The 122,996-nt window shown below is 41.7% G+C and overlaps 4 protein-coding genes across 11 annotated transcripts; 2 read left to right on the top strand and 2 right to left on the bottom strand.

The window, feature by feature from the left end:
• Positions 1-1,604: 1,604 nt before the first annotated feature.
• Positions 1,605-15,243, bottom strand: dda1 (DET1 and DDB1 associated 1). Of its 3 annotated transcripts, XM_069927882.1 has the most exons (6): positions 11,487-11,588; positions 9,922-10,002; positions 9,096-9,147; positions 8,556-8,617; positions 7,574-7,724; positions 1,605-5,418 (listed from the first exon to the last, which is right to left on the bottom strand). In XM_069927882.1, the coding sequence occupies exons 1-5, from the start codon at positions 11,571-11,573 to the stop codon at positions 7,614-7,616; spliced, it is 393 nt and encodes a 130-aa protein (XP_069783983.1). In that variant the 5' UTR covers positions 11,574-11,588; the 3' UTR covers positions 1,605-5,418; positions 7,574-7,613. The 3 variants fall into 3 exon arrangements, with proteins under 3 accessions (XP_069783983.1, XP_069783984.1, XP_069783982.1); XM_069927883.1 differs by lacking the exon at positions 11,487-11,588 and adding an exon at positions 15,165-15,243 and having other exon boundaries at positions 1,605-7,724; XM_069927881.1 differs by having other exon boundaries at positions 1,605-7,724.
• Positions 15,244-21,132: 5,889 nt separating this feature from the next.
• On the bottom strand, positions 21,133-33,986 carry babam1 (BRISC and BRCA1 A complex member 1). The gene is made up of 8 exons (XM_069927880.1): positions 33,301-33,986; positions 32,100-32,158; positions 29,458-29,578; positions 29,019-29,097; positions 27,358-27,382; positions 24,444-24,573; positions 22,817-22,903; positions 21,133-21,420 (listed from the first exon to the last, which is right to left on the bottom strand). Exons 1-8 carry the CDS (start codon positions 33,937-33,939, stop codon positions 21,220-21,222), a joined length of 1,341 nt encoding a protein of 446 aa, XP_069783981.1. The 5' UTR covers positions 33,940-33,986; the 3' UTR covers positions 21,133-21,219.
• A 3,831-nt stretch (positions 33,987-37,817) lies between these two features.
• LOC138758631 (colorectal mutant cancer protein-like) lies at positions 37,818-75,315 on the top strand. 5 transcript variants are annotated; one of them, XM_069927876.1, is made up of 15 exons: positions 37,818-38,047; positions 39,727-39,890; positions 41,059-41,183; positions 42,993-43,141; positions 45,077-45,283; positions 45,879-46,004; positions 46,211-46,359; positions 49,270-49,410; positions 50,879-50,949; positions 51,810-52,087; positions 65,878-66,057; positions 67,155-67,228; positions 69,738-69,860; positions 72,454-72,553; positions 72,654-72,827. In XM_069927876.1, the coding sequence occupies exons 1-15, from the start codon at positions 38,042-38,044 to the stop codon at positions 72,738-72,740; spliced, it is 1,980 nt and encodes a 659-aa protein (XP_069783977.1). In that variant the 5' UTR covers positions 37,818-38,041; the 3' UTR covers positions 72,741-72,827. The 5 variants fall into 5 exon arrangements, with proteins under 5 accessions (XP_069783977.1, XP_069783976.1, XP_069783978.1 ...); XM_069927875.1 differs by lacking the exon at positions 72,454-72,553 and having other exon boundaries at positions 72,654-75,315; XM_069927877.1 differs by lacking the exon at positions 72,454-72,553 and having other exon boundaries at positions 69,738-69,913; positions 72,654-72,790.
• A 10,498-nt stretch (positions 75,316-85,813) lies between these two features.
• On the top strand, positions 85,814-110,681 carry ccdc124 (coiled-coil domain containing 124). Of its 2 annotated transcripts, none has more exons than XM_069927873.1 (5): positions 85,814-85,920; positions 93,510-93,686; positions 107,067-107,256; positions 107,727-107,838; positions 110,312-110,681. In XM_069927873.1, exons 2-5 carry the CDS (start codon positions 93,528-93,530, stop codon positions 110,547-110,549), a joined length of 699 nt encoding a protein of 232 aa, XP_069783974.1. In that variant the 5' UTR covers positions 85,814-85,920; positions 93,510-93,527; the 3' UTR covers positions 110,550-110,681. The 2 variants fall into 2 exon arrangements, with proteins under 2 accessions (XP_069783974.1, XP_069783975.1); XM_069927874.1 differs by lacking the exon at positions 85,814-85,920 and adding an exon at positions 85,947-86,030.
• Positions 110,682-122,996: the final 12,315 nt, after the last annotated feature.

The raw sequence follows: 122,996 nt of genomic DNA, 5'->3' as shown, positions 1-122,996 counted from the left end.
AAGGAACATTCTCGAAGAATAGCTTAAAATAAAGAAATGCATTTGTGATTTACAGGAAAAACGACAGGACCTCAGGATGTCCAAAGTACGTTACAGCAATGAGGTATATTTTGAAGTATTGTCATTCCTGATAATATAGGGAAACATTACAATTTGTAGAGGAGCAGGAATAAATATTGGGTGGAATCCCCAGCTCTTCAAAGATCATGGCCATGGGAGGGTTACATTCATCAAAGATGACATACAGGCCTGGGATTAAAGTTTATTTTAATGAACAGCATTATTTCTATATAATTGATTGTTAAGATTGTTCTATTTCCAGTCACTGTTACAATCTAGCCTCTGCAAGTACATGTCCTCTCCAATATAACCACACCCCAAGAAATCAGGAATAAAGCAAATTAGGAGCAAACACAGACCACTCGCCCCCTTAAACCCTGCTTCACCTTTCAATAGCATCATAATTGTCTTGATTGTAACCCAGTATTTCTGGTATAGCTACAAGATTGTCATCAGATGTGGTCAGAACAGCCTATACAACAGATAATACTCATTGTGAACTCAGTTTAAGAGTATTCTGATGTGTCATCATGTGGGATTACAATTTCTCCTGTTGTTAGGCTAGTGTTTTAAAAGAAGCTCAGGATGACTAAAGGAGAAGGGCCATTTTAAAAATAAGGATGCAATGTAAATAAGTATACTTGTGGATTATTTACAGAAACAGTACCAGCGAAACAAGCCTCATCTTCACTGCATCTTCCATTTTACTGATGTACAGAGGTTTTTAATTAGTTTCTATTTCATGCAAAAAGGTTTATTTATTTTGTCATATTTTTGTAAAGCTGCATAAAGAACAATAAAACTGCACAGAAACAAATAAGATTTTGTCCTACCTTCAAAACTGGCTGCCCACTCATACCAATGAACTTTTAAGGCACTTTACAGTGACCAAAGTCTTAAGAAATCTCAAATGAGGAGAGATGGGGGATAGAATTCCAGTGCTTATTTCACAGCTGCCAACAGTCTACCAGGACAGCATTGAGCAAGAATTGAAGGAGAGCGGGGGGGGGTTATGGACATGGAAGAAATAAGATGGCCCAAGATCATGGAAGGATTTGAAAACAGTCTGGCAGTGCTTGATCAGGAACCAGCATTGGTCAGTGAACAGAGCAAAATAACCAACCAGGACTTGACAGCCAGGATATGGAAGTGTTGCAACTTTAAACTGCCAGATCATAAACTAATTGGACTCAGTTTATTCTATGATCAGGAAGGTAGATTAAACTGCAGGTTTAGTGTTAGCTGGATTTCATGTATTTCATTTCAAGTCCTTGAGTGGAATTTGAAGCACAATAACTTTTATGAATTACCAAGTGAATTAGAGTTTAGCAAGTGATCTTGCTAAACAAAGTAGTTGAAGTGACAAGGTGGATGTTGTTTCAATAGAAAGCTAAACAAGCACAAAGAAATAAAGGCTTTGAAAGTGCAAGTGAAATTATGGGGAAGGATCAAGTCGAATATTGACTGGCGGGTCCTTTGTCATTCTGGAATGTGAGCAAAACAAGCTGATCAAATAACACTTAAAACAAAGAAACTGCAGGTAATGGTATTTGTCAAAATATTTTAATTTGCATCTAGAAGGTACATTAGCTTTTGTTTGCTAAATCCACAATAGAGAGCTCAAAAAATGTTTACAAATTCAGAGAGAGAGCAGCAATAGACCAGATCAAGGTAATTACTGATGGTGATCTCACCACCATCTGTCTCTTCCAATTCACTGTTTTGTTGAATGGGGTATAGGAGGAATCCCTTCACACTCACTTCCCCAGCCCTCTTCAGCACTGCATCCCATTTCAGTGTGTGCTACTGAGCCAAACAATTTTGAATTAGACCCAGGCTGTTTAATGCACTGCATATTAAAGAAATGGCAGGTCCTGCTACTTTGACAAAAAGGGGTGTAAGGGGGAGGGGAATATAAAAAAAACCACACCTGCGCTTACAGCTCCTGTTCATTAGTCACTTCAGCTGGGAAGTAGACACGTGATGAGATCAGAATTCCAGGTTTGTTTCCAATTCATCAATGGTTAGACAAGCCCACCACCAAGAGCAGCATGGATGAAAGATAATCTTCACATCTTCTGCGGAGTTGAGCTGTTGCTGAATGTCCCAGGGGCCCAGCTCCTCAATTTGTCTGCGGCCAACTAATCTAAAGGAAAGATCCCATTGCACAAGTGCTGTGGTCTTCAATATTTCCATTTTCCAGCAAGTGACACCTTGTACATCTTGGCACTGCCCCAGGGTAATCCACCCATTCCCCACACTCACTGTAAATAGTATCCTATTCCAAAGTTTGCCTGCTCTACATCTAATAAAGACTTTGGTATTCAGTCAAAGGAATTGACCAGAGGAAGAAAAACTTGCATTTCTATAGCAACTTCCACCACCACAGTCTTCAAAGCCAGTGATCTACATTTTTGAAGCAATAGTCACCTGCATTCAGGAAATTCCTGTGTGCAACTTGTGCTTCAGTGATGATGACCAAGGGGTTAAAAAGTATTAGAAACACCAGGGAGAATCTCCCTACTTTTATTTAAATCAGCACAATGGGATCATTCACATTCACCCGAAAGTGCAGGCACGACCTCGATTTATTGTTTTATTCAAAAGGTGGCATCCACAGCAAGTCTCATGATGTCAACCCACATTTTTCAGTCAAACAAATGGAGTGAATACTCAATATTCTGACTAAAGCAACAAGAGCGCAGCCACTGGACCAAGGCTGACAGCAACAAGAATACAGCATTTGGGAAAATAGGAGCAGCACAAGATGATGGCAAAAGGCAGGAGCAGAAAGGGCTTGGAAGTATTTCGAGGAATCTCAAGGTCATTTGTACCTAACTGCATCACAAGTTTTCAAAGTTGACTGGAGTAGACAGTAAAGATCACAGGGCGCGACCAACACAAGAACAAGTAATCAGAGGTAAAGCAAGTAAATAAGCACTCAGCGCAAAGGACCTGCCACCCAGAGCCCTGACTACCACTCTTCTGTGCTCCCACCAGCCCCAATCCTTCTAAAAGACCTGCTCCACTCACAAGATCCTTCCCCATCGTTCACTGTTAGACTATCTATTGGTCCAATCTGCCCAGTGTTTCCTTACATCACTTTGCCACCACCCAAATGGTTAACAATCCCCAGCATTATACCATGATATTGTGCCTATTTAACCAACCCCCTACTATATAAGAGTCTGTGCCTTTTAATGGGGGGAAAAAGGATTGGGATAGATGCGGTAGAAACATTCAGTTCAATACATATCCAACCTGGGAATGCGGCTCCCTTCCTGTCAGCAGGCTGTTGCCCAGACTTGTAGTAATTAGTCTGCAATCCACCAATGGCTCTGATCAGCTCAGTAATCACACTGGTCTGGACTCAGTAATACAAAAAAGTTTACATTCTTAACACTTACAAACACCTTTATTACAAGGCTTCTGTGGCATTTTATTCATTTTTTAAAAATCTGATAAAAGCCAGCAATTGATTGGTAACAGCTCACATAATTCATGCAGAGCAAACGTAAAAGTGATCGATGGAGCAAGCAAGGAAGAGCAACTTTGTACAATGTGCCAAAACAGTGATGGGCAATGATATTTGAACAAGAGCTGGTCCAGTGTCTGTCTTCATTGGACAGAGGGATATTTTTGCACCTGCAGTTGACTCGCCTCGACAGCGTGAAGAAAAGAAGGTCCACACAGTGCCAGTGAATATGGTAGTGTAGGATTCTGATGCTAACATTTAGAAAAAATAAAATCCAAAAACAACAATACCCAAAACCAACTGTATATTATCCAGGTCCTGGGTCCACGAAGAGAATTCAGAAAGGTTTCATCACGCCATCACAACTGACAGCCACCATGAATGAAGGAGAGCAAGAGTAAGGTAGGAACAAACACAAAAGAATGGAGTGAGAAACACAACCAGCACAAAGGGATAGCACAATGGTGTGACATTTTCAGTCCAAGAACATCAAACCCATTTCGTTCACTAAGAAAATCACTGCAGAGGAAAAAAATACACACTGAAATCCAGGCTCTCTCCAAAACCACCCTTGCTCCACCAATGATCATTTCACTTTACACCTGAAACCAGATGAACCCTGGGGAGCATGGCCTACTGCAAGTGTCAAGGGATGGGAGAGCAGAAATGGGTAGGAAAGAGCAGCCCCTCAGTGATTACTCACACTTGAATATTGTCTTGCAAACTCACTGGCCTCTAGTGAAGGGCAGGAGTCAATTTGATACTCCACATTAGCCCAATGGCACAGATCTCTTGAATGCTTCATATGACTTTTGAGTAATGAACATAGAGATGTTCTGTGAGAAATTATAGGTTATGTCAACTCTTCAACACTCACAATGTTGAGAATACAATTTTCAGCAACTTTCTGAACACTAATTCTGTTTGTTTGCACTAACATATTAAGGTACAAACTGTAACTTCCTGTTAACTTCTAGGTTTGGATTAGCTCTTTCATCTTCTTTCACTGATCCACGTGGGATTGACAACATTAAATCTTTCTGGATGACAAATTAAGCCCACATTTACATGCTATGGCTTTGTAGTATCTAAATAGAGGAAGCTAAGAATTTCTGCTCAACAATATGGATTGGTTTTGAAACCAAGCATCACAAATGAAAGCCAAATCTCAAAAATGGAAAATAAGCAAAAATAAAACTAGTGGAAATGCAGTGGTGGACATTGCTTCTGGATAGCCAGTTTGGTATCTCCTTCGGCAACACACAAAATGATGAACTCAGTGGGTCAGGTAGAATCTATGGAAGGCAACAATGTTTTGACCATGATGTCTGTCTGAAGCCTCTATGGTATTAAATAAAACTTAAATGTGGTAACTTTAATTGAGTGATTAGCCTGACATCAAGCAATGATTTTGACCTAAACATTTCTCTTGACCTGATCCAGGATCTTTGGCGAATGAGAATCAAAAACCACATGATTCCTCAAGCTTAAACACTGGAGTACTGACGAAGAACATTTTTCCTTCAATGTGTCTGAAGGGAACAAGAAACAGATCAGACAGACAGAAAATTCTGTATTTTATCATTGAGCTATTGATGAAATTCTGAGAAAGGATCTTGTTCAAAACATCTGTTGGAGAACCACACAAGCCACAGGAGTGCAAAAGGCATTTCAGTTTATGTACAGTTTGCACAATTTTACCAGCAGAATAACAATCTACTAATGGGTAACATCTGCCAGCTTCAAATCAAGGTCACACACACACAGTGATGAGGTCTTAATGGCCTTGCTGGTCTGTGCGCTTGAGATCACAGTACACTAGAGGTCCTTGGGGCTGGAACCAAGGCCCTTCACTCATCCCCCTCAAAAAGAGCCGTGTGAGCCTGAGAATGGAAAAGCACAGCTCTGCTGTCAGGCTGAAGTACAGTGACACCAGGAAGTAGCAGTTCTTAATTCACTACCACCCTCGCCCAAGCCCATCACCAAACCCCCCCCCCCCCTCCAGCTCCTTAGGAAGACCATGTAGAATCATAGGATGATGGCAGTGAATGGAAGCACTGGATGACACAACACAATCCCTGCTTAGGGATCATTTTGCTCCCAAATTTCTTGGTAAATCAATCACTTGGGTTGGAGTTTATTTTGGATAATGAAAGTGAATGTTATTATTTTATCTAAATCACATGATATAACATTAGGGAGCAGGCAGTCTTGGGGAAAATGCAGTCACACACATCGATCCACACCCAGTAGTGATCCAGAATGGCAAATCAACTATTGATTAAAAACAAGGCATTGTGGCAAAATTTGATTGGATAGGAAAGGCTGATACACCTTCAACTGAATTCAGATCCCCTCCCATGCCTATGAACAATGGGAAAGGAACACTGTCACAGCAAAAAGTACTGCATGCAAAGGGAATAAATAGATTTTTGTTTGAATGCAGTGCAGTCGGAGATTAAATGGAACAGAGTGAAACACGAAAGGTAGAACGTTTTAATTACAGCATAGGACACAAAGTTGCGCTGAGTTTCAAGTCTAAAGTAGATCCTCATATTCCTCAAAGAAATTCCTTGAGAGAATATCTTGGCAAGACGAGGGATAGTTGGAGAGTGAGTAGCAGCACTGGATCGGCAGTTGAGCAGAATAATATTCTGATATACAAGAGACAAAACCAAACTTTGCACCTCTGTGCCACAGATTTAGTTTTAAACTTATCACTATTTCTTGAGTCCTTACATATTCATTCCAGCAACAAAAGAATCTCTTATTTTTCCTCCCCTCTAGTCAGTACATTCTCCCCAACTTGCACACTGGTGATGCTAACATTTCAAGTTGAGCAAAATCCATTCCAAATGTAGCAGAAACTGGTCGTTGAAGCTATATTTTGGTGAAGATGTAGCACATGTAAGATTTTCTGTCCCCTTGCCAGTAGACAAGCTTATTCAAAAAAATGCTTAGAAAAAGTTAACTGCGCCACAAACAAGTTGTAGCATATGTGATATCAACATAGAAACAACGCAACATGTGCTACGCTGCATACTGCTCTCCCCAGTCTGGCATTTAAAAGGTTAATGCCAGTGTTAAAATTGTGGAAACAAATTTATGCTGTACAAATGTATTGAACACCAGTGCTGTAATTTTTGGGCTGGGATGTCCACAGCTCCCTGGAAACAATCCCTCATAACACAGAGTTAGAATCAGTGATTTGCCAGCACGCCTGACGTTAACTCTTTGGACTTCAAAAACATTTATTATTTTTTTTAAAAAACCTATACAAAATGGCTTCCCTTTCTTAAGCTAAAGCATAAAACTGAAGGTCCCACAAGGCCAGTGAACTGTCTCAAAATTCAAAGGTTTAACTTTTGCTGATGTGAATGACACGCCTTGCAATGCTACAATTACAAAGGAGTTCATAGTATTGCCAAGCAAATCTTGCAATGTTCACTTAAAAGAAACTGGTCTGGGGTAGACAGCCCAGTTATTTCCCATTTCCCTTGCAATGTGATCGTCTAATCAAAAACTACTCAGAGGATGGGAAAGGGGGATGATAACAACCAAAGCAGTTATTAATAACCTCTCTCATGACAAGGGCAAGATTGTTTCAGCAGTTATAACTAGTGAGGTAGACATGTCTGCTTCTATCTAAAGATTAAGACGTGCATCTCAGTAGCAAAGTGTGCTGCATCAAATCTATTGAGGGCTTAAAACTGGTGATGGACAAGGAAGATGCCATTTTAGACACTGTGGACGGTAAAAGTTGGAGAGATGCGCACTGCAAAATTATTGCCATTCCTGGAAGTTTCACTCTAAAGTTTCATCCATCCAGTCTCTGCCCCAGACCCTCAGTAAAACCTGGAGCAGTTAATCAACCACTGAATATCTACTGGATATACACTGGGCTTCCGTCTGATCTACTCAAAATCCTCACCTGCCCCCACTTCCCTCCCCAGGCCATAAATTATATGTAAATAAATAATGGTGCTCCTATGATATACAAATGAAGGGCTGCATGGTGGAGAGACGGTAAGACATTACATGATGAAAAGGGAAGCACTTGCATCTGGAGTTCAGAGGACTAGGTATCTTCGATCATATCCTGGCTGTCTGTGCGGGCAATTTTCCGGGGCGGTGCAGAGCTCTCGCCTTCAATATCAACTTGCTCTTGATCTCGTTTCTTTGCTGCATTCTGCAAGGATTATGGAAGAAAATATTTCAGAGGAAGAGAGATGGTTCTAAACCAAGCTAAGAGAACTCCAAACTTGATCAATCATCTGCAATGAATTAGCTGCTGTCACTGTGTGCATAATATTAGGAGGATGTTGGAATCATTGACGGGAGGGATAGAACTTCATTCAGTTTGCCCCTGCAATCAAGAGTAGATTCATCAAGGTCTACAGTACAGAAATGGGCCCTTCAGCCCAATTCTTCCACGAGAAACAAGATGCTAATCTTATTTAATGCAAATCCCTCTATCTTTCTATGTGCTTATCCAAATGTTTTTTTTAAAAAACTCTGCAATTGCACTTGCCTCTATCACATACTATGGCAGAAACAGAAGTCAATCAGCATCCCATGAGTTAATGTTACATTGAGACCCTTGCTCAAAATCTAACTTGCCAAGCAAGCTTTCCTTCTTCCAAGTTTCCAGTGAGGTATCTTGCAGGTTGCAACTTCCAGGAGATGTCACCTACCCCAGATGTTCCCCCAGGAAAGGCCCCCATAACAGGCTAGTAGGTGTACCCTACCATTTTCTAGCTCCCCAGTGCTCTGTGCCTTAACCCTGCAATACTCCATGCAATCTCTTAGCTCTTACAAACAAAAATTACCATGCATCATTCCCTTTCCCTGCCACATTTCCTTTTTTTTTATAAATCTTGTTTTTTTTATACTGAGCTACTATAGATGTCAGTGTACACATTGTGGAATCACTGTACATTTTGTCAAGTTGATGTACACACTGTGGAGCCCAGTGCAAGACTGACCCCTGCCACATTTCCAAGTCTGCTTAACTACTCACCTTTTTGTCCCATTGCTGATGAAGATATCGAAGCAAAATATTGGTCTTTTCTGTCACAATAACTATGAAGAGGAAAAAAGAAACTTAAGGGGAAGTTTAACTTAAGAAACAGTTTAATACTATTAAAATTAAAAATGTAATGCTTTAGACTTTCAGTTCTGAACCACAGTCAAATGCACTTGAGAGATTGGGGCAAAGTTTCCTGGCAGTGGACTCCAATTTGTGAATTTATTTTGATCCAACAATACAGATCTTGGGCAGCATTTATACAGTGCACAATCCCAAATGGGATCAGGAGGTGGAAGAATCTGAGAACAGCACATAGACTGAAACTAAGTCAGTGGGAGATAACCAGGAGTAGTGTGGAAAATAAAGGTACAGGGGGACAACACAGATCCCACCACATTTAAAGGTCATCACAGACATTCACCCTCCTGCCCAATTAGTAAGGGGAAAAATACAGACACCAATCACACTACATTTACTCAGAGTTGTGACATTCCTGACAGCTAAACCTGAATTTAAAAGGCTAACACTTACTCTGTTCCGATGGATATTCTCGTGTTGGGAGGTATACAGATGGTCTTCTATTCTGTAAGAGATTTTAAAATTTAACAATTCTCATATATTATGGCAACTTTGTGTAGATTCCATTCAGTCTGAGTGGTTGGAAGATTATGCTAAATATTTGTGAGCCAGCTCTAAAGTTATTTGATCAGACTGTTAGGCAAATAACAGAACCTACTGATATTTTATCCAATCCAAGTCTATATTGAATGGCAGGTGGGGACTACCATTTGTCTGTGAAGGGAAGTGGCTTCTTGCAGGAAGATGTTCTGTGGGCATTAGATGTGCATGGCCTCGGAATACAATTATCACCATGGTTGAATGTACAACTGGCACATACTTGAGCCTGTGGAATATCGGAGGACAACTGGAGTCTTCAGGAAAAGAACTCAGGAACTACAAATTTCCTCATCATTGGTAGTGAAATAGGTCAGACTGCAATGCTACAAGGTGTCTTTTATATCTGCCATCAGGAAACTGCAGACAACCCAATAATGTACACCCATTCATAGCACAAATTAGTGGTGGATAGCATACTATTAACGTCTCAGGTTGCATGTACAATTGCCACAAGTACCAATTTATTATTGGTTCATTGTTTCTTAGCTTTGTTTAACTTTCATCACTTGTCAGATATACTTTCAACTGCCTCTGGAATAGGATCATATCCCTTTTAAGATTCTTCAACTTATTAAGCCACAGTATCTCTCTATCTACCTCATTGAGGTTTACCCTTGTGTTCACGTGCTAACAGCAATGAAGAGGTGTTGTTGACGCTTCAGCTTTAGAAAGTACTCACCGAAGCTTTACAAACTGAATCTGCATGAAATCGGCTGAAATTGCTTTCATTATAGACTGGCAGTCCTTTCAAGAAGTCCGCCTGCAATCAAACACATACAAATAACCAGTCTGAACGTAGAAGAGTATTCCTAAAAATAACAAACCAATTTCTCCACACCAGAGCAAACTATAAAAGGAATCGAACCATCTCAGCTACAGGCAGTCTGCAAAGATAGGAAGCACTGTTTCCACCAAGGAGAAGGGAGATAAATGGTTGAAGAGCCATGGACCTTCCTCAGACAAAACAGGCTTCATGGCGGCATGGTTAGCACAATGCTGCTACAGCACCGGCAATCGGGACCAGGGTTGGAATCCTGGGCTGTCTAGAACTTTGTACGTTCTCCCATGGGTTTTCCCCAGGGACTCTGGTTTCCTCCCACCATTCAAAACGTACTGGGAGTGTAGGTGTGAGAGTATTTAGAGGTGGTTTGGGAGGAATTGTTAAAGCAGCTTACACACACATTTTAAAGCACAGAATATTTGCAGAACTTTTGCAGAATGCTTTTTGCAGGAGGCAACAAAGTATGACAGCAGCTTGTCTGGGAGAGCATGTGATCTTTGCAGGCAGAGGAGAAGGGTTTTGCTCTCAGAGAAGGAGGGAGTGAAACAAAGAGAGGAGACAGAAATCAGTTCCAGAAGGACAAGCTGGCAAACTTTGGAAGGATTCCTAGTCAAAGGAGGAGATTGGCGGTCTGAAAGGTGACCTGAAAGAAAGAAGATCATCTGGAGAACCCTGAAGGGGGCAAGTTTCGTCAGCAAGACTGATTGAGAAAGAATCAGTTGTGGATGTCCTGGAAAAGGAATCTCTCTCTGAAAACCAGCAAGAACCCTCCTGAGTGGTAACCATTTGCCTGTTAAGCACCAAAGACCGGTGAACTTTGTTAATGCTAACTTCTGTGCACAGTACAAGAATTGCCTGCAACCAGTGAGATTGGACTGTGAACCAAAGAACTTTTCTAATCTTAAATATACATTACACACACACCCGCACTTAGTATTAGAGGGGGGATTAAGTAGTTAGGTACGTTAAGTAATAATTTAATTCTGTTTTCTTGTTCAAATATTATTAAAAACAGCTTTTGTTTAAATAACTGTGTTGTGGTGCATTTCTATGCTGCTGGTTTTAGGGGTCCTCTGGACTCCGTAACAGTAGGTGTATTGGGTGGCTCGGGCTCAAGGGCCAAAATGGCCTGTTATCGCGCTGTCTGTACATCTACATTTAAAATTTAAATTTAACATCGATTGCCTTCAAGAAAGGGAGAGTTGAGAGATCGAATGGTCAAATTATTGCCATCTACCACATACAAAACTATCTTTTTGCCAGAGGTAAAAATGACTGCAACTCTGCGCAGTCACTGTTAATAAGCATGGAAATAAGCCCTTCGGTTCAACTCATCCACATCAACCAAGTGGCTGATATGAACTAGACCCATTTGGCCTATATACTCCTAAACCTGTCTTATCCTTGTCCAAATGTCTTTTAAATGTTGTAATTGTACTCTCACTGACAGCTTGTTCACATACCCTCAGGTCCTCTTTACATCTTCTGCCTTTCACCTTAAATCTATGCCCTCCAGTTTTAGTTTCCTCTGGGGAGAAAAGAAAGACCATCCATTCATCCTATCTATTACCCTAATGATCTTTTACATTTTTATAAGGTCACCCCTCACTCTGCTCCAGGGAAATAAAATCTCAGTATATCTAATTTCTTCTTTCAACTCAAGACAACCAGTCATACTAATAGTAAAAACAATGCTGGAGAAATTCAGCAGGTCACACAGTGTCCTTTGTTTAGCAAAGGTAAAAATGACATAATCAACATTTTGGGCTTGAGCCCTTTATAAAGGTATGGAAAAATGTCACCAGGCGTCCAAATAAAATAGTGGGGGTGGGGGGAGGCGTGGTTGCAAAAACAGGAGGTAATAAGTGGAGAAGGGAGGGAGGGAACAGCAGCAAGGGAAGGAGGGATAGTTGGATGAATAGAGGGAAGGGGAGGACAGCTGGAATGGTGGGGGGAGAAGAGAGGAGAGCTGGTTACCAGAAACTGGAAAAGTCGATGTTAATGCCATCTGGCTGGAGAGTGCCCAGATGGAAAATTAGGTGTTGTTCCTCCAACTTACAGTGAGAAAGTACACAAGGACATGGACACTTTCAGGGAACTATGTACTTGTACCCAAAGTCCCTCTGTTCTACAATACTTTCCAGGGATCTGCCATTTACCATGCAAACCTTGCCTTGGTTCAACTTCCCAAAATGCATCATTTAGCACATCCAAGTTAAATTCCATCTTTCCTGAACACACTCAACAAATTCCACTGCATCCAAGTCTGGAACTGTAGTAACACTAGTGGGGGACTTTAGTTCAATCCTATCAAAGTGAACATCTCATCTCCGAGTTCCATCCACATCCACCACACACACAATGATTCCTTGGGAATATCTCTTCTAAATACTGCTCTCCCTAATGGAAAACACAATTCCCTCCCCTCCCCTGGAACATTGAGCTTCCATTATCATCCTCAAATAAGTGGATTCAGAGGAGAAAAGGAATCCATTATAAAGTAAAGATGGGAAAATATCACAACATGTCATTAAGTAACATGGTTCACTGACAGTTGATAAACAAAAAAAAATCAGGTAACACTGGCGAGTCAGGGGTCACATCCAAACTGAAAAGAGAAAGGTTCAAGTTCACGGTCTTGTGTTAGGAGAGAAAAAAATCCATTCGTAAGTTGCAAGAGAGAAGAGGAATTAGCAGAAAAGATCAATTGTTGGTTGGCACCAACAATTTTCATTTACAAAGCACCTATAACTTGTCTCAAACATAATTCAATGCTCAGCCAGAGATTAGAACAGTTGACTGAAAGTTAGCCAGTGATGATTTTGGAGGACAGAATGATTGAGGGAGATGATTCTCGAGCTTGGAGCCTTGGCAGCTGAAGCCATGGCTGCCGAGGGTAGGCTGATTAAAATCTGGAATTATCAGAAAAACAGAATTCTCAGAGCATAGGAGATGGGGAATTAAAGACATTTCAAAGTGGAATTCAAACTCAAATGTCAATTGGTGAAGAAGTTAGAAGACGCAAACATTGCTCCAAGTGCCACTCAGAAAGGATTAAGCAAGATAATTTGCCGATTCTGGCAGCCATCAGCAAAATGCTGAATCTTCTGAACCTCAGCTGATTTAAGGCTGGAAAGAACATTACACGATTAATAAATGCTCAATAAATTATGTGCTTTCATTAAAATAGTTATTCCTTTTTTTCCCCACAAGTATACCAGGTTACCAGCAAAATTCAAAGCCCTTTAAAAAAAAAAATTGGAATACACTTAAAGCATTGAAACTGCCAAAAGATTAATAGCTGAATCCAATCTACAGAAAAAAATCAAGGCATCTCACTGTTCAAAGTCAGATGGGTGTTGATTTTCTCAAAACAGCAGAGAATTATATCAAGAAATCCATATGATTACTGCAAAGCATATTGTCAGAATAGAATTTGACTGATCTTATCTTCAGGTAACATTTCACAGAAGTTTTTAGTTGAGATCGAAAGGAGGGACTTTTGACAGAAAGAATTGGCCAGTAATTATTTCTTAACTGACAGCTTCTAAAAGCAGAAATGAGAAACAATCCCCATAAATCCAGATTCCTAAAAGCACAAATGGACAATGAGTACTGCCCAGCTAGAGATTTCTAGACAGAGTTGGGCACAAACCTCTGTAGAACAAAGCAGTGTCATTCACATACAAAAAAAGTTAAGCTCCATGTCGAGATCTGTTCACTGCAAAAGAACCTTGAATGATGCAGTGCAAGAAATGTTCAGTAGAAAAAGAGCACCAATAGATAGGACCGGACATATCACTGTGCTTACATTTCACCAACCGAAGGTTAAAGACTGCAGACAACTATGAGGAAAATACATTTCATTGGCATTCCAACAGAGCTGCATAGCAGTGATAATACTGCAGGAGAGATTTGGTCAATACATGCTTTTATTACATGATTCTGGGACATTATTTACAGAACTAGTCTTTTACAATATAACAGAGTTCTAAAAGGAAAGGTCTATCACTGGAATAGTTTTATAGAAATAGGACTACAATGTCATCTTTCAATCTTTGCAGTGATTCAAAAAGACATGTCCAATTTTATATACTCTGTGATTTCCTCATCACTTTAAATTGGATTTAACTGTTGAACATTTATGTTTTTCTTTAAAGGACAGTTTCAAAACTTTGTCCACCCATTATCAATATTGTCTACAGGTCTGTCACTACCCACACCCTTGCCCTGTATTTATAACCCTCTTCCACACCTGTCCTTTACTCACACACATGACATACTACACGTACAAAGTTAAGGTAGGGAAGTTTAGGGAAGTCATCAGAGGTAAGTGTGTGTTTTTTTGGTTCCTGGAATGCCTTGCCAAGGATTGTGGAGGCTGAAACATTGGGGGCATTTAAGAGACTCTTTGACAGACACATGGATGAAAGAAAAATGGAGGGTGATAGGGTAGTGAGATTTTAATACTTTATTTTAAAAGGAAGAATATATGGGTCAGCACAACATCGAGGGCCAAAAGGCCAGTACTGTGCTGTATTGTTCTATGTACCCCACATATATACTGTTCCTGATCCATTTTTCTCCACCCCACACTCCAAACCCCACCTATCCACTCCCTCGACGCCAGAACCACCCTTGCTTATGACACCAACTCAAAGCACTTTCACATTTCCCAAACTCTTTTTAATGCTCCCACCCTTACATTCCTCACACTCCTACCCCAATGCTATCCCATATCCATCGATACCTCCACTTTCCCACCCAGCAGACCCCTTTATTCTTTACTCCCAGTACATCCGTTCATTCCCCCCCCCACTTCAGTCACATTTCTTATTGACTACCCCACTTTCCCATCCCCCCCCCACGTAAAATCGCTCCTCCACCCATTCATCCCACCACCAATCACCCTTCCACCATATTCCACCCACTCAACCCCCTCCCCCTCCCCCCCCCCTCCCCTCCCCTCTCCTCTCCTCCCCCTCTCCCTCTCCCTCTCCTCCCCCACCCGTGGCCCCGACCCTCTTCACCCACCTCCCCACCCGCTCGCCGGACCTCACTTTCTCCACTCGTGCCTCGTCCCACACACAAAAAAAAATTCAACGCATAAAGGCCCGAATCCGGCTTCTCTCTTCACTCACCATCTTCTCCAGCTTCGCATCACTCTGCGCCTCGCATCAACCTGCTCGCCCTGCTGATCCCTGCCTCTCTCGCCGACTATTGGTTGGGCCGCGGTCGACTGTGCAAGCGCGTTAGCTGATTGGTCAGTCGTGAGGTCAATCAAATGCTACTTTCCGCCATCAAGTTGGGTTGAGTCGGAGTGACGATTTTCCGTTGCAGCAGGTGACTTACAGACGCCTCACAATTGGTGCGAGCACAAAGGATGCTGGGTGTCGTAGTTCATTCGGACACGATCTTAACGAATTATAATGGAGAAAAAAAATACACAACTCCCAGCGTGCATTGCAGCCGGCGGGCTCTTTCCGGGTGCGAAAAAGTGGGGGGGGGGATTGATGGATTTCCTGGGATATGTAGTTCATGAAAATTGTACCCACCCTCCCTACACGTTAAAGTATTTGCTTGCAGTTTGCATCATAAGGTGGCCATTGCAAAAGGAGGACATGGTCATAGGTTTCCATAGTGTATTTGCATTTGGCCATACTGTTTAAATTTTACATTAAAAATTTGAAACACACTGTCATCATAGCTTGGGTTTGTGAACAAAGATTTAGGAAGACTCACTGGTGGCAGACAAAGGCCAACGTGAACACACGTGCCCGGCCGCAGTGGCTGCAAGGGAATAAACCTATGACGTCCTCCTTTTTGAAAATGGCCAACTGAATTCCAGTACCTTAGGTAGAATTAATGTTACAATACATTCTCCAACTCCGGCATTGCTTAAGTGATGTCATCCATGGGTTAAGAGAAAGATAGAAACTAAAAAGCATTTCACTGGGGCTAGATATTGTGAATGTTGTTCCTCTGCAAAGGGTTTCAGAACGAGGGGGCACAATCACAAATCTAAAAATTAAGTGAGGAATTCTTTCTCTCAAAAAGTTCCGAATCATTGCCATCCTCTACGCTAGTGAATCCTGAACACAACCGTTAGATATATTAAGGTGATTTTTGACAGGTTTTGAGAAGCAGACCAGAAAGTGGATTGAGATCAAAAAGGATCTTATGGATTGAACAGTTTCTTTTGGTCTTCTTTCTCATTTGTCTCAATCAGTACCCCATCCTTTCCAACATGCTTAGCAGATATATTTAACCTATTTATTCCACAAAGTTCCACACAGCTTCCCCAAGCTCTTGCTCAAACGATCCTTTACAGTAGCCTGGACTGATTTCAAGTCCTTTAGGTAGTGCAATTTCTCCCTATCTCATAAAATCTACAATGTTATTCAAAATTTGAGAATATACACAATATTGGTAAATCTGCACTGCACATCTTCCCTCCCAAGGCTAGTATATTGTCTTTGTAGCGTCCAAATTACTCAGTGCCTCATTGTTATCGAACCAGGGTATTGCACAGCTACAATATATCAAGTTCTTACAAAGGTAAGCATTCCATTAAGCACTTTTGCTACTTTTATTAAACCTCACATTTTAAGTTCCTAAATTTAATTCGATCACCACTACTCCTACCTTTAATTCTGAAAATAATTCTCTGGGCATTGAAACCCATTTACAGTCGACATTGCCTCTTCAGAATTCTTTCTTTTTGCAAGTAGATGACCTTAAGTTAGAAAATCTACTTACATTTTCAGTAAATAATATCCCAGAGGGGAGGCAGTGGAAAATTGTCAGGGAAAGATATTTGAATGGAAATATTTGAGCAACAAATAAAGTTCATTGGTTAACATGGCAGGTGAAATTCAAAAGTCATGTTAGAATCAGAATCAAGATTTATTGTCATGAACAAGTCATGAAATTTGATGTTTGCAGCAGCGTCACAGGGAAAACATTCATATTACAACCATCTTACAACATTTACCATATAAAAAAATAAAATAACAGCAATGATTATAGAGCATAAAAGTCGGGCAGTGTCTTTGTTCATTGATTATTCAGGAATCTGATGGCAGTGGGGAAGAGGTTGTCCTGGTGCTGTTGAGTCCTCATCTTTAGGCTCCTGTACCTTTTCCCCAATGGTAGCAGAGTGAAGAGGGCATGGCCTGGGTAGTGGGGGTCTTTCAAGGATAGAGGCTGCTTTTTTAAGACATCACCTAATGTAGATGTCCTCAATGGAGTGAACTCTGGTGCCTGTGATATGGCAAGCTGAGTTACAACCCTCTGGAGTTTATCCTCATCCTGAGAGACTGGCACCTCCACACCAGGCAGAGATGAAACCCGCCAAAATGCTCTATACGGTACACCTGTAGAAGTTTACAAGTCTTTGGTGACATACTGAATCTCCTCAAACACCTCACAAAGTATAGCATTGGTGAGCCTTCTTTGTGATTGTATCAACATGGAGGCTCCAGGACAGGTGGAGGGGTAGCAGTTGTTCCTGAACCTTGGTGGTGAGAGTCTTGTGGCACCTATACCTCTTTCCTGATAGTAGCAGCGAGAACAGACTGTGTGTTGGGTGATGTAGATCCTTGATGATGATGTCAGTGTTTCCTGCAAATGTTCGATGGTGGAGAAGGTTTTACCTGTGATGTCCTGGACTGTGTCCACTACCTTTTGCAGGACTTTTCATTCAGGTCATTAGTGACCCATACCACACTCTGCATCTCTGAAGGGACTCTCTTTTGCTTCTCTTTCTTATTGTCAGGGGCGCTGGACAACATCAGTGGTGCCTCCTTACTTCTCTTTACGGCAAACAGAAGTTGATGAATTGTGTGTATATTATTGCATTTTGCGTACATGACAATACAGGATTCTTCACATTACTTCACAGGCATTGAGAATATTATTGAAGAAGAAATACACTTACAATTAAAGCAAATAAACAGTTTGTCAACAGCAATGGTGAACAAATCACCAGCTTGCAACACCTGGGCAGCAGGATGTTCAAAACTGACCTGTATCTACGAACAGCAAGAATTCCATCCCACTTTTACCTAAATCAGTTCTGGTAAGTTCCCAAAGTTGGCTCCTGGTCAGTGAAGTTCTGTGCATTGCCTTCCTTCAGTAAATGTCAAGCAAGCCCCTCTTCCAGAAAGGTTCTGATTGTTGGCCAAGCCGTGCTCCACACATACCAAATGACAAAGCAGAGAAATGACTCACGTTTACAATCCTTTTAAAAAAAAAATTACACGTCATAATATCCAATATTTAATTACTAAAAATAAAATGCTTACAGACACTAGAAAGTACCTATTTTCAAAAATGAAATGTAATGTACATTACTCCTCTCTCAAGGCTAATTCTTTGTGTTAAAACTGCATCATGTCACCCAGTGCAGCCTCAGCCAGGAGAAAGCCCAACATCACTACCATAAGAGGCTGATGCTCTGCCTCTGTATGACATGCAGTGTTCTACAAAGAGCAAAGCAAGGAACAATTCTCAGGAACTTCAAGACTATCGTGTGGATGCAAATGGTTCCAGAAGCGATTTGGCCTTTAATTCTGCCTCTTTCTGCAGAAAGATTGAGCACAAAATCCATACTACAAAGTGCAGTGATCAGACGACACCTTTAATTTTAAATTTAAATTTGGACAGACAGCACGGTAACAGGGCCCTTCCAGCCTACAAGCCTAGGCCACCTAATTACACCCAAATGACCTACAAGCCCTGGTTTGTTTTTTTTTGAATAGTGGTAGGAAACTCATGCAGACACAGGGAGAATGTACAAACTCCTTACAAACAGCACTGGATTTGAACCCTGATCACTGGCACTGAAACAGCATTGTGCTAACCTACCACCCCACTTTTAGTAATGCTTTTGACAGCTAATTACCTCCAATAGAAGCTCTTGAGGTATATTAAGTCTATCTTTAACAAAAAGCGCAAGAGATTGTAGTTCAGTGGTTCTCAACCTTTTTCTTAAGTTGGTGTATAGCTGCAAAGAAAAAGTTTGAAAACTACTGTTTTAATCGTACCTAATTGACTCGTTGTGTGCAGTGTCATAACTCCAAGGAAATGGTCCAATGACAATTTTTCTCAAGCAAAAAATTTCTGTAACAATTGGGTCTGGAGCAGTGATTCCCAACCTCCCCTTCCCACCCACATCCCACCTTAAGCAATCCCTTACTAATCACAGAGCACCGACGACATAGAGATTATTTAAAGTGGTATGTGAGTGGAAAGAAAAAGGTTGAGAAACACGGTTGTAGTTGATAGAGCAAAAAACAAAGTGCTGGCCTAACTCAGACAGCATCCACAGAGAGAAACAAACAGTTGATGCCTCAGGTTGAAATTCTGCTTCAGTCCATCTCTCTACCTGGATGTTGCCCAATCTGCTCATTGTTTGCTCAAGACTTTATCATCTGTAGTTCCTGTGTTTCGCTATTAGGGAGATCAGGCAGGGAGAAAAAGAAAATCAGTTCACGAAGCCATGTATCCCACACCCATTTCTTTTGTTCTGAGCAGGAACAACCAAGTAATATAAACAACCTACAACACCACTCCGATTATTCGAAATGGTCAGGACTGGGCCAATGTCAGATAAACAGTTTCTTCGGAGAATTGGTCATTTTTTAAAAACAGCCCAGTAGCAACAGCAAATCACTTGTATCAATGTTTAAACAACAAGGGAAGGCTTTGTAGACATTAAAATAATGTTTCTCACCAAATGAATGATGGTCAGAGCACCGCTGCCGATCACCAAGACTTCCCACCGCTGCCACTGATCCCCGACACATCCTCATCACTGCCACTGATCCCTGGACCAGTGGAACACTCACTGGCGAGTCGGCGGGCTTCTAGCTGCCTGGTCACCAGAGCTCCTAATGGCAACAACCCGAGTCCCGACTCCAAATCCTCCCCTAGGCCCAGGGGAGTCTGGTGCACGTATGCAGTAGTAGGCAGAGGGGAGGGTCCGGAGTTGGCGTCGGGAGCTCCACTGCACCGAAGGAGGGAAGGTAGGGGATAGGAAGGAAGGAGAAGGGAAGGAATGCCACTGAGCCCGAGGTCCTGCTCCTGCCCGGGAAGCAACTCTCCTTTATGACGCCGGGAGAAGGGATTCTTCCAACCACTTGCAGCGGGGAGACAGCGGCAGGCAGTTTGAGAGGGAGAGGTGGAGAAAAAAGTCAATAGGGGAAGGTAAGAGAAACAGAAAGAGAGAGGGGAAGGAGTTACAAGAAATGAGGGTAATCATCATTCTAATTTCATGTCGAACAAATATTTTTCAACCTGTGAGGTCAGTTCATCTCTGTAAAAATTTCGGATAAATCCTCATTTATCCAAGCTTTTTTGTTTAATTGGATATGAGAATTTTGGAGAATCTGATTTTGGATAATTGGAGTTGTACTGTATTTTAATGCTGTACATTTCGTGGGACTCTCTACAAATAAAACATACAGAAATTCACACAAGTAGGTTTATTTCTTTTAAAGCAGACAAAAAAATTGGCAATGAAAGTTTTGCTTTAATACAGGCTTTCAGGAAAGAATCATTGAGCCAGTATTGCTGACTGGGGATTATTGGGTTGATTTACATTATTTATTATGCATTAGAAAGCACTGAGTGCTCTTTACCTGTCATGAATTACCATGAAATGCAAGGACTGATGCAGCAGGCAATAGGCAAGTAACATCAAACACACAAAGGAACAAATCAGGCAGGATCATCAATTGGTCTCGTGCTTTGATTTGAGAATGGAGGTCAGAAGAACCTACTATTCTTAAAAAACCACATGGAATCACCATTACTGAATGGAATAGGCAGGCAAGATCTCACAGAGATGTCCAGTGCATTTGACCCTCAGTAGTGCACAGTAAGAGTTGATGATGGAGTGGAGCTTGGAGCATAACCTTTCCAACAACCAGTAAACATTTACAGTTTGTCACCATACAAAAGTGTGCTCATCTCAATCACTGACAAAGATCCTATACTCTCCCCATTAACAGTTATAGGTAGAATGGACCAAAGGCATATAGAAAGATAGTAGCAAATGAACGCAGAGCACTAGCCAAAGGGAGGGTGGGGACGAGGGGTGGGAAGAGACAGACAGCGTGTGGAAGAGAAAAGGAGGTGAAGAAAGCAAGATGGACGAGAGCGAATAATTTACTTCTCCAAAAAAAATCCTTGTCAAACAGTCGCTTCCACTTCCACTGCATCCTCATCCTCCAGAAGACTATAAACTGCATGGACTTGGATCGGCCTCTGCAGTGGATGTGCAAGTAACTTGGCCATGCAGTTGTGCAGCTCCACGGCCTGCCCAGTGAGTGACACGTCATATTTGTAGCTGGTCCCCTTTGTGTCCAAGTTATTGAAAAATGAATAGGCTTCCTGTGTGGAGAAAGAAAATTTAACAACATTCTGGAATCTACAAAATGAAAGATGAATAAAAACTTGTTAAAACTTTAATGTACATTTCATCATCCTGGTCTCACCATCAGAAGATTGCAGTGACTACCAGAGCAGCTGAGGCTGTGGATTCTTGAGTGATTCACAAGCACCTGCCGTGACTAACAAAGCCCTTCCAGTGACTACAAGTCAAGAGCAGATGGAATATTCTCCATCTTACATGGTGGGAACAGTGTCAAGAAGATGAATAACATTATCCAAGACAAACCAGTTGCTTGATTCTATTATTCGCCACCTTTCAAATTTACCGTCATTGTGAACCACACCAAGAAACTTCAATACTCTCAATTCAACAAAAACAAGCACAGAACACACGAGAACACTAGTGCTTGTAAACTTTCCTTTAAGTTATACATCATTCTGGCTTAAGAGTCATCTGAAACTTAAGAACACCCATCCTAACAGCACTGCCGAACACTTTTAGCACATGGAGTGGTGTGGTTTAAGGTAATGACTCATCTCACCTTCTTGTGAGAAATTAGGAATCGACAATAACTGTCAGACTTGTCAGTATGACTACTGTTTCAAGAATGGAACGATTAATTCTATTTCAAAAGTACATTTGGCTGTATTAGACTTTCGGCAGCACAGCAGAAATACTAGCTATTCCTGACAGCATTTGTACATCCACTTAGAGATGCAAATAGATAGTTTTCTCATTTGCTACAGTACATTTATTTATCTAGTTAAACACTGCATGCAATTTTTGAAAGAGATGAAGACGGAGGAGGAAAACTATTAAAAAAAAGCTACATATATGTTTTTAAACACGGCTCCATACTCCTCCAGGCAGTGAGTTCCAAAAACACTGTTGCCCCTCCGCCCAACTCTCCCTTCGCATTAACCTTTATTCCCCAGTTCACAACCTCCCTAATAAGGCAAGTTATCTCATCTATTCTGCTTTTAAATTTTCCCACCTCAGCCTCTTCCATTACAAAGGAAACAAGCAAAGCTTTTCCTATAATGTGATGACCAAAACTAACCAGTTCTAGCTATGGCTTAATAATACAATTTTGGAATCCATATCTCAGTCATTAATGCCAAACATCTACATGCTTTATAATATTTAGTTAAAACATGGAACACAAAACAGATGGGTTGAATACCCTGTTTCATTGTTTTAAACAAAATGCCATCTTCCACTTCATTACTTTTTTCCCCCACCCCACATTGCCCATCATGTGGTGTTTTGACTGGCTGCCATGTTTTCTTTACAACAGCGGCCGCAAAGCACACTGGGAAAGAGGAGGACAAAAAAGTAAGACAAATAATGGAAATGTTGGGATGGGAAAGAAACAAGCAAAAGGCACAATGCTACCTTGCATCCAGGCTCCTCATCCATTTCCTCATTCTTGTTGTAGATATAAATCATGTCGAAGAAAAAGTAAGGAGATTGCAAAATTTTCTAGGAAGAGAGGTGGAAAAATATACTGATTACACTGTGTATCAAGTAATAGATTGATCCTCATAAAATGATGACCTCGTGTAAATCCTTTCTGAGCATAAATTATGAAGGAAAGGAATGGTTACCAAGTCATAACTGTGAAGACTAAATCTGATGGTGGGGAGGAATACTGAGGGATTATAGTACGTATGGAGTTGAGACACAAATCATCCATTTTCTGATTGAATGGAGAGTTCAATAGGGGCTAAATAGAGCTAGGCAGAAGCTGAGGAGACAGATTCTTGAGAGGTGTTTAAGGCAGAACTAGCCAAGACATAATGCAATGCCATGGAGTTAGAAAGAGGACAGATGTAGAGCTAAAGATAGCATTGGATTGACAGGGGAAACAAAGCCCAGACCTTGTTACAATGGTGTACAAACGCAAGAGTGCAGGAGGTTAGAAAAATATGGCAGCTATTAAAGACTTGGAAAATAAATGGTGACTAGGGGCAGGGCAGAAAGAGAGTGAGAGATGTCTCAGAAAGTTGCCAAGACTGTTACTGGCTCCTATTCTGAGACAAAACGTTCAAAGCAGATCTCCCTGAAATGGCAGGCTTCCTCAGCAGCATGAATGTTCGGAATAGGCTGCCAGAGCAGTTCCAGATTACTAAACCCAAGAAACCTAGGCGCAAAAATTATTCCCCAAAATCCAGTATCCTTTGAAACTCATCCCCACCATCCCTTCATTTCCAAAACACCAGATCTCCCATTTCCGTTTTCCCATTTTATCACTCATTTTTCTGCAGAAATGCATCTGTCTTCAATCATGTTCCCTAGTCATTCCACTCTACCCTTCTTTCCATCCTATGACTGATCACTCCAGAATTTGAACATGTCACTACCAAGGATACGTTTTCCACTTTTCTTCAATTCCGTTACCTCACTTGATGGACGTACAGGTAATCCCTGACTTACAACCATAGTGGGGACCGAAAAATTGGTTGTAACTTGGGGTTGATCCCAAGTCAGAGTCACTCCATCGCGCATGCCACATTCAACATATGAACCTTTAATGGGTACTTTTAATACAAAATATGTACTTCTACAGTAGCTTTAATCAAGATTTTTTTTTAAAATTTTGGTTGCATGTGTAGGTGGACGCAACTTGCATAGGTCAGAAGTCAAGGGACTTGTATCCCTTTATTACTCCATTTTACAAAAATACACAGATTATAATCTTGAAATATATGTAGTGAATGAGCACTCCAAACCCTTGATGAGGCACAGAAGGCTCTGAAGGTTGTGATCCTCTGAAGACATTTCTCATCTTAGTCTTCAGTGGCTAATCCAAAACATCTTCTGAAATGCACTGAAGTACACAAAAGAGGAAGCCAATATGCACAAAGTGAGATCCTACATATGATAATCCTTCTCTATCACAACCCCCACCACCAGAGTTTTTTCAGCCAGGTGAAAGGTGGCAACCAGTAACTTCATCGTATCAGGAGCTGGGTGAGAATTCACACATTCAAATGAGAAGCAAATTACCCCCCCTACTCACACTGAAATGCTCTACCGAGACTGACTGGGGGTGACAGGGTGTTCGAATGTAGACCAGTATCATTCGTACAATGTATGGCGGCGGGATGATCTGCACATTTTCTGTCACTGGCAATTCAATCTTCTGTTGTCTGTGGGATCAGATGCCAAAATGAATTGAATAGAGTAATAAGCTCAGCATAACCATGAAACCTCAGAAACAATAAAAGACCTCCCAATATTAGGAGGAATTTTGCCAACTGTATCAAATGGTACAGTTAGTTAATGCAATTCAATGAAGAGCCCGAATTAATCACTAACATCTTCTTTATATACAGTGACCTCCACAATGTTTGGGACAAAGACATTTTTTTTCTTAATTTGCCCCTTCTAAATTTGTAATCAAACAATTCACATGGGATTAAAGTGCAAATTCCAGATTTTATTCAAGGTTATTTGCATACATTTTGGTAGAAAAATGGTCAAATACTTTTTATACATAGTCCCCTCATTTCAGGGCACCATAATATTTGGGACATAGCAATGGTGTGTATATTAAAGAGGTCATGTTTAATACTTGGTTGCATGACCCTGACATGCAATGACTGCTTGAAGTCTGTGATTCATCGACATCACCAGGTGCTGAATATACTCAATAGTGATGCTCTGCCAGGCCTCTACTGCAGCCATCTTTAGCTCCTGCTTGTTTCAGGGGCTTGTCCCCTAAACTTTTCTCTTCAGTGAATGGAAGGCATGTTCAATTGGGTTTAGATCAGGTGACTGACTTGACCCATTCAAGAATTTTCCAGTTTTTAGCTTTGAAAAAACTCTTTTTTTTGATTTAGCAGTATATCTGTGATCGTTGACTTACTGTAGGATGAAGTGCTGTCCGATGAGTTTGGAGGCACTGGCTTGAACTTGAGCGGATATTTCTATACACCTCAGAATCATTTTGCTAAGCCATCACCAGTTACATCAAGTGCACTCCATGATTCTGATACAGGTTCATCTTGGTCTCATCCATCCACAAGTCCTTTTTACCAGAATTCTGCAGGCTCTTTTAAGTACTTTTTTGGGCAACTATTTTGGCCATCCAGTTTCTGTGGCGAATTAGTGGTTTGTATCTTGCAGTGTAACTTCTGTATTTCTGTTCATGAAGTCTTCTGCAGACAGTAGTTATTGAAACATCCATATCTCCCTCCCGAAGAGTGTTTCTGATCAGTCAGACAGGCATTTGGGGATTTTTCTTCATTACGATGAGAATTCTTCTGTCATCTGCAGTGGAGGTCTTCCTTTGAATACCAGTCCCTTTGCGACTACAGAGCTCACCAGTATGCTCTTTCTTCTTTATGATGTTCCAAATTGTTGATTTTAGTAATCCCAATATTTGGACGATGTATCTTACTGTTTTATTCTTGATTTTAGCCTCATAATGGCTTCTTTGAGTTTAATTGACACAACTCTGGTCCTCGTGTTGAAAAATGGTAACTACAGACTCCCAAGGTGATCAAAAATTTAGAAGGAAGATGAGCTCTCTTATACCTGCACCAATTAAGCAATTAAACATACCTGAGTAATCACAAACACCTGTGAAGCCAAATGTCCCAAACATTATGATGTCTTGACTATGTACAAAAAGTCCTGCAATTTCTACATGGTCAAACTAAAATCTATTCAAATACTCTTGAATAAAATCTGGAATGTGTACTTTAATCACATATGAATTGTTTGATTACAAATGTAAAACTGTGGAGCACAAGGGCAAATAAAGGAAAAAAGTGTCTGTCGTAAACATCATGGAGACCACTGTCAAGACCTGGTAATTTTACAAACCCACACTGATATGCTTCATCGCACACAATATGTTGAATTTGACCAACTCCTTAACCCTGCAATTTTTCTTATATGTTCGTATTTAACTGTGATTCATTAATCAGCTATCTGTGCTCAGAATTGGGTGGGGATTCAAATCAAAAGGTTCATGCAAAATCAAGATGACACTCCAAGCTTCCAAAGAAGGAGGCAAGGGTTTACGACAGTAATGGAGGTGCTACCTTTCATAAACAGGCAGTCCCCAAGTAACGAACAACATCCATTCCCAAGACTGTCTTTAAATCAAATTTGTAGGTAAGTCGGAACAGATACATATGGTTCTTATTTATGTCCTTGAATATTTGTCTTAGTATATAGTGTATATTTTACCTTTCTATGTATATAAAACTACTGGAGTCAATTTCTTGAAGTAGGCACACTCAACATAGTGTTAATGACAATGTCATTTGACCTAAAATGGTGGACAGCGTTCTCCTTACTCAAGCCGACACACCGGAAGACATGCATAGTATATTTGTAAGTACGAGTTGTCCGTAAGCTGGATATTCGTAACCCAGGGACTGCCTGTAAGACATTTAATTGAATCCTCGTCTCCCGCTCAAGTGAATGCAAACATTCACCTCAATTGGAAAGAGAAGGGCGGCTACATTCATTGGGGAATCACTGAAAAGGAATGTTTGCTGATTATCACGTTGATGTTGCAGGACCTTTCTATGTTGGCAGCTGCATTTACAAATCTATCATAGTAGCTCTGCTTCAATATTTTTTCATTGACCATAAAGAAGCTTAGGATGCCTATTGTTCATGGAAGGCACTGTGGAAATGTAATGCCTTTTTATTTCCCTTAGGCTCTAGAAAAGCAATATTTGCTGATTCCAACAGGGAATACTATTGTGAAGCAGCAGAAGCTTGTGCAGAAAACCACAAAGATCATTATAATATTAATTTTACAAAATAATGCGTCAAAAGGCCAAAACTCAGATTCAAGGATTACTCAAACCAGTCTGGCAAACTCCATTCATTGGGAGCTTTCCAAAATACATTTAAATGGACATGTCATCTCAGGTAGAATCCATTGAACAGTTGGAGTAAAAACTACTTACACAAGATTAAAGAGCCCATCCAGATCTGAAAATAAACTTTAAGGAAAAAAAGCAAAGAATTATATCATATTTCAGCAAAGAGAGAGCATGGAACCAAGTGGGATTATGCTCTAGGAGTTAAACAAGAAAGCCTCGAAATGCTGGGATCAAGTCCCCAAATGTGCTGGAGAAACTCAGCAGGTCACACAGCATCAATAAGTAAAGGATGACCAATGTCTTGGGCCTGCCTTGGTTAACTTTTACAGTAGAAGTCTGAAAATCTGAACTGCTCAGGGATTGGGTCAGTCCAGATTTTTGGATTTTCCAGATTCACAGGCAGTATTTTAAAACTCAAATTTAAGGTGAAATAAAGAAGAGATGAAAAGATAAATTTTGATCATTATTCATTAGCAAATACACCATGAGCAGTTTTAAAGAAAAATAAAGTTAAAACTTGACAAAAAACGTGGTTGCTTGTTGCCACTGTGCATCTGTGGCACTTACAGATGCATGCGTATAAATAAAAGCCTGCTAAATTTAAAAGGTTTGAGAGTTTTCAAAAAGTCTGGATTCTCAGGTTGTCTGGATTTCTGTCATCTGCATTTTTGGACTTCCACTTTACTTCCTATGGATTCTGGGTGATCTGTTGGATTTATGCTCCACAAGTTTCCTCCCGCCACCAACAACACACTATTTCCTTCTCCCCGAGTATAAATCTCAAGCCTGCCATTTATTATATCAAAGGCTTTTGTAACTAATCCCCTTGATAGTGGGTTCTGCATTTTCACCATTTGTTGACTGAATATTCCCTCTTATTCTATTCCTTTATTAATTACTTTATTCCTCATTAACTTCTTTTTTGGATTTAAATTTTCACATAAGGAACAAGCATGTTATTCAAAGCTTTCCTGATTTTAAAGAATGCTAAGTGATTTCCTCTTAGTTTCTTTCACGGTTGGTGTAGTGGTTAGCGCAACACCTTTACAGCATCAACGATTGGGAATGAACTGCGGTTCGAATCCCGCACCGTCTGTATGGGTTTTCTCCGAGGGCTCCGGTTTCCTCCCACCATTCAAAACGACCCGGGGGTGTAGGTTAATGGGGTGTAAATTGGGAGGCACTGACTCGTGAGGCAAAATGGCCTGTATGTCTACATTTCAATTTAAATTTAAAAAAATTAATCTGCCCTGACTGTTGCATCCTACAAATTCGAGCAATATTTTGCAAATGTTAACTGCATTTTCCAAAATCATACAGGGACAGATCTGCTTCACCAATAATGTTACCCTGAGTTATTTGGGGACCAACCTGTTCCCAATAGTACTGCATCAGTGTTAAAGTGTCATACATATCCCATCAGTACTGTGTCCTCTGCCCACTGATTTAAAAAAATCAGTGTTTATGCAGCCAATTCATTCACTTCTGACACAAGTCAAATTTACAAAATTTCCAATTTTACAGCTTTCACAATTCAATTGAAATACAATATGAAAGTTCCACTTCTATCATAGGATACTGAGCCATTATATGGAATCCCAGGACTGCGTTCTTCATGCCTTAGACAGTACAGCCTCTACATTTGCGTTAGGCACAGCACATGCAATGCAGTCTGACAAGGTAACAGCAACACAGTCCACAAGTTCGATCTGCAGAATTTATGGACCTCCATTAGAAAAGGATACCAAAAGACTCACAAACATTTGTATCCAGATCATATAAACAGCTGCAAACCTCCCTGGGATCAGAAGTAAATCCAGACAGCTAGGAGAGAAATATAAATATAACATGCAAATAGGCTAATAATTCAAAGCAGTGCTACACAAGAGTTGGTGATATCTTCTCAATAAACATCATCTTGGTTATTGTGCAGATAGAATTAAATTCTACTGGCCTTCTTCTAGTGACCATTAACATGGTAAAACTGACAAAAGTGACCCAGTGGCCACACACAAACACATAGGCAGGAGAAACACAGACAAAATCTAATGATTTGATTATTGAACCAGTTACAAATGTCCAAGGTTCATGTTGAGCTCACAAAATAACTAGTTCAGTAGTTAGCATAGCCCCAAAGCCTATTTCTTCCATTCCTGCCTGCTTCATATGTAAAATTGTTCTTACCCAAGTGACTTCGTCATTTACCACCACAAGAGCAAATTCGTGCCGCTTGTCAATCTTGTGCTTTGTCCTGACAAACATTTCTATCATTTTCTGAGCGATGTTTAATGCATTGGTTTTGGAACTGAATAAGAGAAAAACAAAACCAGCAATCAAACTCAACAATTTTCAGTTCCTGATCAAAGTTAACTTGGTTGTAACCCCAGTAATTCACTCACTGCTAATCCAAAATCCTCAATGATAAATGATATGTCAACTCACCAATCATTCAGCACCACAGAACATGCACAAAAGGGCTATTTGGTCCTCTGTACATGTCTGGATTTTTATTACTCACCCCAGCAGTTTGCAAACACCACCTCCAGCCCCATCAATTATTTATTTATACAATTCACCTCATACCGTTTCTTCACATGCCCTTTCACGTTCCACAGCACAACTCACTGCAAAATACACTCGCACCTCTCCACCATTAGTTCTTTCAGCAATTCTGTTCAATTTTGCCCTTTGGTTTCTTGAATACCGAATTCAGTCTTTGATTTCTGTATGAAAAACATTCTATGAATATTAAATGTCCTCTCAACCCCATGGTGACAATCTACTAATTGCATTCTCAGAGTCAATCCAAAAAGACCTCCAAAATGCAGCCTTCACTCTCAGGAAATAATGGCACAGTCAATCCAATGAACAATTAAAAATCCTAACATCCAGTGGTTAGAACTCAACTAATGCAAAGCAGCTCTACACTAAATTCTAAATACCTAATCACATAAATACCGCATACTCACAATGCAAACCTGCAGCTAAGTCTGCAGTGTTTCTCCTCCTCTTCACTTGTACTGCAGTAGTCTCCAGAGACCTCTATCCACCCACTCCATTCTGCCAAACCAAATTCCCAATTCGTCATCATTCCTACCACTGTACTTGAACTTGGAGATGAGAACAAGAGTGTTAGTGAAAAAAGAAAACAAACTGTTAGAGGAATTCTGTTTGTGGAGACCTTTCATTTGGATTTAAGAAGCAGAGTGGAGATAAGCAAGAAAAAAAGAGGTGGTGGGGGGGAGGGATGGAGTAAGAGATGGCAAGCAATAGGTGGATCCAAGTTAGAAGGGGTTTAAATGGGGGAGGGTGAAATAGCAACAGAGGCAAGGAGGTGATGTGGAGACAAATGATTATGAAATTTGACAAGGAAGGAAGGTGAAAAATGGAATTAGAAAAGGGAAGGATGTTGGACAGATGAGGACAGTGTGGTGGGATGGGATAGGGTGCCATTGGGATGTATGTATCAGTGATGGGCAGGTGGAGTTGGTAGTGGAAGGAAAAGAAACTAGGCAACAGGCAAGGGTGTTAGAAAGAAGGGTATGAGAGAACCAGATGGATCACAAGGAGAGAAACAGGAACACGAGTTAAAAACACAATGCTGGAAAATCTTAGCAGGTCAAACAGTGCAATTTATATAGCAAAGATACATAACCAGCGTTTCAGTCTTGAGCCTTTCATCAAGGTATGAAAAAATGTAGGCAGGCATGCAAACAAAATGGTGAGGGGAACGGGCAGAGGAAGGAGCATAGTCCGATGGGCAGGAGTAATAGGTCGATAACGGAGTGAGGGATGGCTCTGTGAATGAACTATAGGAAAGAAGACGGAAGGAATGGGAACAAAAAGTGGGCTATCAGAAACCAGAGAAGTCGAGGTTAATACCTTCCAGTTGGGGATGCTTAGATGAAAAATTAAGTGTTGCTCCTCCAATTTACAGATGGTCTTTGTGGGACTGTACATGAGAGGCCACGGGCAGACACATCAGTGTGGGGAGGGGCACGGAAATGGTTGGCCACTGAGAGATCCTTATCACTGATGTGGATAGAGTGCAGCGAAGAGATTTCCCAGTCTGCACTCAGTCCCTCCAATGTAGAGAAGGCTACAGAAGGAACAGAAGCTTTGCAGGTTACCTGAAAATGGAGAATTCAACATTCACAGTGCTGAGTTACACAGGCAGAAGTACTGTTTTTCTAGTTTGTGTTTAGCCTCAGCCTCCCAAAGGAGAGACAGCTCAGCATAGGAATGGGAAGGGGAATTGAAACTGCTTGCAAGTAGAAGCTCCAGATAACTGCTGCAGATAGCGTTCATCTAGGTGGCACTTTAATGGTTAGATTGTTATCTACAGTCCCATTTATCTAAATGGTCGATTTCCAAATTACATGTAGCAGATTAGCATCACACTCAATTCACATCTTTGCAACACCAGGTACCTAGAACTTACAGAAACAGGACATTTGCCCCATCTCCTTTCAAATCCACCGATTCAACCTCACCCATCCTTCTAAACATATCTTTCTATTCCTTTCTCCCTCTCTGTAATTATTAATCTGCTCCTTAAATTCATCTCTTCTGTTTCCCTGCGGAAATAAATTGTACATTCTCATCATTAAAGCACAAATTTATACTGATTCTACTCACTATGACCCAATTTTTCTTTCTGATCAGATCCACGTCTCCACTAAATCAGGACTGTCATACAGGTTCATCATTTTCCAGGCTCCTTTAGCCTTCTCTCTTCTGTAGAAAGAGAGCCCAAGCCTACACAATTTTTCAATCAATGGTGATACATGGCAGGTGTCAAAACAAGAGCATTAAAGCATCCTAACCCATTCATCGACTCAAGTTTCTGCAGTGACATCTCCTCTGAAAGATCCAAGCAGATGATCTGTGAAGAGAATGAGACAAAATTTGAAGCCAGACTCTTTGCAGCCCCATTTTACTTGATAAACACATTGTTGTCACATTAACCCTCTCAGTGCCATGCCTGAAGATAGCCAATCACAGACTCAGTAAGATAACTGTCATATCACTACAGGTGAACTAGTCGTTAAAAGTAAAATCATACTTTAATGATACACTGAGCATTGAAGACATGCTCTCAAAATGCTTTCAAAAGCAATACACCAAGACCAATTTTTTTGTTTATGGCACTCTCCATAAACTGCAACTTTTTCAGTAATCCAACATATACTGAATGTAAAATTCCCAATCCACAAATTCTTTCATCCTTCACCCTGCTGCATCTACTATTTTTGCATCCCTGCCTCATCTTTCTGTGTCGCCCCTCTTTTCAACAGCCCATCAGCAATGGACACAGGCTTTCTCCCCAATTACCCACGCACTAATTGCTTCCACTTTGCCTTGCTATTTTCTAATAAAGGTATTGGTCATCTTTCCATCCAGGCATTACATCTGACTTGTTATTATTTAATAAGTCAGACTCCACCACTATCCAAATAAAATGACTTTAGGCTATAAAATCCTTTCCATGAAAATTGCTGTACTGTCATTATGGAACAACATGCTTTCTCCAAATATAACACTCAGTGGAATTGTTGGGTAGATTTGGTATTTCTAATGGATTATTCCATCTGTCAAAGCTTGGTCAAGCAAATAATTTGGCACAGTATTATACCTTCAAGTATACTATACAATTTACTCAAGTCCCATTACTTCCCCCCCCACCCCAACCCCCCCGCCATTTATTTCCCATAAAATTATATAAATGTTTTACCATGCTAATTTCTCTGCAGGCAAAGCAAACTAATTCCCTTTCATGTGATACCCAAATTCCATTAATCAATCAAGATAATTCACAGATTCCCTTCCTTTAGATAAATCAAATACTAAATATATCCACCTTTTCGACATCAAGACACTCTTCAGACAACTTTGTAACAATCTTCTACAGACAGAAGATTGTACTTTTAGTGACTGACTTTGTCCACATAAATAACAATCAGTTGTCTTAATGGTGTTTTTATTTATTTAAAAAGACAGGGTGAAGCAACCTTAACAAAAACTTACCACTTTCTCAGGGCAGTTAACCTTTGGTGTCCTGATCAGAATCTCGGGCTGGGGTTGGCTTTGGAACTGCGATTGAGATTGGAATTGGGGCTGACTGTGGGATTGGGGCAGAACTGAAGACTGGGTTTGGGGCAGGGTCTGGTTTTGAAGTTGGGGTTGGCTTTGAGATTGGGGCAGTGCTTGCGGCTTGGACTGGAATTGGGATTGCGATTGAGACTGAGGCAGTGATGGGGCTGGACAGACAGGTGTAGGTTGAGGCTGGCTTTGGGCTTGATTTGGGATTTGAGCTGGACTTGGGGGTTGGTTGGAAGAAGGAGGTTGGAATTTACTCTGGGACTGGGGCTGAGGCTGAGCCTGGGGCTGGAATGGGGGCAGACTGTGGCCTTGGGTCTCCTGTTCCTGCTGCTGCCTCCTCCTGCTGCTCCTGGTCCTGACTCCCACTCCCGTATTCTCCGTGCCAGCCTCCCCATCTCCCTCTCGGCCGCCCGCCTGTGCTCCCTGTCCAGGCGGGTCCTGCCGATCTTCCGCGCCCTCAGGGTTGGACCGGGTGCTCGGCCGCTGATCGCTCGGGCCCGAAGCCGGGGGCTCGGGTTCAGAACCGGCCGGAGCCTCCCGGCCTTCCTCAGCGGGGGCCGACATCTCTACCACGAAGGAGGCGGACTCTACCTCAGTGGCTTCTGGGTATTGTAGTTCCACAGCATCTCACATGCGCACGGACTACATTCCCAGAGACAACTGCGGCGATTGGCCGCGGTGCATGGTGGCCTTTGTAGTTCCAGTCCCCTCTTCCTCATGGCAGTGAATAAGAGAGAACTACATCTCCCAGAAAACTGCGCAAAACCCAGTCCGGCGCAAATGATATGATCCAGCTTGTTACACCAATGCACTTGTAATAGATTCATGCATTCCAACAACAACAACAAAAGGTCATTCTTGACCAACGAGTAAATGCTAATTTATTCCCATTCTTATTCTGCAAAGGGTGGATTTGTTGTTTTTCAACTTTCTCTGTAAGAAATTGGGGTCAAGGAGGGCTCATTATATTTCCCATTTTTAGCTGCTGTCCATGATTGAGCTCCTCGCCTGTTCAACCTCACAGCACGAAAGTCTGCAGACAATAGTGCTGGAGGAACTCTGCAGGGTTTTCATACTTTGATGAAGGGCTCAAGCCCGAAACGTTGATTATCTCTCTCTATCTTTGCTACATAAAGTACACCGTTTGAAGTTTCTCCAGCACTGTGCTTTTGCTTCAATCTCACACAGACTGGGGTCAAACAAGGAGCTTCTCAATTTTCCACTTTGTCTTCACCTACTGGAGTGGAGCTGACATCCAGAGTAAGTTGGACGTTGTTCAAATTTCCTTGATTCTACTGCACATGGTAATGTAGACTCTTTAATTGGAAATTATTGTTAAATATTTAATTAGCCTTGCACTGGAATTTGGTCTCTTCTGTTAATTTCCATCCTCCTCCTGCTCTGTCTTTGACTCTTCCCTTAGTGAAACTTCATTATGTCCAGTTTAGGATGTAAGTTTGGAACTAGTATCCACCACAAGACATGGTTTTGTTGTCTGCTTCTCCAATTCCAATTAATTTGTCCCATTTACTTGCCATATCTACTATGAAATAGGTTTTTGTCTAACTGTGGTTTCCTCATTCCTATAATTGACAGGGCTCTCAACTGCAATTGCTCAATTTTTTGTTTTCAACCTACCCAGAGAAAAGATAAGGCTTCATCGCTTTTCAACCCACTAGTCTCCACATTTGCCAGACATCCTATGTACTTCCCAAAGCTTCCAATGTGAAGCAACCACCAGATACCACTTCCCCTCCCTTCCCTTTTCACCATTGAGGTAGCACCATTCCCTTTCATCTACATCAACATTACTCTCCTCATTTGGATTAGGTACCTGTAAGAGTAATCCTGAATTTCTGGTTGCCTGTCACTCCAATTCTGATCTTTCTGTGTTAATCCAGTGGCAAAACATAACCTCACAATCTTCCAATTTGCCTTTTACTGCCCTTGAGATTAAAATGATGTATTCAACCACTTTAGGTAATGACTCATTCTAATCTTATCTTTTACATGTCTAGCATTTTTTGCTAATTTCTGTTATTTTGTCCGCTCTTGCACATGTATTACCCAGACACATCTTTTGTTACCCACCTATTTTTACCCAGCCAGCACCTCCTGTCAGTTGGACACTCTAAGCCCTCGAGACCCAGTACAGCCTCTTTTCATCTCCAACTAACATGGATCTTTCCTTTTCTCCTCTCCACCTCTCACTACTTTCTCTGAACATTAAAACATTTTAATTCTAACTTCTCCCCATTCCAATGAAAGGTATCAACCTGAAACACTAAATATGTTTACTCTGCACAGAAGTAAGAACACTTTCTATTATTAATCTAGGAGCCCTTCACGTACTCCCCCACAACTCCAGACCCACAACAATCAATATTCTCAATTAATTATTTGAAATCCAGGAACTTTTACTGTTTTATTTTGGAAGCCAACTCAGCTAACATAGACAATAATGAAGGGCTCCAAGTGCAGCAGAATAGCCTTTGGCAGGTTGTGAAGGGGTGTGGGGGGGTTGAAACCAAGATATCCAACTCAGCCCTGAATGTGGTCTACTCAAAAAGAGTGATGCCCCCACCCAACACTGTTGCGTATTTCAGTCATGGACACATTGTAGTTGGCACCTCAATGTTCCGGAAGGGAACCATCAAAGCTACCTCTGTAAAAATCCAGTGGGAAAATGATATTTTCTTCCAGGTCGATCTGTCCAGTGCTATGTGTGGATTCCAACATCTGTGGTATCTCATGTCTCTCCAGCATAGATGCTGAAATGACCACTACTCTGAGCTCCATCACATACAGGAAAACAAAGCAAAAACCTCGAAGAATGCTTCCTGGGCTGTGACCACACAAATTGATGCATCTGTGGTAGGCATTATGATGATGAGTTCATTGACTTCATCCACTTTGCTGCCAACTTCCACCCTGATCTCACATTTATTTGGTCTGTCTCAAACAACACTTTTCCCTTTCTTCAATCTCTCTGTCTCCATCTCGGGAGAAAAACTCTCAACAGACATCTTCTACAACCCACAAACTCCCACAGCAACCTCGATTGCACCTCTTCACACCCTGTAGCTTGTAAGGATTCCAATTCCGTCGCATCTGCACCCAGGATGAGATCATCCATGCCAGATCATCAGAGATGTCCTCCTTTTTCAAAAAACGTGGCTTTCTCTCTACCACCATGAATTTGGCCCTCACCCTTTTATTCTCCATTACCTACACATTTGCCCTGGCTTCCTCCACCCCCATTAGCAACAAGGATAAAATTCCCTTTGTGATCACCTACAACCCAACAGTTTCCATGTCCAACATATCCTCTGCCACTATTTCCACCACCTACTACATGATCCCACCACTGGACAAATAGTCCCGTCTCCTCCATGCTCCGCCTTCCTCAGGGACCGCTCCCTCCATTACTCCCTTGTCCACTCCTCCCTCCCCACCAATCATCCCCCCTGGGACCTACCCCTGTGACCGCAGGAGATGCTCAACTTGTGCCGACACCTCCTCCATCACCACCATTCGGGGGCACCAAACAGTCCTTCCAAGTGAAGCAACACTTCACTTGTGAATCTGCAGGAATCTACTGCTTTGGGTGCTCCCGCTGTGGTCTCCTCGACATCAGGGAGACTGGAAGCAGACCGGGAGATCGCACCTGAGCTCTGTCTACCACAATTGCTTGGATCTCCCAGTGGCCACCCATTTCATTTTCCCCATCCCATTCCCTTTCTGACATGTCTGTCCATGGTCTCATGCACTGCCAGACTGAGACCACCCACAACTTAGAGGAACAACACCTCATCTTCTGTCTGGACACCCTCCAACTGGATGACGTTAACACTGACCTCCAGTTTCCATTAACCCCCTCCCTTCTTCTTCCCCCTGTCTCTTTTACCCCAGCTCTCTCTCTCTTGCCCTCCCCTGTCTCTTTTTCACAGAACCTGAAATTCATTCTCACCTCTTATCATATCCAATTAACACCTTATATTGTGATGTCCTAGGGTGTGTTCACTACTTTTTTTGCAGGGATATTAAATGTATTGTGTCCTAAGGGCTGTGACATGCTTAGACAGAAGATGAGATGCTGTTTCTCGAGCTTATGTTGGGCTACGTTGGAACAGTGTCAGAAACCAAAGTCAGAGAGATCAGGATGGGGCCAGGATGAAGAAGAAGTGATAGGCGACTGGAAGCTCAAGGTTATCCTCGCAGCTTGAATGTGTACACCAATCAACGAGTCAACATTTGGTTTCCCTGATGTCGTGGATACTACATCATCTACAGCACAACTCCAACGGGAGGATGGCTGGCCTATTTCTGGGCAAGACATGCCACGTAATTCTCATGCATTTGGTGAGTCATGTGTTGACTCCCGCGCTCTTTGAGAGTTAATCTGAAAGAGGATGTTAAAATCCACGGGTTGTTGACTTGAAAACAGCACTAGAGGAAGGGCGCTTCCGACCTTTCCTGAGACAGGAAATCTCGGAGAGTTCCAATGATTAGCCTTTTGTTTCACAAATGCAACAAATCTCAAACTTGAGGTTACAGTCCAAAAGAGAGAGGAGCCCCAAGGAGGAACAAACCGCAAGAAACCACAAAAGTCTGACCTCTCCTTTGCCCTTCCACAGAACTAAAGGAGAGGAATTGCTGCTCAAAAATGGAGGTATGGTCTTGTAGCAAGTGTCACGCATATTGACCCTGAGTGTAGAGCAGGCCACTGACCAAGTGCTTGTAGATGGGATGTGTGCAGATGGGTATTTGGTGGCTGAGACAGACAAGTTGAGCAGGAAAGCCTGTGCTGCATGACTCTATGTTAGGATGCTTCTTTCTGAGCTGTTGATACCCATTGAGTTCCTAGCTCTGAGAAGGAACTCCCCTCCTGGGATTGGGAGGCTGAATCCTATATGGACCACGAGGACTGGCAGCTCGAGTTTCTACTTCTGAGTTAGGAGTTCACAAGTTCAAACCCAACTGCGCAGAAAATATCTAATCCCGAGGGGTTTTTTTCCCACTCACATACTATCTTTAGTAATCCTTACTAAGCACAGAGCACCTACGCCATAGGATTGCCCATAGGTGCTCTGTCGTTAGTAAAGGATTACTTAAGGTGGTGTGTAAGTGGAAAGAAAAAGGTTGAGAATCACTGGTCTAGGCTGATGTTCCTGCTTTGAACATGAGTGTGGGATCAAGCACCATTATTTTGAAGACCAGTTTCTAGTCCCCTGTTAGCATCTTGTTATTTTACCTGTGTGAAGCTTTTGAATAAACTTCAAACTGGTAAAATAATGCTGCCTTTGCTTTTTTTCTGTCTGATCTCTCTCTGTGTAACTCTGCACTCTGTCCTGTGTTTTCAAACTGCTGAACTGCATCTGGGTTGACTATGTAGACTGCTCGCAGAAGAAGCTTTCTCACTTTCCTTGATGCACGTGACAATAAATTGAACTTGAACGTAAATGTAGTGAGCAATGTGGAATATGTTGGCAATGCAGGCAGGGAAAGCATTTCAAAAAGAACTAAAAAGCAACTGGAGTAATCTGTGAGACAGAAAGCAGGGGAAATGGGATTCATGGGAGAGATCTCCCAAAGATGACAAAGCACTTTGTGGAAATTTAGTTTACACGTATAATGATTTGGTCATACTGCTCTGTGGCATGGATCTATGTACAGACCATCTCGCTGTCTTTTTATTGTTGTTGCAGGTCGTGAGTTGTATGGAATCATCCCTTTGGCTGTTAAATGGTCACACCTGTCAGACATGGCCCTGAGTTCATCACACCGACCACTGCCTGTGTGTTAATAGAATGATAGAACTTTAAAGATGAGGGGAGGAGGCCATTCATCCATGTTCACGCTGAGTTAATCCCATTTCTTGGATTTGATCTGTGGCTCTGTAGGATATATTTGTCAGAAACATTTTAAATATAGTGAGGATTTCTGCCTCCACAGGTAGTGAGTTCCAGAGCTGCACCACTTGCTGAATGAAATAATTTAATTTCCCCTCCCCACCCCCCCAAACCTCTACTAATTATCTTAAATCTCTGAATCTAGACTTTCCCACTGAGATATTGTACAGGGTAACTCCCTACACATTCCCATCTCATGATGTTTTACCTTACAATGGGAATGCATTCTCCGACTAACTTTGTTAGTCGCAAGTGTTACAATCCGGTAATAAAGAACAAAGAACCCTGATTTCGACTCAGCCTGGTGTTTGTCTCACTCATTCATGAACAAAGCAGACCTAACAGATATAAAGGTGATTTTTATCTGCTGTGTCCAGGGCTCTCAAAATTTTATGTTTAAGGTTGTGAATGTGACTCGATTCTTCTTATTCTGCGCCAGAATCCTCTAAACACACAGCTGGAGGCATTGAAGGAGGTAGAAGAGGAGGAGGAGGAGGAGGAGGAAGTACCAGAGCTACGTTATGAGAGGCAGATCACAGAGTTGCTTGTTATTATTCTTGAGTTGAACAAAAAGATCGATAAACTGACTCTCACCACCAGCAGGTAGGTGACTGACTGATTTTTATTTTGTATCTCACTCATCATGGGTGGTGGAGAGGGGAGGGTGGGGTGGGGGGGGGGGAGGCTCCATTTAACTAATAAGTCAATGAGAAAGCTTTGAAGCTCCCACCTTTCATTCCAACAACTCACAACAGTTCTCTCCTTGTGCACAATTCCCCAGAGCATCAATTGACAGACATCATCAGTCCTTGAAGAAAGAAAGACTCGCATTTCTTTCACATTCCATTCAGTGGTTTTCAGCCAGTGACATACTTTCTGAAATGTTCTCACTGTTGAAAAGCATTCAATTTGATGGTGACCAACCAGTCTGTTATTTCATTCCCACTTGACTGGCCTGAAGCAACCAGCCAGGAATTACTGGCCTTGTGTGACCAGTCAGGATGACTGTCAGCTGAGAGTGACCAGCCAAGCTGTGAAAGACCACTGCAGTGACATACTATATATATATACATATACACACACACACACACACACACACATATATATATATGTATATATATCTATGTGTATATGTATATATATATATCTATGTGTATATGTGTATATATATATATATACATATAGATGTGTATATATATATATATACATACATATAGATGTGTGTGTGTATATATATATATATATATATATACATATAGATATATATATATATATATATATATATAAGTGTGTAATAGTTGAAGTTTGTGGATTAGGGGGCCACTACTTTCGACCGCGATAAATACCTGTGTCGTTTAGGGCATCAAGAGCTCATATGAAAGGGCAGGAAGCCGGGGCCTAGGTGAAAGTCCGCAGTCAGAGCATCAGGAGCTCAGATGGGAGAGTGGCGGGGTGTCAGGAGCTCGGATGGGCAGACGGCTAGGACCAAAAATAGGGGGCGGGGGGGAGGTGGTTGACGTTTATAAGCAATAAATGGAAAATACCAGATTTTGGGGGAAAAAATAGTGAGGTCGACTTTTGTATGGTATCAACTATTACTTGCATATATATGGTTGCTTTCCCTACCTGTTAACGTCAGGGTTTTAAACTGCACTGTACGTGGTTCAAGTGTCCTGTTATTCCTGCTCTTTTCCCACTGGACTCTGTGGCAGTCTACTGCCCTGGCATCTGTCACTATTATGTTTCCACAACCCCTTTATTTTCCTTGCAGGGAAGATGATGAATATCTGGAAACTTGTTCTGATTTCAGTGATAACCAGGGTCGATTTCCAGATCAGGATCATTCCACAGATTCTAACTGCCTGGGGCAGCCTCGTCCGACCTCAGTGCTAACAAGTGAGTGGGAAAGGCCTCAGTGAGTACCACAGTATTGAATTCAAATTCTCCTCAAATGTCTCAGTTGGTGCACTGCAGCTGTAGTACAGCAGGAGGACTGCACAGTCACAATTAACAAATCTCTGACCGTCCTTATTCCCTAAACTCCTCTAGCTCCAAAATTTTCCAAATCCTTGCCCTGTTCTAATCCCTATCCATGGCACTTGTTGGAGCATCATCACCAGAAGGCTTGCAGGATTCACAAAGTCAGATCATTGCCTCCATCTCAAGAGCACTTAGAAACAAACAATAAATGCTGTCTTTTCAATTGAGGTCCAAACCCCGCCACCCCCACCCCCCATACTAAAAAAAACCCAAACAATTCTGGCCACTTGCATATCCCCAAACCTATTTACTCTCTGATTGGTATCTGACTGTGTTGAAGGTTCGGATCTGGAGCTCGGGTTGCCTATGGTCTGGACTGGAATCTGTGTGGTTGCGGAGATGCTGGGCCAAATCTACGGACACTCAGTGACTCTGGGGGGACTTTCTTTTGCTGAAACTCTGACTGTAAGAGGTGCTTAGGCAATTCCTGCCAGTGGCGAATCTGTTTACCTTGCAGCAGGCAAAAAGAAATTTCACATAGTACATTGCTATGATAATAAATTGAATCTTGATCTTATCTAAATCTCTCCCACAATTCCTTCAATAACAAAATCCAATACTTTGGTATTTCCCTGACCTCTCTCTTTTGTGACCTGATGTCTATTTTATTTTGTAACATTCCTAGGGACACCAAGGGACATTATATAATGTTGTACAATGTAGATAGGCACCAAAGTTCTTGCATGTTACAGCTGAACAGGGGTGCTTCTTGAAGGGAAAAAAGTCTACAATAATATACATTGATAAAAAGGGATAATATATACAAAGGATAGATAATAAATATTCAGTTACCATGGTGCAAGAAATACAAATGGAGTTACAATAATGCAGACACTTCTTTTGAGTACTCTGTGATTAGTGTAGCAAGGGGAGGTTCAAAGGCCTGATAGCCATTGGAAAGAAACTTTTCTTGAATGCTGGTCTCCAGGCTTCTGTACCTTTTGCCTGAAGGTAGCAGTGAGAAAAGGCTGTGACCAGGGTGATGGGGATACTTTATGATGTTAAATGCAGATGCTGTGATTGCAGTAAAACACAGAAATGCTGGAGGAACTGAGCCAGTCTCGCAGCATCCATAGGAGGTAAATATGTATTGCCGACGTGTCACGCCCGAGCCCTTCTTCAAGGTATAACAGAACAGGAAGGCATCAGAATAAAGACTGAAGAATGGTAGAGGAAGGAGTCCAGACCAACAAAAGGTGTTAATTGGATCTGATAAGAGGAAAGGTGAAAATTGATTTTGGCTCTGTGAAAGGAGACCGAAGTAAAAGGGATGAGATGTTGGTTGCCTTCTGGAGGCAGCACCTCACGCAGATGCTTACAATGGAGGTCGGAGCCTGTGATAGCCCTGGCTATATTTGCCACTCTCTGCATTAATTGCATTCAAATTACCAAACCAGGGTGTGATGCAACTCACCATATATTTTCCACAGAACACCTGGAAAAATTTGATAGAGCGTTCAAAGACATGCCAAATCTCCTCAGACTTTTTAGGAAGTAGGTGTGTTAGTATGCCTTCTTCACAATGAGCTGGCTCCAGCAGATCATTGGATAAATGCAAACCTCCACTCCACAATGGGTTTTGCACTGATTGGAATCACATTCATTGGATTTTTGCTCTAATATCCACAGCTTCTTTGTTCACTGCTACTCCGTTTCCTTTTGCAGGTGAAGCCTGCGACCTCTCACGGACATTGCACCGGGTGCTGACGGATATTGAGGATACAGTGCGCACACATAAAACCGAAATCCCACACTGCGGTGATGACTGTGAGGAAGAGAAAGCCGCCCTTGCATGCTGGGAGCAGGTCACTCAAGTAGGGATCCAGAAAATACAAATCCAGGGCCAGAAAATCATGGCACAGAAACAAAATGGACACAGGGCCTGATTAGACATTGGACTGTGAGAGTTGGGATAGTCACAGAAGGTTATGTCCAAAACTGGATGGAAACTGGACAGAGTAGATATAGGAAGGTTATGCCCAAAACTGGTTGGAAACTGAACAGAGTAGATATAGGAAGGTTATGTCCAAAACTGGTTGGAAACTTGACAGAGTAGATGTAGAAAGTTTGTTTCCCATGGTGGGAGAGTCTAGGACAAGAAGGCACAAATTCAGGATTGAAGGGCATCCATTAGAATAGTAATATGTTGAAATTTCTTCAACCAGATGATGGATCAAATCTGGCTGTGGAAGCTAGGTCATTTGGTGTATTCAAGACAGAGATTGATAGGTTTTTGATTAGCTGGTCATCAACGATTCTGGGGAGAAGGCCGGGCAGTGGGGCTAAGTGTGGAAAATGGATCAGCTCATGATTAAATGTTGGGTTAGACGCGATGGGCTGAATAGCCTATTTCTGCTCCTATGTCTTGTGGTCTTGTGGAAGCTGGGTGACGGATCAGTGAATGGTCATTGGGAACACATTGCTCACTGTGATTAAGTCTACCTCTACTCCTAATGTTATTGAGTAACAGTGGGAAACAATGGAGAGCTGAGAGAGCTGTACGAGTTGGTTGTCATTTAACTGGACAAATGTGGAAAACATGTTTCTAGCTATGGGGAGTGTAAAACAAGTGGGCAGACATAAATCATTATGTGCATCTGTTCACAACATGAGGCTTTCCATTCTAGGACATCTGAAATGCCCTTTTTCAGGGAACATGACTTCCTCTCTACTATGGTCAATGGAATCATCTCCCGTATTTCCTCCATTTCTCAGAATTTTGCTGTTAACTCCCCACCCCAAAACAGAACAGGGATAGGGTTCTCCTTATCCTCACCTTTAACCCCACCACCTCTGTATTTGATGTAAACGTTAGCTGGTCGCTAACACAAAATATAGCAGCAGCTTGTTTCCACAGAGCAGAATGTGCTTGCACGTGGAGTGCCTAACGTGGACACCATGAATTGTAGCATGAGAGGTAGGATATAAGGGACCTTGTGTGGAACAAATGGTCAAAGCAACTGCTGGGTCCAGGGTTTTATTTTCTGGAATTTAAACAGCTACATTTTGGTTTTATTGAAGCTTGCAAGGTTTGGGTAAGTGATCAGGTGGACAGAAACAATCTCTGGTGGTAACATCCAGGAGCAAGTGGAATGGCTACATGGTCTGCAGATTGGAGCCAACTTGTTCTCGGGTGAAGGTAGGAAACACTGTACATGGTGGTAGAAATTTGGAACTCTTCTACAAAGGCAAATGATCGCTGGTTAACTGCTTGATATATTTTATCGATCAAGGGTTTAAAACAGTGGTTCTCAAATCTTTTTTTCATCCACGTATACTAATTTAAGTAATCCCTACTAACCTCAAAGCTCCAATGGCATAGGGTTGAGAACCACTGGTCTAAAAGAAAGAGACAGGAATGCTGAGTGAGGGTCTTGAATTGGCCTCCTTATTCCTGTGCTCATTTTCCCTGTGCTCATTTTCCCATTCCCACCTCTTATTGCTCTGGATACTTTCTACAACCCCTCCACCAGAACAGCCTGACAACCCAAATCCTGCAGGCTCTAGATTCCCTTGGATGTACTGCCTTTTCCCTTGGCAGCTGCCCACCTCTGTTCATTGATTCTCATCCATCCAGCCATTAGTAACTGATCCACTAGACCCCATGACAACCATGCCCAAGGGAAGAAGAACATTTGGTGGGAGCTGTATTTCCTACTAACTGTCACCCCCACAATCTAACCACTCAGTGCATCAAAGATGGTCATGTTACTGTCTGATGTAACCACTCCCCGTTCTTTACCCAACAGATGATCGAGGAGGTGGAGCGGGAGCTGGCCATTGACCTGAACCCAGAATTACGAGAGGAGAGGAAGCAGTGGGAGGTGGACATGGAGTGCCTGAGGCAGAAAAATCAGCAACTAAGAGACCAATTCCAAGGAAAGGATCAAGAGTTACAGTCCACCTTGATGGCTATTGGCAGGATTCAACAGGAGAGGGACAAGCTCCGGCTAAAGGTGATTCCACTCTGCCTCACAAGCCAATGTGTTTCCAATAGATGTCAACTCTGTTCAGTGGTGCTGGGAATGTGTCCAGGAAATTATAGAATATTCCAGAACATCACAGCACTAGGTTGTTCTGGGAAAATAGCATCAATACCAAACAGTCCCAGAATGGATAGAACATGAGTTAGATTCATGAGTAAGAATCTTTCTGCACTGGACAATTAAATACTTCCAGGGCAAAGTCATAAGAAAAAAATCTCCATCAACACTGACCCATTAATTTCCACCACCCCCCACCATTCCAGAGAGAGTACGGGGCATTTACAGAAAAGCTTCACTCTGCACTGTGCCCACAAATTTAGGTTTTGGCCTAGGGAGTTAATACACTTTTCAAATCAAAATCAGTTTCTTCAGTTTTAGATTGTGTTTATATTTTCAAGTGTATGTTTACGAGTACATGTACATATTTGTGTCAGTGGTACTTTTCACAAATGTATACGAGGGTAAGTATGTGCGTAAGAGATTGATTTGTTGAGTATGAAATGCCTGTGTAAATGCTTAGATAATCAATACGATAAGATCCTGATTGTTTCTGTTCTTGCATTAGGCCGATGAATTGCTCTTGTTTCTCCATGACGTGCAGCAGAGAGAGTCGGACCCTTCATCTCCCAGCATTGCACGCAGAGTTGAATCCGACCCCACATACAATGAGCTCAAGGTTTCTGCAGACAAAGTAATTCTCAGGATAAATAACACGGGGCTTGTGAGAAGATTCTGGACTCTTGTGTGCACCTGTGAACATCAGTCCAGTGGTTATGCTTGTGGGGTGCTGTTACCAAATCTGTTCCAAACTTGAATGTAGCATTGGTCTCTGTAAGAGGGGTTGTTGCTCAGTTTGGGAATGAGTACCTTCACTCTCTGCCCTCCTCTCCACTGCAGGATCCTGGATTTGCCTTTGACCGATTCATGCAGTCATTCCAGGATTGTTCCAACATCCAGGAGTTTTCCCGATTCTTTCATGTGCATGAATTCAATGTAACTGGAGTCCGGATTCAGGATTCAGTTATGGAAGCAGATAAACTGAGGAAGTAAGTTGTTAGATTAAGTCTGTAGAATTCACAAGTAGTCATATACAGTGAAACCCCTATAATCCGGCATTCAAGCAACTGGCAAAAAAAATCGGAGAAAATAAATAGGTAAAAAATACGGAAGTTTAAAATTGGTGCCATTTGTTCGCCAATCACACACAATATCAAGCAACCATAAAATTCACTTATCTGGCATCTACCAATCCCTATACCAGTAGGTATCAGATACCAGGGGTTTTTACTGTACTTTGGACTCTCACTCACTCTCCTATTTATTTTTGCTTAAGCATCTTACTGATTACTTGGAGTAAAAAGCATTTTTATGTTTTCATTCTTGGATGAGGATTGTTGGCATGTCTGGTACATGTTACTTTGAGAGGAGCACACGCTTTTACTACAAAATTCATGTTACTTCACACTGGATTCTAAAAATTATATTTTGTTAAAATCATGATGTGAAAGATAAGTCTCCAAATCCCTTATTACATTGTGGATCCTCAAAGTCCCAGTTCTTCCTCCCACGTTTCTCCATCTCTGTCATCATCTTTGCCTCTCATGTGTTTTTTAAAATGTTTTATTCATTTTATTTTCAGCATGGTAGAAGATGATTCTGGTCATTTAAGCCTGTGCCGCCCAATTACACTCAAATTAACCTACAACACTGACGTCTTCGGAAGGTGGGAGGAAACCGGAACCCCCGGGGGAAACCCACACGGACACAGTGACAACATACAAACTCTTTACAGACAGCGCCGGATTCAGACCAGTTTATCAATATTTATTTATGTTTATCAAGCTATGTCTTGAAGTCTCCTCTGCCATTTAGTCTAACCCTCCTTCTGTGTCCATAGATTTGTCCTGAATTCCCCATTGCATTTGCTTGCGACCGTTATGAACGAATAGCCAGTTCTAGTGGGCTTGACCACAATAGAGAGATATTTTTGTATGATGACACTATAGAATCCCTTCTTAAAAATGAACCCCTCCATACCTCTAGACTTGGATGAGAATGAGGCGAGTTTGCTCTGGACTCTGCTGAAAGATGGGGGGAAATAAGTAGCCCATTTCAGGCCTGATTACAGTAGGAATCCTAAATTCCACCACACAGGAGGCTATTTGGCCTGTCACTCCTGTGATTTGAAGAAGTCATCCAGCTATTTCCATTCCTCCTCTTTTCCCACACCCCAGCAATTTTTTCCACTTGAAGTTTTAATCCAGTTTCCATTTCAAAGTTCCATTTGAATCGATCACTTGTGTGGACAACATATTCCAGATCTCAACAACTTACGGCATGAAAAATGTTTCCTCCTCTCCTCCAGTTCTTTGGCTAATCATTTATAATCTATATTTTTCAGCCCAATGATCTTCCTGCCCCTACAGACTCCTCGCGCACCATCAAACTGCATAAAGGTCTTAAGCACCTCAACTTACTCTGTTCCAAGATGAACAATCCTAGCATCTTCACAGATCTGGTCTCTCCTCCTTGGGACCATTTGAGTGAATCCCCCTCCGCACCCTCTCCTTCTATAAGCATGATGCCCAGAAATAAACATAGTTTTCCAGCTGATGACTGACTAATGTTTAATAAAGTAGAAGCATTACTTACTTGTTTTTTGTGTTCTTGGTATAGCCAAGGATCCCATAGATTTTGACAATAGTTTCTCAACTTATCTTGCTTTCTCACAGAATTGTATTAACTGCTGCCACCCTGCCCCATTATTTATTTTTCTGCACCTCCTCTGCAATTATAACAATTAATTATATTGGTTCTTCTCATTCTACCTTCCAAAATGTATCAACTGCAACCATGTCTAATTTCCTCAGAATATTCCTTGTCCATTATTTCAGGATTTTGCAAAGTCCTTACACTGAGCTCTGGGGACCACCACAATGGTCTCAGTCTGGAAAAAGAACTTCCTGCCACAAATTTCTACTTGACAGTAACTTTACTCTCCATTTTTCCACTGCTCCCTTTAATCCCTTGATCATTCATTTGGTTAACGATCCATATGCGGTATTTTGCCAAATATCTTTTAGAATTGCAGAGGTCTTTCTGATGAAGGCACTTCAAAAACATAAGAGGCTGAGATAGGAGCAGGAGTTGGCCCTTCATCTTCACAGTTCAGTAAGATCATGGTCGGATCTTGACTTTAGTTCTACTTTCCTTCTCATTCCCTGAATATCTGGCTATCTCAGCTTAGAATATAGTCGATAACTCAGCCTGGATTGCTTTTTGGAGCAGAGAATTCCTTCTCATAGCTATCTTAAATAGGGGACTTCTTATTCTGAAACTAAGCTCCCCAGTTCTCAGTCTCTGCCCTATGAATTTCCCTTAGAATCTTGTATGTTTCTTAGATCCAAATTTTTCTCGTAAGACAAGACCTTCATCCCTGGAATCACCCCCAAATGAACATTCTCTGAAATGTCTCCATAACAAGGACATCCTTCTTTAAATAAGTATTCTCACTGAAATTTTACACAATTGTAGTAAGTTTTCTCTCCTTCAAAAATCCAATTTGCACTAAAGGCCATCATTCTATTTGCTTAGATCACCAAGATGTTGATCCAGTTATGATATTGGAACAGCTGAGATCAATCCATCCAGGGTGGCACCGTTAGCGTAGAAATTAGTGCAACAGTGTTACCGCAACCCAGGATCAAATCCCACGCTGTCTGTTTTTACATTCTCCCTGTGTCTGTGTGGGTTTTCTCCAGTTTCCTCCCACTCTTCAAAGCGTACAGGATTGGTAGATCAATTGGTGGCACAGGCTCATGGGCCGGAAGGGCCTGTTACCGTGCTGTATATCTAAAGTTTTTTTTTAAATCAAAGTGACGTGGAGAGGATTTTACATGTTGTTAAGGAGAATTGATAACTGTTCTGCTGCTTCTTTGCCCATTTTCCTTCTGCAGTTCCATCGATGAGTGGAAGGAACGTAACAACCTGCTGTCCAGGGTCCTGCAGGAATGCAAGGGAGATGGTGAACAACTGAGTATGTTACTGAGCAAGCATGAATCCAACAGCACTGCCCTGCACCTTGCTCTACAATACAGGTATGACCTTCATCTCACAACTGAATACTCCTGTCTGCTGCAGCTCACTGGGTAGTGGCGTCTCCAAGTCAAATGTCACCCATGAGGAGAGTTCTTCCTGATGTCTAACATCAGTCAAGCAAATTATCTAGATATTGCAATGCTCATTGTGTGATCTTATTGCAGAAAATTAGCTCCTGTCTGACTGAAAGATAAGTGGCGAACCTGCAAATTAATGGGGAATAATTCATCATATTAAATATAATTTGTTGAAGGGTAGAGGAAGGAAATGAGGTTGCATCTTTTGCGGGTTTTCTGAAATAGTCTCATGGTTTGTGGTGCGAATCAGTGAATATTTTGAAGTTTCGACACCTGCATGAACGTTTTGCAATGTACTGGGTTCCCCACACTACCTCCTCCAGTTGCTTATTCACGAGGCAGGTATAACTGCAGACCTGGTTTCTGACTGGAGCCCTCTCCTGGTATTCTCACAGGACATTAATCAAAACCCTCAACTAGGGGTAAACATAAGAAAGCAAGCATCAGATATTGTGGATCATGATGCAAATCTTTGAATGGACTGTACAATATAATTGTAGGTAACTTAATAGGAAATAATTTTCTCCTCAATGAATTGATTATAAGACCTATTTATGATATGGAAATACTCAGCACGTCAAGCTCTATGTGCAGGAAGAGAAACAGAGCTAACAATTCAAGATGAAGACCCTTTGTCCGAACAAATGCCCTCTTCAGATCTTTGACCTGAAACGATAACTTGGATTCCCTTTCCATAGATGCAGCCTGACCAGCTGAGTAGTTCCAGCAGTTTTTGTTTACTTTAGATTTCCATCCCGTCATGTTTTTGCTATTCACTTTTATTTGACCCAATCAGTTTCCTCACAGATTCATCTCTGCTTTTCAAGAGAACTACCCTGTCTTGATCAGACTTTCCTGATAAATATTTGTTCACCTCTCTATTTGCTTTCCTTATCCTCCCCTGCAACATAAAAGTCAGAATAGCCAAGATGTCTGAAGAGCAGAACTATGCTCACTAATTCAAATATGATCCAGACAAGGTATCTGGAGGCCAGTAAACAATAATAAAAACATTGCAGATGCTTTAAATCTAAAAAATGTTTTAAAAAAGCACGGGAAACATTCAGCACTCGGGCAGCATCTGTGGAAAGAGAAGCAAAATGTACATTTTTGGCCAGAGATTCTTTCTCAGAACTGGGATAAAAAAAATTCTTTTTTTTAAAAAGGGGAATCTTAATTTGCAGTTGCTTTATTTACATTTTCCAGCAGCAAATAGGTTTTTTTAAAATGCTCATTGTGTGAAGAGCAGAATTGTGCATGCTATTTCTAAATATGGGCTAACAGGATATTAGTTAATCAAGGCCAAGTGTTTCAGATTTTAATGTGTTTAATTACTTTAGTTAAATACTATTTCTCTAGAAATGTCTCTTCATGTATTTGTTCATTGCAGTGAGGACTGCATTGAGGCTTATGGAAAACTTCTGGTCAAGGCTCAAACCATAGAAAGACATCCAGATGCAGGTGAAACAGTCGCTGGATATAGTACTTGTATGAATAATGAAATTAACTATGCCTAGAAAGCATTGTTCAAGCCTGTATCACAGCTCTCCGATCACTCAGTCCTGTATGCATATCTCAAACTCTGGTTTGTCTGAACCACAATTTGCAATTTAAGATTCAAGATTCCTTTATTGTCATGTAATAGTACAGAACATGTAATTGCACAAAATTGTCTTTTGCTTGCCATAAGGCAAAGAATTACGATTAGTGTTGCCCCCCCCCCCCCCTTACAGTACGAGAGAGAGAAGCAAAAGAAGTCCCTTCAGAGTGACTGAGGAAGCGTGGATTTGCCTCCAGCCCCTCCCACAGCCTCTGCAGCTGGCACAGTTTCCTGTTCAGTCCATTGGCCACCCAGGCTCCAGTTCCAAAGCACCGACACAATCAGGAAGCCTTAGGCCCTTTGGGAACCCTTCTTGCCTTGAGCACCCACTGATTGTGTTTAATGCAGCCAAAAATTGCAATCAACATTTGATTGTTGGGAACTGATCAAAAGATTGGGAAAGAGAGCATCAGTAGGAAGAGAACAGTGAAAAGTTCATAGCCTGAAACTGAAGGCAGAACAATAGTGGATAAGGAAGAGCTCATTCTTGGCAAAAGGTGGAGCTCTCAGAAGGGTGGAAATTAAAATCAAACATATCTTCACTAAGAAGAAAGGGAACCTGTAGAGCTGCAGATGGATAGATTTTTGGAAAGAAGGTGAATCAAGGAATATGAGATTAATGCAAGGGAGTGACATTGAGGCAAACATCTATACTGAATGTATTGAATGACAGGAATTGCATGAGGAACAAAATGACCTTCGGCTATTTTCATGATCTCAGGGGAACCAAAAGTCGACAGCAGCATTGCCCAGCTGAGAGGAGATGTTGCAAGACTGAGGCAAGGCTACACAGCCATGAAGCAGACGATCCTCAATCTGGAAGACATTTCACCAGATCTGAAGCGCTACCAGCAAGGTCAGGCTGGGTTTGGAGGATGTGTGATCACCCCAGCAGGGCAAGAACTGGTCTTGCCTGGGTTCAGCTCACCTTCACCTGGGATACTACAGCGACAGAGCAAAGGGAAGAAAGAACTACAGGACGATCTCATGACTGTCAGGGTGAGTGTCGGGCTCAGAGATTTTACAAGTTATGCGGCAAAGTTGGAAGAGGGGATGGTTTAACTGAGGAGGGAACTGGGTTTGAGGGGGAAAATTTACGTGAAATCGACTCTTTCAGACAACTCACTGTGTCTTTTTAAAAACAAAAGTTCCTTTATCTCCACTCTTTTGCTGTTTGTGTTCTGAGGCTACTGATACACCCACCACTGTTTATGGCCCTTTTTATATCTCCAGCGGAAGCTATAGTACAATTCCAATGTTCAAACGGCTCCTGGAACAGGAAGGGGTTAGAAGGATTTGGACTAAATGGGATTAGCCCAGAATGCCACCTTGATCAGCATGGACAAGTATGGCCAAAGGGCCTGTTCATGACTCAATGACTCTGATCACAACCCCAGGCATGACTGAGATGTTTAAAGTAGTGAGGGAGATTTTGGAGTATGTTTGCCATTTTAATGGATGTAAGGCAGCCAATACACACAGCAGCATCTCAAGGACAACCACCTGATAATAACCAAATATTCTGCTTTAATGATGTTGAGGGAAAAGTAACAGCCGTGTGTCATTAGGGAGAACCAATCACATTCTTCAACAAAATATTGGCCATCAACCCTGAAAAGTTGAACTGATGCCACAGTTTAATATCTCTTTTTTTTAAATTTTTTTATTTTTCACACTATAAACCATATTGATCAAGATACATACATTTTCCTTTTCAAATATATACAGTGTCGTTTTCTCCCTCCCCTTCCCACCTCCCCTCCCTCCCTCCCTCACCTCCCCTCCCACTTAGAATGTATCTCAGAATCTAAGATACATTAAACCCATTAAATAATGTTGTCACTCAATAAAAATAAACAAGAAATTCTACTGAGTCAGTTCTTTTCATTATCTTCCCCTTCTGTCATTTTAGGTGGTAGATGTCCACGGTAGGTTTTCTCTATTGTGTTTCATGTATGGCTCCCATATTTATTCAAATATTGTAATGTTATTTCTTAAATTGTATGTTACTTTTTCTAATGGAATACATTTATTCATTTCTATATACCATTGTTGTATTCTCAAATTATCTTCTAATTTCCAGGTTGACATAATACATTTTTTTGCTATAGCTAGGGCTATAATAACAAATCTTTTTTGTGCTCCATCCAAATCAAGTCCAAATTATTTGTTTTTTATATTACTTAGGAGGAAGATCTCTGGGTTTTTTGGTATATTGCTTTTTGTGATTTTATTTAGTATCTGGTTTAGATCTTCCCAAAATTTTTTCACTTTCTCACATGTCCAGATTGCATGAACTGTTGTTCCCGTTTCCTTTTTACAGCGAAAACATCTATCTGATACTGTTGGGTTCCATTTATTTAACTTTTGAGGTGTAATGTATAACCTGTGTATCCAGTTATATTGTATCATACGTAACCTTGTGTTTATTGTATTTCTCATGGTTCCGGAACATAGTTTCCCCCATTTTTCATTCTTTATCTTTATGCTCAGATCTTGTTCCCATTTTTGTTTGGTTTTACCATTTGTTTCCTCATTCTCCTTTTCTTGTAGTTTAATATACATGTTTGTTACAAATTTTTTGATTATCATTGTATCTGTAATCACATATTCAAAATTACTTCCTTCTGGTAACCTCAAACTGTTTTCCAATTTGTCCTTTTTTTTTATATTTTTTTTTATTTTTTTTTTTAAATTTTTTATTTTTCACACCATAAATCACAATAGCCATGATATACACTTTTTCTTTTCCACACATTTACAGTGACTTTTTCTCCCTCCCCCCTCCCTCCTCCCAAGCCACCCCCCCACCCCCCCCCCCCTCTCATCCATTTTAGGTATACAATCTAGGTTGCATTAATTCAGTTAGACAATGTTGTCATTCAACAGAAATACACCAGAAATTCTACTGAGTCCATTCTTTTCTTTTCTTCTCCTTCCATCAACTTAGGTAATGTTTGTTCCCGGTAGGTTTTCGCTATTGTATTTAATGTAAGGCTCCCATACTTGTTCGAATATTTCAATATTATTTCTTAAACTATATGTTATTTTTTCTAATGGAATACATTTATTCATTTCTATATACCATTGTTGTATTTTCAAATTATCTTCCAATTTCCAGGTTGACATAATACATTTTTTTGCTACTGCTAGAGCTATCTTAACAAATCTTTTTTGTGCATCTTCCAAGTCAATTCCAAATTCTTTATTTTTTATGTTACTTAGGAGAAAGATCTCTGGATTCTTTGGTATATTGTTTTCTGTTATTTTATTTAATATCTGATTGAGATCATCCCAAAATTTTTCTACTCTCTCACATGTCCAGATTGCATGAATTGTTGTTCCCCTTTCTTTTTTACATCGAAAACATCTATCAGATACTGTTGGGTCCCATTTATTTAACTTTTGCGGTGTAATGTATAGTCTGTGTAACCAATTATATTGTATCATACGCAGCCTCGTATTTATTGTATTTCTCATCGTTCCAGAACATAATTTCTCCCATGTTTCCTTTTTTATCTTTATATTTAAATCTTGTTCCCATTTTTGTTTAGTTTTACCATTTGTTTCCTCATTCTCCTTTTCTTGCAGTTTAATATACATATTTTTTATAAATCTTTTGATTAACATTGTATCTGTAATCACATATTCAAGGTTACTTCCCTCTGGTAAACTCAAGTTGTTTCCTAATTTATCTTTCAAGTAGGATCTCAGTTGGTAATATGCCAGCGCTGTATCTCCAGTTATATTGTACTTATCTCTCATTTGTTCAAAGGATAAGAATCTACTTCCTGAAAAACAATTTTCTATTCTTTTAATCCCTTTTTTTTCCCATTTTCTAAAGGCAAGGTTGTCTATTGTAAAAGGGAGTAGCTTATTTTGCGTCAATATTAGTTTTGGTATTTGGTAATTTATTTTATTTCTTTCTACATGAATCTTCTTCCATATATTGAGGAGATGGTGTAATACTGGAGAAGTTCTATGTTGTACCAATTTTTCGTCCCATTTATATAATATGTGTTCAGGTATCTTTTCCCCTATTTTATCTAATTCTAGTCTCGTCCAGTCTGGTTTTTCCCTTGTTTGATAAAAATCTGATAGGTACCTTAATTGTGCGGCTCTATAATAATTTTTGAAGTTTGGCAATTGTAAGCCTCCTTGTTTATACCATTCTGTTAATTTATCTAGTGCTATCCTCGGTTTCCCCCCTCTCCATAAAAATCTCCTTATTATTTTCTTTAACTCTTTGAAGAATTTTTCTGTCAGTTGTATTGGCAATGCCTGAAATAAGTATAGTATCCTTGGAAAAATGTTCATTTTAATACAGTTTATCCTTCCTATCAGTGTTAGTGGTAGCTCTTTCCAATGCTCTAAATCGTCCTGTAATTTTTTCATTAGTGGATTGTAATTGAGTTTATATAATTGGCCTAGATTTTTGTTTATTTGCACACCTAGGTATCTTATTGCCTGCGTTTGCCATCTGAATGGGGATTCCTCCTTAAATTTTGAGAAATCCGCGTTATTCATAGGCATTGCTTCACTTTTATTTACGTTTATCTTGTATCCCGACACTTCTCCATATTCCTTCAATTTCTTATATAGTTCTTTTATTGATAGTTCTGGTTCTGTTAAGTACACTATCACATCATCCGCAAACAGACTGATTTTATATTCCCTGTCTTTTATTTTTATTCCTTTTATATTATTATCTCTTCTTATCGATTCTGCTAGTGGTTCTATAGCTAGCGCAAACAATAATGGTGATAGTGGGCATCCCTGCCGCGTTGACCTGCTTAAGTTAAATTGCTTTGATACATGTCCATTTACTGTCACTTTCGCTAACGGTCCCTTATATAATGCTTTAATCCAATTAATATACTTCTCCGGTAAACTGAATTTTTGCAATACTTTGAACAAGTAATTCCATTCTACTCTGTCGAAGGCCTTTTCTGCGTCTAAAGCAACTGCTACTGCCGGTGCTTTATTTCCTTCTACTGCATGAATTAAGTTAATAAATTTACAAATATTGTCTGTTGTGCGTCTTTTTTTGATAAATCCAGTTTGGTCTAAATTTACCATTTTCGGTACCTGTTCTGCTAATCTGTTCGCTAATAGTTTAGCTATTATCTTATAATCTGTGTTTAGCAGAGATATTGGTCTATATGACGCTGGTGAGAGTGGATCTTTCCCTTGTTTTAGTATCACTGTAATTATTGCTGTTTTACATGAATCTGGTAAGTTTTGTGTCTCATCAATCTGGTTGATTACATCCAGGAGGGGCGGTATTATTAGGTCTTTAAATGTTTTGTAGAATTCTATTGGGAGTCCATCCTCTCCTGGTGTCTTATTATTTGGTAAATTTTTTATTATCTCTTGTATTTCTACTGTTCCAAATGGTTCTGTTAATTTATTTTGTTCCTCTATTTGTAGTTTTGGTAGTTCAATTTTAGTCAAAAATTCATCTATTTTCCCTTCTTTCCCTTCGTTTTCGGTTCGGTATAATTGTTCATAGAATTCTCTGAAGTTTTCCTTAATTTCTTTTGGATTATATGTAATTTGTTTGTCTTTTTTCCTTGTTGCCAATACCATTTTCTTAGTTTGCTCTGTCTTAAGCTGCCATGCTAAGATTTTGTGTGTTTTTTCACCTAGTTCATAATATTTCTGTTTTGTCTTCATTATATTCTTCTCCACCTTATATGTTTGTAATGTTTCATATTTTATTTTTTTATCCGCCAATTCTCTTCTTTTGGTTGTATCTTCCTTTATTGCTAATTTTTTTTCTATGTTTATTATTTCCCTTTCCAACTGCTCTGTTTCCTGGTTATAGTCCTTCTTCATCTTGGTTGCATAACTTATTATTTGCCCTCTAATGAATGCTTTCATTGCGTCCCATAGTATAAACTTATCTTCCACTGATTCCGTATTTACTTCAAAGTACATTTTTAATTGTTTTTCAATAAATTCTCTAAAATCCTGTCTTTTAAGTAGCATGGGGTTTAATCTCCATCTATACATTCTTGGAGGGATGTCCTCTAGCTCTATTGCCAATAACAGGGGTGAGTGGTCCGATAATAGTCTAGCTTTATATTCCGTTTTCCTAACTCTCCCTTGAGTGTGGGCTGATAACAGGAATAGGTCTATCCTTGAGTATGTTTTATGTCTAGTCGAGTAGTATGAGTATTCCTTTTCTTTTGGGTTTTGTTTCCTCCATATGTCCACAAGTTTCATTTCTTGCATTGATTTAATTATAAATTTGGTTACTTTGTTCTTCCTGTTAATTTTTTTCCCCGTTTTATCCATATTTGGATCCAAATTCAGATTGAAATCCCCTCCTATTAGTATGTTCCCTTGCGTATTAGCTACCTTCAAAAAGATATCTTGCATAAACTTTTGATCTTCTTCGTTAGGTGAATATATATTAAGTAGATTCCAAAGCTCTGAATATATCTGACATTTTATCATAACATATCTCCCTGCTGGATCTATTATTTCCTCTTCTATTTTAAATGGCACATTTTTGCTAATTAATATAGCCACTCCTCTTGCTTTTGAATTATACGATGCTGCTGTTACATGTCCTACCCAATCTCTCTTTAATTTCTTGTGCTCCAATTCAGTTAAGTGTGTTTCTTGGACAAATGCTATATCTATTTTTTCCTTTTTCAGTAAATTTAGTAGTTTCTTCCTTTTAATTTGGTTATGTATTCCATTAATATTTAGAGTCATATAGTTCAGCGTAGCCATTTTATATTTTGTTTATCTTCTCTTTCCGTTTTTCCATCATTACCTTTCCTCCTTTTCCATTTCTGTTTTCTTATTTTCAACTCTTTACCAGACAACATTCCTACAACATTCAACATTTTCCTTATTCTCCTATTTCTATCTTCTTTATCCCCAATCTCCCCTTCCCCTCCTGAGTTGCCCTTTATCCCTTGTCGGACAACCACATCTCCCCTCTCCATTTGGATTTGCGAATCCACTCGCAAGCGTCAACTGATTTTGCAGTGACCGCTCTTTTCCCCCACCCAGCCCCCCCAGAAAAGATTTCGCTTTTTATATGTCACAAAGGTCACTCTTTTAATTCCCTCCTTATTCTCTCTATTCCATTACCTTCTCTTATTAATTCTTGTCTATACTCTCTATGTTTTCCTCTAATTACAGATACTTTCACATATGCCCATTGTCTCTATTCACTCTTATACCTCTTTACCCGCATACATATCAATCGTGGTCATTTTTACCCTCCTTACCCTTCTTCATCCCTCAGTCTATTTTTGTCTTTACCCACATACATATCAATCGTGATAATTTTTGCTCTCATTACCCGTCTTCATCCCTCAGTCTATTTTTGTAATTGTTCTGCAAATTTTCGTGCTTCTTCTGGATCCGAGAATAGTCTGTTTTGTTGTCCTGGAATAAATATTTTCAATACCGCAGGATGCTTCAGTGTAAATTTATATCCTTTCTTCCATAAAATCGCTTTTGCTGTATTGAACTCTTTTCTCTTCTTTAGGAGTTCAAAGCTTATATCTGGATAAATGAAGATTTTTTGCCCTTTATACTCCAGTGGTTTGTTGCCCTCTCTTACTTTTTCCATTGTCTTCTCCAGTACCTTTTCTCTTGTAGTATATCTTAGGAATTTTACTACAATAGATCTTGGTTTTTGTTGTGGTTGTGGTTTAGGGGCCAATGCTCTATGTGCCCTTTCTATTTCCATTTCTTGCTGTAGTTCTGGACATCCTAGGGCCTTAGGGATCCATTCTTTTATAAACTCCCTCATATTCTTGCCTTCTTCATCTTCCTTAAGGCCCACTATCTTTATGTTATTTCTTCTGTTATAATTTTCCATTATATCTATTTTTTGGGCTAGTAATTCTTGTGTCTCTTTAGTTTTTTTATTAGATTCCTCCAATTTCTTTTTTAAGTCTTCTACCTCCATTTCTGCTGCTATTGCCCGTTCTTCCATCTTGTCCATTTTTTTCCCCATTTCTGTTAAGGTCATATCCATTTTATTTATTTTCTCTTCTGTGTTGTTTATTCTTCTTCTTAAATCATTGAATTCCTGTGTTTGCCATTCTTTAAATGACTCCATGTATCCTCTAACAAGAGCAAGTATATCCTTTACCTTGCCTTTCCCTTTATCTATTTCACTGTACTCTTCCTCTTCTTCTTCCTCTGGGTTGACCATCTGTTGTTTCTTTGCTGCCCTTTCCTCCTCTTCTTTCTTGTTTCCATTGTCTTCTGTGGTCTCTTCTTGCTGCAGGTGTTCTGCAGCTGTCGTTGCCGGCTGTGGAGATCGACTCCCCAGCTGGTACCCCCTCCCGTCGGTGTGTTTTTTTGCATGCGCATCGCGCATGCGCGACTCCTCGCGCATGCGCGGTTGCGCACTTTTACTCGGCTCTGTGAGCCATTGTTGTAGTTCTTTTTCTACCGACCTGAGGTAGTGGGGCCCTCTCTCCACATAGGGCCTCTTCGGACAGGTAAGGCCTTCACCTTTTTCCTCCGTTGTCTTCTCTTCCTCTCTTCTTTCCGTTGATTTTGATTTTTCTCCTTTTGTCTCCATCTTCTTTCCACCTTTATACTCACTTTTCTTTAACTTGTATTTCTGTGCCTTTGTGTTTTCTCTTGTTTTTCCCGACTTTTCTGGAGAGGGCTGGAGTTCACCGTCCGGCCACTACTCCATCACGTGACTCCCTTTCCAATTTGTCCTTCAAGTAGGATTTCAGTTGGTAGTATGCCAGCCTTGTATCGTCAGTTATATTATATTTATCCTTCAATTGTTCAAAGGATAATAGTTTATTTCCCGAAAAACAATTCTCTATTCTTTTGATCCCTTTTTTCTCCCATTCTCTAAAGGAAAGGTTATCTATTGTAAAAGGGATTAGCTGATTTTGCGTCAGTATTAGTTTTGGTAGTTGGTAATTTGTTTTATTCCTTTCTACATGAATCTTCTTCCAAATGTTGAGCAGATGATGCAATACTGGAGAATTTCTACGTAGTACCATTTTTTCATCCCATTTATATATGTTCAGGTATCTTCTCCCCTATTTTATCTAGTTCTAATCTAGTCCAATCTGGCATTTCCCTTGTTTGATAAAAATCTGATAGGTATCTTAATTGTGCGGCTCTATAATAATTTTTAAAGTTTGGTAGTTGTAAGCCTCCTTGTTTGTACTATTCTGTTAATTTATCTAGTGCTATCCTCGGTTTCCCCCCTTTCCATAAAAATTTCCTTATTATTTTCTTTAAATCCTTGAAAAATTTCTCTGTTAATCGTATTGGTAATGTCTGAAATAAATATTGTATCCTTGGGAAAATGTTCATTTTAATAAAGTTTATCCTTCCTATAAGTGCTAGTGGTAAATCTTTCCAATGCTCTAAGTCGTCTTGTAATTTATTCATTAGTGGATAATAATTGAGTTTATATAGATGGCCGAGGTTTTTATTTATTTGTATACCTAGATATCGCATTGCTTGTGTTTGCCATCTGAATGGTGATTCTTTCTCAAATTTTGAGAAATCTGCATTATTCATTGGCATTGCTTCGCTTTTATTTGCATTAATCTTGTACCCCGACACTTCTCCATATTCCTTCAATTTCCTATGTAATTCTTTTATTGATATTTCTGGTTCTACTAAGTATATTATAACGTCATCTGCAAACAGACTGATTTTATATTCCTTGTCTTTTATTTTTATCCCTTTTATTTTATTTTCTGTTCTTATCAGTTCTGCCAGTGGTTCTATGGCTAATGCGAACAATAAAGGAGATAGTGGGCATCCCTGCCTTGTTGATCTGCTTAAGTTAAATTGTTTTGATATATATCCGTTTACTGTCACTTTCGCCAATGGCCCCTTATATAATGTTTTAATCCAATTAATATATTTCTCTGGTAAGCTGAATTTTTGTAGTACTTTGAATAAATAATTCCATTCTACTCTGTCAAAGGCCTTCTCTGCGTCTAAAGCAACTGCTACTGTTGGCGCTTTACTCCCTTCTACTGCATGAATTAAGTTAATAAATTTACAAATATTGTCTGTTGTGCGTCTTTTTTTAATAAATCCAGTTTGGTCTAGATTTACTATTTTTGGTACATAGTCGGCTAATCTGTTTGCTAATAGTTTAACTATTATCTTGTAATCTGTGTTAAGTAAAGATATTGGTCTATATGATGCTGGTATAAGTGGATCTTTCCCTGTCTTTGGTATTACTGTAATTATTGCTGTTTTACATGACTCTGGTAAGCTTTGTGTTTTATCAATCTGGTTGATTACTTCCAGAAGGGGAGGAATTAATAAATCTTTAAATGTTTTATAGAATTCTATTGGGAATCCATCCTCTCCTGGTGTTTTATTGTTCGGTAGTTTTTTTATTATCTCCTGTATTTCTTCTATTTCAAATGGTTTTGTTAATTTATTTTGTTCCTCTGTTTGTAATTTCGGTAGTTCAATTTTAGTTAAAAATTCATCTATTTTATCTTCTTTCCCTTCATTTTCAGTTTGATATAGTTGTTCATAGAATTCTCTAAAGTTTTCATTAATCTCCATTGGATTATATGTGATTTGCTTGTCTTTTTTCCTTAATGCCAATACCATTCTCTTAGTTTGTTCTGTCTTAAGCTGCCACGCTAGAATTTTGTGCGTTTTTTCTCCTAGTTCATAATATTTGTTTTGTCTTCATTATGTTCTTTTCCACCTTGTATGTTTGTAGTGTTTCATATTTTATTTTTTTATCTGCCAATTCTCTTCTTTTAGTTGTGTCATCCTTCATTGCTAATTCTTTTTCCATATTTGCTATTTTCCTTTTCAACTGTTCTGTTTCCTGGTTGTAGTCCTTCTTCATCTTGGTTACATAACTTATTATTTGCCCTCTGATGAACGCTTTCATTGCATCCCATAGTATAAACTTATCTTTCACTGATTCCGTATTTATTTCAAAGTACATTTTAATTTGTCGTTCAATTAATTCTCTAAAATCCTGCCTTTTAAGTAGCATGGAGTTTAATCCCCATCTATACATTCTTGGTGGGATGTCCTCTAACTCTATTGTCAATAACAGGGGTGAGTGGTCTGATAATAGTCTAGCTTTATATTCGTTTTCCTAACTCTCTCTTGCATGTGAGCTGATAACAGGAATAGGTCTATTCTTGAGTATGTTTTATGTCTACCTGAATAATATGAATATTCCTTTTCCTTTGGGTGTTGTTTCCTCCATATATCCAAAAGTTGCATTTCTTGCATCGATTTAATTATAAATTTGGATACTTTGTTCTTTCTGTTAATTTTTTTTCCCAGTTTTATCCATGTTTGAATCCAAATTAAGATTGAAATCCCCTCCTATTAGTATGTTCCCTTGCGTATCTGCTATCTTCAAAAAGATATCTTGCATAAATTTTTGATCTTCTTCATTAGGTGAATATACATTGAGTAAATTCCAAAACTCCGAATATATCTGACATTTTATCATTACATATATCCCTGCTGGATCTATTATTTCCTCTTCTATTTTGATTGGTACATTTTTACTGATTAATATAGCTACTCCTCTAGCTTTTGAATTATATGATGCTGCTATTACATGTCCTATCCAATCTCTCTTTAATTTCTTGTGTTCCACTTCGGTTAAGTGTGTCTCTTGTATGAATGCTATATCAATTTTTTCTTTTTTCAATAAATTTAACAGTTTCTTCCTTTTGATTTGGTTATGTATTCCATTAATATTTGAAGTCATATAATTCAACATAGCCATCTTATACTTTGTTTATCTTTCCTTTCCGTTTCCTCATCATCACCTTTTCTTCTTATCCATTTCTGTTTTCTTTTTTTAAGCACATTATAAGACATTTCTAAAACATAAAATTTTCCATTACTCTCCTATCTAAAAATCCTTTAACCCCATTATCCCCTCCCCTTCCTGAGTTGCCCTTTGTCCCTTGTCAGGCAACCACATCTCCCCTCTCCATTTGGATTTGCGAATTCACTCGCAAGCGTCAACTGATTTTGCAGTGACCGTAATTCTTCCCCACCCAGCCCCCCCCAGAAAAGATTTTAATCTTCATATATAACAAAGGTCACTCTCTTAATTCCCTCCTTACTTCCTCTCTTCCCTTACTTTCCCTTATTAATTCTTATCTATACTCTATATATTTTCTTTTAAATACACATACACCCATGTACACACATATATCCATATACAAACACACACACACATATAATATATATATATATATATATATATACACCCATATACACACATACATATAGTTTGTGGTCATTTTTGCTCTCGTTACATGTCTTCATTTCTCTGTCTGTTTTGTCGTTGTTCTGCAAATTTTCGTGCTTCCTCCGGATCCGAGAATAGTCTGTTTTGCTGCCCTGGAATAACTATTTTAAGTACCGCTGGGTACTTTAGCATAAATTTATATCCTTTTTTCCATAGGATAGCTTTTGCTGTATTAAACTCCTTCCTCTTCTTCAGGAGTTCAAAACTTATATCTGGATAGAAATTTTTTTTTTGACCTTTGTATTCCAGTGGCTTTTTGTCTTCTCTTATTTTCTTCATTGCTTTCTCCAATATATTTTCTCTTGTTGTATATCTTAGGAATTTTACTAAAATGGATCTTGGTTTTTGTTGTGGTTTAGGGGCTAATGTTCTATGTGCCCTTACTATTTCAATTTCTTCCGGTAATTCTGGTCTTCCTAGGACCCTGGGGATCCAATCTTTTATAAATTCTCTCATATTCTTGCCTTCTTCATCTTCCTTAAGGCCCACTATCTTTATATTATTTCTTCTATTATAATTTTCCATTATATCTATCTTCTGAGCTAACAGCTCTTGTGTCTCTTTAACTTTTTTATTAGATTCTTCTAATTTATTTTTTAAGTCCTCTACTTCCATTTCTATGGCTGTTTCTCGTTCTTCCACCTTGTCCACTCTTTTTCCTATATCTGACATGACCATCTCTAATCTATTCATTTTTTCTTCTGTACTTTTTATTTCACTAAATTCTTGTGATTGCCATTCTTTTATTGATTCCATGTATTCTTTAAAAAAAAATAGCCATGTATTTGCCCTTCCCTTCTTCCATTTCTCTGTGTTCTTCCTCTTCTTCTTCCTCTGGGTTGGTCATCTGTTGTTTCTTTGATTTCCTTTTACTCTCTTCTTTCTTGCTCTTGTTATTTTCTGTGTTTTCCTCTTGTTGTGCTGTGGCTGTCATTCTCAGCTGTGGAGATCGACTCCTCAGCTGGTCCCCCCTCCCGTCAGTGTTTTTTTTGTCTTGCGCATCGCGCATGCGTGAGGAGTCGCGCATCGCGGTTGCGCACTTTTGCTTGGCTCCGCAAGCCATTTTTGTAGTCCCAAGCTCGGGTCTTCGACTGACCTGAGGGAGCGGGCTTCTCTCTCCACAGCGGGCCTCCTAGGACAGGTAAGGCCTTCACCTTCTTCTTCCGATGTCTTTTCTTCTTCTCTTCTTCCCGTTGCTTTTGACTTTTCTTTCTTCGCTGCCATTTTCTTCCCACCTTTACTTCCACTTTATTTTAATTTTCGTGTTTGTGCCTTTGTTTTCTCTGTTTTTTTTTAAAACTTTTCCGGAGAGGGCTGGAGTTCCCCGACGTGACTCCTCCTTTAATATCTCTTCTGAAGAAAACCATCTCTGACAGTGACAGTATCCCATGCCTTAGGTGCTCTATGGTTAGCAAGGGATTACTTCAGGTAGCATATGAGTGGAGAAAAAATTGAGGAACATGGCCTTTCAAGCACCATTAATCTACTAGACCAGGGGTGTCAAACTCAAATTCACAGAGGGCCAAAATTAAAACTTGGACTAAGTCGTGGGCCAAACTAAATATTTATTGAAAATTTTCAACAACATCTGCATGTTTTCTCTTCTTTCAACATATGTAATGTTAAACTTTTTCTTATTAAAATAAATGTTTAATAATAGTTTTGGTTAAACTCTTTCCAGAAGAAGCATTACCAAATGAGGAATAAAATATAAAATAAAGTTTGCTGTAAAACCAGACTTCTTTTCATCTCCTCCACCTTCTGGAGCTTTTGCTTCTCGTTCAGGTCCTTATACCTGTCCTGGTATTTTGTTTCAGTGTTGTCGTATGTTATATTCTTTAACTACAGACATGCTGGCTCCACACTCAAGACAAACAGGTTTGTCTTTTAAAATGATGAACATATAGTCTGCCTCCCACCTGTCTTGAAAGGTCCTGTTTTCTGTCTTTCGTTTGGCCATTTTTCGTAAGGGGTTTATGACATGTGAGTTGGGCGACAGGTCGCAGATGTTAATGAAAGTAAAGAGAGGAGGTGGGGGCGATTAGCGGGCTGACGGGCCGGCACCAACGCATTTGCAAAGCCTTCTGGGATTCATAGTATTAGCTGTGCATGCGCTATACTGGCACAGCGAGGCAGCTCTAATACATATTTGATATGATCTTGCGGGCCAAATATAATTATATCACGGGCCAAATTTGGCCCGCAGGCCTGAGTTTGACATGTGTGTACTAGACTGTGAGTGTTTGAACCTCCGACCTTCAACGCATAGAAGTGAGATGGAGTTCCTCCTACCATAGATGACGTGGGTGAAAGGACGAAACACAATTGATGTATCCTGAATCAGTGTTCCAGGACAGGCAGATCAAAACCAGTTCAGCGATCAATGAGATTTCAAGTAATTTGGTAGAGGCTCAGTAACTTTTATCCAATGTATTCAGTTAACTGTAGTCAAATGATGCAATTTTAAATTATTTTCCACTGCAAATGGTCTGCTCCCAATTAACAGGAAGACATATCCTGGTCAAAAAGTCAGCTGAACTGGACAAAGAAAGAGAAGAAAGATTTGGAGCAGAAGCTACAGTCTCAAGATGCTCAAGATGAAGCCATAATTCTTCTCCACACCCACTGGCAAAAAGAGCGAGATGATTGGCTGCAGGAGGGTCCCAGAACAGACTGTGCCAGGCAGGTATGTTCAAGGACAGTGTCAATGTGTGAGTATCCAGCCAAGGACATCAACCAATCTGTGTAGACACCTTAATAAGAGATGAGTGTTCCTGCTTCCGACCACTATCCAATGACCACTGATCTGTGCCTTTGAAGCTCTGCTGGTTTTAGTGTTTACTCATGAGCTCAGGAGAAAGGTGGACACTGATGAAGTAATGAAAGATAAACAAGGAGGTCAGTAGTAACACATGAAATTTTGGAGACGACGTGGTTGAAGTAAAAACACAAAGCTGGAGAAATTCAGCAGGCCAGACAGTGTCCTATATATAACAAAGATAAATATACACAACCAACGTTTTCAGGCTTGAGCCCAGGTTCGGGTACCTGCCTACATTTTGCTCATACCGTGATGAAGGGCTCAAGCCCAAAACATTGGTTCTGTATCTTTATCTTTGCTTTATAAAGTTCACTGTCTGGCCTGCTGAGTTTCTCCAGCATGGTATTTTTACAAAAAAAAAATTCCACTCCTCAAATCTGATCTGTCATTGAATAAGATGTGTTCAGACAAAGAATCGCAATTCCATTTTACCTTGATCAATCCCTTGAGTCCCTGACTGTCCTGGACAGGTATAGGAACAGGAAGAAGTTAGAAGAATTTGAACTAAATGAGATTAGCCAGGAATGCTGCCTTGATTAGCGTGGACAAGTATGGCCAAAGGAACTGTTCCTTGAATATTATTATAGATCGAGTACCCACAGTTCTGGAGGAAGGTATGCCAATGCTTTACTATCATCTGAAAAAAAATCCTCCTTTTATCCATCTTGAGCACCTGACTTCTTGTCCATATACCTCCTGCTGCTCCAAATTCTTCAGCCTTGGGAGAGCTTCTCAGCATCTGGGGTTTCGAACCCTCTCAGATCCTCGTATGCCTGAATGAGGTTTCTTCTCATTCTTCCAAACCCTGAGAGAATATGCAATGGGTTAGTCACCTGGTGAGAAAATGCCAGATGGCTTTCCTCCATGGAGTCCAGCAGCAGAGAGAGAATTAAAACCAATTAGAATTCTACGCCCCGCATGCCAATTCTGTGGAGATTTGATTCATTCTGCTTTAATTTCAGGAAACTAAATCAGCATCCAAATCAACTACGTGCAATGAGGAGCTGGTGTCAGAACTAACAATGATCTCCAAGCGGTGAGCACAGAACCCACAGGGCCAAATACCCTGATGCTGAAATCAGAGCTGCACCTGAGATTGTACTATTTATAGATGACACTTTCCAAGTTCTAGTGTTTCCCAATTTTAAAACGTGTCATCTTCAGGGAAATGTGAGCAATGATATTCCGAATTATTATCTTATTAATCCAATAAACCAAATTTTGTAGATGCAGCTTTAATTCGTTGATAAAACAGATAAACATTTTGCATAACTTCACATTGAGATTTTCATAATGTTGAATAAACAAAGCGTACTGTATTTAAAGATATAACTATATTGAACTTTAAACAGATACAAGAACAAATAGATACAATTAAGACAAAATAAGATCAATTCAAAGAAAAGTATCTCGAGCTGTATGAAAAATAAGATGCTAATCTGCTCGGATATTACGACATATGACCATAATCACTATGGTAACACTATAAACAATACTTTTAAAGGGATAGGCACAAAATTAACTACAAATCAAAAACACAATGTTTTAACCTTTACACCATTTCCTGGGGGTACATCTCCAGGTGGTTTGTTCCTCCATTACCACCTTCTTGCTTTGGCCCTCCCTTCCTTGCCAACCTCTGGCTTCACCCCCTCTTGATGTGTAAAAACATACCAAAATGCTGGAGGAACTCGGTCAGTCTTTTCAGTGTGCTAAAAAAGCAAAGATATATTGCTGACCGGCCAAGTTCCTCCAGCCTTTTGGTGTTTTTACTACGATCACAGCATCTGCAGACTTTCGTGTTTCATCCACTGCTCAGTTTGGACCTGAGTTAAGAAGGCAGTAGTGGAACAGTAGCCTGTAGATTTGGAGGGGGGGGGGGTTTCTTTTGAGTGTGCCCCAGATTCTTGTACATGTAGCCTTTTGCCCTGATGTGGTATGCTGACCCATGCAATGGACAATAATATTCCCACATCAGCTGGGTAAAGAGCTGGCATCAGAAGATGGCAAGAGCAAATAAGATTAGGGTGATCTTTGACCTTGCCTCCATCAGATAGTGCAGACTGTGGAGGAGGAGCTCCCTAGCAAGGACACTGGACAATAATTTTTTTCAAAAGGTTTTGATTCCTGAAAGAAAATTGGGGAGTATGATAGACCACTTCAGAGTTGTATGTGTTGTCATGTATGTACTCTGACAATAAATATGAAATCTGACTGTGTAGTCAGGCACAATTCCAATACTATCTACAAATTTGCTGATGACACTATGGTTGTCAGCAGAATCACAGACAGAAATTAGGAAGTGTACAGGAAGGAATTAGATCAGCTTGTTGAGTGATGTCAAAGTAGCAACCTTGCATTCAACATTATCAAAATTAGAGATGATTGTGGAATTCAGGAGGAAGTCAGAATGCAATCCAGTCCTCATCGAGGGCTCAGTAGTGGAGAGGGTCAAGAACATCAAATTCCATCTCCTGGAGGCTCCATGTCGATGCAATCATGAAGAAGGCTCATCAGCATCTATATTTTCTGAGGTGTTTGAGATTTGGTATGTCACCAAAGAATCTCACATACCATGGAGAGCATTCTGGTTGGTTGCATCACTGTCTGGTGCCAATGCTCAGGACAAGAAGAAAACTTCAGGTTTGTTAACTCAGCCTGCGACATCACAGGCACCAGAGTTCACTCCATCGAGGACATCTACATGAGGCAGTGTCTAAGAAACCAGCCTCTATCCTCACGGACCCCCACCACCCAGGTCACGCCCTCTTCACTCTGCTACCATCGGGAAAAAGGTACAGGAGGCTGAAGACAAGCACTCAGCAGCACAAGGACAGCTTCTTCCCCACTGCCAACAGATTCCAGAATGATCAATGAACCAAAGACTCTGCCTTACTTTGATTTTTCATGCACTATTTTTATTTATTTTTTGTGTTTTATGTTTGCCCTGTGACGCTGCTGCAAAACAATGAATTTTGTAACTTGTTCATTACAATAAATTCTGATTCTTACTTGGGTCAACACCTTCTCCCTCCTACATCCAACCTATTAAAGGATGCATTTCTTTTTCTCTTCCTTTCCACTTCGATCCCACCAGGAAAAGACTTGGACACTATCCCTCTCTCACCAGCTTCTGTCAGGACCAGAGTCTCTCTCACTTGATTTCTGTCAAATGTGTCCAATCTCCAAAATGTCCTGGACAGTTTGATGGGACAATGTTGAGGTACTGCATCCTTCCATACAAAGGTCTGGGACATTTATTATCTAAAAGCAGCTGTAGGATAATTTGAGTAAAACACAAAAGTCTGCAGACACCATGATTGAAGTAAAAAACACAATGCTGGAGAAACTCAGCAGCTCAAACAAGTTCTTTATGTAGCAAAGATAAAGATACATAACCAATGTTTTTGGCTTGAGTCCTTCATCAAGATGTGAGCAAAATGTTGGCAGGTGCCCGAACAAAATGGTTGGGGAGGGGGTAGAGGTGTGGATAGGATGACTTGATTTGTTGCAAAATGTTTGACAAAATTTTTTATTTTTTGTAGAGAAAAACATCTAAGGGATCAAATCGAAAAGTTGACTGTATCACTGGGAAGGCTAATAGAAAACAACAACCACCAAACATATCGGTCTGACGAACTGGCCACTGAGCTGAGGAAAACATACAGGTATCAGGAAACAATAACTGAAGCAGGGAAGTTTTTTTTTTCTTCAGTGCAAGGTAAGAACATAAGGGACAGGAGCTGAAGGTAGCCAATCAGTGGGGTGGTTTTGAGGGGGGGGGAGCAGTGGAAAGGGAAGTTGGAGAGAGGGGGTGGCATGGCTTTTGTGGAATGCAGTGCTATTACAGTGCCAGCGACCCAGGCTTGAATCTAGCACTGTCGATCGGGGGTCTGTATGTTCTCATGTCTGTGTGGGTTTCCTCCAGGTGCTCTGATTTCCTCTCGCCCTTCAAAATGTACAGGGGTTGTAGGTCAATTGAGTATAATTGGGCAGCATGAACCCATGGGCTGGAAGGGCCTGTTACCATGCTGTATGTCTGATTTAATTTAAAAGTACAGGAGTGGGTAAAGAGAGATGTTAATAGGATGATGATTAGCCTGTAGTCCTATGTTTTCCTACAATTTTTTTTTCCTTTCTCGTGACAGTGATCATTTTAAGTTCTTCCTTTTTTTTGCCTTTGAGTATTATTGGAATGTTTTTACTAGCTTCTATCTTAAAGACAGATTTTAAATCGTTTAATCTCTGCCATTTCTTTATTTCCCATTGGTTCCTTCGGGAATGAAACTGAGGAATTAACAATGTTCATTTTACCTACTCCCTTCCTTTCTATACATTTGTGGAGGTTCTTGCACTGTTTCTTAATTGTTGCTAGTTTACTCTCAATTTATTTTCCCGCTTTTTAAGGCACCTTTTGTTAGTTTCCAAATTGAAGAATGCACAAGATTCAATTGCTTCTAATTTATGCCTCATCCATTCAGATTAGCTGCGACTTACAGGACTTAACCGTGCTCTCTTGGTCGACACAATCTGTACCACTCATTCCTTTTGGTGTCCACCATATCACAACCATTCTCTTCATTCTTACCATCCTTGAAACAAACTTGTTTCAAACTTTGCCAAGTTCTGGTTATTGACCCTACCATTAACTCTGTTTCACTTTCCCCTGTTGCCATCTGTGTTGTTGAGTATCTCAGGTTTGTTGGTCACACTTGGCTGATTGTGTAGCACTGTTTTGAGCATTTCCAGCATTTTTATCATGAGTTTATTGACATACATCTTGTTCTATGTATGTATGCTTAAAATTCTGATATGCTGAAGTCATGCTTATGCAAAAAACAGTGACTTGCAATAATGCAGACAGTCCATGAGAGGTTGAAGAGTCTGTATCGAAAGGAAACTCTCCTTAAACCAAGAGGTGGTGATTTTCGGGCTTCTGTACCTTCTGCAAAAGGTAGCAAAGGGAAGAGGTTGTAATCTCCAATGGAAGTCCTTTCTGATGTCGGCAGCCTACTTGAGGTAGTACCTCACATGCAGTCGATGTCTGTAACTCCTGGGAGGTCAGGGCCTGTGATGTAACTGGCTACCTTCTGCGTTCCTAGGCACTTGCATTGCCAAACCAGGCTGTGATGCAATCCATCAATATACATTCCACAGTGTACCTGTACAATTTTGAGTATCTGACAACATCCCAAATCTCCTTGGATTCCTTAGAAAGTAAGGCAGTTCTGATTGCCTCGATGTGCTGGCTCCAGGAAAGAGATATGGAAAAACAGGAACTTAGACTCTGACTTTCTCCACCATTGTAGACAGGTGCTTGGTTCCTCCCTCCCTTATACACCTATTACTTCTTACCTGTGCTCCTCTCCCTGCCCCTGTCCTCCACCATGTTGTTCAGGCACCTGCCAACACTTTGCTCAACCCTTGAGGAAGGGCTGAAGCCTGAAATGTTGGTTATATAAAGAACACGGAGCAGCTGAGTTTCTCCAGCATTGTGTTTTTACTTCAACCATGGAGTCTGCAGACTTTAGTGTTTTACTGCTTGGTCCCTCAAGCAGGTTTCTCAGATCTAAAGTTTTGTTTTTCAATTAGATCATCTACTTGGTTTGGTTATATAACTTGTATCCTCATTCATCAAAAAAATCCATCCATTTATGGGTGGCACAGTTGGCAAAGCGGTTAGCCCAATCCCTTTACAGCAATTGGGACTGGGGTTCAAATCCCGCGCTGTCTGTAAGGAGCTGGTATGTTCACCTTGGGTTTTCTCCGGGTGCTCCGGTTTCCTCCCACTGTTCAAAACATACTGAGTATTGTGGGCCAAAATTTAATTTAATCCTCACACCCATATCCATCAGCAGCCTGGCTGGTTCCCTTGTTATGAACTCCCATCCAGATCAGAGATAATCATTATCTCTCTACCTAATGAACTCAGTTTCATCAACTACTTTAATGTTTTAAAGTCCAAAAATCCAGATGCCAGAAATCTGGAACACCCAAGAATCCGGACTTCTCAAACTCTCGCCTGAAATCCGACCCACTGAGAATCCAGACTTCTCAAAAACCCTTGGCTTTTGTGTGCGTGTATTGTGTACGTGAGTTGCATCAGGGCCAAAGATGTACTGCCCAAGAATTTGGAAAATTTAGAATTTTAGGACTTTTACTGTAGTCTCCATCCAATGCTGATAACTCTTAACCTTTAGAATCACTGATGTATGTTCAGTATCATCCTGTCAAAGACAATCTCCTTCACAAAATTCCTAGAACTGAACTCACTTCTCCACGTGGTGATCCAACAGGACTCTGCATGACAGTCACACAACTCTTGTCCCTTTGCATGCATTCTACCTCGAGACAAAAGATTGTGGGTATTTTAAAAAAAAACTCTCTGTATTCATCCAAAGTTTTTTGTGATCTCTAAATTAAGCAACAATCTGATTAAAACTCATTGTTCCTTTGCACAGCAACTTATCTACATCCTTCAGAAGCACCAAGAAGAAATACGAGAACCAGCTGAGCAAACTGGAGTCACAGATGAATGCTATGTCTGAGTGCCACGCCAATCAGCTGCAACAGCTGGAGCAAAGACTGACGAGTCTTCAAGAGAAATTGAACCAAACCAATGGGACACCATTGTCGCAAAAATCCAAAGTCCATACCTGAGCCACGAAGAAATCTCTGATCCTTGGATCTTGCTAGCAGAAAAGTTTGATTTATTTTAACAGAACACATCCTGTCTCCACCGCATCAGCTTCAATCCAGAATGAGGGCGATTCAATACAATGCATCACTAAAGAGTGCCAATTGCTACATTGTTGGTCTGAACAGGGTAACTCGGGGAAAGCTGTTTGAATGGACCACTAGTGGGTCTTTCTGTCTCATTGTCAACTAGATAGGCAAAACACTTTATATAAAAAATAAAAAAAATCCTTATAATTTTTTAAAATTTAAACCCAAAAGGAGAGCAAAATAACTGTGACACAAGCACTGAAAGTAAATTCTGCTGATCTTGTGATCTCCAGTTTTGGACAAGGCACTTTTGTAACATAAGGACAAAGTTTGAGAGTTGTCTTCTGTGTGGAGTTTGCCTCTCCCCCCCCCTCACGGTGATATTCCTCTCCCACCTCATCCTAAAAAGCATGCAAATTGGAATCTGGGAGGGGATTTAAATTTTTTTAATATTAAGTGATACAGCACAGTAGTCCACAAGCCCAATTACACCCATATGACCAATTAACAAACAAAACTATGGAATATGGGAGGAAATCAGAGCACTCAGAAGAAATTCAATGGGCCAAATGGCCAGTTTTGAGCTCGGTCTCTCTCATCCCACCAATTGTTCTTTTGCATATAATTCATAAATGCTCAATATTTTTAATGCTGGAGATCGGAAAGTGTTGATCTGAGTTTCCAGTACATGTCACTCAAAGCCGAGATGCAGGTAGTTAGGAAAGCAAATTGTACACTACGGTGAAAGTCCGAAAATCCAGACTCCTCAGGGATTGGGTCGCTCCAGATTTTCTGGATTCTTGGGCAGTACTTATAAAACTCAAATTTAAGGAGGAATAAAGAAGAGATGAACAGGTAAATTTTGATAGTTTATTCATTAGCAAATATAGCACACTTCATTTATCAAAAGGAGCAGTTTTAAAGAAAAATAAAGTGATCGTTTGTTGCCACTGTGCATCTGTGGCATTTGTGCATGCACACACACAAAATTTCAATTTAACTTTAAAAAAAAATTTAGATATACAGCATGGTAATACTTCCTTTTTTGCCCTTGAGCCCAGGCCGCCCAATTAACATAAAACCACTGTTATATGTTTCAAACGCTGGGAGGAAACAGGAGCCCCTGGGGAAAACCCACGCAGACACGGGGAGAACATACAAACTCCTTGCAGACAGCACAGGATTTTAACTCCGGTTCCGATCGCTGGTGTCGTACAGCATTGAGCTAACCACTATGTTAAGCGTGCCGTCCTAAAATCCCACCAAATTTGAAAAGGTTGAGTTTCCGAAAAGTCCAGATTCTTGGGTGGTCCAGATTTCAACCATGCGGATTTTTGTACTTCTACTGTAGTTTTTATTGCCAAGAGTGAAGATGCCTTAGAACAATTGTATGGGGCCAACTCACCTTGAGAACTGCACAGTTTTGATCACTTTAAAAAAAACTGTTTGCTTTAGAAGGTGAGAACAGTGAAGATCAACAAGGTTTGTTCTTTGTTTTGTTCATCAAACCTATGGGAGGAGATTGAGTAAGCTAGGACTCTATTTGTGGACTTTGAAAGAATAAGAGTGAAATGTCCACATTTTTATGGGTCTCTACAGGATAAGTACAGGAATGATGCTTCCTGCAGCCAAGGAATCCAGAATAAGGATCAGCTCTTCAAAATAGGCTACTTAGAAGTGAAGTGAAGAGCTTATTTTTACTCAGAATATGGTGAATCTTTCATAACATTCAAACAAGAAACTGATTGATAGTTGGATATCAGATGAATCAGATGATCTGGGAATAGGACAAAAATACGGGGTTGAACAGAATGTTTTTATTTTTTAAAATTAGACATACAGTGGTAACAGTAGATGATAACAGGCCCTTCTGGCCCATGAGCCCATGCCACCCAAATATCCAATTAACCTACAACCCTGGTACGTTTTGAAGGGTGGGAGGAAACTGGAGCACCCAGAGGAAACTATTCGTTCAAACTCCTTACAGACAAGTGAAGCATTCGAACCCGGGTCACTGGCACTGTAATTGAAGATGGTCTTGTGCAAGGGTGGAGTAGGGTCATGGAGCCAAATGACCAACTTTAATACTTATTGGTCATATTCTTAAGTCTTCATGCTGCATTGACCAACGTCCTTGTTACGGGTTTCTTACCTATTACTCTATTGATATGCTCTGAAAAACAGACTTTGTGGTATGTTAATTTGAGAGGATGGAAAGCTTCAACTATGACATAAAACATCTTATTATGATTTTCAGCTAAGATTATCAACTTTCAGAAAATCTCCTTACGAAAATACAATTTAGTTGTGATTCTGCCTTGCCCACATACAAAAAAAGAATCTCAGGGTGGTATGTGATGTCATGCCTGTACTTCTGACAATAAATCTGAAAGAGAATATTTGTCAGGACTCCTGTTAATTTCAAATTATCCATGTACAGTATAAATGTTCAATCACCAGATCCAGGCTGCGAAGAGGGTCAGGATCTGGAACAACATTGGGGAAGAACGGGAATCCATCACACTGTCCATTTCCCTCACTGGGACCAGGAAGCGCCCAAATCTGCACCACAATTTCTCAACCGTCTGCACTTGACAGGTTGTAGGCTGCAGTCTCTCGCATTGCGGTTTAGCAGAAGATCTAAATCTTTCCAGGAGATTTCGTGTAAACGTGACACTTTTTTGTTTAAATTACACAATAAAATGGGATGTTGGAACTGGAGGAGAGCCCTGTGGTCCGGGGTGCCCAGCTCACCCTGGTTCTGAGGCACTGACTCACCAATCCTCCAGCATCTTGTTGGAGTCTTCGTGCAAGTGGCCGAGCTGCACCGGGCTGGGGAAGCAGAAGCTGGGCTGATTGATCTTCTCCAGGAAGGAGGTGAGGAGGCGCTTGTTGAGGTGGTCGGTCTGCGTGAGCTCCGGCCTGTCTTGCGGCCCACCCCCGGCCTCCTCCTCCTGCAGCCGCCCGAGCTTGGGGCTGCTCGGCTTCTGCTCTGCTTGCTGGGCCTCCCTGTGGCCGAGGTGGAGGCTGGTCTGCAAGGCCACGTTCTCCATTTCTTTGTGCCTCTTCGTGTCGTTGCTGCAGGGCTGCCGGCCGGCGCCCTCTTGGACAGCCTTGCTGATGTCTTCCTCCATTTTCCTTTTCTGTCGACTCGCAGCCAGATGGGGATTATTTCCGCTGCCAATAAAGTTTAGTGAAGTGGTGCCGCCATATTAGTGCGGGGCGAAATGCGTTCACCATGTTTGTGCGGGGCAAACATTGCCTGCAACCGGTTCTATCTCGGGTCAGAGTCACTTCAGTCAGTGTTAATAAAGAATAGACACATTTATGTTTTTAACACAGCCACTGCGTTCCAAGAAATTATTCCTAGTTCCCCGGAACGCAGTCTGTGTATATATAAAAAAATTGGAACAGGAATAAGAAGTAATTCCTGTTCCGATATTTTACTTCCTCGACCCCTATTAAGTTTTGAGGAATGCCTGTAGACTCTTCTTTGGCTTGGCTTCGCGGACGAAGATTTATGGAGGGGGTAAAAAGTCCACGTCAGCTGCAGGCTCGTTTGTGGCTGACAAGTCCGATGCGGGACAGGCAGACACGGTTGCAGCGGTTGCAGGGGAAAATTGGTTGGTTGGGGTTGGGTGTTGGGTTTTTCCTCCTTTGCCTTTTGTCAGTGAGGTGGGCTCTGCGGTCTTCTTCAAAGGAGGTTGGTGCCCGCCAAACTGTGAGGCGCCAAGATGCACGGTTTGAGGCGAGATCAGCCCACTGGCGGTGGTCAATGTGGCAGGCACCAAGAGATTTCTTTAGGCAGTCCTTGTACCTTTTCTTTGGTGCACCTCTGTCACGGTGGCCAGTGGAGAGCTCGCCATATAACACGATCTTGGGAAGGCGATGGTCCTCCATTCTGGAGACGTGACCCATCCAGCGCAGCTGGATCTTCAGCAGCGTGGACTCGATGCTGTCGACCTCTGCCATCTCGAGTACTTCGACGTTAGGGATGAAAGCGCTCCAATGGATGTTGAGGATGGAGCGGAGACAACGCTGGTGGAAGCGTTCTAGGAGCCTTAGGTGGTGCCGGTAGAGGACCCATGATTCGGAGCCGAACAGGAGTGTGGGTATGACAACGGTCTGTATACGCTTATCTTTGTGAGGTTTTTCAGTTGGTTGTTTTTCCAGACTCTTTTGTGTAGTCTTCCAAAGGCGCTATTTGCCTTGGCGAGTCTGTTGTCTATCTCATTGTCGATCTTTGCATCTGATGAAATGGTGCAGCCGAGATAGGTAAACTGGTTGACCGTTTTGAGTTTTGTGTGCCCGATGGAGATGTGGGGGGGCTGGTAGTCATGGTGGGGAGCTGGCTGATGGAGGACCTCAGTTTTCTTCAGGCTGACTTCCAGGCCAAACATTTTGGCAGTTTCCGCAAAGCAGGACGTCAAGCGCTGAAGAGCTGGCTCTGAATGGGCAATTAAAGCGGCATCATCTGCAAAGAGTAGTTCACGGACAAGTTTCTCTTGTGTCTTGGTGTGAGCTTGCAGGCGCCTCAGATTGAAGAGACTGCCATCCGTGCGGTACCGGATGTAAACAGCGTCTTCATTGTTGGGGTCTTTCATGGCTTGGTTCAGCATCATGCTGAAGAAGATTGAAAAGAGGGTTGGTACGAGAACACAGCCTTGCTTCACGCCATTGTTAATGGAGAAGGGTTCAGAGAGCTCATTGCTGTATCTGACCTGACCTTGTTGGTTTTCGTGCAGTTGGATAATCATGTTGAGGAACTTTGGGGGACATCCAATGCGCTCTAGTATTTGCCAAAGCCCTTTCCTGTTCACGGTGTCGAAGGCTTTGGTGAGGTCAACAAAGGTGATGTAGAGTCCTTTGTTTTGTTCTCTGCACTTTTCTTGGAGCTGTCTGAGGGCAAAGACCATGTCAGTAGTTCCTCTGTTTGCGCGAAAGCCGCACTGTGATTCTGGGAGAATATTCTCGGCGACACTAGGTATTATTCTATTTAGTAGAATCCTAGCGAAGATTTTGCCTGCAATGGAGAGCAACGTGATTCCCCTGTAGTTTGAGCAGTCTGATTTCTCGCCTTTGTTTTTGTACAGGGTGATGATGGTGGCATCACGAAGATCCTGAGGCAGTTTTCCTTGGTCCCAACAAAGCTTGAAAAACTCATGCAGTTTGGCATGCAAGAATAGCACGTATCGATGATGCGCGATTTACGTCACATAGCGTCGCTGAACGTCCCACATACGTCAGACGTTGAGGTTCACATCACCGTTGTAAGCCCCGCCTCCTTCGTTACCGCACACCCGGTATTCCGTCCGATCCGGGTTCCTGTGTGAATGGGCACTCCTGGAAGACAGGGAGACGCTTCAGAGGGGGGAAAAAAAATCACATAGGTTCCATGTAGAGAAAAGCATAAAAGACCACAGAAGGCGGAATCCAGAACCAAAAACGAACTGAGTTCTTCCAGCTGCTAGGGCTTTTTTTTGCACTGTCAAATAAAATTTTTGTTGTGTTCAGCGGGGCGGAAGTGAAGCCCCACTTGCAGCACGTGGACACAAACGTCCAGTATTTTGACCAGAAAACCAGCATTCAAAGAACACCAAGTCTTTCCATTCATTAAGGAGTACTTGGAAACATCTTGATTTTCATGGAGAAATTACTCACATTAATCATTAAAAAATGATATAGTGTAAATCTAAAACCAAAGAAAAATATATGTGCTGGAAGAGAACAATAGCCCCAACCATAGATATTGAAAAGGTAAAAAGTTAATGTTTCATGTCAAAGATCCATCATCAGAGAGAGAAAAGTTTTAATTTTCATAGTGAGTGGAGGCAGGATGAAATATCTCTGAAAGGGTGAGGTTCTCACATTGATCTACAGAGACCAACTGTAGACTTGAGGTGCAACACCTCACATTCTGATTGGGCGCATGTTCAAGGCGAGACAGTACTGAGAGCACGGTGTGCAGTAAGGAAATCAATAAAGTGGAAAAAGAGCAGAGGAGATCCTCTAGTATTGCTGGCACTGGAGAGGATGGATTGCAGGAAGAGATTGGATAGGCTGGGTCTTTATTCTCTAGAGCAGCCATTCCCAATGGGGGCCTGCGCCACATTTGAGTAAAAACATTGTTCTCTTTTCACTTCACGTAACATAATTTTACGTATATAGTCGCTAGGAGAGAAGTATGGCACAAACCAAAACTTGGCTGCTTCTCAGGCAAGAGGCCCATAAAATTTGCGCAGTGTCCTAGCGGGGCCACAGCTGAAAAAGGTTGAGAAAAGCTGCACTAGGGCAAAGGAAGCTGAGAATGATCGAATAGAGATTTACAAAATCATGAGGGGCATGGATAAAATGAATACTCAGTCTTATTCTCACAATAGATTACTCTAGAACTGGAGAGCACAGGTTTAAGGTGAGAGGGGAAAGATTCAGGAGAGACCTGAGAGGCCTTTTTAATTCAGAAGGTGATCTGTGTCATGATAATGAATATGCATGATATGTATTAACCTGACCTGAAGTCAGATGGTATGCACTGGAGGTGAAAGGTGCAGGATGATGAAATAAGGGAAGCAGGAGAATAAAGACACTGAGATATTTAACTGGTAAAACCTGCGGTAGTAGTGTTATTAACTTCACATTTCGGGCCACAAATGTGACATTGGCGATGAGGATTAAAACAACCACATTTTGGAACTTCAATGTGATAAGCATTTTGATTTTTGAATCGGTGGCTTTGGGCTGAAAAAGTTTCCTCATGGCAGGCGCAGAAGCTGACTTTCTAACACTTCGAGGAGTTCCTCATTTTGACCCGACGGGTGATGCAAGCACTGTGAGTGTGAAGTGAAAGGCACGGCTGGAAGAATTTGAAGCCTACGCCGACAGTCGTGGCCTATTTCTCGATAGCAGTACGGTGGAACAAAAAGCGTAGAGGAGGGCGTTACTTCTTTTCACCGCAGGACCTGCAGTTCGGGAAACTTTTAAAACACTTTTGAATACAGGAAGGAAGGATGAATACCAGAAGGCCGTCGATCCATTGAATGCACACTATGTAGTGACACCAAATGCTACATTTCAACGCCATTTGTTTCGGAGAACGAAACAAGAAGATGGAGAAACGATTGCTCAGTACGTGACGAGATTGCGACAGCTGGCTGTTGGATGCAATTACACGGCAGCTGATTTGGACAACCAATTATTGGATCAAGTCGAGCAGCACTGCAGATCAGACAAGCTCTGGAAAAAGGGAGTGAGTTGAAACTCACCAATGCTTTAGCCATTGCTGCTGCATTAGAGGCTGTTGAGGGGCAATTTCATAACATGACCCTGAAGGACAACTCAAGCCAGCAAGTTAAGAGGCAAGACCTGGCAATACTTCATATTGGAGCTTGTGTCAATTCAGTTCAGTCATACGAGGATATGAAGCAAGAATTCCCCGCAGTTTTCCAGGGAGTAGGAAAGCTGAAAGGTCGACAACTAAAGCTAGCGGTGGACAAAACGGTCAAACCCAAGGCGAAACTAGTGCGCAGAAATCCGTTTGGACTTCGTGGGAGAGTCGAAGCCAAAATTAAAGAGTTGATCGCGCAAGACATTATTGAACCTGTGGAACATTCGACACAATGGGTCAGCCCAGTAGTGATTGTGCCCAAACCAAATGGTGACATAAGACTGTGTGTTGATATGAGGATGGCCAATGAAGCTATAATTCGAGAACGATACCCTATACCAACAGTGGAGGAAATACTTCAGGAGTTAACTACCAGTAAGATATTCTCAAAAATTGATTTAAAATGGGGCTATCATCAATTAGAGCTGGACCCAGAATCCAGGGACATGACAACATTTGTGACTCACTGTGGATTGTACCGATACAAGAGACTATCGTTCGCCATTAATGCAGATCTACCAGTATGAAATCCATCGAGTGATTCAAGGCATTCCTGGAGTTGCCAACATTTCTGACGACATCATAGTCCATGCGGCTACAAAGGAAGAGCATGACAGACGGTTGAGGCGTGTACTATCTAGACTACAGGAGGCAGGCCTTACCGTGAATGGAAACAAGTGCCAGTTCGGTGTGTTAGAAATGGACTTCATGGGACACAGATTTACACGGGAAGGACTAAACCCAGCAGAGGCCAAGGTGAAGACTATTGCAGAAGCACATGCACCCCAGAACGCAACAGAGGTGAGGAGTTTCCTGGGATTGGTCAATTATTGCGCAAAGTTCATCCCTAACTTTGCTACATTGGCAGAACCATTAAGGAAACTGACCAGGAAAGGTGTACTATTCCATTTTGGATCTGAGCAGAAGAAAGCGTTCACAGCGCTGAAGCAAAGTCTGACGGACGCTGATATTCTAGGATATTATGATCCGGCTGCACCAACCAAAGTCATAGCGGATGCTAGTCCTGTTGGTTTAGGAGCCGTGTTGGTCCAGATGCATAATGTGGGACCAAGAATTATTGCCTATGCCAGCAGATCTTTTTCAGATGTGGAAAGGAGATATTCTCAGACAGAGAAAGAAGCACTCGGACTTGTATGGGCCTGTGAGAGGTTCCATGCATTGAATTTGAACTCATCACAGATCATAAGCCATTAGAGGTGATCTATGCCACTAGATCCAAACTGTGTGCCAGAATAGAGCGATGGGTGCTCTGACTCCAACCCTACAAGTATAAAGTAGTTCACATTGCTGGGAAAGCAAACATTGCTGATCCGCTGTCCAGATTGGTGAAGGATGGATGCCCACAATCCAAGTCAGAATTGGGGACAGAAGCAGAGAGCTTTGTATGCTTCGTAGCTATTCAGTCGACACCGAAAGCTGTCACCACGAAGGAAGTCGAGAGAGAGTCCGAACATGACCCAGAACTCATGGAAGTGAGAGAATGTATCCAGAGTGGACAATGGGACAAATGTACTCACAAGGCTTACATTCCCATTAGAGACGAACTTTGTTGCATCGGACAGTGTGTATTGAGAGGTTGTGCTCAGTACGTGATGAGATTGCGACCGCAGAGGTTGAGACCGAAGATTGTATCCTTACCTCATAAAGGACACCTAGGTATGGTTGGTACCAAGCAAAACCTCAGGAGTAAAGTATGGTGGCTAGGTTGTGATAAAGACGCAGAGAAATTCGTCAAAACCTGCCATGGATGTCAAATCACAAGTAGGAGTAATCCTCCAGAGCCAATCCAGAGTACGCAACTCCCGACAGGACCGTGGATCGACGTAGCCGTTGATTTTCTTGGACCTTTACCAATTGGTGAATCAATCATGGTAGTGGTAGATTACTACAGCAGATACTATGAGTACGCTGTGATGAGGTCAACGACCACTGAAAAAACAATACAAGCATTAGCAGAAATCTTCGCAAGATATGGATTGCCTGTTACGCTATACTCTGACAATGGTCCACAGTTCATTTCAGAGACATTTGCTGAATACATGAGGACCACAGGTATCCACCATCATAAAGTAACTCCGAAATGGCCGCAAGCCAACGGGAAAGTAGAGAGACAAAATCAGTCCATTGAAAAACGATTACGGATTGCTCACGCAGAAGGACAAAATTGGCGAGAAGCATTGCTATCTTATGTAGCTGTCTATCCGGCAACGCCTCATGCAACCACAGGAAAAAGTCCTGCAGAAGCATTTTTTGGGAGAAAAATCTGCACAAAAATGCCCGAAATAAAGGAAATCAGGGACGACCAGGAGATGAGGGGGACCACGATGCTGAAAAGAAAGGAGCAGCAAAGCTGTACACAGATTCGAGACGTGGGGCCAGGTACTCAGACATCATGCCTGGAGATAATGTTCTGGTGAGGCAAGAGAGTGGTGGTAAGCTAGACACACCTTATTACCATCAACCCTACACTGTTGTATCCAGAAGTGGCAGTATGGTAACAGTCAAGTCTCCGGCTGGAGTCCTGTACAAAAGAATTGTGTCTGGTGTAAAAAGGTACCAGTCCAGAGCGACATCGAGCGAGATGGTTGAAAGTCCAATACGAGATGCTTAACCTGAGGGACCAGATGATGTTCCCGAGGCAGTTACCAGCATTCCTGATGAAGTGACCAGAGTGCCAGAAGCACCCGAGGCCGTAGCGAGCAGTGTTTCCGACGCTGAGAGTGAACAACCGAGTGGCGACGATAGCATCGCAGGAAGGCCAAAACGAGACAGGAAACCACCTAAACGGTACGAAGACTTTGTGCCGTATTTCTAATTGTGCCCGCATTATCACGAAAGGGAAAGTTTGTGACAGTTGGAATGATAATAGAACATTGGGACTGTGATTTGATCATATATCATAAAGCGCGTGTATGAGTGCTGTATGAAGTGCATTTTGTTTAGTTGAGTTATTGTATTACAATTGGTTACGACATGTTTATGTTACCTTGTGTGTAGAAGGAGTTTGAACTTGTTTGTTTGTTTGAAGTTGTTTGTTGGTTCCGAGGGATATTGATAAGGTGACGGTGTTTACATTTCAACATTAAGGTGTAAAGTTTATTTCTGGTGAAAGGAGGGATGTCATGATAATGAATATGCATGAGATGTATTCACCTGACCGGAAGTCAGATGGTATGCACTGGAGGTGAAAGGTGCAGGATGATGAAATAAGGGAAGCAGGAGAATAAAGACACTGAGATATTTAACTGGTAAAACCTGCGGTAGTAGTGTTATTAACTTCACATTTCGGGCCACAAATGTGACAATCTGCATCTGAAATAAGTTGCCAGAGGAAACTGTAGAAGCAGGCACAACAAGACATTTGGACCAATTTACAGATAGGAGGGGCTTTGAGGTTTATGGACCAAATGGAGGCAAATGGGATTGGCCCTCCAGAATGTCAACTTGATTGGCATGGACTAGTTGGTTTATTTCTATGCTGTATGATTCTTATTATTTCAGGAGTTGGTACTTAATATTAAAGTTTAATATAATTTACTCTACCCTCTTTGCGTCAGAACTGGCACTTCTGTAGGAGAATCGCCCATTCGTAATATTAACTCAATTGTTTCCCCTCCACAGACACTGACTGAAATGTTAGACATCACCAACATTTCCTTATGTTGAAGAACAAGGCCATTTGGCCCATTGTCTCAGCTAGCTCCCAGAGCAAAGCTATCAACCTCATACCCACCCCCCATTTACTTCCCAGTATATGCCCATTAATTACTCCCCACCGCCTCCCAATTCTCTTGTCTTCTATTTACACTGGGACATTCTATAATAGCCTGACAACCAGCAGGCTTTTGTGACGTGCAGTCACAGAGAGAACGTGCAAATTCCTTACAGCATCAGAGGTCAGAATCATGGGGTGTGAGCCACTACACCAAGTGTAAACGCACTGAGCTAATGTTCGTTGCCCTTTTAGTTTCTGCAACACAATGACTTGCACTTTCCAGCTTCGACATAGTTTGTTTTCTCTCCTTTAATTAATCTATTAATCACTTAACTGTAAATATAAGGCTCACCCAGGCAACTCACCTTTTCATTTTATATCAGTATGTGTAATTTAATGTTTGTAGTCTATTGTTGCACCACAGAGTTTTGGACATTTGATGAGGATGTTTTGCTCAAAATCACTATTCTTTTTTAATCTTGAAAAAGATACCAATTCACAGTGGTGCTCAGATATTTGCACGTCGATCTTTACATGGTATTCTGACAAACATAGGTAAGGAAACAAACCCTTTTTATTTTATCATTGCAGTGACAGTTTTGTAAGGGCTCAAGGCCAAAACGTTGGTTATGCAGCTTTATCTCTGCTACACATGGTTGGGTGGTCGGTGACTAAACTGGCTCCCCCACCAGGCTTGCTTGGTGCAGAGGGTGGCTAGACACCCTGCAGGATGAAAAACAAGACCTGTCAAAGGGCAGTTGAACCCTCTCATGGGATCCACGGCCCTCTAGCAAACACATGCCGTGAAGCATGGAGATGGCATCCCATGCATCGAAGCTTGGTCTGGCCATTCACCACAACAGAGCTTCATCAGTCATCTTGGACCTCACCGTGCCATTGGATCCGGGAAGGGATATTGAGTGAGTGGGCCTGGACCTATGTAAGCCTACTCACCTAAATCCATTCACACACACACATGCTGTTCCTTTCTGAGGAGTGGGGTAGTATCCTCATATCAAACCCCTGGCTGAAAGGAACCACCATCATCCTATGGGATGGAAAGCCAGAAGAACTGTTTGATCTGCTGAGTTTCTCAAGCATTGTGTCTTTACTATAACTTTGTGGCCTGTTCTGATGAACACTTTTGAAATATTAGCACTGTTTATCTTTCCATGGATGTTGCCTAACCAACTGAGTGTTTCCAGCATTTTCTATTTTTATTTTACATGTTCAGCATCTTCATTATTTTATTTTTCAGTGGCAGCTCTTGCCATCACTTTGCCCCTCATAAACATGATCCCATTTACACTCTACACACCCCACACGTCTGCTTTGGCATTCTTCCCCTCACAAACATGGCCGCCAGCTCGTGACCCCCCCCCCCCCAACCCAACCCAACCCAACCCAATCACTGAATGGCGGTTGGCTGCACCTCCTCTTCCCCTCACAAACATGGCCGCCAAGGCAGCCGTAACCTCAAACGGGAGTTAACCAAAAAACTCTGTAGGTGCTCAAGTCAAGTGCAATATAGACGAAAGTGCAGCAGGTTACGCAGGATCCAAGTTTATATTTATCGGTGCGGCGTGACCCACCGTTGTTCCTGCACTTTTGTGTATTGCATCGCCTCAACGGCGGGCGGGGCGGGGTTCGCTTAGGACCCCACATGAGAAACCGCCTTGCTTCTTCACGAGCATTTCGTCGATTTGATGGTTATAAATAGTCTACTTTAAATGTAAGTGACAGGTTTGAAAGCAAAATCTATTTCGAGGAGACGCGACCGCAGCGTTCAGGCAGGGGAAGGGACTGGCCCCTGACGTCATCAGGAGGTGTCAGAAAGAGGGAGCAGCTGCTGCTGAGGCTGAATGTCCAGGCGTTGAAGGCGGTGAGTCGTGGACGAAGCCTCTGAATAACTAGAAATTACTGTCGAAGTTCATTGTATTGGAATATTTTCCTCTTGGTCGCTAACAGAGTTGTCTCACAGTGCGCTTGGCGGTAACTTTGGTGTCTTGGATCATCATCAGGGTTTTTTTTAATGTTTAATGTGCTAGTTCAGAATTTATTGTTGTGGAATTCGGGGTTAGGGTTGTGGCAGCATCACAGTACAAACATTCATATTATAACCATCTTGCAACGTTAGTATTTAAAAAAAATAAAATAATAGTGCACGAAAAGTGAGGCAGTGCCTTTGGTTCAATGTTCATTCAGGAATCTGATGGCAATGGGGAAGAAGTTGTCCTTGTGCTGCTGAGGGCTCGTCTTTAGGCCCCTGTATCTTTTCCCCGATAGTAGCAGAGTGAAGAGGGCATGGCCTGGGTGGCGGGGGGGGGGGGTTCTTGACGATAGAGGCTGCTTTATTAATATACTCCCTCGTGTAGACGTCCTCGATGGAGTGAAGTCAGGTGCCTGTGATGTCGCTGGCCGAATGAACAACCCCCTGGAGTTTATTCTTGTCCTGAGAGTTGGTGTCTCCATACCAGGCAGTGATGCAACCAGCCAGAATGTTCTCCTGTAGAAGTTTTCTAGAGTCTTCGGTGACGTACCGATTCTCCTCAGGCACTTCACAAAGTCTAGCCGCTGGCAAGCCTCCTTTGTGATTGCATCAACGTGGAGACTCCAGGACAGATCCTCGGAGATGTTGACACCCAGCAATTTGAAGTTCATGACCCTTTCCACTGCTGAGCTCTCAATGAGGATTGGGTTGTGTTCCCCCGACTTCCTCCTGAAGTCCACAATCATCCTTGGTTTTACTGACGCTGAATGCAAGATTGTTGTCATTACACCATTTGACGAGGTGATCTATCTCCCTCCTGTACGCTTCCTCATTGCCATTTGTGATTCTGCTGACAACTGTGGTATCATCTGAAAACTTGTAGATAGCATTGGAATTGGGCCTGGCCACATAGTCATGGGTGTATAATGAGTAGAGCAGTGGGCTAAGCACGCATTCTTGGGGTGCACCTTTGTCTCCTCCTCACTGATCATCAACATTGTTTCCAATTCTTTTCACCCTACAAAGTACAAGAGGCAAAGAGAAATATGCCCATAATGGTTATCTTTATATTTTTAACAAGTGCAGTAAGACAGATGACTTGATTGTGTTTTGGTGGTGCGTAAATAAGAATACATGCAAAGGATGAATCCATATGAAAAATGGTAAAGTAATTTATGAAATTAACCACTGTTTCTTCTGCTGTATCGGTCAAAGTAGCACAAGTTAAAACCAACGTGAAGCAAGCTCAAGAAACTTTAAAAGCTACTTCTGCAATTTTTAATCACTGTTTGGCAGATGTGTCACAGGCAGTCCAAGGAGCCACCCTTGTACAGCTTTTGTGGCACCTATAAGAAGGAAGCTCAATGAAATGTATTAGGCACCTCACAATCTATGAAACTTGCAACAGAAGTGATCTGTTTCTACTCAGAAATAGGCATGGAAGATGCCTAGCACTGTTTCTTGTACATATATGGAATCGAAAGAATACCACTTGATAATTATCAATTACACCTGTTTACACCTTAATAGTAGACTCATGAGGTGGATTTGTTCAGCTTTTGTGAACAGGAAGTATCAGCAATTTTCTGCATTTTCAAGTAAATATTATAATTATGCTGCAATTGTTTGTTTAGAAGTGTGGCTAATTCTACAGTATACCCCTCCATTACTACAACAGGTAGATTGTTAGATCCTTTATGGGTGTATAATGCTGCAGTTCAGATCTTTGGCTATATAAAATTAATGGTGGGTGCAGGTTGTTACTTTGCAACATTGATGTATAGGTCTGTTACTTCCTAGTCAGAGAATCAACTGCAATGGCGATGACACCACAGTTGTCGGAAGAATTACAAAAGGCAATGAGGAAGCATACAGGAGTGAGATAGATCAGCTTGTTGAGTGGTGTCACACTAACGATCTTGTGCTCAACGATAGCTAAACCAAAGAGACTATTGTGGACTTCAGGAGGAAGTCAGGGGAGCACAACCCAGTCCTCATCGAGAGCTCAGTAGTGGAGAGGGTCATGAACTTCAAATTCTTGAGTCTCAACATCTCTGAGGATCTGTCCTGGAGCCTCCATGTTGATGTAATCATGAAGAAGGCTAGTCAGTGACTATACTTTGTAAGGTGTTTGAGGAGATTCGGTCTGTCACCAAAGACTCTTGAAAACTTCTACAGGTGTACCGTGGAGAGCTTTCTGGCTGGTTGCATCACTGTCGGGCATGGAGGTGCCAACTCTCAGGACAAGAATAAACTCCAGAAGGTCATTAACTCGGCCAGCAACATCACAGGCACCAGCCTTCACTCCATCGAGGACTTCTATAAGAGGCGGTGTCTGAATAAAGCTGTCTCTATCCTCAAAGATCCCCACCACCAGGCCATGCCCTCTTCACTCTGCTGCCATCAGAAAAAAAGTACAGGAGCCAAAAGACGAGCCCTCAGCGGCACAGGGACAGCTTCTTCCCCACTTCTATCAGATCGCTGAATAATCAATGAACCAAAGACACTGCCTTAGTTTTTATGCACTCTTTTGTTTTTTTAAAATGTATTGTTGTAAAAATGGTTTATATGAATGTTTGTACCTGATGCTACCACAAAACACCGAATTTAGTGATTTGTTAATGACAATAAATTCTGATTCCAATTCATCTAAGTCTGGTTCTCAACCATTCTCTTTCCACTTTAAGTAATCCCTTTGCCATCGGTGCTCTGTGATTAGTAAGGGATTGCTTAAGGTGGTATGTGAGTGGAAAGAAAAAGGTTGAGAACCACTGATCTATGTAGTCTTCTTTTAATTTGGACATGCGGCATGGTAGCCAGCCCTTCTGGCCCATGAGCCTATGCTACCCAAATAACCTACAACTCCCGTACTTTTTGGAGGGTGGGAGGAAACCGGAGCACCTGGGGGAAACCCATGCAGACATTGGGAGACCGTACAAACTCCTTGCAGACAGTGCCACTGGCACTGAGAGCATTGCACTAACCGCTATGCTAACTGTGTCCACCTTTGCAAACAACTTCAGTATCCACATGTACATTAGTAACATTCCCTCATCCCCTCACCTTTCTTGATTGTGCTATTTCTAAATTGTCAAACTCCCTGATGGAACTGTAGAAAATGTCTCCTAAATGTTAGGCAGACTAAAACCAAGTATTCGTTCCTCTCACATGTTTTTATTCCCGAATCACTTGCTTCGTTCTCCCAAGCAACTGTCTGAAACTGCATCAGATTGTTCATATCTTTGGTGTCACATCTGAGTTTTAAATTATGCCCACATAATGTCCACTTCTCTAATATTACCCAATTCTGTACTGTCTTAGATCTGCTGTTTAAAACCTCACCGATACCTTTATCTTAACACAATTATTCCAACCTTTATTTTCTATCCACTTATTCTCTGCTCACAAGCACAAAGACATCCAAAGCCCCTGTCCTTTTTTTCCATGACTGCTGTGCTTACTTGCCCACGATGACATCTCAAATATCATTCTAAAAACCCCTGTCCTTTTTTTCCACGACTGCTGTGCTTACTTGCCCACGATGACATCTCAAATATCATTCTAAAAACCCCTGTCCTTTTTTTCCACGACTGCTGTGCTTACTTGCCCACAATGACATCTCAAATATCATTCCAAAAACCCCTGTCCTTTTTTTCCACGACTGCTGTGCTTACTTGCCCACGATGACATCTCAAATATCATTCCAAAAACCCCTGTCCTTTTTTTCCATGACTGCTGTGCTTACTGGCTCACAGTGAAATCTCAAATATCATTCCAGGAAGAAAGGTTTACTGCATCCTGGTTGATTTTTTTTCCCCCTCGATTTCTGTAGGGATCTATGACCCCCCCCCCCCCCCCCCACGGAATTTGTATCTGTACAATTTTTTTGATTTTTTTTCAGTAGGGTAAGGATTGGGGTGGAGGGGGGGGGGGTTGTGGGAATAAACACAGACCTAGTACCATGTATGAATGTTGAAAGATTATAGTTAGTTTGAATTTTGCGAGTCTATAAAAATCAAAATAAAATACTCAAAAAAGAAAGGTTTCCTGGGAATGGTGGTACAATGGAGACATTAAAGGATTCTTAGATAGGCATATGGATGTAAGAAAAATAGAGGGTTAAGTGGTGTGAAATTGGGAAGATTAGATTGATTGTGAAATAGGTTTATAAAGGTCAGCACAGCTCCATGGACTGAAGGCCCTGTTCTATGTTCTAAACAGAAAGGTTGCTGTTATGAGGGAAGAGCTGGGGATGACTCTAATTGGAGAGCTCTTTCAAAGAGTAAAGTCATGATGGGTTGAATGGCCTCCTATGCTGAATGATTCAGTTTCTATTTTTGTCATGCCTTACATGGCCTGATGTATGAGTATTGGAGTACAGATTTCCAAATCTTGGGGTTTTGTGTTCTGGGTCTTGCTTTATTTCACACCAGGATGTGTCAATAATGCTCGCTCTTTCAGCACAGCTTATCCTCAGGCAAATACTGCGGAATATAGTTGAGCTTCCTGAATTGCCTCCCCAGCCCCTATGTTTCTCTGTAAGATCTCTGAAAAAAAATCAATTGTGCAAGTCAATTGTTCTGTCCACCTCATGTTGGTTTAAAGAATGAGGAACCAGTGTGTGATTTTTCCAGTTCACTGCTCTTTTCCTCCTCGAAGTACTTGCCTGAATTCTTTTTTAAAAAAAAAACCACAATATTAAATATATTTAAAAAAACATGCTGGCTGCATTGCTAGCAAGGCTGGCAGAAGTGGTGTACTTTGAGTAACTACAGTGCACTTTTGTCGGTGGGCAATATTCCAGCCACGGTGTGCTGATTGTCAGTGGGAATGATTGTGTGGGTGGATGGGTGCATGTCTCAGAGGATGTTTTATCACGGATAATTTGAGGGTTTTGTGTGTTAGAGCTGCTCTCATCCAATCAAATGCTCCATCACGTGACTGACCTTTGCCTTGCAGTTGTTGGAAGGACCATATGGATTGATGAGAGTTAGTAGTTCAAGTACAATATACAGATGCACTGAAATTCCTGCTGCAACTATGCAGGTACATAAAGTACACAAATAAACAATAAGTAGAAGTTACCATGATTAATAAAATTAAATTTAGAATGGAAATATCTTGGGGTCCAAGTCCACAGGACATGCAAAGCTTCTGCATAACCTGATAGTGTTGTTAAGAAGGTGTACAGAGTGTTTGCCTTCATTAACCGTGGGATCGAGTTCAAGAACCATGAAATAATGTTGCAGCCATATAAGACCCGAGTTATCTCATTTGGAATATTTGTGTTCAGTTCTGGTCACCTCATTACAGGAAGGGGGGTGTGGATGCTATAAGGGTGCAGAGGAGATTACAAGGACTGGAGAGCATGCCTTTTGAGGATAGGTTGAATGAACTTGGTCTTCTTTCCTTGGATCAACAGATGACTGAGGGATGACTGATAGAGGTGAATAGGATGATGAGAGGCATTGATCATGTGGATGGCCAAGGGCTGAAAAAGCTAACTTAAGGGGCCATAGATTTAAGGTGCTTGGGAGTACGTACGGGGGAGGGGGGAGGAGGTATGTTTTTCACATGGAATGTGCTGCTGGCAGCAGTGAGATAGAGGCAGATATTATAGGATCTTTCAAGAGACCATTAGATAGGTGCATAGAACTGAGAATGGAGAGTTATGCAATAGCGAAATCTTAGGCAGTTAGAGTATGTCATTAGGTCAGCACAACACTGTCAAGCCGAAGGGCCTGTACTGTGCTGTAGATCTCATGTTTTATGAGAGGGGAAAAAAAGCTGGAAAAAAAATAAAAGGGTAGATAAATATTCACAGATGCAGTTGATGCAAATAATCTGATGTTACAAGAGTGCAGACAGATTTTTGGTGATCCTCAGTTAGTGTTATGGTTAAGTTAGTCTGGGAGGTTCAAATGCCAAATAGCTGTTGTTTTTTTTTTTTGGGAGGTGGGGGAAAAGAACTGTTCTTGAAACTAGAGCTGCCAGACATCAGTCTTCCTTTTATCTAAAGGTAGCAGTGAGAAGAGAATGTGACCAGGGTGCTGGGGATCATTTATGATATTGCCTCCCTGTCTTGCCGCAGCACAAATAGGTAATTTCAGTGGACAGGTGATCATTGCCTGTGAGGAACTGGGCTAGGTTTGCCACTTCTGCAGCCTTCTGGGTTCCTGGGAACTCGTGTTTCCAAACTAGGCCAAATTATTACCAAATGAAGAGTTAAAATTATAAATAATTCCATGGCCAAATGTAGGATAAATGTTATCCAAGATGCTGCAACACCTGTCCCTTTTGAATGCCATAGATGTTTTTATTTTAAGAGGATTGATGAGCTTTGATTAAATGTTTCATCCAAAAAAATGCAATTCCATATCCATGTGCCCTGTTGTGCGATTTATGCTGAAATTATGCTGTGATCTCCTGATTCTAAAGAAATGCCAGCCTGGTAACTGCAGGCAATAGCTTCATCTATTAGTATTCCCTTGATATCTGTTGTGTTTTTGATATCTGGGGTGGCCCAGTATCATAGCTGTTTTCTCATAGAGCTGGAGACCCATGTTCAGCCTTACTGAACTTTCTGTCTGCTTGGAGTTTGCATCCCAGGTCCCTTAGTTGTGAGAGTTGGTAGGTTGGTTTGTCCACTGTAAATTGCTTCTTATCTGTAAGAAAATGTTGGAATTTGGGGAGAGTTGATGAGGATGTGGGGAGATCAAATAAAAGGATTAATGTTGGATTAGTGGAAATGCTTGGTTGATGGTCAACAAAGACCTGGGTTGAAGGGCTAGTTTCCTTATTGTATCTTTCTATGACTCTGTTCTTCTTTGGCTTGGCTTCGCGGACGAAGATTTATGGAGGGGGTAAAAGTCCACGTCTGGTGCAGGCTTGTTTGTGGCTGACAAGTCCGATGCGGGACAGGCAGACACGGTTGCAAGGGAAAATTGGTGGGTTGGGGTTGGGTGTTGGGTTTTTCCTCCTTTGCCTTTTGTCAGTGAGGTGGGCTCTGACTCTGTAATACATAATTAAATAATATTGGTATTATCTTGAGGTCCATTGGTAATTCTGGTCACTGCCCATGATCAACCTGCTAACATTCGGTCCAATGTCTTCTGCACATTCCAAGGCCTTGCCATCTTTTATGAAATCCAGTGCCAGGAACTGAAAGCAGCATTGCAGTGGCGTCACTATTTAGTTTGTCTCAACAGTCATGGGGATTTCCACAGGAGTTTCAGACTCCGAATGTCACTGCATCCTGCGGTGTATCCCAATCTGTCCTGTTGACTATTTTCTGTTCTTCACAGACCGAATGCAGCTGATTCAGTTTGACTGTATTGGTTTGACTGCATCTGTTGTTTAAAATCTGTACTTCTGTGCTCACCTCTTTGGGCACGTGCACTTTGTGTGCATCTCTTTAGGTGTGTGCCTTCATCTCAAGACCTCTGGTGCTTCTGGCCTGACTTCTGTGCCCTTTCTTTCAGCTGGTGGTAGCAGAAGGGATGCCCAAGAGGTTCCAGGGAGAAAACACCAAGTCAGCAGCTGCCAGGGCACGGAAAGCAGAGCTAAAGGCAGCAGCAGATGCAAAGCTGCAGCGGGAGCTCGAAGATGCCTACTGGAAAGATGATGACAAGCATGTGGTGAGGAAGGAGCAACGCAAGGTATGTCAACTGATCCCAAGGCTCCGCCAGTTTTGTGCTGGATTGATCTTTTAGTGCAAGCTGTGCGTTTGATTGCCACTGAGTGTGGTGTTGAATAGGGTGATCTCAGTTCAGAAATCTAGTCTATGCTCAATCAGCTGTTCTCTCTCGGAATAGTCAGACATTCTCAGGGCTAGATATGGGGTTAATTCGCCAATACAGTAGCTCACAAAACTCAAAACGGTCAACCAGTTTACCTACCTCGGCTGCACCATTTCATCGGATGCAAGGATCGACGACGAGATAGACAACAGACTCGCCAAGGCAAATAGCGCCTTTGGAAGACTACACAGAGTCTGGAAAAACAACCAACTGAGAAACCTCCCAAAGATCAGCGTATACAGAGCCGTTGTCATACCCACACTCCTGTTTGGCTCCGAATCATGGGTCCTCTACCGGCATCACCTACGGCTCCTAGAACGCTTCCACCAGCGTTGTCTCCGCTCCATCCTCAACATCCATTGGAGCGACTTCATCACCAACGTCGAAGTACTCGAGATGGTAGAGGCCGACAGCATCGAATCCACGCTGCTGAAGATCCAACTGCGCTGGGTGGGTCACGTCTCCAGAATGGAGGACCATCGCCTTACCAAGATCGTGTTCTATGGCGAGCTCTCCACTGGCCACCAAGACAGAGGTGCACCAAAGAAGAGGTACAAGGACTGCCTAAAGAAATCTCGGTGCCTGCCACATTGACCACCGCCAGTGGGCTGAGCTCGCCTCCAACCGTACATCTTGGTGCCTCACAGTTCGGCGGGCAGGAACCTCCTTTGAAGAAGACCGCAGAGCCCACCTCACTGTCAAAAGACAAAGGAGGAAAAACCCAACAGCCAACCCCAACCCACCAATTTTCCCTTGCAACCACTGCAACCGTGTCTGCCTGTCCCGCATCGGACTTGTCAGCCACCAACGAGCCTGCAGCTGATGTGGACATTACCCCTCCATAAATCTTCGTCCGCGAAGCCAAGCCAAAGAAGAAGAAGACAGTAGCTGAGCAAACATTCTCATAGGAACAACAGAGTTCTAACAGTGAAGGTCTCTGTGATCTATCCTGTTGAACATTGGGAGGGTATGAACACTGATCAGCTGCAGAGTCAATGCTGCACTTAAATAATATTAAATAATACAGCCTTTCTGATTAGAGATAAGATTTTGTTTGAGCAGGACAGTTCTTCAGTCCTGCTCATACAAAATGTGTTCTCTCTAATATTTGTCCCTCAATCAACAAAAGCAAAATACGGTGAAATCTCTGATATCCAGCACCTTTTGAGGATTGTTAGATGCCAGATAAGTGTATTTTCTGGTTGCTTGAGACTTCCTCTTACAATGCATTTAGTCTTACAATGCATTAAGAATAAACAGTTTAGAGAATTGTTTTTCGGGAAATAAACTATTATCCTTTGAACAATTTAAGGATAAATATAATATAACTCACGATACAGTGTTGGCATACTACCAACTGAAATCCTACTTGAAGGACAAATTGGGAAGCAGTCTGAGGTTACCAGAGGGAAGTAACTTTGAAAAATTTATAACAAATATGTATATTAAACTGCAAGAAAAGGAGAATGAGGAAACAAATGGTAAAACCAAACAAAAATAGGAACAAGATCTAAGCATAAAGATAAAGAATGAAACATGGGAGAAGTTGTTCTCCGGAACTATGAGAAATACAATAAACACGAGGTTACGCATGATACAATATAACTGGATACACAGGCTATACATTACACCTCAAAAGTTAAATAAATGGGACCCAACAGTATCAGATAGATGTTTTCGCTGTAAAAAGGAAACGGGAACAACAGTTCATGCAATCTGGACATGTGAGAAAGTGAAAAAATTTTGGGAAGATCTAAACCAGATATTAAATAAAATCGCAAAAAGCCATATACCAAAAAAAGCAGAGATCTTCCTCCTAAGTAATATAAAAAACAAAGAATTTGGACTTGATTTGGATGGAGCACAAAAAAAGATTTGTTATTATAGCCCTAGCTATAGCAAAAAAATGTATTATGTCAACCTGGAAATTAGAAGATAATTTGAGAATACAACAATGGTATATAGAAATGAATAAATGTATTCCATTAGAAAAAATAACCTATAATTTAAGAAATAACATTACAATATTTGAATAAATATGGGAGCCATACATGAAACACAATAGAGAAAACCTACCGTGGACATCTACCACCTAAAATGACAGAAGGAGAAGATAATGAAAAGAACTGACTCAGTGGAATTTCTTGTTTATTTTTATTGAGTGACAACATTGTTTAACGGGTTTAATGTATCTTATATTCTGAACTTTAAATAAGTGGGAGGTAAGGGAGGGGTGGAGGGAAGGGGGGGAGAAAACAACACTGTATATATTTGAAATGGAAAATGTATGTATCTTGATCAATATGGTTTATAGTGTGAAAAATAAAAAAAAAGAATAAACAGTTTAAAAGACAAAAATACTATACTGTACTTGCACTGAACAAACTTCACTTGATTATATATATATAAACCTTAAAGTATTTGACTTTATTTCTGTCAAATTCTTTTAACCATCACTGTATCTACAGGTTCCTTTCCATCCACAGAGCCACCCAAAAGATGAACAATATCGTGACAGATAATTACCCCCCTCTCCCCCAAGTTTACAGATGAAGCCTTTGACTAGGGCAACTTACAAATCAGGGATAAGGAGGTACTTTAAGAGAGTAACCCTAACGGCGAGCAGCATCAGCCAACTCTTCATCCTGGGTGACGCCATTGGTGTTTCACATTTTATTCAAGCAGCTGCTATGAGCAAAGCGCGATCAGGGCACTCCACTGGCTGAATATTCGCTCCCATCTTCACAAAAGGTTTTATGTGTTACTTCAGAGAACATTTACTTTTATAATTTTAAATGAGGTTTGGTCCTGTAGTTTGCAGAGGCCAAAGTAGAAACCCACGTCCAAAGCTTGGTTCTGTAGGTCACTGAGTTCAGGGTGAAAGTTCATGTCGGAGGCTTGACCCTGTAGTTTGACAGGGCAAAGATGGAGACCTGCATGTGAAGCCTGGTCCTGTGGGCCAGTGGGTTCAGGGTGAATTATAAATTCTTACCTCGTCCCTTATCATATCTAATTAACACCTTTTGTTGGTCGGATTCCTCTCCCTTGTTTGAATTCTGAGACTTTGAGATTTCCTGCTTCTGGCTTATTCTTCTTCCTTGAAGAACTCAGGCCTGAAACATCGGCAATATATCTTTGTCTCCTGAAAAGACCACCGAGTTCCTCCAGCGTTTTGGTGTGTTATTGCCATGTTTTGGAACGTCTATTGGCTGTGAAAGTACTGTTGTGGATAAAAGCAAGTTTAATCTTGTAGCTGGGATGTATTTTTAGCTTTGATTCTTGATGGTACACAGACATTCGAAAGGCACCTCCTGAGCACTGATGGCAGATGGTGGTTCAGAAAACTCGCTGGTGCAACTCCTAGTATTCTGAGAGATCAGTTTTTAAATGCAGCTAAAGTTCCCTGCCACCAGGTGGCATAGTTGTATAATGGAGGCCATTACTGCCTTTCGAACTTCCTCTGCTATTTAATAAGTTAATGGCTGATGCAGTCCTGTACTTAACACTGCAGTTTCTACCCTGGTCGCTATTTTTGTTTTCTCCCTTGCATCCCACAGTCTCTGTCATGTTTTCCCTCTATTTCCATTCCTAATTGCTTGGTATAGGTGCAGGCTGACCTTGTGGAGTTTTTTCTGAAACAATGTCTAGATCTCTTAATCTAGGAGTGCTCAAAAGCTTGTTGACTTTAAATATTAACTCTATTTCTTTCTTCATAGATACACTCTGATCCTCCGAGCATATGCAACATTTTTTGTTAATGTCCATATATGCATCATCTGCAATTTTTCTTTCACTTTTCATCTTGAATATTTTATCTATTTTTATATCCTAACAAACTCTATACTTGGTTTCACACCCTTTCTCCCATTTTAAATTGTAATGTAGATTATAAATAGCTGAGCCCCAGCACTGATTCCAGTGGCATTTCATTAGTTTCATCTTGCCAGCCTGAAAATGACCCATTTATCCTGATTGTTTTCTGTCTGTTAACTGATCTTCTATATGGGCTATTAGATTACCATTAATGCCTGGAACTCTTATCGTGATCAGTAAACTTCTTATGTGGAACCTTTATAAATTACCTTTTGAGACTCTAAATACACTAGGTTCATTGTTTGTTTTTATCCAGCCTTTTGGTCACAATCTCAAAGAAATATACAAAAATTGTATATTGCCTTGAATATAATTTGAGTAGCAGGTTTCGGTTTCTTCATAATGCACTGTAGATTATTTTTTCATGATGACATGTGTTAGCTAACAGGCAAGTCGTCCTTGGTCTTTTCCTTACATTACATTTGGTATTTCTAATTAATCTTTTGTGACTAACCTAAGGAATTTGGAAAGATCATAGCCAATCAATCCATTACTTCTGAGCCATGTCTTTTAGAAACTTTGGGGCAGACCTTCAGCTCCTGAGGACTGTGCAACAGTTAACCTTGATTCTGATCCTGATTAATACAAGGAGACTGAAATCTGGAGATGCAAAATCTATGCTGTAAATTTATAGTAGAATATCTCCATACAGAGGTTTTATCTGTGTGGGGAATTGGGCTGTTGTGTAAACTTGCCTCTTGGCATCTCTGTGGGAGTTCTCTCTGTGCAAATCAGCCATTATATTTTCTGCATTTTAGGAAAGACTGTCACTAAACTTCCAAAATGTTTTTGTGCTAAACTCTTTGGGATGTACTGAAGTTATGTTAAATCAAAATAGAAAAGCAAGTGTTTTAACACTCCAGCTGCTCCTTCAGTGGTTCCAACAGTATGGGAATTCCAGAGCTGAAGGCACAGCCATGAGATAAATTAGACAAGTTGAGGATGATCAACGACACTGAATATAAAGATCTGGAGAAGAGAACAGGTAGGATGGAAGAGAGTTTGGCCATGGGGGGATATGAAAGCAAGGATATTTTAAAATTTGACATGTTGGTTAATTGGCAGTTAGCATCACAGCATGGCAGTGACAGGATGGGGAAAATGTGGTAAGATTTGAGTGCTTTGAATGAGCTTAGATTTGCAGAATGCACAAGGTGAGCAGGGACCTGGGAAAGGTTGTGAACTGGATGAGGGTTCTAGTAACAGCTGAGCCGAGGCAAGGCCAGAGTCAAGCAAGGTGGAAATGCGCCGATTTTGCATGATGTGTATAGTCAGATGCTACGATTGGGTTGCGAATGATCTGTTTCAGCCTTGGACTGCTGCCACAAGCCTAAATGGAGTTGAAGGCAGCCCCTCATCTGGTGAATTTTGCGAGGAGTTTGCTCCACCACATCACTCTTAAGAACTTTGTTAGGAATATTGAAACTAGAACAAATTGTGTTGAACGAACAAGCAGTCTCAGGGAGCCAAGTGACTGTTGCTTTTGAATTTAAATGTTTGTAACTATGTTTGTCTGCTCTCACTTTACACCCATGATTCAAATATCCACAATTCAAATATCATCTTCAGGTCTGCTGGTGACGGCGCTGTCATCAGTAGAATTACAGACAGCAATGAGGAAATGCACCAGAGTGAGATCGATTAGCTGGTTGAGCGGTGTCACAACAACAACATGAAGAAAACTTGGGAATTAATTGAGGGAGAAACCAGGAGATACAAACCAGTCCTCATCCACAGGTCAGCAGTGGAAAGGATAAAGAACTTCAAATTCCTGGGTGTCAACATCTCTGATGATCTGTCCTGGGGCCTCCATGTCGATACAACCATGAAGAAGGCTCACCAGCGGTAATACTTCATGAAGAATTTGAGGAGATTTGGTATGTCACCAAAGACTCTTGCAAATTTCTACATGTGTACCTTGGAGAGCATTCTGACTGGTTGTATAATTGTCTGGTATGTAGGTGCCAATGCACAGGATGGGAAAGGGATACAGAGAGTTGGGAACTCAGCCAGCGCCATCATGGGCATCCGTCTCATCTACAGTAGGACCTCACCACCCAGGCCATGCCTTCTTCACACAGCTACCATCAGGAAGGAGGCACAGGAGCCTGAAGGCGAATACCCTGCAGTTCAAAAGTAACTTCTTCCCTGCTGAAATCAAATATCTGAATGTTCAATGAACCACGAACACTACCTCACTCTTTTTTAACACCAAATTATTTATTTATTTTAAAAATGTAATTTATATTAATATTTGCACTTGTAAAGCTGCCACAAAATAACATATTTTGTGTCATGTTTATTACAATAAATTCTGGTTCAAATACGTGCATCACTCTGCTGTCCTCCATTGACACGTGGTTGGTGAGAACTTTCCAGGAAGCAAAGGACCCCTGGTTGATTTCTGCTTTCTCTCTAACCCAGGAGCTGCTGAGAGAGTTCAGGGAACCACGGCACATTTCCCTTGTATCTCTAACTCGGGCATAATGAATTTGAGACACCTGCTGATTTCTCCTGGTCACTCCCATGAGTTAGAGTCTGTGCTGAATTCTCTTACTACCTCTTGACCTAATGATGCTGTGAGAGGTTGGTATATTCTCTCACACACACCATCTGCTTTGGATTCAGAACAAAATTGAATATCATCATAAAATTGGGACGTTGTTCTCCCTGCTCGATGCCAGTGATTTTTGTTCCATGCCAGCCACCCTCTCCCTCCATCTCTCAGCTGTTTCTGTCTTCCATGTGTGTTTATTAACAAATGTTCCAGTAACCATTTCCTAGAGGAGTGAATTCCACTGTAGAGCTCGTCGAAAGAACCAAAGACTTGTTGATCCAAACCAAGGCTTTTATTAGCAAAAGACAGGAGCTCTTCACAGGTGGCCGACCAGTCCGGAATGATCCGACCTGGCTAGGGACACAACCCTTTAAGGCCCAGACAATAGGTGTGGCTTTGCTCTCAGCCAATCGCTGTAAGCACAGTCTAGATACAGTAACTATATACACTATGTACATTGGTGATAGATCTGTACTATCACATCCACATTCTCACAGTTCTCGGGGGAAGATGTCTCTTCTGAATTCCCATTTAAATTTATGCTGTTTTGCATTGACAATGGCTTGTTTTGATCTCTTCTGTAACTATTGATGTCAGTTATCCTATCAAAATGTTTGGAAAAAATCTGTGGGCAGTCACTGTTACATTTTCCCTGTGCAAAACCACCCACCATTGCCCCACACTGGATTAATATTTCCATATTTGTGCTGGTGTTTTGAAAATCAAAAAGCTGTACAAGGGTGGCAGCAATGGGAATAATTGTGAGTTGCAAGGACCCTAGCAAATTTTTCCCTGTCACATTTGTGAGTTGGGGGTCTGTACTGAATTCTATTTACCTCTTGATCCTACTGTTACTTTCACATCTCAGTGAACTGTTTGATCCTGACCTGTGGACTTTGTGCAATCTTCCTGTGACTGCGTTTTCCCTCAAACTCATACCTCATCCCAAAGATGGGTTTGTTGGCGGATAATTGACCATTGTCATTTAACCCAGCACAGACAGGTGGCAAAAAAAATCAGGATAGAGTTGATGTAGATGTGAGATAGGATGTTGCAGGGATCGTCATCGTGGCTATCCCTAGTAGTTGAGGATGATGGCCTTCGTTCCGTTGATCCACAGAGCAAAGACACCTGTGCGTGTATTTGCTTAACGTGTACTTGATGTTGCTCTCCAAGAAGAACACAATACTTCACAAATCAACTAACTAATTTCAATTACATGATGAATGAAGCTGATGGATTTTTTTTTCAGCCTTCATCCACCTTCTCAGCCGTTGAGTTCAGAGTAACTTCATCCAACCTGTTCCACTGTTAAGGACTTGGTAAAAGGATATAAAGTAAAGGAATGGGTTTGACAGGATGACTCTGAGAGCCAGCATTGACTTGATGGCCCAAATAGCCTCCTTTTAATTGGTAAATGAAGGTGGGCTTCCCTCAAAGTGGGTGGAGAGTGAAAGAGAAGAAAGGCCTTTTCTGTGGTAATTCAGAATCTAGCTCCTTTAAACTGGATTTAGTCAATGGCATAACACCAACCAAGGGAAATTTTGGCCTCAGAGAGCACAACTTCATCCAAATCATTCTTTGAAATTATGAGATGAAGAAAGACACTTTCTGATGATTGACAGGATCAAAGCTTGGATAAAGACATCCCACTATGGGCAGGGCATCATGGGTAACTGCTATAGAGGATTGGGCAACTGGTATCAAACTGCTGGAAGGCATGTTGCTCCTGAACCTTTCAGAGGCTTCCTTACCTGCACCCTCCAACCAGATGGCATTAACATTGACCTCCGATGTTCGTTAACTTACCCCCCTACTTTTTCTCATGCTCTCACACACTCTCTTCCCCCTTCACCAATTTTCTCTCCATCTCCTTTCACAGAGCCAAAATCAATTCTCACCTTTCCTCTTTACATATTCAATTACACCTTTTGTTGGTCTAGATCAGTGGCTTTCAAATTTTCTCTTTCCACCCACCATGTGTCAGTAGATCCTCTGTTTGCGCGAAAGCCGCACTGAGATTCTGGGAGAACATTTTCGGCGACGCTAGGTATTATTCCATTTGGGAGAATCCTAGCGAAGATTTTGCCTGCAATGGAGAGCAGCGTGATTCCCCTGTAGTTTGAGCAGTCTGATTTCTCGCCTTTGTTTTTGTACCGGGTGATGATGGTGGCATCACGAAGGTCCTGAGGCAGCTTTCCCTGGTCCCAGCAGAGCTTGAAAAACTCATGCAGTTTGGCATGCAGAGTTTTGCCGCCAGCCTTCCAGACCTCTGGGGGGGGGGATTCCATCCATACCTGCTGCTTTGCCACTTTTCAGTTGTTCAATTGCCTTGTATGTCTCTTCCCGGGTGAGGACCTCATCCAGCTCTAGCCTTAAGGGCTGTTGAGGGAGCTGGAGCAGGGCGGATTCTTGAACTGAGCGGTTGGCACTGAAAAGAGATTGGAAGTGTTCTGACCATCGGTTGAGGATGGAGATCTTGTCGCTGAGAGGAGGACTTTGCTGTCTGAGCTGCGCAGCGGGCTTTGGACTTGGGGTGAGGGGCCGTACACAGCCTTTAGAGCCTCATAAAAACCCCTGAAGTCGCCAATGTCCGCGCTGAGCTGGGTTCGCTTGGCGAGGCTAGTCCACCACTCATTTTGGATCTCCCGGAGTTTGCGCTGAAGGTGGCTGCATGCGCGACGGAAGGCTCGTTTCTTCTCTGGCCAGGATGGCTTTGCAAGGTGAGCCTGGTGGGCAGCTCGCTTCTTTGCCAGCAGCTCCTGGATTTCCTGGTTGTTTTCGTCGAACCAGTCCTTGTTTCTCCTGGAGGAGAAGCCCAGTACCTCTTCAGTGGATTGCAGTATGGTAGTCTTCAGCTGATCCCAGAGGGTTTCAGGGGACAAGTCCGTGAGGCGGATTGCATCCTCGAGCTTTGCTTTGAGGTTTTCCTGGAAGTTTCCTCTCACTTCGTCTGACTGCAAGTTTCCAACATTGAACCTCTTTCTGGGGGCTTTACTGTTCCTGGACTTTGGCTTGAAGTGAAGGTTGAGCTTGCAGCGAACCAGCCGGTGGTCATTGTGGCATTCCGCGCTGGGCATGACCCTGGTGTGGAGCACATCTCGTTTGTCTCTTTCTCGCACCAGGACGTAGTCCAGGAGGTGCCAGTGTTTGGATCGGGGATGCATCCAGGTAGTCTTCAGGCTGTCCCTCTGCTGAAAAAGGGTGTTTGTAATGACAAGCCAAGGATGACAACCTTGTCTGCTGTAGAGGTGCGTTGAATGAGGTTGCGCAGATCAGTGTAGAACTTGTCCTTTTCTGCTGGTTCCGCCTGGAGGGTTGGAGCATAGACACTGATGAGGGTGATGCGACGCTTGTTTTGAAGGGGTATGGTCCGACCCAGGAGGGGAGGCAGGCCCCTCCAGCCCGGGTAAGAAACCTGCATAGGAGAAGGCCACTCTGATATAAAACCTACGATCCAAGGACCTCGTTGCCACATCCCAACTTGCTTGGCCACGGCACACGAACCATGGGTGTAAAGGGTGGGGCCAGTACTGCGCACACTGCACTCCACCTAAAAGCTCCTTTGCGCAGGCCCAAGGACATGTCCACGTCCTCCCCCTCCACATCCTCCCCCTCAAAAGATGCTCACAAACTCAAGCTAGCATGCTGGAACATCAGAACCATGCTAGACAAGGCTGACAGCCACCGACCTGAACGTCGGTCTGCCCTCATCGCACATGAACTCCTCAGACTTGACATCGACATAGCCGCTCTCAGTGAAGTCCGCCTTGCAGATGTAGGCAGCCTCCAAGAACGTGGCGCGGGCTACACACTCTACTGGTCTGGCAAGCCTATGGATGAACGACGCCTATCTGGTGTAGGCTTCATGGTCAAGAACTCCATTGCCTCCAAACTCGAAAACCTCCCGACAGGCCACTCGGACCGGATCATGTTCCACTCACATACCACTTTAAGTATTCCCTATGCCATAGGTGCTCTGTGATAAGGGATTGCTTAAGGTGGCATGTGAGTGGAAAGAGAAAATTTGAAAACCACTGTTTTAATCGTACCTCATTGACTTGTTATGTGCATGGTTTCATAACTCCAAAGGAAATGAGCCAATGACAATTTTTTTAAAGTAAAATATTTCAGTAACAATTGGGTCTAGAGCAGTGGTTCTCAACCTTCCTTTCACACTCACATACCACCTTAAGCAATCCCTAACAAATCACAGAGCACTGATGGCACAGGGACTACTTAAGGTGGTACGTGAGTGGAAATAAAAAATTTCTCTTCTCCCCCCCCCCCCCCCCCCCCACTCTCCCAATCCTGTCTTCAGTCTCTTTATTCTTAAGCCTTTCTATTCTCTGCTTATTCCTTGAAGAAGGGCTCAGGTCTGAAACCTTGGTAATATATCTTTACCTCCTATGGATACTGTGAAACCTGCTGAATTCCTCCAGCATTTCTGTGTGTTTTTACTTCCCTCCCTAATGCCTACAGTTACTCCTTGTTGGACTAGGTCTTTACCAGCACATTTCTTTAATCATTCTGAAACCTGGGTCTTTAAGAGATTATGAATCCAAGAGACGAGACTCATGTTACGTCCAGCCTTTTGTGCAATTGAATTATTTCCTTCATAAATATACAATGCATTCTCCAACATGCCCTCTCCATGTTCCCTCTTCAATAAATTAAAAAGATGCAATCCAACCCAGATTGGGCATTCTGCCCCTCCCGAGTCATCATTTTTTTGGCTGCGTCCTTCCTTGTAATGTAGGATACATGATATTCCACAATCAGTAATATGAAATCTTAGTTGAAAAATAAATATTGGTTATAATGGAAAGAATTTTTTGCCTACACTACTTTGAAGGGATGTTGTTGGTTTAATGTCATGGAGGCCAAATGGGAAACTTTAATTGGGAACTAGACAATAGTTGGTCTGCTGCAGACAAAAAGGAATCACAAAGAAAACTCAACCTTGAGTTAAAAATCTAGATAGCCAGTGACAAAGTCAGGAGAAACAGACCATCAAAGTAAATCAGATCAGGCAGTCACGAATAATTCTATTGGAAATTCAAGCGAGCCAAAATTTTTTTAAAATGGGGAAATGTACCACCAGGCAATTAAGATTTGCTAAATTAAATAAGCCAAGTGGTACCTGGAATGAATATTTCCCATTTCAGCCCCCAGTCAGTATCGATCCCCAGGAAGATAGGTCACATAGAGTGAAGCTCCTCCCTGCCTTCGTACACACCGCAAGCATCCATGGTACAGATTCCACAAACTACCTCAGCAGGTGGAATGAATGGCTTTGTGACCCAAGTTTGCGGATGATACGAGGGTAGGTAGAGGAGCAGGCAGTGTGGAGGAAACACGGAGGCTGCAGAAGGACTGAGACCGATTAGGATAATGAGCAACAAATGGATTATAATGTTAGAAAGTGTACAGTCATGCACTTTGGAAGAAAAAAAGAAATGGGTAGACTATTTTTTAAAATGGTGGGGGGGAATTGAAAATACCCAATTGCAAATAGACTTGAGAATCCTGGTTCAGGGTAGCCTGAAGGTGAACTTGCATGTTGAGATGATGGTGAAGAGGGGAAATGCCAGCAAAGGAATAGAATACAAGAGCAGGGATGTGATGTAGAGGCTTTATAAACCTCCAGTGAGACCTCACCTGGAGTAGTGTGGGCAGTTTAGGGGCTCCTCATTTAAGAAAAGATGTGCTGACATTGGAGAGGGTTCAAAGGAGGTTCACTAGGTTGATTCTGGGAATGAAAGGATTGGGGGGCATTTGACAGCTCTTGACCTGTATTCATTGGAATTTAGGAGAATGAGGGGGGTAGATCTCAGTGAAACATTTTGAATGTTGAAACGCATGCACAGAGTAGATGTAGAAAGGTTGTTTCCCCATGGCAGGAGAGTCGAGGGCAAGAGGCCACCGCTTCAGGATTGAAGGGTATCCATTTAGAACAGAGATGAGCAGGATTTTCTTCACCTATAGGGTGGTAAATCTGTGTAATTTGTTGCCACAGGGAGTTGTGGAGGCCAAGACATTGGGTGGATTTAAGACAGAGATTGATAAGTTCTTGATGAATCAGGGCATCAAAGGTCATGAGGAGAATGCTAGGCAGTGGGGCTGAGTGGGAAAATGGACCAACTCATGATTAAATGGAGAGGCTGAATCGATGGGCTGAATAGCCTGCTTCTGCTCCACGTCTTATGTGCATTTACAGGCAAATGTAGACCACATGCATCTCAGATAAGATTAGTTACATTGGCATTATGGTCAACAGAGACATGGTCTGTCAAAGGGCCTGCTCTGTGCTGTCCACTAAGACTAGCTAATTAATCATGGCACATTTTCTTTCTTACTGGGGGGGTGGAAGAGGAGGGGTTGGAATACTGTGCCAGCTAGCAGAGCTGCTGCTTCACAGCTCCAACAACTCTGGTTCAATCCTGACTTCCAGTGTGCTCTGTGGAATTTGTACATTTTCCCTGTAAGCAGGTTGGTTTCCAAGGAATAGCCCAGCGTTCTCTCACATTTCAAAAATGTGTACATTGTTACTAAATTATCCCTGGTGTGCAGATTTGAAGTGAAATTTAGGGGAAAGTTTCAAGGGAATGTGGGGAGAATATAATGAGCTAAAGCATTTTTTTTTTAAAGTGCTTTTATGGTTGGCGTAGACTTGGTGAGCCAATGAATTGTTTCTGTGCTACACATCTCCCTAAGATGATGTCAAACCACGAGTAATGCCAGTCTGGTCCATGGACACTGAGGTCACTATATCAGCCATCTTTTCTAATGCTGTATCTACCACTCAGGTTGACAAGGAGAGGAAGCGTGTGGAACTTCTGGAGCGGAAGAAAGAAATCCAGCGGCTCCTGGATGAGGAGGGAAACAGTATGAAACCTAAAGCCAGCAAGTCAACCACGCCAGCCAAGATAACCAGAGCTCAGATTGAAGTGTCAGTTAAAAAGGAGGCTGTTGGGCAAGCTGCAGAGGAAGGCAAAGGTAGCTTGCTGCACTCTGAGCAAGGGATTCAGCATCAGGTCCCATGCCAGTTCTGACAGTCCATTACAGTATTGAGCTTTTGCCTTAGCTGTTCCTAATGCCTCAGAGTTTCATTTTTGTAAATGTTTCAGTTCCATGGCCAGCCACCTTTCACAATGCATGAATTCCCAAATCTCCAAAATTGTGACCAAAAATAGTCTGTGGGTTCTTTGGTCGAATTCACAGTACTTCACTGGAAACACCATACTAAGTGGGTGGAGAGCCCATTCCCAGGAGAATAATGCAAGAGGTAGCTTTACTCTGTATTCAATCTCTGTTGTAACTTTCTGGGACTACTGATGGGATAGTACTTTTCATAACTACACTAATTTAGCAGTTCCAAATTGGGAAAACTAGGATTTTTGTCGTTTATTGGAAGATAAAATTTGGCTGCATGCTGCTGTTGAACTGTTGTAATGTTTGAATTGCAGAGAAGCAGATGAGCCACCTGGAGGTGCCATTGGAAGAAAATGTTAACCGCATCATGTCCAGTGAGGGTGACATCGATGCCAGGACCATTGAAGATGCCATTTCTGCCCTGAGGTGAGAAGGTTCACGCCTGGCCCTGTGTAATTCTGCTACCTCCATGTTTGTCACATGCAGAGTAAGTGAGGAGAACATTGTGGTGAAGCCCATGTGTATTGGAATAGGATGCTCCCTAATAGTGCAACGAGCTTGATTAGTCTCTCGTCTTCAAATGGCTCCAAGGGGAACGATGAACACAATTTTATTAAATGCCAGACCAGGCACATGCAGGTGAATGAATGGCCTCCTACTGCTTCTATTTCCCAGTGGCAAGGTCAGCGTAGCAGTTAGCCCAACGGTATTACAGCATCAGGGACACTGGTTCGAATGTGGCATTGTTGGTAAGGAATTGGTACTTTTCCCTGTATCTGCTTGGGGTTCCTCTGGGTGCTCCTGTTCTCCAAAAATGTATGGAGTTTGTAGGCTAATTGGTGTAATTGGATGGCACAGGCTCATGGACTGAAAGGGTCTGTTATTGTGCCCTATCTCTAAATTTAAAGTGTATTTTTCTAAATCTCCCCTTCTTTCCAGTCTCAACTCCAGTTACTTTCCACAACTCTATCTCCATGCTTTGAAATGTTCTGTATCTCTTTCCTTTGCACCTGGCCACTGAACGTTTTACCAGTGATGTTACTGAACTGAGTATCCTGCAGAGGTGTGAGAGTCATTGCTCTCTAATAACCTCTGGTGGTGTCCACATGCCAAGTTCTCTGTCAAATGGGGAAATTGACCTGTGTACTAAATTCTTTCCTATCTTGCACACATCAGAAATTTAAATATTCATTGCCTGCAGGTTTGTGGCCCTCCTACTATTGATTTGAGTGGGGCAAGGATGAGAGGAGAAGTTTGCATTATTCACTATGTCTAATCATGATTGATCCAACCATAGGATCCCTGCTGTGTTAAATTGGCTGGAGTTTCAGGTGACTAAGAATTAATCTCCCATCTCTCGTATTACTCTGTTATACCCATCAGCTGAATCAGTGAGGCTGATTTCACTGTTCTGAAGTAACTCTTTGTCTATTCATAATATTTCACCATGAAAAAGCTCCAGTGCATGAGTGCAGTTTACCGTTTCTGCTGAGGGTCTGTTACCCAAGTTTGTGGATTAGATGTAAAGATGATTGAACGAGATAGCTGGCTTGGTCCTCTGAACCTACTGGCAATGATGTATCTCCTGTGTTGCCAATAATAAATCAATTCCCACCAGTATAGTCTCTCCAGTCCTGAGGTCTTTTTGGATTTGTTGATGCACTTTAACCATAAAAGGTCATCATCCCTGTGCCACCTCTGAATTTTTTTTAAATTGATCTCACTCTTAAACCAGTGCTCAAAATTTCTACTTCATAATACAATGACTTTTTGAAATTTCCTTTGGATTTGCTTCCAACTTTGATTTGCTCAGCTGATTCAAATCATAAAAGCTTGCTGTGTAAAAATAATTTCTCCTACAAATAGGGGCAGCACAGTTAGCGTAGCGGTTAGCGCAACGCCTTTTCAGCGCCAGCGATTGGGACCAGGGTTCAAATCCAGAGCTTTCTGTAAGGTGTTTGTTCTCCCCTGTGTCTGCACGGGTTTTCCACGGGGGCTCCGGTTTCCTGCCACCGTTCATAATGTATGAGGGGTTGTAGGTCAATTGGACTGTAGTGGGAAGGGAAGCTTCACTTATAACATGGGCAGCATGGGCTTATGGGCCAAAATGGTCTGTTATCATGCAGCATGTCTAAATTTATTTAAATTAATTATTTGATTAATGGGAGGAAAGCACATACAGCCATTCAGATGGACATCTACACATGTAACTCGCTTGCCACCATCTCTCACACTCTTCATTTTTTTTAAGCAGTTCTTCTCCTAATTCACTTTGTTAAAATTTTGATTTGTAAAGCTGTATTATTGTTTGAGAAGGTAATGTTGAGGCATTTTCTAAAAACAACCCTCACTACTTTCATATCTTGGTTTAACTGAAATTTGCCAACCATGGAATCTCTCTGGTGAATCTAGCCTGCATTGTTTCCAAAGCTTGGGCATCCTTCAGCTCATCTATCTTCCTGATTGTGTGCACAAAATCTGCTTTTTTTTTGGTTCTCTGTGGTATTCTGAAATAATTGCAGGAAAACCGTGAGACAAACCCCAAACAAGGATAGTAGCTGTACAGTGTTGCTTGATTAATGGGAGGAGACCACACACAGCCATTCACATGCACATCTACACGTGAAACTCAGTTGCCACCATCTCTCACGCATTTCTACACAATCTTTGTGTTCTTGTATAATTGCTGTCTTCCACACTTACAGACATGTGCTCACAAGTTTCACAATTCATCATTTCTTATTGCTTACACAATGACACACTCACGACCCACAAGCAATCTTGTTTTGGCAGCCTGACTTGCTCATTCACACTCGTGTTCCCTCGATCCCATCTACCCATACACTCATGCACACAGGAGAGAAGCGCACAGTATTTACTGTTCCTGCTCTGCTTTCAGCACGAGTGAGAGTGTGGACCATCACCCTGAGCGACGGTTGCGAGCTGCCTATGCTTCCTTTGAGGACGCCAATTTGCCGCGGTTGAAGAAGGAGAATCCCAACATGCGCTTGTCTCAGCTCAAGCAGATGCTGAAGAAGGAGTGGATGAAATCACCTGACAATCCCTTGAACCAGCTCCACGGGGCCTACAACACCAAGAATGAGCGAGCAGCTTCAAGAGGAAACCACCTTGCCTGAACTTTGAATTCAGTGTGAACTTTGACTCAGTCGTGTGAAAGTGCTATTAATTTGGCATTTACATTTAATAACACAAAACAGCATAAAATACAGCATAAAATAAAGCAAACTGACTTACCCTGTCCCAGGAAATGTGGCGTATTACACAGTGAGCATTTTATCCCTTGTTGATCAATTCACCACTCAGATATCCACTGCTGTGCAGTTCCATCCCACTCCCACCATTGTTAGCCTCTGTACCACAAGCAGCAATTGCAATAGGAGTTTCCTTGACTAAGTGTGTTAAATCATCGAAACCCTGAGAGTTTGAGTAAGGAAGGGTGATTTTCTGACTTTATGACTGATGTGCAAGAAAGACGGTAAAGATAAATAACCTGTGTCAGGGTTTCTGTAACTGGAATGTTTCTCTATTTCCCTACTTAAAAATAAACTGGAGAAAATCCTGAAAAGGGGCATGGAGTGATGGGTATTGCTGGTGGTAAATTTTGGTCACTGGGAGGATGGATTTGAGTATCGAGCAAGTTGGGTTAAGGGTAGCAGAAATTGGTATAATCTGGAGATGTTTGTGGAAGGTTATGTTGATTAAAGGTTCAGGTCTCAGGTAAAATGAGGAGAGTTCAGTGATGAGAAGAGAAGGTACGATTTGCTGATTTCTGATATTTGATTTAATTTGAAGTATTTAGTCGTGTGATGAAAGTTCTGAGCATTTGGTTCGGAAACAGACAATGGTATCTGCCTCTAAATCTAATATGGGCTCCTTGAATGAATCTTCTGCAACTCCTTGGGAGTTGGTGGGTGTGTTGAGTGGTAGTTGAGGTCTTCCAATGTAGACATTACCCCCTTTCACACTGCAACCTTATCCTAGTAATTAATGACTACCGGGCCAGTGTGAACACTCGTGAATTGGCACTCAGGTGTCAAATCACCCTGGATGGGTTGTATCATCCCTGAGGTCATCTGATGCCTGTGTGCCAATTAGCCCAGTGTAAAAGGGACATGGGCTATCCAGGGACAAAGTAATGATACATTGATGACGTTTTTGTGTGAGTGCAGGAACACAAAGAAACAAAAGATTAAAAAGATATAAATTTACTAAATCCTGTTCAATGTATTATATAATCTTATATTTAAACAAAATTAATCATGCCTAATAAGATAATTAAGCATTATGTACAGGACAGTATGAGGCCTTCAGCCCCTGTTGTTGTGTCAACCTACATAAACCTTTATAAAGGACCATGGAAAGTGGTAGTGGAAATAAAACACAGGCGCACAATTTATAAAGACTGGGAAAATCACAGTGGGGATGAAATACACGTGCGCACACATAATGACGTGGGGACATACATCATCACAGATAAATGTCTGTGAGAGACAGAGGGAAGGGAGAGGAGAGCGATGGGAGACCTGCCCTCCCAGAATTCTGGGCGCCAGAGAAAGGGCTGTATGCATGGAGCACTCATGAAGGGGTTTCTCTGCTGCCCAGAATTCTGGGAGGGCAGGTCCACCATCGCTCGATGCATCTCTCAAACGTGACTGGTGGAGGATAGGTGCTCCTCTCCCTGGGAATGTCTGGTGGTGCGTGTGAAAGGACACAGAGAACCGGCTTTTTTAACTGGTTAATTGAATGGCCAATTTACAGGTTATCCAGTGTGAAAAGAGCTTGTGTGTTTGAATGATTGGGTAACGCGAGTTGAACATCTTGACCTTATTAATATTTTTCCATTGCTGAAAATATGGGTGACAACTTGCACCAAGAGGGTGGCAGTGAATGGCCTAGTACCGTTTGCCTTGATTCCAAAAGATCTCCTTCCAACCTGTGACAGCACAAATGGCAAAATCCTTCTTGACTTTTCCCCAATGTTCCCCATTTCATGTTCCATGTGGGCCATTCCTGCCACTCTGTTTTCCAGTCAAACAGAGACTCAACAACGATGCGGCAATGCGTTGGATCATTTTCTCCCATTGTAATACCCAAAAATGCTAGAACTTCATGCTGAATATAAGCATTGGCTTTCAAAAAAAATAGTAATTGAGCAGCAGGCAGCATCAAACTATCTCCTGCAGCTGCTGGAGAGTGACCAGTTTGTAATTGAGAAGCAGGCTTCATCAAACTATGCTGTCTTCCAGCTGTTGGTAAGTAGCCAGGTTGCAATTTCATTGGTCCTGCCAAAATCTGAATTGGAGTCTATTTGGCAAAAACTTGGTAAATTAATTTATTCAATGCATAAAGCAGATCTGAAACTGGCAGAAGAAAGGATGCTAAAAAGTTAGAAGATTGTGTAATCTGAATAGATTCCTCAGTTAAATACTCAATTGAACCATTTGATCTTTGTGTGTGTGTGTGTGTGTGTGTGATTTGACCATGTTGCAAGATCTTAAATAAAGAAACACATTAAATCAAGTCTAAATTAAACTGGAGTCACAATATTTAGTTGAATCAGAAGCCTTTGTGGTAATTTTGTGAATTTGAAGAGAAAGGTAACAATGCCAAGCTTCCTTATTTCTCATGCTCGGTATCCCATGAGACGTGTTCACAGGTTTGTTTCAAAGTAAACGTTCCCTCCATTTTCCCCACCATTCACCAAATCCTGCCAAAACTCTCTTCAAACATTTTTCATACAAGGTCATGATTGGATGAGAAGTTTTTTTCTTTCTCACTATGACAGAATTTGAGACCCATACATTCCGAGAAGTTCCTTCTACACTCGCGAACTTTGTTCTGGAGCAAAACAAATAGGATAAAGAGCAAAATATTATATTAACATTAAAAGGCCAAGTACGGGAGGAGTCACGTGATGGAGTAGTGGCCGGACGGTGAACTCCAGCCCTCTCCAGAAAAGTCGGGAAAAACAAAGGAAAACACAAAGGCACAGAAATAAAAGTTACAGAAAAGTGAGTATAAAGGTGGAAAGATGGCGACAAAAAAAGAAAAATCGAAAGCAACGGTAAGAAGAGAGGAAGAGAAGACAAAAGAGGAAAAAGGTGAAGGCCTTACCTGTCCGAAGAGGCCCGCTGCGGAGAGAGAAACCCGCTCCCTCAGGTCGGTAAATAATGGACTACAAAAATGGCTCGCAGAGCCGAGTAAAAGTGCGCAACCGCGCATGCGCGATGCGAATGAAAAAAAACACACCGACGGGAGGGTGGACCAGCTGGGGAGTCGATCTCCACAGCCGGCAACGACAGCTGCAGAACACCTGCAGCAAGAAGAGACCACAGAAGACAATAGAAACAAGAAAGAAGAGGAGGAAAGGGCAACAAAGAAACAACAGATGGTCAACCCAGAGGAAGAAGAAGAGGAAGAGGAAGAGTACAGTGAAATAGAAGAAGAAAATAAAGGCAAGATAAAGGATATATTTTCTCTTATTAAAGGATACATGGAGTCATTTAAAAAATGGCAAACACAGGAATTTAAGGATTTAAGAAAAAGAATAAACAACACAGAAGAGAAAATAAATAAAATGGAGATGACCTTAACAGAAATGGGAAAGAAAATGGACAAGATGGAAGAGCGGGCAGTAGCAGCAGAAATGGAGGTAGAAGACTTAAAAAAAGAAATTGGAGAAATCTAATAAAAAAAACTAAAGAGACACAACTACTAGCTCAAAAAATAGATACAATGGAAAACCATAACAGAAGAAATAACATAAAGATAGTGGGCCTTAAGGAAGATGAAGAAGGCAAGAATATGAGGGAGTTTATAAAAGAGTGGATCCCTAAGACCCTAGGATGTCCAGAACTACAGCAAGAAATGGAAATAGAAAGGGCACATAGAGTATTGGCCTCTAAACCACAACCACAACAAAAACCAAGATCTATTGTAGTAAAATTCCTAAGATATACTACAAGAGAAAAGGTACTGGAGAAGACAATGGAAAAAGTAAGAGAGGGCAACAAACCACTGGAGTATAAAGGGCAAAAAATCTTCATTTATCCAGATATAAGTTTTGAACTCCTAAAGAAGAGAAAAGAGTTCAATACAGCAAAGGCGATTTTATGGAAGAAAGGGTATAAATTTATACTAAAGCATCCAGCGGCATTGAAAATATTTATTCCAGGACAACAAAACAGACTATTCTCGGATCCAGAAGAAGCACGAAAATTTGCAGAACAATTACAAAAATAGACTGAGGGAGGAAGACGGGTAATGAGAGTTAAAATGATCACGATTGATATGTATGTGGGTAAAGACAAAAATAGACTGAGAGATGAAGACGCGTAATGAGAGTAAAAATGATCACGATTGATATGTATGCGGGTAAAGAGGTATAAGAGTGAATAGAGACAATGAGCATACGTGAATGTATCTGTACTTAGAGGAAAATATAGATAGTATAGACAAGAATTAATAAGGGAAGGTAATGGAATAGAGAGAATAAGGAGGGAATTAAAAGAGTGACCTTTGTGACATATGAAAAGTGAAATCTTTTCTGGGGGGGGGCGGGGTGGGGGGAAATAGCGGTCACTGCAAAATCAGTTGACGCTTGCGAGTGGATTCGCAAATCCAAATGGAGAGGGGAGATGTGGTTGTCCGACAAGGGATAAAGGACAACTCAGGAGGTGAAGGGGAGATTGGGGATAAATAAGATAGAAATAGGAGAATAAGGAAAATGTTGGATGTTGTAGGAATGTTGTCTTATAAAGAGTTGAAAATAAGAAAACAGAAATGGAAAAGGAGGAAAGATAATGATGGAAAAACGGAAAGAGAAGATAAACAAAATATAAAAGGGCTACGCTGAACTATATGACTTTAAATATTAATGGAATACATAACCAAATTAAAAGGAAGAAACTACTAAATTTAATTGAATAAAGGTATTCCATTAGAAAAAATAACATATAGGTTAAGAAATAATATTGAAATATTCGAACAAGTATAGGAGCCTTACATTAAATACAATAGCGAAAACCTACCGGGGACAAACATTACCTAAGTTGATGGAAGGAGAAGGAAAGAAAAGAATGGACTCAGTAGAATTTCTGGTGTAATTTTGTTGAATGACAACATTGTCTGACTGGCTTAATGCAACCTAGATTGTATACCTAAAATGGATGAGAGGGGGGGTGGGGGGGTGGCTTGGGAGGAAGGGGGGGGGGGAGAAAAAGTCACTGTATATGTGTGAAAAAGAAATAGTGTATATCATGGATAATGTGATTTATGGTGTGAAAAAAAAAAAGGCCAAGTACAACCTTTTGGATGCAGAGCTTTCTGGAAAGAAGAGATAGCTGGGATAGAATCTCTTTTGAACTAGATTGAACCATTCTGCAGAATGATCAGTGAAGCAACAAATGAATACAGGAAAACTCTTTGCATTCAAGTGTGAACCCTTTTGCCACATTGGGGTCTGTTAGTCAGAAGTATGAGAGCACAATCTGTTAAGTTAGACAACCTCTCCTCCATTCTCTCTTGAGCACTGGTGTGCCTCAGGGCTGTGTGCTGAAGCCTCTTCTATACTCCCTTTTCACTTATGACTGTGTTCCTGTACATGGTTCTAACTCGTAATCAAGTTTGCAAACGACACCATGGTGGTTGGCCTGATCAGAGGATATGATGAGATGGCCTTCAGGGATGAGGTCCAGCACCTGACCACATGGTGTGCTGACAATGACCTGGCCCTTAACACGCAGAAGACCAAGGAGATCATTGGGGACTTTAGGTGTGCTGGGAGCCACACTCTTATCCCTATCTATATCAATAGAGCAGTAGTGGAACATATATCAAGCTTCAAATTCCTTGGTGTCCACATTTCCGATGCTCACACCTGGCCCTTGAACTCCATCCTGATCAAAAAGGCATAACAGCACCTTTATTTCCTGTGGAGAATCAAAGCTCACCTCTGTCCCAGCATACTGATGGATTTTTACCACTGAGAACATACTCACCTACGGCATCTCAGTGTGGTATGGCAACTGTTCCATGTCGAACCATAAAGCACTCCAGCGGGTGGTGAAAACTGCCCAGCAGGTTATTGCCACCTAACTGCCCATCATTGAGAACATCTATCAGAAACATTGCCTAGGCAGGGAGAAATGCATAATCAAGGATTCATCTCACCCTAACTATGGACTTTTTAACTCTTCTTCCATCTGGTAGGTGTAACGAGTCTCCGCTCCCGAACCAGCAGGCTCAGGAGGAGCTTCTTTCCTGAGGCTGTGACCCTGCTGAACTTTACATCACAGCGCTGAGCAGTAATGCACCAATATTGTACTGTCAGTACTTTTATACTTGTTTCTCTGCTGGAGCGCTTGCTTTTATTTTGCAGTTACTTGTAAGTAGCGCGATTCTTTGTACCTATGGTTTGACGCTCATTGCATTTCATTGGCTTTATATCTGTACTTGGCACAATGACAATAAAGTTGAATCTAATCTAATCTAATATTTCAGAACCTGTAATTGGATGGCTGTGAATGAGATATTGAAAAAGAATGAGGCCAGAAATAGTCTCTATTCTGTTAATGTATGTCAGAGCATTGCCTGGGGTTTTGTATATGTACGCTCTCTGAATTAAAGTGCATTATTGAGCCAAATGGAGAGCTCCATTCACCATTGGAAAGATGGTTCCATTTGTGCATTTGTGGCTTATGTTGTGTTGTCAATCCACTTCCAGACTCTGGTCCCTTCATTTCCACCCCCCCCCCCCCCCCCCCCCGGTTCTAATTACTCTAAAGAAAGAAAGAAAGAATTTTAGTTGAAATATGCATACTTAGCACTGGGAAATGTATTCTCAGGATCTGGTTTCACTGGCAAATTTAAATTTTAAAAGTTAGACATACAGCACGATAACAGGGGTGTTTGGCCTACAAACCCGTGTCACTGAAATACACCCAATTGACCTACAACCCCGGTATGTTTTTGAACAGTGGGAGGATATCGGAGAACCCAGCGGAAACCCACGCAGACCTGGGAAGAACATAAAAACTCCTGACAGTGCAGGATTCGAACCCAGGTCGCTGGCACTGTAACATCCCTGTGCTAACTGCTACACTAACTGTGCCACTCTTTATACAAACCATGCTGTATCAGGTATTTATTTCCCATTTTAAGATTCCCTTGGAACTGATGGTAAGCAGCCTTGAACTATTTTGAAGCTGATTTTAATGCAATTGAATGGCCACTTCGGGGGTAGGTGAACATTAATCATGCCAGTGTGATGTACGGCTTTTTCAGGTGCATTCTACGCTAAGAATGCGCCTGAAGAAGCAGAAGGGGTCCTTTAAATTGCTATTCAGGCTGCAGCGTTTAAAGCACAACGCTGGCCACCTGAAGGACACAGCCGCACAGGGTACGGCTCTGAGCACACTCCGGCTCCTGCCCAGTGTCAGCTGTGATCAGCAGCCTGACTCTTTAACATCCGCTTTCAGCCAGCTGCATTCAGGTGGCTGGGGGAGCCACTGAGCTGAGCTGATTATCCCTCTTGGAGGAGGGTTTCGTAGCTCGCCTCAAGAGCGCCTCCTGCACATTCAGGTGGCCTCAAAACAGCCACATATTGCCTAAACATGCAGCTTTACATACGGGGCAATTGGCCACCTGAAAGTGCCTACAGAAATAATTAACAGAGGCAGCTTTTCTTTTTTTAAATATTTTATTTTAATTTTCATAGACTTGTAAAATTCAAACAAATCATGTAATTTTTAAAAACATTCATGTAACATACAGAGTCTATTTATTTCCCCCCTCCCACCCCCCCCCAACCTTTGTACAACTAAAAACAGCTTTCCTGAAAGAATTAACAAATTGATCTTTTAACTATCTTTCAAATTCAAGTTCCCAAAGATGGCATTTAAACATTTTTCTGTTTATCAGTCACATAATATTTCACTCGTGGCTTTTGAAGGGGAGCAGCAGGGATCCATCGATAACCAGATGGCGGGGTCTGTGGATGTTTCCTATGGTTCGGTGGGTGGGAGTGGGGATGAAGTTCACGTGGGAAACTTGTGTGGTATTTCATTGCAGACAATAATGATGCCTTCTATTGATTCTGGGGTTTTAACCAATTTTCATTTGTGAAGGTGATGCAAAGCTTGGTTGAATGCAGCTTAAGAGGCCTTGACAGCAAGGATAAACATTTGAAAATCAAAGTGTTGCTTAAATAGAATATAAAATAGGTTGGCAAGTACAGATGACATAATAATAGGGCAGTACAATTTGAGGCACAGGCAACACTTCAGATAACCCCTGTTTTATGGAGGCAGGTCAGGTGGGAATGTGTTGGAATAGTGGAGTCTAAAGGTAGTAAAAGCATGAATGGGTATTGCAGCAAGTGTTGAGCAAAAGCTGGACAGTCAGATGATGCTCAAAAGTGAGAACAGAAGTTCCCTGTGCAGACTTGTGGTCCAAAGCTCAACTGTGTATCACAAATAACAGGCAGTGAAGAGTCTGGTTCACTTTTAAATGTTTGCCAGAGGGAGAGATGGAAATTAGGGATCATTTCCGAAAGGGATGGGTTTCTTCAGTCATCTTAATTTGAAATAAGTTCTAGTATATCCAGTTGTAGAGCTTGTCGAAAGAATCAAAAACTTGTTGATCCAAACCAAGGCTTTTATTAGCAAAAGACAGGAGCTCTTCACAGGTGGCCGACCAGTCCGGAATGATCCAACCTGGCTAGGGACACAACCCTTTAAGGCCCAGACAATAGGCGTGGCTTAGCTCTCAGCCAATCACTGTAAGCACAGTCTAGATACAGTAACTATATCTTTGGCTTGGCTTCGCGGACGAAGATTTATGGAGGGGGTAAAAAGTCCACGTCAGCTGCAGGCTCGTTTGTGGCTGACAAGTCCGATGCGGGACAGGCAGACACGATTGCAGCGGTTGCAGGGGAAAATTGGTTGGTTGGGGTTGGGTGTTGGGTTTTTCCTCCTTTGCCTTTTGTCAGTGAGGTGGGCTCTGCGGTCTTCTTCAAAGGAGGTTGCTGCCCGCCAAACTGTGAGGCGCCAAGATGCACGGTTTGAGGCGTTATCAGCCCACTGGCGGTGGTCAATTTGGCAGGCACCAAGAGATTTCTTTAGGCAGTCCTTGTACCTTTTCTTTGGTGCACCTCTGTCACGGTGGCCAGTGGAGAGCTCGCCATATAACACTGAAAAGTGTTATAAAAATGTTGTTCGATACATATCGAACAACTGAAAAGTGGCAAAGCAGCAGGTATGGATGGAATCCCCCCAGAAGTCTGGAAGGCTGGCGGCAAAACTCTGCATGCCAAACTGCATGAGTTTTTCAAGCTTTGTTGGGACCAAGGTAAACTGCCTCAGGATCTTCGTGATGCCACCATCATCACCCTGTACAAAAACAAAGGCGAGAAATCAGACTGCTCAAACTACAGGGGAATCACGTTGCTCTCCATTGCAGGCAAAATCTTCGCTAGGATTCTACTAAATAGAATAATACCTAGTGTACCCGAGAATATTCTCCCAGAATCACAGTGCGGCTTTCGCGCAAACAGAGGAACTACTGACATGGTCTTTGCCCTCAGACAGCTCCAAGAAAAGTGCAGAGAACAAAACAAAGGACTCTACATCACCTTTGTTGACCTCACCAAAGCCTTCGACACCGTGAGCAGGAAAGGGCTTTGGCAAATACTAGAGCGCATTGGATGTCCCCCAAAGTTCCTCAACATGATTATCCAACTGCACGAAAACCAACAAGGTCGGGTCAGATACAGCAATGAGCTCTCTGAACCCTTCTCCATTAACAATGGCATGAAGCAAGGCTGTGTTCTCGCACCAACCCTCTTTTCAATCTTCTTCAGCATGATGCTGAACCAAGCCATGAAAGACCCCAACAATGAAGACGCTGTTTACATCCGGTACCGCACGGATGGCAGTCTCTTCAATCTGAGGCGCCTGCAAGCTCACACCAAGACACAAGAGAAACTTGTCCGTGAACTACTCTTTGCAGACGATGCCGCTTTAGTTGCCCATTCAGAGCCAGCTCTTCAGCGCTTGACGTCCTGCTTTGCGGAAACTGCCAAAATGTTTGGCCTGGAAGTCAGCCTGAAGAAAACTGAGGTCCTCCATCAGCCAGCTCCCCACCATGACTACCAGCCCCCCCACATCTCCATCGGGCACACAAAACTCAAAACGGTTAACCAGTTTACCTATCTCGGCTGCACCATTTCATCAGATGCAAGGATCGACAATGAGATAGACAACAGACTCGCCAAGGCAAATAGCGCCTTTGGAAGACTACACAAAAGAGTCTGGAAAAACAACCAACTGAAAAACCTCACAAAGATAAGCGTATACAGAGCCGTTGTCATACCCACACTCCTGTTCGGCTCCGAATCATGGGTCCTCTACCGGCACCACCTACGGCTCCTAGAACGCTTCCACCAGCGTTGTCTCCGCTCCATCCTCAACATCCATTGGAGCGCTTACATCCCTAACGTCGAAGTACTCGAGATGGCAGAGGTCGACAGCATCGAGTCCACGCTGCTGAAGATCCAGCTGCGCTGGATGGGTCACGTCTCCAGAATGGAGGACCATCGCCTTCCCAAGATCGTGTTAGTAACTATATACACTATGTACATTGGTGATAGATCTGTACTATCACACCAGTACTGAATATCAGACAAATAACATAACATAACATAACATAACAATTACAGCACGGAAACAGGCCATTAGGCCCTTCTAGTCCGCACCGAACCAAACACCCCTTTCTAGTCCCACCTCCCTGCACAATGCCCATAACCCTCCATCTTCTTCTCATCCATATACCTGTCCAACCTTTTCTTAAATAATACAATTGACTCCGCCGCCACTATTTCTCCTGGAAGATCATTCCACACGGCTACCACTCTCTGAGTAAAGAAGTTCCCCCTCATGTTACCTCTAAAACTCTGCCCCTTAATTCTTAACTCATGTCCTCTTGTTTTAATCTTTCCTCCTCTTAACGGAAATAGTCTATCCACATCCACTCTGTCTATCCCTTTCATAATCTTAAATACTTCTATCAAATCCCCTCTCAACCTTCTACGCTCCAAAGAATAAAGACCTAATCTGTCCAATCTCTCCCTATACTCTAGATGCTTAAACCCAGGTAACATTCTGGTAAACCTTCTCTGCACTCTCTCCACTCTGTTTATATCCTTCCTATAATTAGGCGACCAGAACTGCACACAGAACTCCAAATTAGGCCGCACCAACGTCTTATACAATCTCAACATCACCTCCCAACTCCTATATTCCATGCAATGATTGATAAAGGCCAGCATACTAAAAGCCTTCTTCACCACCCTATTCACGTGAGTTTCTACCTTCAGGGAACGATGTACCGTCACTCCTAAATCTTTCTGCTCTTCAGTATTCCTCAATGCTCTCCCATTTACCCATTAGTTTGAAGAATTGGAGATACTGGAGGAAGTTACTTAGCTGTTATACATAAGATGGTATATTGATCAGGAGTGACCTGCAAGTTAAAAAATGGGAGTTTATCAGGAAACATCCTCTAGGATGCCAGAAGTAATAGACTGGGTGCTGTGGTGATTTTCTGGTTAGATAAGAAATTTAAGACCCACAAGAAGGGTCGGAGAAGAATGTGGTTAACCACAGCAATGGCTGAAGGCTTGGAGAAGAATGTGGTTAACCACAGCAATGGCTAAAGGCTTGGTGAAGAATGTGGTTAACCACAGCAATGGCTGAAAGGTCGGAGAAGAATGTGGTTAACCACAGCAATGGGTTAAGATTCGGAGAAGATTGTGCGTAACCAAAGCAATGGCTGAAGGGTCAAAGAAGAATGTGGTTAACCATAGCAATGGCTGAAGTTGTGAATAGCAAGAAGATTAAAATATATGGATCAGGACTTCCGCATGAGCAGAAAGAGGTAGGCATTTCAGTTCAGTGTCAGAGCTCAAATGACCGGCTCTGAGGCCATGGGCAATGGGTTATAAGGCAGGAAGCAAGCATTCAGGATGAGGGGTTAGTATGCACACAGACACACACTGGGTGAACTCTGGTGGATGATGGTACCTGTTCTCAGGTCAGCAGGTATAAATAGAATCATTACAGCAAGTGCCTATTTTGTCTGCCAGAATTCTGCTCTACTTGTTTCCTCCACCTCTTCCAAACTCACTCTACATTTACAAAAACAAGGATGTTCCCTTAATTCTCTTCTGCATGGTAATCCTCCAGGAATGGGAACAGCTTCCCAGTATCTATTCTGTCCAGACCTAATTGTTTTATAAAATTCTGGTAATCTGCTACCCGACGTCCAAAATCATGATCTTGCTGGATTACAGGAGTTTTAATGTATTTCTATCAAATCTCACCTCATCTTTCTCAAAAGTAAACCACTCAGCTTCCTTAATCTATTCTGGTAACTTGACCAAGGAATCATACTCATGAGTACTTTCTGTATCCTCTCTATTTCTTTCACATAAGGTGGCCAGAATTGAAAAGTATAACTTCAATTGAGGCTGATCCCATTTTTAAAAAGTTCCTCCTGACTTTACT

This window comes from Narcine bancroftii, chromosome 3 (genome assembly GCF_036971445.1).
Source record: "Narcine bancroftii isolate sNarBan1 chromosome 3, sNarBan1.hap1, whole genome shotgun sequence".
In the NCBI taxonomy this organism is placed as follows: Eukaryota; Metazoa; Chordata; class Chondrichthyes; order Torpediniformes; family Narcinidae; genus Narcine; species Narcine bancroftii.
The sequence above is the reverse complement of the archived record's forward strand: the minus strand, read 5'-3'. Positions and strand labels throughout refer to the sequence as shown.

Bases quoted from the DNA above. Each gene is read 5' to 3' on its own strand.
- dda1 (XM_069927881.1), bottom strand. From the start codon at position 11,573: ATGGTCTTTCTTTTCTCCCCAGAGGAAACTAAAACTGGAGGGCATAGA. The intron at 8,618-9,095 runs GTAAGTGTTAGC...TCCTCTTCATAG, and splicing joins AGAATATCCATCGGAACAGA to TTATTGTGACAGAAAAGACC. The intron at 7,725-8,555 runs GTGAGTAGTTAA...TAATCCTTGCAG, and splicing joins ATCAGCAATGGGACAAAAAG to AATGCAGCAAAGAAACGAGA.
- babam1 (XM_069927880.1), bottom strand. From the start codon at position 33,939: ATGTCGGCCCCCGCTGAGGAAGGCCGGGAGGCTCCGGCCGGTTCTGAA. The intron at 29,579-32,099 runs GTTAGGATGCTT...TCTCTTATTCAG, and splicing joins AAACTTGAGTCGATGAATGG to TTCCAAAACCAATGCATTAA. The intron at 22,904-24,443 runs GTGAGTAGGGGG...CTCTCTTCCTAG, and splicing joins TCTCGGTAGAGCATTTCAGT to AAAATTTTGCAATCTCCTTA.
- LOC138758631 (XM_069927875.1), top strand. The intron at 39,891-41,058 runs GTAGGTGACTGA...TTTTCCTTGCAG, and splicing joins CTGACTCTCACCACCAGCAG to GGAAGATGATGAATATCTGG. The intron at 52,088-65,877 runs GTGAGTGTCGGG...CCCAATTAACAG, and splicing joins ACGATCTCATGACTGTCAGG to GAAGACATATCCTGGTCAAA.
- ccdc124 (XM_069927873.1), top strand. From the start codon at position 93,528: ATGCCCAAGAGGTTCCAGGGAGAAAACACCAAGTCAGCAGCTGCCAGG. The intron at 93,687-107,066 runs GTATGTCAACTG...TCTACCACTCAG, and splicing joins TGAGGAAGGAGCAACGCAAG to GTTGACAAGGAGAGGAAGCG. The intron at 107,257-107,726 runs GTAGCTTGCTGC...TTTGAATTGCAG, and splicing joins AGCTGCAGAGGAAGGCAAAG to AGAAGCAGATGAGCCACCTG.